Here is a 121,896-nt window from a genome sequence, read left to right as displayed (position 1 = left end):
GTGTTACTGTGACAAGTGAAAAAGGCTCTTCCTTTTTTCAGTCATGCTATTGCTAGTTATATTACCATTAATAATATATAATGCCATTAAATAAGCTAGATGGTGACTGTTCCAATGTTGGGACAGCAGAACACTGTGGGGTATATGGTGGTTTCACACCGGTAGGTAGCTCAGCACCACCACGCTGCTCTCTTGCTCCCCCTCCTCAGACAGACAGGGAGAAAATACAATGAAAATAAAGCTCAAGGGCTGAGCTAAGGACAAGGAGATCAATACAGCTACTATTTTGAAGAGTGAAACCTTGGAGAGTCACAGGTCTCTGAACTTATTTTTACCCTTGCAATGCAGAATGCTTCTAGCAGTTTTTCTATCATCAAAAAATGCCCACAGAGCATAAAGCTAAGACTTCCTTTCAGAACAGTTGGCTGTTTATAGTATCACTAAAACACTGAGTTACTCAGAACTCAGTATCCTGCCTTCCCCATCAAACGTGGCTGGTTTAAGCAGAGCAGGTTCCGTTGTTGTCAGCTCACTGCCACAGCATCCAAGTACCAACCCACCATAAAAATGTGATGCAGGTCTCAATGCCCATGTATGCCAAAAAACAGGGAGGGAAGGGAAAATACCTCTTCCTTTCACCACAGTGTGGAAGCTCTCTAGAAGGGAACCCACAGTTCTGCAGCTTTTCTCAAACGGATACTGAAGAACAGGCACCAGGAGGGCCCTTTTGTTGCCAATCATGTAAGAAGTGTAGCAACCACAGTGTTGGGGAAGGATGCCCTGTTAGGCCAGGGAAATCAGGAAAAGGACACAAAAATACCCAGATCCACCAATCAGTGTATTTTAAGTGTATTTTTATTTACAGAGTAGAGATGCCTAATAAGTTATAAGGTTAGGCATCTGATAATTCAGCTTTTTTTTTTTTTTTGTAAAAGTATATAAATATATACATGAAACTCTATCAAGTAAACATTATTAACTGTGATACTTACAGTAAACATTCACTACCATCCTTATGCTAAAAGGCATCTCTTAAAAGCTTAAATACTGATTTCAAGATACCCTCTATAAAATAGTTCTAACTGTACTAAAAGGACAAAAAAAGGCTGTGCCATAAACAAGCTTTTAAAAGAAACTAGTAAAATGTCTTCGTAATAAAGTTGACCAGGCCAAAAATACTGCTTTATCCCACCCCCTAAGAAACAAATACCCCAGAACAGTTGCAGAACTGCAGGAGGTATTATAAGATTACTTTTTTTCTTCATTTTTTAATTAAAATATTTTTATTTCAGTACTTAATCACATATTAAGGATGCTGCAAAAAATGCAGCTTTTATTAAATATTATTTACTGTTATACAAGTATCTCACAGATGTGTCCATGGGCGTAAGACACTAGTGGTATTGCAAAAGCTATCCCTTTTCCATATACTATATACCTTATCTGGAGTGATGAAGAGACTATTTAGAAAAAAACATTTGACAGCAACTGAAGAAAATGACTGGAATAATATTAGCAGAACAAATAAAACAGGTGAGAGTCTTTAGATCTCCTTGCTTCCTTGTTTTAAAAGCACTTCCATTCAGTATTTTATTTCCCTCTCTGTTCTTCCTGTTGGAGATGGTTCAGGACATATAGGACAACTTGATAGCAGAAAATGTACTGATCCTGCAAGGGAAAGGAAACCAGAGTACACATGAAAAATGCTTGCACCACCTAAGCAATTTACTCTCACTTGCCACAGCACTTGATTTCAATACTATTTCTATAGTAAAATAAGCCAAAAAAAAAAAACAACAGACAATTGAGAAATATACAACCTCAACTTTGAACAAGGAGAGGTACTTGCCTGCCACTAGAAGTACAGTTTTACATGGGGCATTTATCCCTCCTTTCGCTTCATTTTTGATGCGAAATAGAATAGACTAAACACTTCACAGGAGCAGAAATGAAGACAGCAAGTGACCTTTAAAGATCTTTGATCATTCCAACTAACAGAGAACTCAGATTACTATCTGAGATTAACTAATAGAGAACTCATATTACAGGGCATCTTATCATCTTAAAATCTTAGGTTTTATAGGTCAATACAGGTTTGAGAGCTAATCTTTGTTTTGTGGGAGAGGTTGAGGCGATGGTTCTTTCTGGTTTATTTTTTAACTGCAGTTAGACAAGTCCTTCATGTTCAAAAAGTGGTGCAAATCCAAAGTAAGGTTAAACAGCTCCAGATCCAGATTACTCCTAAGACACTCAATTTATTTCTAGCTGAACACCTCCCCCTAAAAGGTGGTTTCAAGAAGTCTCCAGTAGTTTCAGCAATTCACAGCAGCTATATAGTTAGCCTTTCTCTTCAGCATGCAATGAAACTCTTTTTGACAAAAAAAAAATCATCTGATTTCTACTCTAACACATGTTTTAGAAGAAGAAAACCCTAACTCCAGCTCTTACTATTATTTTTAACCACAAATTGAAAGAGCACAAAGCATCCGATTTAATTCTCCCAACACAAACATCCCATTAGAGAACATGAAGACAACCACTGCGTGCCTTACAAAAAGCTTCCTGGCACATCAGAGTTAGAATTCCAGCATCTTTCCTGTAGCTGGAAGGCTGAATCTGGAGAAGCCAGACTCACCTCTGTCTGTACCATCCCATGCCTCTGCAGACGCATCGTGCGCACCAGGTCTGAGATGTCAAACTACAAAAACAAACAGCGAGTGAAATGTTGAAAGAAGACATACTGCATGTAAGAAAATGAGCATCACACAGAGGAATCCAACTAGCTACACGAAACATTTTGTAGTGAAACGATTTACAATTCAGTGTATCCTGCATACGTTTGGCAAATTACCAGCATGAGCTGTCTTGGAGCGCTAAGGATTTGGCCCTCCTACACCATATACCTTTCTCTTTTTTCTTTCGCTGTGTGCCTCTATTGGCTCTCTTGCCTATGCATACTAGGAACCGAGTGTACAGAAAATAGAGCCCCTCATCCCAACCTAACACAATGTTTTTAACTTCTACAGGTCTATACTAGTTCTAGACATTTAGTAGGTGCTTGGAAACCCTGCTGATGACATTATAGCTCACCAATACGGAATTCACAAAAACACTGGTCCAGTGAAGGATACAAACATTAAGGAGGCTAGCACCCTCCTGTGGATCACCCTAGAGAGCAGGGTGCTGTCTCAGAATGAGGTGTTTGCACTGTGTGTTTTTGATGTTTTTTTGTTACTTGTTTTAAACACAGAAGTTACACTGTCACTAAGATTGGGATTCAGTTGCCTAAACACACATTCTGCTTGCCTTTAGCAGCTCTGCAACTGTGCATCAACCTCTGGCTCATCAAGCATCACATCTGTCATCTCTACCATCAGTTACCACAAGGGTTTCTCAGATCTGTCAGTACATCCAGCCAGTAAGGCAGGCATTTTAACTCTTTTCCTTCACTTGCCTGAGCTCTTGTGGTAATATACTTGTATTCCCAAGCCACACTCTGAAAATCTGCTCAGTAGGTCTCCTTGCAGCACAACCAAATATGTTAAGTGGCACCTCATACAGCATTACCGAGCTTTCAACAATCAGGACACTTAAAGAAATTCCCTGACCTAATCCAAGAACCCAATGTTAGATCTCTCCCTGCACCCTTCTGCATCCCCATCATCATTAAAGAAACATTTGCATGGCTGCTGCTGTTTTACATCCTCGTTTATGTTACACTAAGATGTGGCCTACATGCTGACCTCAAAAGCATGGCATTTTCTTAGAATGACTGATTGACTCCCATTGAGCAGTTCCTGCAAGTCAAAAGCACAGCTTACCCATCCCTCCAGGTACTTACATCGAGGTCTCTGCTGATTAATCCCAGAACTACATCTATACATATCAGGGTCCCTGACCGGCCAATGCCCGCACTGCAGTGAGTTACAATGGGTCCCGATTTGTAGACATGCCGCATGTAGGAGATAAAAGTTAGCAGGTCGTCTGGTTGAGAAGGGGTGTCATGGTCAGGCCAGGCAATGAAGTTCAGATGGGAAATGTGCCGTACTTCACCTGTCTGAGGTTTAAGAACAACAGGAACAACGAAATGTTACACAAAGAATGAAGAAAAAGATGGGTAAGTTCTCAAAAGAAGCAGTTTCTGAAGAGATGGATTTGCCCCATGAAAGCGGTCTCTAATCCAGCGAAACAAGAGAAGCCATGAGCTCAACTCCTAGCTGAGAGTTAAACTGTATAAGGTTCAATGTGCAGGCTGAATTAATCATACACAGGAATGAACCAGACAGACTGAATAATGAGTGTTACATCCTGATACATCTTTCTGTTTACATGACCAATGGCACATAAGGAGCCACATTAGCATCATAAAATCAGCCCCTGGCCCATCAGGCCTTCTCTTGTAAAAAGTCACCAAGTAGCACAACTTGCATGGCAGAAGAGTTGCTCAGTAACATTCATTGGCCAGAGAGAAGCTCCATGTTACACCTCCACATGGACATTGCGATTGCAAGCAGGCAAGCCACAAGTATGAGAACTGAAACGTCGGCACCCAGGAAAAAGTTCTCAGCATGCCAAATGAGATGCACTTACCTGAATCTCTTCTAGCTCCAGCACTCTAATGATAAAGCCCTTCAGCTGCTGGAATCTTACAAGAGCAAGCCGTAGTCTGTCAGTTATCATGGTGGTTTTATTGAGTACATCTGGCCAGTAACGCTGGCATTTTATCTTTTCTCCTTCAACCTCCTGAGTCATCATGGCAATCACAGTACATTTTTGTTCCCAAACCATTTGCCAGAAATCTGCTACAGTAGTAGGGAGAGGTCCTTGACATGCAATGTAAATGAACTCTTCGTTCCCCACTGGCATGCGAATGAAGCTGGCATTGATGTATCCACCTTCAGTCCCAAGAGGTACTCTAGTGGTATCATCTGCAATCCCAACATGACAGAAATACTTCAATGCCATGCGTGCACATCATCAGACCTTCACAGAATAGAGATGCTGAGCCTTGCACACTCACATGCTGCTTATCTCCAAAGATGCTTCCAAATTTTATTAAAAAGAAATCCCAAAACAACAGGAAACAATATAATACTTGCTTTAAGATACAAGTCAGTACTTCTTGAAAAAAAGAAGATAGCTAGGGGAGAAACTTAACTAACAGGCAGGCTAAGTGACTAAAACTGCATCACCTTTGAAACTGAGTTGGAGTATTTTTCACTCAGAAGTAGCCTCCGTCAGTTCTCACTACTCCTCAACTCATCTCCCAGCTAACAAACCAACTTGTATTGTAAGAAACTTACTGGCAATTGCGTATACGTTTATTCCCAAATGTCCATGAGTAAAGCTGATAAAAAGTTCTCTGGTTCCATAAATATATCTCATTTAATAAATGGAATCTTCTCAAATAGCCGCCAAACCCATGAACATCCATCCCTACCCACCACATGAATTTGTTCCTTACCATTACTAAACTGCTTTATAAATATTCAATTTAAACTTGTAGAAAATGACATATTAACTTTTCCCTACTCAGCAGTAGAACTGGGACCGGGAATCAAACCACCTCAATTTGTGATCCAGTTCATGTGACTGTACAGATGGAGACAAAATATCAACACAGTGTCAGATTAGTTAGGACTTACAAGGAAGTATGTTTTTGTATCTGTTCTTCTTCCTGTTCTCCTTTGCTTGTCCAATCAAACACTGGTCCAACGGTTTTAACTCTTGAAGATTCTGTAAGGGAGAAATAACTCATACGTTACAATGCAATGAATGACGACAAGTGGTAAAGCAGTCTCTCAAAGACACAAAACAAATAAAATAATCCTACTGTGGATATGCACAAAAATTGGGTCACAGAAAGGAAGCTAATGTCAGATACCTAAAAAAAATACACCAACGTGAAACAAACCAATGAAAAAAAAAAGTGTGATCTAGTAAATACTTCATCTTCTCCTAAAGGAGAGTTTAACAATGTTGAGACATGAAAAGGACTGTTTTCTCATTTCTGCAGCTAGATTTTGCAGCATTTATTTACCTTATCCTTGCCTGCATATTCATTCAGGATAGAGAAATGAAATAAGAATTTACCAGAAATTTGCTAAAAATAAGAATGATGTAAACACATTTTTGAATTGAACTGCCAGCTCCACCTCATCTCTCAGCAGCTGGCGGGGGGAAGGGAGAGATGTTTGGTGAAGGAAGTCTTTTCATCCTTTTAAAGAGCTGCAAATCAAAGTGCTGTGGTCTTTAAGGCAGTGATGAATCAACCATTCTATTTCTAACTGTTTCATCCTGTTAAAAAGCAGAGTTTTAGAAAACAGGACCTAAAAGGACAAATAGTTACTCACTTCAATCTCTTTAGAAGGGACTCCCTGTTCCAGCAATCCACGCAACATCCTGATGACAGACTTCAATTTGGCTCCTGAGTACTTGCCTCCAGGGAGTACATTCACAGTAGGGAGCGAAGAGATCTCTTCATTTGTCACCAAAGGGAAATCTAGCACAAAAATAAGGCTGATTTAAATGCCTGTATAAATAGCTAAAATTAAGGCAACATAAAATGCAGTGCGGTGCTAGATTTCTTTGTTACTGTTATATATGGTTTTCCTGCTATGCAGGGGTGACTCATACATTATTATCTTTTGCAAAAAAGGCATGACCAATAAAGCATCTTTGAGTGAAATGGTCTTTTCAATGCTATTTGCTACCTCTGTAGATAGTTTCTCAATTTGACAGGCAAAAACAAACTAACAAACAGCAAAAAGCAAAATTGGCTTTCATTAATCCAGGTACCAAATAGAATGTTTTCCTGAACTTACAATAAGTAAACTAAAATAAACTCCATATATACTTTAAATGTAGGTTCTTTAAAACAATCTACAAAATTCATAAACATAAACATGGATGAGTTCAGAAGTCTCCAGTTAAATAAATATCACGTCCTGTGAATTCATCTGTAGCACTTATAGTCAAGATAGCTTTTAAATGTTAATTGTAAGATGCATTAAAAACATTGTTTTCTCCAATAAAGCCTGCTTCCTGTAAGACCTTCAGTGCTCCTCTGAAATGAACAAAAAAAATCATAAACCAGAAGTCTCTGCTATTGCAATTAAGTGTCTTTTCATCTACTAGCTTAGGCAAAAGGTTTACATGGATTATTCTTTACTTCTTTTAATGAATACAGAAACTACAGACACAATGCTACTGTGTATGAATTTCAGGAGCTGACATCTCTAATCCTATCTCAAAAGGAAAAGACTAGCTTCTGCCAAACGCATCAAACTTAGCAGTACTTCACCCTGCCAAATTGAGCAACAGTGGAAAACAGACTCAATATAGAGGGAAAATATTGCACAATTTGAACACGTGGGTACTACTACAAGCACACAAGGTGTTTGATCACGGTTAAACCACACAAACCATCAAATGTTGCTACAGTTTTTGTCAGACAGATACTATGGGAGAGAATTGGTTTCAACTGTACTACAACTAGAGGCCAAATCTTGACAATACTTGTTCCGATCAGCTCTCACACAGATACTACAGCTGCAAAGATCCTTTCCAGTGGGTAGTGGAGCTGTTATATTTCCCATTATACCTATCGTTACACCCTCAAAACACATCCTAGACATTTGACTATTCAGTTCTGACATAGTCTCCTTAATGTGATCCTCAGTTTTCAATTGATTATTTGCTGAAGTTCTTGCCTTTATTTACATGTTCCTGGTTGATTGATTCAATTGGCAATTCATCACTTCCCCACGTGATTTCATCTTCATCTGCTTGACTCAAGGGAGGTTGTGGAGGTGACCTACAGAAGACAAGGAACATATGGAACAACACCCAGAGATAACACACTTGCAATCTAATGAAATAATATCAGGAGGTAATTTGTAGCTACAAGTTCTTCTGGACCAGATCCATACAAGTGATCTCAAAAACAAAAAGAACAAAATCCACCCACACCCACCCACTTTTTTTTCAATCACCACTGGGGATTTTAAAAAAAAGATGACAGTGGGGAAAGAACTTGGACAATATTACTCTAGTAATAATCATCACTGCAATTACACTTCAAAGGCAAAGATGTCAAATAACATCCAATAGAATATTTGGACCATTCACATAATTCAACACAAATGTACTAGGGTACCTATTTTAAACTGCAAGTATTCTACCTTTGTTGAGAATGGCAATAAAAATATCAAGTATCTATACAACATAACAGCACTGTTTAAGCCAAGATTCAACTCAAACTTTCCAGAGGCTTTATTACAACAGAAGCACATACATCTTGACTGAAGCACTACTTAGACTAAGGACAAATATTAGCACAGAGAAACCACTGTGTGAATTTCCAAGATTCAAACTGTCTCGAAGCAAAAGCTGGTAACGTGGCCAGGCGCATCCTTAGTTTTCCATATAGGAAGAGGAAGCCCCAAGCACCCAAGTGGAAACAGACTGCACGCATGTCCTAATTACATGTTAAAACTATATATCAAAGGAATAAATACAGCCAGGGCACGGTAAACCACAGAAGGGTGACTAATGTTCAGGTGAATTATAACCTTTTCAGTAACAAGAACAGGCAAATAGCAATTCAACAAGACATTACATACAGAATTATCCATATCCCTCTTTCCCTTGCACACACATGTATGCTATATTTGCATTATAACAGCTCTCTTCAGAGCTTCATATCTCATGGGTTTACTTTCAAGCAACATTAGAAATCTTACCTTTCTGGCACAGCTTTTTCTTCACAATGGTCTTCACAACCATTTAAGTGTGTTGGCTAGTGGAAGAGAAAAACACATCAAGATCATAGTCATAAAGCTCATCCACTCTAAATTATCAAGGATGTGAGCAGGTATAGAGAGTTTTTCTGAAGCTGACTAAGTTCAGAGCATCAAATAACATAAGACTTTACTATTTTAGCTCACTAATGCAAAATAACAGAGAAGAACACCGAGTACTTGGAAGAAGGCTGCACTGTAACAAGGCCAACGGCTATCTTAAAATTATTCCTGACTCATGGCAGCGGTAGAGCCATCCACATTTTTTCCAGTTGACTTTTTTGTTTGTAATCTTAAAAACCTCCTATGAGGCAAGTCTGACAGTGAACACTTTGGCATCCTGAAAAGCCACCACTGCCATAAAGAACAGAACAAGGCTTTACCTCTAAATTCTAGGTACTCCTATACATGTCTTCCTCAAAAGACAAAGATGACTCAGCAAAGAAGAGGGCATTTAAACTCTCCTTTGGAGAAAGAACAACTCTCCGAAAGGATTTATGCTTATTAGGCCATCCTGGAAGTTTCCACTGTCATAGTCAATTTTACTTTTGGATCTCCTAGAGAATGCAACAGAGACATTGCCATTTTGTCTCTCAGCTCTCCCTGACTGGACACAGAAATCCACAACAGCTAGGATATGGCAGATACAAAGGAGTTCTGATAATTTGAAGTGTGAAACCATACTAGGGCATCTAGTGATCGATGTAGAACAGGACATGTAATAATGCAGGGTAAATCACATGTAGAAGGTATTCAACTTAATGAAAGAATTCTAGCAAAAAGTAAGGAGAAAAGAGGCCTAAAATTTGTATGTTGCAAAGATAAATCTACACAATATTCATTGTGACTACTTCCCTTATTTGAGCAGGAATCAAGGCAACTTGAGATGAAATGACTGAAGTAACACTAATGAGGTATTTTATCACTTAAAAAAACACATGGAACAAGACAAAAACTAGTTCTACGTGAGAATAAGTTTATGTTAATTCCACGCTTTGTTCTCTTGCATAATTACTTTATTAAAGAGTAATCATACATTAGTTCAAAAATAACTTTTTATACACCATTTAAAGCTACTACTGACAAAGATAATTTCATTTAAAATGCACGTTAAGGTTATTTCCACAAGGCCTATACAAATAAGTAAAATAATAAATTAAAACAGACTGACACAACAAAATCTGCAGACATGTCTGCCAGCTTATTGCCATCTCACCTCTGAAAAATCTTCAGGTAAAGACGACCCATCACAGTCAGTATCTTCAGACTTATCTTCTATCAACTTCCCATTAATTTCTACTGTAGCAGGAGAATCAGAATGCAGAAGATACAGCATGAACACAGTGAAAGTTATCCTGAAACTACCTTCTCAGACATGTATTCCTGTGTAGTGCCAAACATTTCTAACAGGATTCACAGGTGCCAGAATAATCAAGGAACAACTTTCAAGTCCCTTTACTACCAGCGTGCTGGAGAATCAGACCTATGGCTTCCCCCTTAACTAGAAGAGTTGTGATTAAAAGCGAGGTTGTTCGCAAAGCTAACAGAATGTATTCTGCCACAGTGTAGCAGATGGGCAGGCTAGTGCTAGGAAATCAGCGGATTCCCATGTCAACAGTGTTTCTGCAATTCAATTACATTTAGACCAAGTCCTAATCAAACGTTCTGGATAAAAACTGGCTGCTATAGCAGTTCTCTACTGCCCTGTCTTAAACATACAATATATGTTCACTTGCAAAGAGTGAATCACAGCTAAAAGAAATTGCAAGTAGTGGAACTCAAATAATATTCCTCAGGTAAGGTCCTGACATAGCCAGAACCTTAGTATTGCCTGATTTTTAATATAATGACAGGTGACAATAACCCAATGAACTTAAAGAGCAGCAAAAAAGCTGAAGTAGTTACAATTTTGGAAGGTTTATCTTCAATTCTGAAAGGAAACTCTACACAAGTTAGCAAGCATCTTGCTTGAGCAGTGGGGAGCATCCACAGTGTGACACCACAAAGTACAACAAATCATACTGCACACTAAGTTTCAGTTAGTAACAACTGCAGCTAAGGAGACAAACAAAAAAAGAAAAGAAAGCTGCACAAACAGAAGCAGCTACTGAAAAGCTGCACAGTTTTCCTAAGAGATAGAGCATGCTGGAACAAACAGTTTGGTTTTGAGAGATCTCAACACATTTCCAAATTCTGCAATCTGAGATCAAGGCAACACTGGAATGCCAAAAGTATGATTGCAGCTAAATAACTAGGTACCTAAACAGTAGTTCCACTCATGAAACAATTTGAGAACAGAACAGGATTCTTTCTCCCAGATTAGTACTAGATACTAAATACATAATACTAATATTATACTTTTTAATAATAATACTAAATACATACTAAACTGCATCTGAAGTTCACTGGAAACAGCAAACATTTATAGTCTACTTTGGAAACTATCACTTCAGAAAACAATTCAATGTCACCTGTCACACTTGCTGCAGTTTACTCAGCACCTATTTCACAAGGCATGTTGTTTCTAGTCATCTGTTCTAAGAGTGGCTCACAGTACCTGGCAGATGATCTTCTGATGTGGCCTTCTTGACGTGTAGAAGGTTCTGGGCCTCTGATGTAGCGTTATTACGATTTAAGAGGTTCTGGGCTTCCTCATCTACAACATCCAACAGGTATTGGACAACTTCATTGTGATCGTCTTCATCATAATATTCATCATCTGGAACCTCTGTTTCTGAAAAACAGATAGTATAAAATGTCAATTTTTCCCAAAATGGATTGGGGGCAGATGAGGAGGAGAAAGAGAGGGGCAGACACCAAGGCATTATTCCTAGCTGCTATCATGGCTTTCCCTCATTTCCCTCTGACACAAAATCCAATTTTTATATATCTACTTCCAACATGAAATAATTTCTCAAGAGCACACCACGGGGCTTGAAGATGATCTTTTAATGTTGACTGCCAACCTAGCTTTGACTAATTTCAGTCTATTCAAACTCTATTACCTTGATTCTCTTTTGCCCACAAAAAATGGTCCCTTATCTCTTCTTACCTGATTTGTCACTGTGTTTAGAAAAATCTGCTATCTGAGTGACAAAGCCAAGGGAAGAGGCATCTCCAGACCCTGTGAGATTCATCAGTCCTTTTGTGTGGTGGGTATTATTTTCTGTGTTTGCATGCGATGTTCCTAGGATGCCATTGCCATTGACCTAATAAAATGAAGAACACTACAAATTAACTCTTAAAGAGTGTGTCATCTGTTTAAGCAGTTTAATAAGTAAAAAGTACACAGCTCCACTTAGAAAAAAAAAAAAAAAAAAAAACCAGAAAGAAACTAGTCATATCCTATTTCATCTAAGACAGCTGGGTGATGGGTGGGCAGAATTCTATTTGCCCATTTGGCAGCTTTAAAGTGTGTTTTAAGTTCCAAATGACATTAGCAAAGGAAAAGAAATAAAATAATTAAGAAAAAAACACACAGAGATGAAGAATTAACTACTACAAGATAACACACAATAACATTTAACATTACATATTCTCAATAAAACATGCAGGCTTCAGCTCTTTTGGTGCCACATTACACCTTTTTCTCAGAAGAAAACAAAGGCAAAAAAGAGAAAACAGTCTGGTGATGTAACATGCAAGTATCTGCAGGAATAGGGAAGAGAATAGATAAGAGCCTTGCATCCTCTTATAAGATCACTTGTCTTTCTATAAGGCAATCCTAAAGAAAGAGAAGCTAGTATATTTATTATCACCACTGCTTTTTCATAACAAATGGCAAGAGGGGATTTGCATAATTACAGTGCATTACATCAAACTAACTTCTTTAAAAAAAAGAAAAGGAACAAAACTCTAACTTGTGTAAACTATATTCTTTTCTCTAGTTAATGAAAATGCACACCATAGAGGAAATGTTTACCTTGGGCCCATAAGCATCAGTTGTCTTTTCTGTTTTATCACAGGGATCACCATGAGAACAGCCTAAACAAAATGGGGAAGAAAATCAACAACTTAAGAACATTATTTTTACCATAATTAAATTAGTCCCCATCAGTTATTATTCTAAAATAAACAAGATGTTTTATATTACATTGTGAAATGAGTAACATTTCTGCCAGCCTGATTAATGGACAGTGCCAAGCTTACATCCGACAAACTAAAACTTCAAAAAGCCATAATAAAGTTCAATGGAAGGGGAAGCTTCACTGCTCATAAAAATAACCAACTTGAAACAAAGACAAATGTTAATAAATAGAGTAACAACTTAATGTGTACAGGCAACACTGGCATCTTAGGGAAACAGGATATGATTTCCTTTCCCCTCAGACGTATAGATTACAACCCTGCAAACGTCTGTTAATTTGTTGCTTGTTTATTTTTCAATAAACATCATCTGACATATTGGTCTTTGTTGTAAGGTACCTTCCCTTCTTGATCAAGAAAAGAGTGATACCATGACACATAAGACCATTGCTTATGTCAGACATCATATTACTGGTATAATAAATAAGACAGAGGAACCACTTGATGCTGTGTATGTAGCTTCTAGTGGGGTTCTGGATTTCCTTACACATGCTTTTACATGCTGAGAAGCATTTATATGAAATTACCAAAAGGTAAGAATTGCTTGTTGTGAACCTATGCATGACAAGTCATCTAAAAGAAGGGAGTTTAAGGTGTTATCTTTGAAGATTCAGTTAAAAGGCACCTTCCTCATCAATATCTTGATTAAGTCTTTTGAAACAGAATGTTTAGCATAGCTATCGAGTACATGAGCAACAATGAAATGGAACAGTTCAATAATTTTACAAGGTGAGATCAATATTCAAAACTGTCTTGATACATTAAGGACAAGTGTGAAAAAAGAGACCTTGATGAATCACAACAAATGCCAAGAACCACATTTCAAAGGAAGAAACAAATGCTTAAGACAGTGACAGCATAAACATTGGTTCAGCAGGGAAGCAAATGTAGGTGGTAAAACATCCTGAATTTAAGTGAGTGAACAAGGTACTATTTAGCCAAACGAAGTTCATCTCATCTCACTCAGGAAGCTTTAACAGGAATGCTGTATACAGAAAATTAAAACCAATTATTTCTGTCTGCTTGGCCTGCCTGTGAGTCTCACTCAATGTCATGTGTGTGACTGGAAACACCATGCTTGAGGAGGAAAACAGCCCAATGTAAACAAAGTGGAGGGGAATGATAGGATCAGTTTGGGATTTTTTGGTCTGGAAAAAGAAGATTAACGGGTGACCTGAAGCTCTTGCAAATGTAACAAAATGATATTTTTAAGCCTGGTCAGAAGAGACAGAACACAAGTAGAATAATAATATTTTTACATGTATATCATAAAAAAAGATCAGTTGAACTTACTCCTTGGCTTGTTTTTAGAGAAAATTTCTAAATCAAAGTAGAAACAGAAACATAGAGAGACTATTGCTGAATCTCTTTTAGTGAAGCTTTTAAAGCAAAGAGCCAGCAAACACCTGCTGGAGCTGCTCTCAGTACACAGAGTTGCAGTGCAGCAACTGCACTCAGATAGCATCTTAAGATGCATACAAGTTCCTTCATTTTCATGGACGCACACATTTCACCTGCAATAAGTAACCAAGCAGATCTTACCATTAGATTTTTTTGACCACGAATTTGAGCTGTTGGGGCTTTTGGATTTTGGAAGCACTGGATGACCATCTCTATGAAAAGAAACATTTACAGAAATGTGTATTAACATATATAAATCAATAAAAGCACGATTATTGCACATACATACATCGATATCTGATGACCAATAAAACTGCTAGTTGTTCTGTCTATTAAAAGAGCTCTGGAACATTAAAATATTGCATAATAGAGATAAAAGCACTGGCAGTTTGGTTAGTTCCTACTCCGGGAAGGAACCAAGAGCTGGAGTTTCATTCTGGATTCCTACGAAAAGATTCAATCTCAAAACTCTTCCTCTTCTGTGACAGAACAGAGGAGAAAGGAGAAAGGTTGGGTGGGAGCAAAGAACAGCAAGCATGGTTGGAAGATTTCAAAAATAGGGTAAACATCACTAGGCTTTCTGTCCCAAGCAAAAACTAAATCTGACAATAATCTGGAGAGTTTGTTAAACTGCTGTATTCCGTAAAAGCAGCAGCAGGGATTAGTGAAAATGCAATGGTAAACTAAGATCTGTGTCAGCAGGTTTTGACATTCAAGGCTGTGCCAGAGCATCCATGAGATGACAGAACTATTTAAGTTACTACTTTGAACACTTATGCTTCATAGCTGGACACTGCCTTGTGTTCCCTAGAAACACAAAACACAAGTACCAAGTACCCTTCTGCACTGAAGCACAAAAATTGAGAACATACATAAAACATACCTGGTCGCTTTGAGCACCACTTTAGGAAGGGATGTTTCCAATGACCTTTTGGCTTCTTTCAGAGACATTCCCTGTGTGCTTACTCCATTAATGTAATGGATAATATCTAGCGCATGGAGACTCTCTTCCCTGGCAGCAACTGATCTGGGGAGAATGTCACTAATATACACAACTTGGTAAAGGCTGTCATGACCTCCTGATAACACCAGACCTGTGTAGGTAAAAAAAAAAAAAAAAAAAAAAGTCAAGTTCTTGCTTTGTAACTGAAGAAAAAACAATCACACTAGAGAAAAAAAAGCAGTATAATTCTGTTACCTAGCTCCTCCTTATGACATGTTAGTGTAATATCAGGCAGTAAATGAGGCAATACTGGCATCTTGGGTAACTCCAAAACACGTCCTAGCACTAGTCTGACAGTTCTGGGGGCAGCACGGAGAAAATTTACTGCATCTGTATGACTCATGTTAGTGACATCAATGTCATTAACCTGCGAAGGAAAAAAAAGAAGCATCTCCCAGTTAGGTTCCAAATAAAACAGACTTCCTGTTGTTGATGCTTGACATTAAAGGACAAAACTATGGATGCTTTATTGACCACACTTGCGGTTCCTCATACTTATTTCCTATTTTTATTTCTTTTTGTCTAACTGCTATCTAATTATGCCTCACAAAATGTGCACTCCTCTGTTCCTTAAACACATTTACTTTAGCACACAATGGGGTTCACATTTATTTTAGGGTCAAAGTTGTCCTTTTCATGCAATCACTATCTGGAAATGATAATTCTCTCACTTTTATTAGTCGGTCTCCAGGTCGTAGTCTCCCATCGCTTTTGGCAGGATCCTGAACAATGTCGTGAATGTAGCAGCCAATGTTATCGTTACCTTTGGTCACTGTGAAGCCCAGACTACCCTTTTCAGACTTGGTCATGGTGACTTGGAGCTCTACTTCCTAGGGAAAGAAAGTAGCACTTCACAACACATACAAACAGAAGCAAACACTTCACTGAATTTGAGTGTCAGAAATATAAAATGGATTTACCTATTGGTTTAAATGGAACACAAGCATAAGTACTGAGATGGCTGTCTTAGCAGGCTCAGCTTAGCTGCATCAAGTAATTACCTCTAATTTGGACCTCTTTTTCATGAAGCTAACCTTGTGCCAAAGGCCCATTATCTAAACAGAGTTGTCAAGGAACCTGTCAAAGCTGACACCTTAATTTACCCTCAACTAGCTGCCAAGCAATAAAAAGACTCTGTATTTTCCAAGAAAGACAATACAGCAGCAGCTATTCAACTAAATAAGGTGAATATATTTTCTTATGATGGGATACAATACTAGCTTTTTTTAGGAAAGAACACAGGCATATGTCTTGTCTTTTTTAATTTGCATTAATTTTGTTTGAAAGATGCCTATCTACTTCACTTGCACAGAAACTCACACAGCACCATGAAGATTTGAGGAAAAACTTCTCCAAATGGAGTATAGGCTAGAACAGCTGTGTAACTTGGAAGACTCTTATGATTACAAAATATCGAGCCTCACTTTTCATTTTCTTTTCTATCTGTGAATCGATTATGGGAAGCTATGGAAGCACAAGTCCCTTCTGATACACAATACAAATGTTTCTCAGGTGGCAGTAAGCTATCTCAGAAAAGTCTTAAAAATAAGCTGCATTTTGTGACAGAGCAGAAAATTTGGGGGATTCATAGATACTAAAGCAGCGAAGAACAGGGTCTACCCAATTCCCTTCTGCCCTGATTTATCCCATTCTCTCCAAACAACCACAAAGCAAGGTAACAACCATATAAAGTTAATCTAAGAACACTGCCTAGAGCTCAATAAATAAATGCTTAATGCCAAGCGTTCTAAGGCTGACATGACAATGAAATACGCACACATACATGCATACAGGGAGGCTTCCGCACTCAGAGGGAAACATAAAAAAAAAAAAAAAAAACAACTTGAAAAGCCCAGGCAGAAAGCATCTGCCAACACTTGTATGAACAGCCACAGCTCAGTGGTTACAAATGGCAGATGTACGTGTGCCATTTATAAGACACAACTCCAGTTTAATGCACGTATAACTTACAACTATCCCCTTTGTAAATTAACATTCAGAACTTCTATACCGTCACTCCTGATACCACAGCTATAAAAACTTCCAGTTGGCCACAGCAACAAGTATGCTTATATTACTGAAAGACAGAAAAAGGACATTACTGGCTCATATTCTTCAGCATTTTTTTCCAACTGGCTGAGTAACGATGCCATTCCTCCCAGGTGCGGAGTCAGCTCAGATGCAGGAGTAGCAAAACAGTTGTTCATTAAAACGGATGTGGTAACATCAGGAACAGTTCTACAGGTTGGGATCAGTGGCAAATCCAATGGCACAGTGCTAAAGATAAACAAGCAAATCAAGGATCAGTTTACACAATGTACCTATCACCAATAAATGAATATACAAACCACTGAAGTATTCCATGTATTTCCACGAGTAGGTCCAAAAACCTATTTTTGTAAACACTTTCTGCAGCACTACAAGAGTCATTACAAGCAACATACCTGTCGTCCTCTAGCTCCGACTTGCTAGAAGTTTCATGAACAGAACACAAGATGGTGCGAACAGCCTCTTCCTGCCCGCTGCGTGCCTCGTACTGGCTGTGTGCCTGGGGCACAGCTTCACCTGATGGTTGGTAGAGGGCAGAACTCCAGCCAGAGCCCACCTGTGCTGCTGAGTCCATCACCTCCTCATCACCACTTCTGCTGCTGTCACTGTAGCTATCTCTCCTCGAGGGAGATTTTAGTCTTTTCTTGCTTGGATCAGTGGTTTCATTTTCATCCGAGCTGTCACCCTGTTCTCCAGTCGATGGACCAGAAACTTCTCTGCTGACATCTGGAAATACTTGGTGGGGTGAATGGATGGGGGTCTACAGAAAACAAAGAGATTTAATGCATCAAACTCCAATTTTGCAGAGAGAAGGAAGTTGCAAAGACTGCATTAAATTACCAGAAACAGTCGGTGACCATTTAGATGTAGCCTCAATTCAGTGAGCATACTATGGTACAATTTTACCAAGTTCAACGCAGCTTTGCCAAGATGAATTACGCAGAACTTGAAAACATATATTGCTAAACAACGGCAACATCACCTATGGAAAACAAATACACTCTATGCTTTTGCTTCTGAGAGCCTGCTGACAGGAGCTTCTAAGCTATGAGGAGCATCATATACTGCTGATGGTTAAGGTGCAACTTAAGTCAAACTGATTTCACACAGCAGGGAATCAGAAAGAGTTTTAAACAAAAAGCTAAACAATAGTCTACAAAAGCCATCAGAATTTACACCAAATGGAGACTGTTTACCAAAGTTAACAACTTCAGTGAGGATAAAAGGTTTGGCCAACCATCACATAATCCCAAGAATGAAAAAAAAAAAAAGTTTATAACCTTCACATATGTTTTTATGGCCAAATTCTTGTGTTCATGACCATGCCCATCTGTGCTAGTGTTATATACAAAAATTTCACTTGATCATTTACTGCCCCCTCCCCCCCTTTAATTTAGTATATGTGCTCCTTTATTAAAGATATTCCTTACTAGAAATGGATTATAGGATTAGTTGTTTGTATTATAATGCTTACTTGTTCATCTCATTTCCTTACTCTAATCTTTGCTTTGCTTACATTTTTATTTGTACATTTAGGTTTCTGCCATCAGACTTGAGTGGATTTAACAGTGTGAACATGAAATTAAGTAACTTAAATAGAATTTTTGCCACTCCTTTTATACTTTTTTCCCTGTATTATGGAAAGCCTACATTTCAGACAAACTCCTCTATATATTCTTTTACTGAAATATTTGTTTTTCCACTTTTTCTAAGTATCCTTCTGTTGAACAGAACGTTCTTCTGTTCTTTTGATTTACTTACTGGCGTGCTTTGTAACATGTTCTTTGGAACATCTCTCAAGTCCAGCAAGTAAATATAACAACCTTTTCCCCAGTTTTACAGGTGCCAGAAGCAGACAAATAGAACATATTTTTCAAACCTATTTTCTACAAATCAACCCCCCTCTCCCCAAAGGTTTAAGCCAATCTCAAATGTTTTAGACTACCTAATAATAAACAAACCACAAACACGTTACGGAAGGCTTGTATTCTTTTAGCATCTGTGAAACCCTTGGTACATGGATAGAGGAATTTACCAGAGGAATAAAATTTCTGTGAGTGCCGTTCACCCATCTTTCCACCCCCATTTTGCATTTATTTAACTAATCCACTAGGCCAAATAAATAAACCTTCAAACAGTAATTAAAAGAAAAATATTCTATGCCATAGACATTACCAACAAAGAAGGATCGATGTCTGGTAGTATACCGGGTGGTGGCCGACAAAGGAGAAGAGAAACTTCTGGAGATGTTCCCCTCAGAGCAGAGATGACTTCCTATGGCCAGAGTTGGATTCAGTATTAGACACAGACACCAAGACTTTCAAGGCTACCACACCACTAAGACAGACAGGAGAAAGCACAAACCTGCTGGGATAAACCCTTCAGCGATGCCCCGTTCACTTTGAGAATGACGTCCCCAATTTCTATCTGCCCACTTTCTGCAGCAGGCTGCCCAGGAAAGAGCTTTTTCACCCTCACAATGGTTGAGCCCAGCTGCTCTGGGGTAAGATTATCCTCACGGCAGAAGCTGAACCCAAGGCCTGAGCTATTCTTCAACAGCTTCACCTCAAATGTGTTCTCTGCAAGAGAAAGAGTTACACATGATTTCCTACACCGTACTGGTTGTTACCAAAAAAAAAAAGCAGCATGTGCTCTGACTCAAGATGTGACATTGCACACTCTCCCCCTCACATGGTTCTCCTTCACCTTCCAAGTTGCTGAAAGCCAGGGCATCTCCAAAACAGTCCATTCAGGAGGCTGTTACAGCCAAGTGGTGTAACCCTTCTGGCCACTGATCAGACATTTGTAAGAGAAGTAAGGGTAGATCCTGACAGACAAGATAAACCCCACACAGGAAGACAAAAAGCCATCTGAAGTGGCTTTGCCATCTGAGTAGGCTTCCCTCCCTTTCCACACATCCCCAGCAGGAGCTGAGGAGTGCCAGCCTCTAGTCAGCCAGAAAATTCTCACCTTTCCAGTCCCTCTTCTGGCCTCACCCAGCTCTTGATGTCTATTCTCATCTACACAGGAACAGCAGGACCTACAGAAGCTCTCATACCTGAGTATCTCAACCTCTACTTGGTACCAGAGCTAGCAGCATCCCTTTTATCCCAATCTTGCTACCAACCTGGGCTGCAAGGCTGACAAAATTGGGAAACAACCAGGAGCAGTGAGAGAGGAAACAGTTAATAGTCACTGAATTACATTAACAAGATGAGAAAGGAAACCTTCACAACAAATGCAACAGAACAAAAAGTAAGAAACTGGTGCTTGGTAGAGATTCCTACCAGCTTTGTCTCCTGTCTGCCTTTCTATTTCACAGAAGATAAGAGAAAACAATTACTTAAAGCTAAAGGATGCTTTGAGACTTCAGACAGTTTTCCTACAAGACCTGACCTGCAGTGACAAAGCTGTAGTCTTTGGCATTTGTAGCTTTTATCGCTGGTTTCCCCTGAGGCTCACATTGCCCCACCTGATTTGGAGGCGTGCACTGTGGTGTTACCGGAGCATGAACCTTTGCTGCTGAAAGTTGCCCTTTTTCCAACAGCAGATGCACCACCTAAAGGGATGAAACAATCTCTAGTTAAGTTGCAACAGTCACAGAGATGACACAGTTTATGTTTCTTTCTAATTTGTCAGTATCTTAAATTTTACAGCAGCAAGCTTTATGGACACCTCCCTTCCTCCCTGCCATGTCCTCAGTTTGCTCCTTATTTTAAAGTCTGTGAGCGACAAGTTCCATAATAAACTAACGGGCTTGCAAATTATTTGTCAAGGCAGAAGCAGAAAAGGTTTTCATCCAATAAGGCTCTGAAGGGGTTAAGAAGCATCAAAGATGGTGATTTTCACACGGGTAGAGGGAAGAGTTAAAAGCATTTTCTAACGTGTGCACAGACAGTAATCCTTTGTAGTTCTGGATGTGTGCAGTCAGTGGCTATTTTCAGGTGTGCATGTACTTCCATAGATGAAGCAGCAGCCATGAACAGCACTACAAGGAGACACTGCTGACAGACTCTAGTGCCTTCCAAAAAGGTAACACTCAACTAAAGCTACCCACACAACATGCAAACAGCTGCACACATGGAGGCCCTTGTGTTCCCAGTGGATCAGATTCAGGACCTTACTGTAGCATGCCAGAGCTGTTTTCCAACCCACACAACCCAGCTTCCTTCCTACGAAACTCAGGGTCAAGCAGAAACCAATGGCTTGCAGATCTCTCACCCACACACAGCACCAGAACTTGGCTTGGATGGACAGAGAGATTTGGGACCCAGGAAGCAACAGAGTCTGAGAAATCACACCTGAAACAACCAGCACACTGCGGAGGATTCTTGTCTGTAATTTCCTCTATTTTTATTCCCTCATGAACAGCCAGTTTACTACAGACAGAAGGAATGAACCACCACCACTTACCTGCCCAGTGTTTCGCAGTGTTTCCACAGCTTGTTTATGGGTAGCGCCTTCCAAACTAATCCCATTGACAGAAAGCACACGGTCACCTACAAATAAATGATGAATCCTCTGAGAAAAATTAATCAGAACATCTGTAAAACATACATGACATACAGAAACCTTCAAGTCTCAGCTAACAAAGGCAGTTACCGAAGTAAATCCTCTCTCCCCTCTGTTCTCCGAGCAAAGAGAACTCTGCAACTCAACGAATCTGGGATAACAGCATGTCAAAGCCAGCATTAACTGTGAGAATGCTACCTGCCACAAACCTCAAAATCTTTATTAAAAAATATTTCAGTCTATAAGGGCAATTCTCTCTTTAGTAAAGAATGAAGCCTGGTTTAGAAACAGGAAAAATCATAGCAATTACATTGATTCTCTGTGTCAAGTTACCCTGCATGATGAGCAAGAGGACCACAAATAAAACAAAGCCCTCTCCATGGCTGACACAGAGAAGTGTTCTGCATTACCACAGGCTGCATTAGGGAAATAAAATCATGCAGCATATTCCATATTTTTCCTTTCCACCAACCCTACACTTTTCTGTTGGTTCTGCAATTGTCTTAACATTTTATCTTCACCTGCAGAAGTGCCTGTCAAATCATTTGAGACAGTATATAAAATTGCAAGTGCAAATGCAGTAGCTCGGGGAAACTGCTCTTCTTCTCAGTGCCTCCTCTAATTGTAATTTTATCCACAATATTTCCTAGCTTCTAGGCCACAGAGTACCCCTCAAGTCCACCACAGACAGTTATCTGTCATTTTGCACATTAAGAGTCTGACTGAACCAAGTGAAATATTACCTTTTTCTATTCTGCCATCTGCTTCGGCTGCTCCCTTAGGAATAATCGCTTTCACATAAATGCCACCGTGCCTTATGCTGGTATTTACACCACCCTAAAAGGAGAGCAAAACCAGGATTTGTCAGCCTTTTTGCAGTCAGAACACTGCGTAGTTAAATGCTGTGTCACACAAGGATAGCTGCACTCAGGAAGCACTCTGGCTACTGCCATGTATAAAGAACAGCCAAACCGTCAAAAGCAAACTGTTTCACAAAGCACGTTCCCACAGTCATGCAATTTGTTACGAGTGAAGCTGAGGTGGGAAGGCTGTAAAAACACAATGCTTCACAGTGCAGACACACTCAGGGCAAACAGGTGCCTTTCAGCAAAAAGATGTCTGCTTTGCACTGGGGTTTAAGGCTCGCATGCACACAGGCGCTCCAAGATGTTGGAGAGCACAGCAGGCATCAACAGCCAACGCAGAAGATGCACACCATGCAGTGTTCTACTCTGATTCAACATCAAACTAAGGAGAGCTGCCTTCTCTCACATCATAGAAGTCTGAAGGTTTAAGCTGAAAACACCTGCCCAAGCTCAAATGGCATTGCTTTTTGAGGGCCTTAGTGATTCTGGCTCACAGACAGCTAATGCTGCACCACCAGAGCTTCTCCGCAGACTCAGAGGGAGCCCAGCAATGTGTATATTGGAATATGAAGCTACCCAAAAAGCATTTAAGACACAAAAAAACAGGAGCTGTGAAAAATGTGTGCATCTCAGTTCTAAATCCTTCTCATCACCCCGAAGTGCCACTCTGCAGGATGGCAGGCCCTAAACACCAACTACCTTCAAAATTTTATAACCCAATGAGAAATTTCTCCACTAAAAATATATTTTTGATCTCATAGGGCAGTAACCTTGCAAGGAGGCTGTGTCAGCCAGGTCTAATTTGGATTTAAGTATTTTTTTTTTTGCTTTCTGCTTTTTAACCAGCAGAGGGAGAACACAGAACACGGTGCATGTACGCATGGAAGTGCTCTGATACCCTGAGGTAACACTACTCCTTCCACTGCCTGTGATGCCCATCAGAAAAGGTCTTATTTCTCTCCATTGCATGTTATTGGGTGGCAGGGGCCAAATACCATCTTTTTATTTGTCCTTGCAAGTAGTTTCTACAGTAAGATTCTACTAGGACTTTGGGGATATACCATAAAACAACAAACAAGGGTTACTTAAAAGGGGAGATGACAAAAAAGGGACTTAAAATACTATAATTTTTCAGCTTTGGTGAGATGAATTCTATGTCAGTAAAGTTGTATACTCTGCAGTGACTCCAGAAAATGTTTTGCTTCCTTGTAATTTAGTAATTAATGGGTTGCTGGGAGTAGAGAAAAAGAGAAAACATCTAAAAACCTTGTCAAACAGTACCGTGACACTTATTCCCAAGCCGTTATCTTTTTTGGCTAGTTCAACCTCAAAGATATCTCCAGGTTTAAGAAGTGCTGCAGTAACCTTTTTAGAATTCGTTTTGTGTGCTGTATTCGCTGAGGAAGATTCCTTTATTTAAAACAAAAAGCAAAAAGAAAAACAAAGAGAAAGGTTTCTGTTAGAACAGAAGTTTGCAGTTAAGACCCCACAGGATGAGCTTTTGAGTCAGATGCAGCCAAAAGGAGTCCACATGGGAAAGGGCCCATCGGTCTGACTCATAAGACTCCTAGCTTTAACTCCTTTAATGCTGCAGTCAAAGTTTTAGTGCAGAAACATGCCTGACTTTCAGTGGCTGAGTCTTTACTGTCAAAGTGAGCTGGTTGTGGAGCAGAGAAACTTAACCATAAAACTTCAGTATTACAGCAGCCTAGGGTCTGTTGGATTAATGATTACAACTTCACTGAACTATCTCCATCAGCCAAAAAATAGGGATCATTGCAAGTTAGGGATGAATTCATAGTACTTTCTCATGTGCTTTCAGCAAGGTGAAGCAGCAAGCTCTCTGCCCAGGCATGGCTCGCTGCAGTGAAGTTCTTATTAAACAAGAGCATTTTTTCCTTGATTAGATAATTAACTCCCAAACAATAGGAGTTCAGCTACACATTCCAGATACATCACTACTAATTTATCTATCTAGGAAAAATTTACATTGTCTTCCAGGTAAATTAATTTATCTAGTGGCCATTACCCCACCATCACACTGGACAAAACCAAAGAACTGAAAACATGTTCTCTACAGAATCAGCAAGAGCACTACACATTCATCCCAAAGCAGAATCTGCCTCAACTAACACATGCCCGTGATGTGATATTGGAAAGCTCTTGGAAGTCACAGGAGTGATTTTCTCCACTCATTTTGAACAAAATCACCAAACTAGTAGAAATTAGCTCCTAGCATTTGCCATTAGCAGGATAAGCTGCAGGCTAGGCTGGCCTTCCCCCATACCCTTTCACCTTATTCACACCCACAGGCAGCTATTTCATTCCCACTCTTAACACCGATGGGAAATGCTCATATGAAATAAACTATGCCTTTTTATCTGCCTGCTGCTCCTGACTGCTGGAGTAAGTTGCTTCATCCATGTCCGAATCTCCTCGGTCAGAATATTCCACCGACTCTACTACCCCAGGCCTTTTAATTTTTGCTCGGGTACTGTCAGACGACGATCTTCTCTTCTCATTACTTTTTGAAAGCCCAGTCTGGGAATCACTGTTGTTCTGAGGATCCTGCTGGGCTCTGCCACTTGCACGTTTGCCAAAGAAGCCGGCACTCTGGCTCTGAGACAGGCTGGCACTCTCCGTTCTGGAGTCCTGGGAGCTCATGCTCCCATCCCGCTTGGCTCCTGACAAGCCGGACAAACTCCCTGAGACAGGCCTCTGGTGGCCGCAGGACCGGTTGTGCTCTTCCGAAGAGGACTCCGCCTCATTGTCTTGCACTGACGACGGCCTCCTTAAATAAGTCCTGGCTCCGTTAGTGAGGTGTGCAGCGTTGGATGATGCTGAAAAATCAGGAGACAAGACAGTCAGGAGCTGCTGGTAACATCTTGTCTGCAGTATTATAGAAATTTCTCAGCTTACAGCCACGCACGGTTTTACCAGTCCATATTACGTAGAACACTTTCATCTTAAAGTGCAAGCACTGTGTCCTCACTAAAGGTTACCACAAGTTATCTTACTGCTAAGCTCAATGTGTCTGCTTTCAGTCCCAAAACACAAGCACGTATTAGCTGGGTTTCCACAGAAGTGACTGAAGTTATGGGTGGCATTTTGTGGCTAGGTCAGTTGCTCAGATCAGTGAAGTAAAGGAAACAGAGAAAGGACTTTACAAAAGTTGTCAGAGAAGGCAGATTGTTCAAACTCAAATAAGAACTCTTTAATAGTAAAGAATATTTCTCTCCTTACCTTTGGATAGCTTGTCCTTGGGCTGAGAGATAACAAGTGTCACATCTTCAGGTGCATTCTCTATAATTTCTAATGCTGCATGATGGCTGACACCCTCTAAACTTGTGCTATTCACGGATATTAGTCGGTGTCCTGCACAAAATGATTTGTTCAGATACAATCTAACATACATATTTGCAGCCATCATTGATGACATGAGTGTGCAGGTCTGAACATATTTATGCAAAGCATGGAATAAAAACTACTAAAATTAAACTGATGCTAGGAAAAGGAGCCCTAATCATTAATAAGAAAAAAATCAACAACTGATATTTCCTTTTTTGAAACTGCCAAACCTTTCCCTGTTATTCTTTCCTGATTTTTTTTTTCACTCATTCAACCTTTTCCTTGGCCATAAGCAGAATGGATGCAAAAGCAGAAACTGAGAAATTAAGTAGACTGTGCAGTTCAGTTCAAGACACAGACTAAAACAAATAAGCACTGATATTACATAAAATCCATTTTCTCTTTTTAAATAGTATTAACAGGATTGCATACATTTTTCCCTAAAACTTGGTATGGATTGGGAGTTTAAACAGTTTTAAATTAGAAAGTACCAATGAAGAGATAGTATCAAATAAAACCTCTCTCTTTTTACAAATTTTCCATTTTCTACTCCTTCAAGTTTACAATTTTTATTGTGATGCTAATGTCTTTTATTTTCATATTGTTCAACTGAGATGCACATTACCAGTTTTCTAAGTTATCCTGAAGGGATCTGAAGTTTAGCATATTTAAGGGACTGTCTTCTGCAGCCATAGATGGCAACTGCACTACATAGGTGTTTGGTCTTTTGTGTCATGCATACACCTCTGCTAATTTACAGTATTCACCTGGCTTTAGAGATCCTTCCAGATCAGCTGGCCCTCCAGGAGTAACTGAATGAATAAAAATTCCCAGATCAAGTTTGCCAGTCTTCTCTCCACCAACTATTTGAAAGCCTATTAAAAAAGGTCCAAAGCATGCAAATATGTCAGTGATCACAGTTAAACTTAATACACTGCAAGTCTATGTTTCAAAACAGACAAAAACTTAGTCATTCTAACATATGTAAAGTAACACAAAATCATCTATACCTCTCAAGGAATTCTACACGAAAGTAAACAATAAAGCTTTTTGATAACTTTACTGTGTTCTTGTTTTTTAAGTAAGCAGTTCAGACTTTGTCTAGCTGTCAGCTGTGGCACAAAAAACATGCACAAAAAGATAACATTATATATCCATTCGCTGACTGGATGAAAAGTATTTGCACTTAAAATGTTAGATGCTTTACTTAAATGTCTGACCCTGATATTAAGAACTGGGTTCTTCAAAGCCCAGTTTTCTATACTGAAGTGCAACATACCTAGGCTTTCTTTTGAAGCTTCTAAGATCTATCTGCCAATTCTACAAGGCAAAGCTGGCAAAGATGTCCATGATCAAGAAACTAAAAGGTCAGAGATTACAGGTCTCCACTACTCTAGCAGAACAGCAAAGTAACAGATTGCATGGGAAAGAAAAGGTGAAGTTCATATGAACTGCTATCCTTTTTGGTCAGCTCTTATCTTAATGTCCAGTGTTGACCCTGCACAATATGATCTTGTCGACTTTTTCCGTCTTCAAATTTACAAAATAGTCTCATGTGGAATGACAGAACTATACCCTAAAGGATACTTCTAAGAGCCTCCCCTCAAGTGTAACTGTTATCAAATTAAAGAGAAAAATTACATGGGTTTACGAAAAACTACAACAACATGAGGAATGGAAGCCAAATATCTCAGCTTCCAGACTCATTAAACCTCAAACTCACGTTCCATTCAATGACATTACGAGAACACAATTATTTGTTAATAGCTTTATAAGGTTTTCTCTTTAAAACCTCCAAGTTGTCATGACTGCGAGGTGTCCACGTGTTAGCTGAACACAGAGACAAACTTCAAATGCTAACTTCTACGATGATTATTTCACAATAATCAGAAATGTTATACCACACGTAATATAGAGAAGCCAAGAAACAGGCTTGCTTAACACCAAGCAAGTCAGTAGCACGTGCTATTAAGAAAGCCTAGGCTTCTGCATCTTAAACAAATGCCTTAGAAATCCAGCCCATGTCTGTTTTCCTCAGTCCTATGATAAATACTTAAAACAGAACACCAAAACTGTATTTTATTTTCAGCTTCAATGAACATACAAAATAACAAACTCAACAATTTTAAAGTCACTTACCTAAACCCATTTTTTCATCCTTTTTCAAGTTCACTAAAGTGATCTCTCTTTCTGGTGAGGAAACTCTGCTCTGTGTTGTTTGCAGAGAGTCAGCTGAAAAGCCAACATTTGCTGATCAGGCACGAGATGAACACTTGCACATGCACATCCTTTTAGGTTTGCCTTTAAATCCTATTCCATAGGAGAAATTAGTCCTCTGAAAAACTGAAAAGCTTCTTTGAAGCAGTGGGTCCAGCTTGGATGTTCCAAGCCATGTATGAGTAAAAAAAAATATATATAAAAAAAACTTGCACCTTATCCCATCTTCAGCAGGTAAAATCTTTGTTTCCTTCTAAGAAAAGCACTTAGTATAGTCTGAGCTCACCTGAGCCTTAAATCTTCAAATTGATAGGTCTCAGTTCAGCCAGGTATATAGGTCTGTTATTATGTACCCTGCTCAGGGACACAGGGCTTAAACACTTTGGTAAAAGTGAAACTGAGGCTTAATATATTAAGGTCCTGAAGGTTAAGAGTAAATTCTTTTAATGACAGTCCTTTGTTTAAACAACAGTCAACATTAGAAACATCTCCTAGACCCTATCTTGTTTAAATTGACTTCCACATTTGCAGCTCTAAAGGCTGGTGACTCTGCCACTTCTCAAATCTGAACACACTCACGGTAGCTTTATGTGACTTATGAGTGTCCTCAGCAGGCTGAAACAGACCCAGGCACTTAGGAGACAGAAGCAGCATGATTTAGGAAAAATAAAATAAATAAATAAATAATAATAATAATAGTAATAGTAATAAAAAGCCACCACAACAACATCTCCTGCAATTCAGAAAAAGGCAATGTATTCTAAGTCTGACCTTGTGACTTTTCTACCTGTAGAAGATGGAATTTGTTTAGACTGGACAGTTAGCTCAGTTTTGCTGTAAATGGTAGAAGTGCTTCCACAACAGCAGAAACCTAGTGTGCTCTGCACATCAGTAACAAACAAAAAAAACTGATGCAAGAGAATGTGACAGACTTCTCCATCTGGAAAAAGGTTATGATCCCCACTGCAAAAGTCAAAACAGTCTTTTGAGACCCTACAGCATCATTAGCCTCACAAGTAAGGGAAATGAGCTTGGAAGGGCATGGCATGTTAGGTAACACAACTTTCCAAGCGTCAGACTGAACAGACACCCTCCACAGCAGAAAAGCATTACACAAATGTAAAAATCTCCCTCAAAAAGCCATCCAAAACAAATAATGGAAGCTGTATCTAGCAAAATGTTCCACATCCAACTAAGTGGCAGAAGTTACCTGATTTAAGAATAGCCAAGAAACAAGACAGGTTCAAGTGAAGCACTTGACAAGTACAAATTACAAGTAACTGACTGAAATAATTAAATGGACATGCCATTTATCAACTTACTGCTCTCTTTTAATGGTGTTGATGTTGGAAGATTTCCAGAACTATTCACGCTAACACCTGCAACATGAATGCAAGTATTAGACATTATTGTTTTTTTTTCATAAAGCTACGGAGAAGCTTCAGACATTACACAAAACATGCATGAGCTCATACACAATATCGGATTATTTAGTTGAAAAAATGACACCAAAGAAGTTATGGTTTAGCAAATTGTGGTGTTTAAAGTACTTTGGTCCCAATTCGAAGTTAAGAGAGGGAGGTAGCTCATGCAAAGACAAAGAATTAAAGAAAGGACAGAGCTTTGGCCTTGACAGCCACTCTTAACTTCAGATAAAATTAGCAGGGCTTTAAGGAAAGGCCTAAGTCAAAGACTAATTTTTGTTACACGATTTCATGAATATACCTATCTTTATAAAGCAACAGAACAGTAGCCTTGTAAGGTTTTAAACAGTAACAAGCAAGTCTGGGCAGTAACAAGCTACTTGGACCAAATATTTCTATTCAACTTGGTTTGCACTTAGGACCATATTTTCTTTGGAAGAAGCAATGCCGAGTAAATACAGCTGTCCTTTACACAGAATGAAATAATAAATGTACTAAGTTATGGAATTAAATGAGGTAAGACCATCTAAGCTTTTTAGCAAAGCAGCGCAGACTTCAAACTCTAAACCCTGAAGTTTCAGCTGATGAGTTTCATCCACAAGGAATGCGTGTCCCCCAGCAGCAGCAATGTCTAACATGTAACTAAGATGGTTATTGGACTTGCTGACCCAGAGATCATGGGTTAGCACATGATCACAAGACTAATTGTAAAGCTAAATGCACAAGATACATGGCTGCCATCAGTCTCTACAGAAATTCCATGCCTCATCTCACTTCTGAGCAGCTGATGCTCTGAATCCAGAAAAAGCTAGGTTCCCAGTTCAGTCCTTGTTTTGTGTTTTTGTGTTTGTAGTCCTTGTTTTCTGGTTTTAACCAGAAATTCATGAGAGCACTACTAAAAATTTATGTTTGATTAAGTTTTGATGATTAATGATTAAGTTTAAAAGCATTGATTAAAAGCAATGATTAAGTTTAAAAGCATTCAGCTTGTTTTTTGGTGAACTTGATTTTTACCATCTGCTAGGACTTATTTGTGCAGTTGGTACCATAAACTATTGATTCTTTGCATACCTGTGTAGAGACTGGTTTGTTACTTTCTCCATAGGAGTATTTTTTTGTTTCTTTGCTACAGTTATTCTGGAACTACAGGTGATGTGTCTGGAGTACTTTAACAAGTGATCCCTTCTTAAAAGTCCAAATATTACTACCACTTAATATGTATATCAAAGCATTACATCTGAAACAGTCTTAGAGGTTAGTTAGTAAATACCGCAATAGAATTTTTGTATGCTGACCTACAACATAGGCTTGACCAGTATCTTCAATGGATGATGAGTCCGATTCATTTTTCTTTCTTTCAGGACTTCTACTTAAACCTGCATGAGATTTTGAACTTAAAGGGGAGAAGGAGAGAGGGGGAAACCAGACAGAGGGAAAAGGAAATTGGGAGAGGGAAGGAAGGATCAATGTAATAAAATAATTGTATGAATAATAAATCAAAACCGATGCATATGTACATTGACTGTACACAAAGGTATTTCAGGGTGGTCAGAGAGACTCTTACTTGCTCAGTTTTAATGCTCCTGCTGCCGATCCAGTATCAAATTTTGGCATTTGCTGAAAGACTCTTCCCATTATGTCCTCTATTTTTTGGGAGGAAGAGTCCAAAGCAGCGATAATATTTTTCTTTGGAGGGTAAACTGAGATATGGCTCTGACTCAGATCATGAAATGATTTGCTCATAACCCTGGGCCTGTCTTCCCATGAAGTCTTCTCGTTCTTGTCCTTTGAAGAGCCAGGAAGAGGCTGGAAGAGCGAGAGCTCGGAGCAGGACAACCTCTTTAGAATCTCTGCTTGAACTGACAGAGGTCGAACAGCAAGTCGGTTCAAAGTACTGCTGGCCAGGCTGCCAGTACTGATTGCTCGTCCCATGTTAAATCCTTTGACGGACTCTGCATGAAGGTTTAGGCTCCTAAATGAAGCTCGCTCTGCGGTTTTTTGTTTTTTTTTAAAGAAGAAAAAAAATTCACATTATAAACCAGAGCTAATGTGACCTCTTCATATAGGGCATGCATTTTAAACAACCAACTCAAACAAAGCTTTTTTTTTTTTCTGCAGCCATAACACCCAAAAGTATGCACCATCAGCAGGTACATAGATATGCCATCCATGCAGCTTGCTCAAAACACAAAGTATGGATTTAATGATAATATGCTAACCTAACTGTATGCTACACCGAAGTTCAAAAAGACTAAATTGAAAAATATCCCCTTATTAGTACAAAGATTCATACTTCCCATTAAACTGCCGCGCCGCCTCATGAACAGGCACATCACTTCTGTCTGCAAAGCAAGTCACCTCTGTCGCATCTCAAGCCAAGTGAACTGTAAGACTATACTTCCTTCAACCTGCTCGTGCAATTATTTTCCAGAACTTGAACAAGCAGCACAGCCCCACATCCACACTACCAGATCCCACACAATTTCTACCCAACCACTGGTTAACTCTCTTCACAAGTCCCTGACACACTTACAGTCCTGTTGGCTAAATGTGGCAAAGTTTTGGTAGCAGAGGGCCATAGGGGTGGTTTCTGTGAGAAGGATCTAGAAGCTGCCCCATGTTAGGTAAGGGCCCCACTGCTGACCAGAGCCAAGCCAATAAGCGATGTTGTTTGTATCTCTGTGAGAGCAGATTTAAGACGGGAAAAAACGCTGCGCCACACAGCAGCTGGGAGAGTGAGAGGAGTGAGGAACAGCCTTGCAGAAGTCCCCTGCGGCCTGTGGTGAGGACCATGGTGAAGCAGGATGTCCCCCTGCAGCCCATGGAGTACCACGGTGGAGCAGGGCTCCACGCTGCAGCCCGTGGAGGAGACCACGGTGGAGCAGGTGGCCCTGCACCGACGGAGGCTGCTGCCTGTGGAAGACCCCTGCCGGAGCAGATTCCGGGCCGGACCTGCAGCCCGTGGAGAGGAGCCCACGCAGGAGCAGGTGACCTGGCAGGAGCTGCTGCCCATAGGGGAGTCAGGTTGGAGCAGTTTTCTCCTGAGGGATGGACCCCGTGGTACGGACCCATATCTGGAGCAGTTCTGGAAGAGCTGCTGCCTGTGGGAAGCCCACGCCGGATCAGTTCATCAAGGACTGCATCCCGTGGGAGGGACCCCACAGCACAGGGGACGAGAGTGACCGAGAAGGAGCGGCAGAGACAAAGACTGACCACAACCCCCATTCTTCCATTCCCCTGTGCCGCTCAGGGGGAGGAGCTGGGAGAGTGTGGACGGGGGGAAGGCATTTATGTTTTTTCCTTTGTTTCTCACTTTTCTAGCTTGTTAGTAATAGGCAGTAAATCTTACTATCTCCGTATGCTGAGTCTGTTTTGCTCATCACAATAATTGTTGAGAAATCTCCTCGTCCTTATCTCAACCCTTGAGCCCTTTGCATCATATTTTCTCCCTATTCCTCTTTGAGGAAGGGGAGTGGTGGAACTCGGCTGCCCACCCAAATAAAACCCCCACAGCCTGGCAACGTCTCTACCTGGTACAAGAACATCAGTTCACTCAAGTGAACTTGGGGACTTCCCCTGCCAGAAACATCCTAAATGTTCTAGCACAGAACAGACAATGCGGACTGGGGTTTGCCAGACTTTTTGACCCCTGAAATCCCAATTCCTTTAAGCAGCAGAGAGGTTTTGGATTGTAGTTAAATTACTGTATCAGCTGAGTCGTGGGAACTGTCTGGGTGAATATTCTTAGCTGAAAGCAAACCTGAGATAATACAAGCTAGCCTAACCCCGCCTCATTCAGAGCAAAGCTGAGCTGAGCCCACATCTATTAGCCTAACTGCCTCCTAAGGCTAGCAGGTAAGTTCCTGTGGCTTGGCTCTCACACAGCAGCTTGATAAGCTGTGGCAACATGTTTGCTGGTTAGAGCCTCTAAAAGAAACCATCTGAACCCTTCATCAACTTCACTGATGTCCTGGAGACAGTTCAGAGGGAAGATGGAGGAAAAGCAATCCTCAACCATGTGGATAACTCTCATTTTCTGTTAGCTAGTGTTTTAAGCTCCACACATGCAGCTGGGAAATAAGCTGCTTTTGGAAGCAGCAGTGTAACTTGCGAGGGAAATGTTACTTTTTGGTAGGCATCATCCAGCAGCACTACCGAATGCCAAAGCATTCACCACTGCAGAGCACATTTGGCAACCACAGCCTCAGCACTGCCATTTGAGGAAGACATTCCTTCCTCCAGTACATGTCAGAAATTAACTGCAACAGTAACTCAAGTCTGCTCTGTAATAAACACACAGATAGAGAGAAGGTTTAGTTGTGGAGCACGTTTTGTCATTTTAAAATGTGAATTAGCATACAACTATCACCTCTCTATCCACATCAAATAGCTGATGGGCAATGTAAGAATGGTTCTGCTGGATCAGATACGCACAAATCTGTTTCCTGACAGTGACAGAAGCTCAGTGATGCTGGCTCTTGCTGCGTTCACATCCTGAGGAAGAGTACCCCCATAAAACATTTTAAGGGCTCTATTCTTGACCTTGTACATAACACCCTCTGACAATACAAGACTGAATTTTCCGATGGATTTCAGGTGAGTGTTTTCTGCCAACCCCATAACTGAGAATTCTTGCATGCTCTACAATCTTCCTTTGTAAAACTGCCTTAACCCTTCAATCTTTGTGGTTTTCAAGAATCCCTTTCAAGAACCCAAAAGATCGATCTTAAAACTCGGTGCCTGGTTCTGTTTGCTGCATTGACACAGAAGTTGTGCATAAAAGAAGTGAATATCCCTCAAGTTATAGCTAATATCCTTGCTTGTGTGCCATAAAATTGTTCCTTACTTTTTTCCCTGAACTCTGTGTCTCATCTCTTTTTATTCATGCAGAAAGAATGTTATCCAAGAGGCACTCTCCTCTTCTTTTCCCAACCTATTTCTTTTCATTAGGTTTGTGTATGTTAAAATGTTTTTTCCCTGGTCACTGAGGACACTGTGCAGCAAGTGAAAAACATGCCATGGAACATCACAGGGACCAACAAGTGCTTTCTGTTACGTCTCTGTCCTCTGCTATATTCCATGAAATTTCATTCACTGCCATTCACTCTCTACTTACAGATGCAGCAGCATGAAATGCTCCCTGGTTTATTTGTCCTAGTGAGTTCACACAGTTTTATCTGTAATTCCACACGATCAAATCAACACATTTCACATTAAACAAAATCTACAAATCACTTTTAGGAATTTTTTTTTCCCCCCTAAAAAATACCAAAAGCTATTCATCAGATGGGAGAGCACTACTAATGACCTATTTTTAGATTCCTTTTATTTAAAAGGCTGCCAGCTCTGTACAGTTGCCAACTCACTGTCTCAAACTTAGCTAGTAGATTCTCCTTATACATTCTCTCTAAATGTAGAGCTACACATGTAGTGTGAAGCTGAAGTCCACTTTTTTCTCCTCATAAATATAAATATAGACCACTATTAAAAACCACCACAGTCCTTACCAATGTCCTGAGTGTCTTGGTTGCTCTGCCTGGTTCTCATCTGTAACTGGAACTTATGCTGGGAAGAGCAGAGGTGCAGAAGGTACTGACAGGTCTTGCTATTGTCAGTCTGAAACGCATGCTTGATACCATCTGATGTGTTCTGCAAAGTTATTTTCTTCTTCTACATGATGGGGAAAAAAAACAAGTTTAAGACAGTGATTTCTTCTACCCTATGAATAATTTTTTATTTGCTTTTGCATAATGATACCATTCAAACTTTCCTGAAAAAAAAAATCTCTCCCATCGATGGGAGAGATTTCTGTTTAAAATAGGCTTTGAAAGTAATTTGAGCTTTACAAAGAAGCACTTTAAAGCTACTTCTGGGCTAGCTGAGATGGTACTTCATTATTATTTAATTAGTCTCTGCTGCTGTTACTGCTGAATAGCAACTAGTACTGTCACATTTAGCAGGATGAGTTTTTGAAGAACCTCTCTGAAATTTACAGGGGCTGGCACCACTCAAGAGAAGAGGAACTATAAACCCCTCTATTTATGAAATCTGTCAGCTAATGCTTGAGGTCTTTTTAAGATTCTTGAAACTTCAATTGGCCATTACAATCCTAGACCAGGCAACACAAGCTGCAATTTTTCAATATGGTATCAGAATTAGAAGTACTGTTTTCAATACCTCCATAAAAGCAAGCATTGGCAGCTCATTAACAACTGACACACAACCCCCAGTTTAAGGTGTGCTCCCTGAAGTTGGCTGGTATAGCCCAGACCAGGTGTCTCACCCACTGCCATCCAATATACCACTTAGCTTAACGACTCTTAAACACCTCAGCTGACAAGCAAGGTTGGTGCAACAATTCTTTCCAGAGAGCACTGGCATTTGCCAGTACGCAGTCCTCTGACACAGGATTCTCGCCCTAGGGCTCCTTCACTTCTCAGGTGCCATACAGCAGCGTGGGCAGGGTGCCCAGAAATGCACTAAATGGGTAGAGCTCTTCCCCACACTCCCAGTAGCCTCTGATCTATCTTTGTATTAGTTCTTTCCTAGACAGCAGGGAAGCCACATTTCATACCATTACAGATTTGCTGTAATGCACTTCAAAATACAGGTGCTAAAATCTCTTCTGAGGCTGGAACTTGAGCAGCATAGAACGTACGCTAGTAAAAAAAGGAAAAAAAAAATCAAACAGAAAGAGGCTGACTTACACTAAAGGATATTTTCTTTGTCTCTCTCCATGGGAAGCGTAGTACAGGTGTGCGAGCACCATTGTGAACCTCAAAAATAACAACTCCTTTGGAGCACACTCCCAGAAGGATACCTGTTTGGGATCTCTTCTCAGGCAACACATGATGAAGATGAATACCATATTCTGTGAGCCTCTGACACAACTGCATAGATCAACGCAAAGAGGGACTGAAGTTAAGGATATATAGTACAAGTATGAAATATATATATTTACGTATACATATGGATTTTGGAAAAAAAGATTGCTCTTCATCTGGTGATTCCACTTAGGTTATGAATGTGATGCTAACACATGTCAACACGAACAGTTCTAGATGGTTTTAAGTCTTGGCAGTATCTGCTGATACACTGCCCAAGACTACAGCAAAGGATTCATTAGGATTCATTACAAAATCTAACAACTCAAGTATGAATAATGAAAACTGGAATCAAACTTTCCACTCATTAATTGCTAAGAATAAATTGTAACCAGTCAGATGCACTTGTTGTGTTAAGATATTTCTTAAAAGCAGAATAAGATCTACGCTTCCATTCTATGATCCCAGTAAGGCATCCTCACTGCTGAAAGACGTAGTTTGACTTACTTTGCACCCCCAGCCCTTCTCGCTGTCTCTTCAGTACTTGCTTAAGGGACTGATGCAACGAATCAAACAAGGAAATCCAACTGCTCTCCCTATCCCGCCCCCAGCCAGGCTTGATTTGGGTAGGATCAAGTCCCCAGCTCTTGCTTGCTCTAATTCCTGGTGGTTACAAGCGCATTTCTGCTACATGAAGAACAGCCGAGACCACCTCTGCTGCTGCAGTCTCTGAGTGTGCCGCTGCAGTGCAGAGAGTGACTCTGGAAATACAGTGTAATAGTTACCCAGCGTCTCAGATGCTTAATTCATTTTCAGCCATTGAATCAAGGCAGGACCGGATCATTATCTCATGAGCAACAGCAGCAAAGCCCATAATTATACACGTATTTCTCAATCGGTCCTTTTAGAATAAAGCAAGAATGTCTGCAATTACAGTTTTCCTATCATCGTACACACTATCTGCAAAAGAAAGTCTGCTTGGTAATGTTTCTGGCTCACTTTATACTATGTGTCCTAACTAGCATAAAAGGTATTAGATCTAACAAAACTTTTCATTATTTAAATTCTCTTTTATCCTCACAGCAGAAAGAATAAACTATGTAGGGCATGCAGGCTGTGCTGCCTCATAATCATGGCTTCCTTTAAAATGAACACAAGGATCAATAGTTGCTTTTAATTAACCTATTTGAGTTAAAGCAAGTAGACTACTGGTGGTGGAAAAAAAAAGCATAAGGGATTTCCTTCTCATCTATTACAATTTTTACCCCACTTTTAACAATTAATCTTTTGAGATCTTTTCAGCTTTCTTCCTTTCAAGCTGGCTTCCTCTGATTTCATTTGAAGTCCATGCACCCAGCTTCTCAAAAGGAATTTCATGCAGCCAGACTAAGGAAGCAAACAGTTACCACTTACCTTCAAGAACTCCAACTCTGTCTCTTTTTCAGAAGCACCCACGTAAGTGCTGTGCAATTTTGGCAGCTCTTCCTTGATGTAGGATGTATCTAGTTTCTCCATCACTCTAGCTGGGACATAGTGTTCTAGTCTGAAATACGACATGCCATGCACCTACAACATGAAACATTTTTGTGACAGCATTTCCATACGCTACAGACTATATGGGCGTGACTGAATTAATTTAGCTTTAAAGTTAATTTTAGGCAGAATTGCACATTTGCAAACTCAGACTGAGTAAGGGAAGGGATTCAGACTCCCAGCTGTGACCCATAGCTTAGTTTCACATATAGTTTCAAAGCCCATCCAAGCTGACTCCACTTCTACTGAATAGGAAGGGTTCAACATCTAGATCTTGAACCAGGTTCTGGGACAGCCCTGTGCATGTCCTCTGTTAGACTGTACGAAAACTACAGTTGTCAGCAGCATATTGGCTGACCTTTTTGTCTAGGGCAGAACTGCAAAGCACGCACGGCTGCTCACAGTCTGTTCTTTTATTAAGCAGCAAGAACACAAAGAACAGTTTCTCAGAGATGAAATTGATTACCTCTGCCTGGTAATCTCCATACTCAGCTTGAAGAGCTAGGGATGCTAGTAATAAGGCTGTCTCATCATCACAGTGCATTCTGTCTTCCAGGATGTCCTTCCGCAGCTGCAGATAGTACTGGTGACAAGTGAGAGTATGCCTAGAAGAAGGAAAATACAAAAAAAACACACCGTCTTTGGTACTCTTCCTTTCAGGAATTTAGAGTGTTTGATTAATATCCAATTTCCATACTTAAATTTAGGGCTTAAGAGGTTAAAAAGATGTTCATACACTCACTGTATAAGACTGACATCATCCACAAAAAACTTGATGCGAAAAAACAGAGTGAAGTTGACAGGGGGCTTGTTCTTTTTCTTTGGTTCTTCTTTCCATCCTTCTGGAGCTACTTTACTTAGCTTTATGTCAGGATCAACGAAGAAAAATTCATTGTCTGCCATGAATGTTAAGGAGAAGCACGTGAGTAAAAACATCACAGTCAAGTAACTTTTCCAGCTGGAGGATCAAGACCAGATTTATAATTCTGAAACTCAGTTTTATACAGTAAGGTTTTCTGATGGCTAACAAAGGCTTATAAACAGAATGGATACTGAAGGGAAGAAACACTGAATAACAGTATTAGAAATAATTCTTTAGTAATGACAAAAAAAGGGGAAGGGAAAAAAAATAATATTCTATGATACCCATGAAATTGGAGCTACGGCGTCTTTAAAATTTTAAATTTCTTAACCCGTAGGAATTTCTGATCTGTCATTCCCTCCCTCCCTTACTACTTATGTCCAAATTATGCTTCTGCAAAGTATTTTCAAGGCTTTCTAAACTGCCTAGGGCACTGGGAGGCTGCCACAGACTGAGAATGTTCTCAGGCTGCTAAGGTTTTCTATCTCTTGCCAGTACTCTGAGTGCTACAGTTCTGCACTAGTCCACTAGACGAGAAAACAGGAAACTTGTGTCTCAACACGTTAGTTCTGCCAAAATGACCTTCCCCCCAGTGAAGAAAAAGAACTCCAACTTCTGGTCTGTTCTAACAGCAAAAAATAAACGGTTCAGAGACAAACCTTTTTTAGCTGAATGCAACTCCCTCTACACCAGGAGCCCTATTAGTTATCCCAGCACCCCACAAGAGGCTGCAGCATTGCTGAGAGCATATTATCAGAACCCAAACCCCCCTCACATCCTCTGATATATTGCTGCATACAGAGCAATACACGTTGTGAAGGCAGCAAGAACACGCAGCAGCCAAAAGGAACAGGCTGCCTGAGCCGAGACGCCATTACTCAGGCAACCAAACGATTTTAAAGAGTAGAATTTTTCTTCATTGCAGAACATGTTTTGCCTCAGTACAAAAGCATGTAACTCAAAGTAAATGCCTCGTACATGGCAGGCAGTCTCTGATTATCTCGTCTCAACACCCTGTACTTATCTTTTATTGCTCTATACCAGTCTACTACACAAAAAGATTATTCTTACCTCTTAAAGTAGCCAGCCCAAATAAGTGATGCTCCACTAAGCCAATATGGGCAACAACCATATCAAAGACGTCTTTACATATCGTTTTGGTGTCACAGGTCAGCTCCAGCTTCTGCCCACTTAGAAGCATCACATTTACTTTCCGCCTTGTGTCATCATTCTTCCCTTTCTTCGTCTGCATTGTGTGAAATAAAATATCCCAATATTCACGCTCACAGTAAAGGTGCATTTGTTTATTTGTTCGTTAAACTTCCTACCCCTTCCACTGATTGCTCAACAGCCCCTTTCTTACCAAGATAGACTTAGGTAGATCCAAGGAGATAAACGGCTCAATCGTCATCTTCACAAACTCAGGGCCAAAGAAATTCTGCAAAACACAAGCATATGAATGAATACAAGTGTATGAATGAACACTGTGTTGCTCGAACGAGAGACCAAGGCACAGTTAGTTCCTGCCCTGTACACACTAAAGAGGAACTGAAGGCTGAAGCTGGAAAATTGTTATGAATTCCTCACAGGAGCTGGTCAGTTTGAACAATCTTATTTTGTCAGCATGCATGCCAGATGTGCTGGCAGGCTGCAGTGTTGATGACATTGCTACTCTACATGTTTTCCTTCCTTACCCGGGTGAAAAGCTAACACTCAAAGTTAACGCTCTGATATGACTTGTCTTCCTTGAAAACATAGGGCTGTGTGTTGCATATTAGGACCATCTGGGCTTATTTCAGTAATCTATGCCCTAACATTGCTAAGGTTTTCTGCATAGGCAGCAACTCTGCCTTGACAGATCTGTGCCTGCAACACCCAACTCTCCTGTCTTGAAGTCTGAAATGCTTCAGTCTCATTCTGTCTGCTGGGTTCAAACAGAGGTTCTGGCAAATTTCTATCTGCCTGTAGGCAAATAAGCATTATATTTGTTCTTCCTGTGAATTACAGAAGAGCATAAACTGTCTAAACCGTTCAAAGAAGTCCTCTGCACAATACTGACTTGAATATAGCCTTAAGGAAGTGGTCCAAGATTCACCTAAATACTTGTTAGTTAAGGCCTATATGAATAAATTGGCCAGAGTGCTAGGGACTGGAGACACACAGACTCTTAGCCAGTATGATGACTGCAAATTCACCTGCAAATCTTGTATCACTGTTTCCCATGCAAACAAAAAAAAAGAATTCAATTAACTGAAAGCAGCAGCAGAGGGCATCAAACTGTCATATCCTCTGAACATCATCCACTCCATTTACCTATGTCTCTGTCTCCCTCTTTAATCTTATACTTCATCCACATACCAAGAGAGCTGGGAAAGAGAGGGGCAGTTTGCACGATGAGTCAGGGTGAACCCAAGCACAAAATGTGCCACCTTTTTGCCATTCTTTCCTTACCTTCCCAGTTTGTTTATTAAATAACTACCAATGGTGGTGGAAAACATCTACATTCCACTAAGAGGAATCGAATACTGGAAAAAATATACCTTATCCCCATCAGAGCTCTTGATTTCTAAGAGTTAAGTCTTTCCTATCAGGGCAACACCAACCACCTAGTATTTCATCTATTTATGGCAGGACCCAGTTTATGAATCCCATATAATTCAATTTCAGTCATGACATTGCTCCGTTTCAATGAAAATAAAAGAGTTCACCTGAGATCAAGGCATTACCCTCAGTTTTCTTTGAGTCATGGCAGTTTCCAGGGCTATTTCTCTCAGTGGATCTCTGGTGATATCCAGCATTGAGGACCTAATTGCATCTCCAGGGTAGAGGTTCGGTCGGGACTGCCGAAGAGCCATTCTAGCTTGCAGTTGCATCATTTCTTCTTCCTGACGCTTTAGCATCACTTCTTGACTTATAAGATTGCCTTCAAATGATGTTTCATGCTGCCTGTTACACGGTCAGAGGGGATAAAAGACATTACGGGTGCGATTAAGACATTCCTCTGCATTAAGCACTTATCAAAGTTGAAATCCAGAAACATAAACAAGCTAACCAATAATACAGTAAACTCAACATTTATTCAGCAGCCAGGAGATGAACAGGGTGTTCTTAGACAGAAGCACTCCACAGCAAGCAATCGGGATGGAAAATGAGTAGAACATGCCGAGGTTCTACAACTGCCTGTCTTTTATCTGTATGAAAATAAAGGCTCAACTGCAGTTAAAAAAAAATACTTGATGCTACAAACCAGTGGGATCCACACAAAACCAGGCAATCTACAGGAGGAAGAACAACTGAGTCTGTTCAAGCAGGGACTGTGAAAAAGGCATTCTTGAAAAGATGTTGTAAAAAATAAAAAAGAAAATAAAAGTGTACATGATATGGGTGTGTATTGCTCCAATCATTTCCTCTGCAGCAATTCTTTACTAACTCCTTGCACAAGACTGGATTTTATTCCCTGAACTTTTCCTGAGCAGGAAATATAGCTTAAAATATTTGCTATCCTTTACTTGAAATATTGACTATATTTCACATTTATATAAACATTTCATATGTATCAGCATCTTAAGTTATTCTAAATACCATACTAAAATGTTTTAATCATCTTTTTTTTTTTTTTTTTCCTGGAAAAAAATAAATGTTTCTCTTAAACTCCTAAGAATGACTTGGGTAATATATAGGCATGACAGTAAATGAAGTAAGAGTCTAAATGAATCATTTGAAGGAAAGACGTAGAAAAGAACAAAAATAAAAAGCCACCACTGTTTCTGTGGAAACAGCAATCTAGCCTCCAGTTCTTATCTCAGCAAATAAGGATCCCCAGTATCCTACCAATTTTATTCTAATTAGGAAAAAAATCCGGGTCTCGTTTTGGGTAAACAACCATCTTTATTTGAAAAATAGGAAAAAATAAACACGACTTCTCTCCCTGTCTCCTGTACTTACGAGTAAAAACACCTTTAAACCCCAAACTAAACAGAAATTAATCAGGGCTTATTGTTCTCCCTCTGTTTATAGAGCTACACAGACACAATTTTTCAACACAAGTAGATAGGAAAAACTATCAAGAAGCTCATCTACCAAAAAATACCTTTAACAATGCAAAGGCACTTTGACCAATACCAAGCTAAATTAGCTCTGTTAACAACTCTGCCAGCTAAGTTAACAACTCTATTTTTCAGCTAAGTTAGTTCTGACGGCACACTAGAGCAATGAAAAACACAAAAGAAGAAAGAAAAAAATATTTTGAATCCTGTACACCCCTGCACTGAAATTTAGGAATAGAGATGAATTTTACGTAAAGTCCTGCACTGACACTTTGTAGTAAGAAGGTAACCTACAGACTTCTTAAGACAGAAAAAATTATCATTAGTTTCTTTTAAGTAGGCACATAAGCTTGATAAATGACAAATCAGTTACCAAGTAAGAGAAAAGGCACCTGCCCAGACAGCACAGTTGTCTATGATAATCTGAGGGCATAATTTCAAATCTATTTCCATCATCTCGGAGCAAAGCTTCTAATGAGTGCCAACAGCGCGAACCGTACAGCACGTCCTCATACATTTTCTGATATTGAAGTTCCATCAACCAACATACAAAAAATGGTCTTAAAATAAGATTTATGTTATCGTGGAAAATTCCAAACAATAAAACAGCACCCATGTGCAAAGAACCGAGCAAAATAACGCAGAGGTTCCTCAAATGGAGTTTCAGGCAAATTCTTGATGAGTTACAGAGAAACTTATTGATGTCAGCCCATTATCCTTCCCATTGTGCTGGGCTTTCCTAGCATTGCTCCCCTTCTCCCTCCCCTGCTTCTTTTTGCAGCAGACTTAATAATGTGCACCTAAAAGGCCAAAGTAATGAGGAAAGTGCTCAGACCTGCAAAGACTTGTGCACGAGCCTAGCTTTTCACAGAGAGAAGGCTTATTAAGATCAACATAGTCTGTGTGGGAATATTCACAATGAAGTTAGTTAAATACGCCCACAAGCACTCTTCAGATCAAGGTCTAAGGATGGGCTCCAAAATGAAAAAAAAAAAAAACACTACACAACACAAAACCAAAACACTTTCTGAATGTAAATATCCGTGAATTATCAAAGTTGATATGAAAAAGTGAGACATGTTGCAACTGGCTGTATCTGAAAACACTTGCTAATGTGAAAACCACCCCTACTGCTGAAAAAATGCCTTTTTAATAACATATAGATAGATCTGTGCAATGGCAATCATAAATTACTGTGCAAAACAGTCTCGTTATGCTGGTTTATCTTTTTAATTCACATGCATTTCTCTGAAAACGTGAGTGGTGGCAGGGAGAGGAAGCTCAAAAAGCTGATGCTTCAGAAGTTTTCCCAGCTCAGGATATAAACGCTGACACCACCCAGAGAAAGCACACTCCAGCATCCCAGATAAATACAGTAAAGCCAGGCTTGGGCAGAGAGTCTATTTTCCATGGAGGGTGGCAGCTTGATTCCCTCTCCAGGTCCCAAGACAAGAAATATATCTTTTTCAACAGCAGAGAAGATACTGCTGACAGATCCAGGCAGAGCTTTTTTTTGAGAAGTTTGGAATAGGCAAGTGTTACTACTGCCACAAAAAAATCCCCATGACATTCCTAACAGATAGCAGCGTGCTTCCTATGGTTCCCCATACGGCAAGTACTTGGCTGCTACTCTTTATTTTCATCCATGTCTGGTTGCAAACCACTGTCTGGCAGTTGGGTATTAACCTAAGGTGGCAGGTGAGCAGTCACCTGGAAGGCTGACTCCTGTCAAAGCAGCAAGTGAATTCACTCCTCACCTAGCGTACTTACCGTGGCATGAGCACATACTGGATCACAGAAGGAAGCAAGCTGGAAGAAGGGGAGCAGGTAGCATTCTGCAATGAACAGTGCAGTGCAAAGGTTAGGAAGAGATTGAGAAAGATGGATTCGCAGCGGTAGGAGAGGACGGAGATGCAAATGGAATCTAGCGGGTAACTGGAAGGAAAAGGCAACAGAAGGAAGAGATCCATGTCAGCTGCTGCTCCTAGAGAGAAAAAGGAAGAAATAGTAAAGGAGGAAAAAGAGATAAAAGGACAAAAATAAGAAATACGAGAAGCAAAGAGGAAAAGGTCAAGTATCCATTGTGAAAAGGAAAGCATTCCGAGAAGTTTACAGGGTAACAACTGTCACAGAACACAAGAAGGGCTTGGGCTTACTCTAAAATTACTAAATAAATAAATAAATAAAATCTATGGCTTATGCTGGTTTAGGAACAGGCTGCTTCCCCAACCAGCACAAATCTTGCTGCAGTTTAACCACATTCTTATCAGCTGCTGACTCCCTCAAATTCAAATCCCCCCATTTGATATACACCTCACTTGTATGAGATTTATTCCATGGATAATTAAGCAGACTGCCTCTAAGGACGTGCCACAGGAGCAGTGAATTTAAAACATACCAAAGTACAGATGCTATCTCTGAATACAGAGAAAAACACTGTATGGCTGCAGGGACTCAAGTTATAGGTTCATTTACATGTGCCTCCCCAAACCATTGAACTCTGAGAATGTGCCCCCTGGAACTACTTGTTATCAATGATTTTACTCCGACAGTTTATGGTTCTGAAATTCTGAAAGTCGTGGTCTTCTGCAGCACAGAGCATTCTGAAGGAGCGATACACAATATGCTGGATACAAATAGCAGGTTATTTCCTTGGAAATGTCCCTGCTGAACCATCTACCATCCATCAGTGGTGGTACTCCTTTCCATACTCCATACCACCGCGAAGTTTTAACAGCCGTTGGAGAAAGACACAAAGAGACAGACAGACAGACCTGTCTTCTGTTCAGCGCACATAATTAACAGAGATATTATCTAAGTTTTATTTTAGGACCAAATTCTGCTCCTGGCTGCTTTGCTCTGTTTCTCAAAAGGTCTTTAAAAAAAAAAAAAAAAAAAAAAAAAAAAAAAAAAAGTAAAATTAGCTTTCAGGAATTCAGCCTAATTTTTTATTTTATTTATTTATTTATCTTGGATGTACTTACTAGTCTGGTACTGAGGAAAAGGTTTCAGGTTTCTCAGCTTATGAAAATAGGGTGTCAGTCTCTAACTCTGTAAAGAACTACCTGTGGTACCCTTCTGTGCCATTTTTGTGCAGGTGTAGAGTGTGGTATCTTTCAGCAGATGGACAGATGAGGCCGAGCAAAACCAGCAGATCAAAATAAATACTAAGCCTTTGAAAAAGGTTGTAGAGTTCCATAAAGGTGAAGCTCACACCACTGCTAAGCCAAGGAGATGATTCTATGCTGCACTTACAGAACAGCATTTTCCTGCTGGATTTCACTCATACACGAATTACTTCCATTAAAGGTACCAGTCTTAACAGAACAATATAAATTAAAATAAGGCAATGTAAAACGAACCATGAGAAAGTACGTACTCTTTTACCACAGCACCTTCACTTGCATAATCGGCCTGATTCATTTACAACAATGTGACTTGTTTCCATACCACATACTACACTCAGTTTCTGAAACATTTTGTAAATAGAAAGCCAAGCTCTCTACCAGCATCCACCAATTACCGACGGGTTATTCTGAAGCACTGCTGCAGCGTTGAATTGGCAGCTTCCCGGGGTCAAAATCAGCCACTGTGGAAATGAGGCTGACATAGCAGTATTCACCAGAAGGAAAAGCAAGGGCAAAGAATAAATTTACAAGCTCGTTCTGCGCACTCAGTGGAAGCAGTCGTTTTGCCATTTTATTGCTCTAAGGTAGCATCAAATTAGAAGCAGAACCTTACAGCTCTTTAACAGGCTGACATGCAACATGAACCTGTAAGCAGGGTCCTTGAACATTTGACCTGCAAGCTCCCATACAAGCCCAAATCCTCTTAAGTCACGACAGGACAGATCTCTGATTGCCTCAATGTTACAGCACAACACCTACACTATTAGATGAATTGACACTGTATTTCTACCCAGCTAAATAATGCTCAAATACTTCGCCGCCACAAGAAATGCCAATACATACGTCTCTAAATGACCTCATGTTTTCCAGGCAAAGTGCAAGTGGTAAGTAAACCAAGACATTATTCCAACAGAAGCCGTAAAATTTCCAAGTTTCTGTTCTTTTTTTCATCTGCACCCATACACAGCCCACCTAAGACCCTGCCTTACTCAGATGCATTTAGGGGAAACAACATAGTGCAAGAAGCACACGTTCTTTTATTTTAATCTCCATGTTCAAAGCATAGCTCTATAGGATAAACTACAAGGACATATCTGATAGCCTTACCACATTTCCTGAAATGTTTATAATCTTCAGACACCCCTGAGTTTCTTTAATAGAATAAAGCAGGATTTCCATCTGATCCATGCTAAAAAGTTATAAATATCCCACAATACTGAGCACAGCAACAATCATTCTTCTGATCTATCCCAAATAAAGCTAAAAGCTGCTGAGAGATGGCTGTTGTTGTAGTGAAATGAGAGGAGAGAGAGATAACACTTGTCTTGCCTGCCCACCCCACAATGTTATTGGAATATTTTCGATATTCTAAGGTGATTCAGCATGTGACAACGATTAAAGGAGGAAAATTTTCTATCTAAAAGGTTCATGCCTACAAAGATTATCAAACATTTACTGTGGAACTACCCACAAAACCTAGCAGGTATGGCTCGAGTAGCCTCTGCTGTACAAAAGTACAGTCTAAAAGAGAACCTGCTTTTTAAAGCAATATTGATAAAATAGCATTTGAAAAATAAATTAATCTAAAAATGCAACAGAATCATACAGACTTAATGTTCCAATATACTGTATGGTAAAATAGGTTTCAAAAAGCCTAAGTTGTTACTAAATTGGCCAGCCTAACCAGTGCTGAGATTATACAAAAGAATTAAAAAAAAAGAAAATCTAACATTATCATAAACCAAGAGTTTGTCAGAATAAACAACCAAATGTATGGCTTTTAGCTTATTTCAAAGCAACTGCATATTATCTTCTCATTATTAAATGAACACATTTTCAAATTAATACCAATAATACCATTTCAAAATAATACCAACATTTCCTACAAATTTTAGGCAAGTATAACTGAAATAGAAATGATTAACTATTTCCAAGCAGAACATAAACCTTGACCTTCTGACAGATACGCCAACATGACAGAGCACAACCCAGTCTCCAATAAATATAGGAGCCAAATTTGGACTCACAGGTGGTATAGTTGCCTCTACACCACATGCACGATGAGACTTTGCATGACTGCATTATGTGATTTTGAAATGCCATCATCCTGAAGACAGAACAATTTACTAAAATTATACAGAAGCTAGAAGAGGAGTGAAAAATTGGCTTGCAGATTTACAATAATTTCTCCGATAGAGACTGAGCACTCCAAGACACAGTTTTCACATGGTTTACCTGGCTCTCTGAGAATTAGCTTGACTTGACGTCGAGATGTCATCAGCGCCTGGTAAACCACCGTTGGCATCATCTCTCTTGAAACCTTCGTTTCTTCTCACTAGCAAACCAAAAGACAAATTAATACCTGACTGGGCAACAAAGCATACAGAATGATCCCATTTAAAAATCAAGGATTTATCAGTCATATAAGATTACTTAGAAGGAATCAGATTTCTATGTTCCACATGTTAGACACACTATTAGGAAGTTGATTTCAGTTTTCAAAGAAATCTTACTGCTTCCCCCAGTGAAGGTAGCTACACTACAGAATTCCTTTGAGGAAGGATACTAAAGAAGGCCTAAAAAAATGCTGAAAAAATAAATACATTATTGCATAGATACCTTTCCAACACAAAAGGTTTCTTTTTATGCTGTTCTATTGAGGCATGAAGTGACAGAGACACCATACTAAACTGCTCCACAACAGTATCAAAGCAGCTAGATAAAGTAATTCTGCATCCAGTTCACAAGAAGGGAGTTAAGAAACCAGTATACTGCTGAGCTCCTGTGATTAATTTTTGTCCCTGAAATCTGACCTTTTACTATGAAATAGGTTTTTGTTTTGTTTTGTTTTTTAGTAATAAACTGATCTGCTTTCCTGTTTATAATGGTTAGCTCCGTTGCTGGTATGTCTTCCTGCAGCAGCACCTGAGATTTTAAACTTCTGACCTGATTTTGCAAAGTGCTTGGCTTTCATTTCTTTATTGTACCCTCAGTGAACAGAGGTAGTAGCGGGAGAGATCTCAGACTACACATTAAAGCCATGTTGATTTTGAAATTGTTCTTTATGACACCCATTTCATTGACTCTGGCTACTGGTACCCCAAAAGCAGCTCACTCTCACCTGTACAGACTTGGGATAGAAACTCTTAAGTAGCCTGTTCTAAATGACAAGAAACAGATGGGAAAATAGGTATTGTGCCTCAAGACCACTGCCGTTACTTGCTGCTTGTTTCTGCTTATTAGGCTTCAGGCTCAGTATTTAGAAGGACTGCCAGAAGATGTGGAAGGAGTGGTGAGCAGAGGGCAGCTGGGTTGGAGCATATTCTAGCACTTCTTTCATAAAACACCCCAAGCACTGTCTTCCATGTTGTGCAGAAAACCTTCCCGTCATATATCAACAAATAACACCATTGCCCGTTTTTCCAAGCCACTGATTCAGTAGAACATACATAAATTTGTCATACAATTAGCCTGTACTATCTACTTTTTTGCTTTATACCAAAATCTTTGGTTTATAAATTATTGACCATTTTATCCTCTTAGTAAAGCCAATGGAAATCCAAAAAAATTAAACCATATACGTTCCATAGAAAGCTTTTACAAGTTACTGAGATTGCACACTAGCAACAACTAGGATTGGTTTTGTGCCTGTGAAGACTGTGTGCCATTTAAATCAAGCACTCCAGTGAAGTTAACCATTTCCACCTTTTCCTACCATGTTCCCTTTCAGACTGCTAAATGTCAAACTCATTTCTGAACAGACTGCCAATTATGCTGAACTGAACACAATTATTTAATTACATGAGATCATCTTACAACTTCATATTAGTAGTAATTATCAAGCCTCCTACTAATGATTTAACTTCCCTCATTTTCTTTTCCTTTGAACTTTCTTCTTGCCTTTTTTTTTTTTTTTTTTTTTTTTTTTTTCCATTTCTTTTACTATTATTTTTAAACACAGGTCTTACCTTGCCTGAAATCTGGTTCCGAGGAAATAACAGATGGGCTTTCACTCGAAGTACTATAAACATCGCTGTGGTAAGATTTGTACCTTCTCAGAGGCTCTGAAAGTTTAAATCAGGGTGTCAGAAAAGAACAACAGTTCTAATGCAAAGTCAAATACAAAGCAACACTTGAAATATGATCTGTTCAAAACATTTTAAATACCAGTCTGTGGTTTGGGAGTCTGAAAGCAAAGGAAATACTCAGTGGATGCTGTGCAGAAAACTAAAATTTAGAAAAAAAAAAAAAAAAAAAAAAGCACAGAAAAACTAACCAACCTAAAGCCCCCCAAGCCAACAAAACACACAAGAGCTACAAGCCCCAGTACCCAGACCAAAATTGACTAAAACATTTGGCGCATGCCTCATGTGTGTAGAAAGCAACAGCCAGGACTCCGCCCCTGGGTCCTTTTCTCTATGAGAAAGGAAAAATACTCACAGCAACAAAGCAGGAACTGGAAAATCAGAATTCATTCAGCCTTAATTTGGCATCCATAAAATATGATTAGCAATCAATTATTAAGTCCCTGCAGGATTTTTAATTAACCAGAAGAGCTAATTGCTTTTGAAGAGGAAGCAAAACAACGCAGCCTCAACTCCTAGTGCCAGTGAACTCTCCACATAGCATACTGAATTGCAACGGATACATACTTGATATTTCCAGCTATCTTCAAAACTTTGTCATATGCAAGGCAGTGAATGACCATGTATGATGCTTATAGGCAAGAAACAGAAGACAAAAAAGCCTCCACACTCGGAGACTTCCAAGGCTTTGCTGTCACACAGAGCCCACTTCAGATGTCCGTCTTTCCAAAAGGCTGTCTTGGGTCCACTTACAGTTAACATGTTTGAAAACAGAAGGGATGATACAGAGCAAGCACATGTAATGGCTGTAAATACAAGTGCCAATTACTGCAGTAAGGCATGTCAGGGGAGGAGTACAAAATGTTGAACAGGCAGCAGCAAGAGACGTGAAGTTACTGCAGACCACAGCTTGACCAGGTATGATTAACGCTAGTGATAAATTTACTAAGTGAACCATCTTAATAACAAAATTATTATAGAGAAATAATGGAAACATGTTTTCTACCCAATCCGATGTTGCTGAGGACACAGCTGGTAAACTAAGCTTATTTCCAAAACAAGCGAAAAACCAATCCAGAGGAATTCAGCTAATTGCACTTCCCCCTTCTGGACTGGAGCAGCAAAATCAAACCATAACCAACTAGAACATCATCCACCATTGATGGTTAAGTGAAACAGTGCTACTTCCCTCTAGAGATGAGGAGAAATAACTGAAAACAAAGAAAAGAGAGAAATGGGCAAAGGACTCCAGCATTAGAAGTGCTCTTCTGAACAAAGCAGTTACCTGCTGGTTGGAACAGCAGAAATGGAGCAAAATTGGCAGGATGAGATATTTTGCTCAGTCCCTGCAAACAAGTTTTCCACTACAAGGTCACCAGTACGAAGGGACAGGCTGAGCAGCAAGGGTGCAATCCATCACCACAAGAGCTGGATGTAGCTGATCCAACCCCACAAAGGGAGCCTGCACCAAACAGATTTCTGTTCTCCGCTATGTTCTGCGGGAACTACAACCACGTGGTAGCAACTGCGCCCTGTCACTACCTGCACAACCTGGAGTGGTTTTTCCACTAATTATCAACAAGCAATGTGTTTTAGGCTCGCAAGTGCTGCAGCAGACAAACACTGAAGACAAGATTGCGTTAAGTTTGCAATACTTGTTTCCAAAACCTCCAAAAGCTGCTATTTCCTACAACTATCTACCAGCCCACTCGGTTGTGCAGCTCCCCAGGGCCCCAGCAAATGCAGCAAGATGCTGCAAGAGATGCATAAAAAGCTGAAGCCCAGTGAGTCCTACACATGTGTCTCACTCGATTCTGCAAAGCGACCTACAGCTCAATGCAGAGTATTCACGGGGGCTTGGGTCTTGCTTCAGCCTTTCACAACAGCTACTTTCAGCCTTCTGGATTTTACAACACCAAAACCCACTGCCAATCTAGCAACGACTTGCCTAAATAGGAAAATGAACCCCAAATTCAGTGGGAAGCCTTCTGATGCGTATTTTAAAATGCTCCCAGCCCTTCAAATGCGGCATGAATCCTAGCATGATATTGGGAGCTACAGTGGAGAAACGCTTAAGTGAAAACAGATCTCCTCTGTCCCAGTAGTTTTATTAGCTGTAGATTTTGCAAGTCTGCTAGACCGCCTTTGAAGCAAAAGGAAGGGAAGGGAACAATAAAATACAACATGAGATTTTAAGCAGATTTTTTTTCCACCTAGTCAGCAGCCTGGGCTTCCTGAATTGCACACAGAACTGTGGCTCCGTCCTGGCTCTCTGAGATGTAAAATTCTGCAAAAAAAAAAAATACATGTAAAATGGTAAAGCAGAATATGAAACAAGCACTTGCTGCGGAGCTATCAGACTCTGCGGGCTGTCTGGCTTCCCTGGGCTCAGCCCATCAGCAGGCGCCCTGCTGGAGGCCACGAGGGCAGCTCATGGCCAGGAACACCGAGTGAGATTCCCAGTCACTGCTCAGAGGTTTTTTTTTGCTTCGCTCAGTTTCAGGAAAATATACATAGCAGTGGAACTGATTGCATGGACAGGATACATGCTGCAAGAGTGAGATTCAGCCATCAATACGGAGACTGCTGTATTCTACAGTGCTTGCTGAATTCACCCAGTAATTCTTGCTTGCTTCTCTCCTCCAGCAAATTCTCTTCAATTCCAACATATCATATTAGGTTTAACTTCAGAGAAGGCGCCTGGATCGCATCCAAACCAAACCTCTTCTAATGAAGAGCTGGCTTCCAAAGGTCACGAGTCCACACTCTGGGACTGAGCTGAAGCTGAGCTTTTCATCCAACAATTTCAAAAACAAGGACCAACTTCTGGCCTGAATGGCTGGGAAGGAACTGGAAAATGAGATCTGCAAAAGCAGATGATGACAATAAACAACTGGTCTCCAGAATTCACATTTTTCCCTGGGATTTTTGAATAGCCTTGGTATTTTTATTTTTGTTTTAAGAGTCTGTAATGAAGATGTAGATATAAAACTTGTAATAAAAGTGCAAGCACCACAACATGGCGATGAGAGCTGCCGTACAAATAGAAGAAAACACGTTTGTGCCATTTTTGTAGCACTGCTGTGGTACTTTTTGAAACTCCCCGTGGAAGCCAGCAGAGCACAACCTCACAGGCACCTAACCCAGCACGAAACAACAAACCACGCCATTTACGCAAGGCAAGACGTGCAAGCCCAGGCTCGTCATTTACAGAAAGCCTCGTCCCAGCCAACTTCAACAGAAATCAGAGGACCGCATTTAGCCTGGAATGTCATTATCCCGAACACATGACTCACATTAGATACACAGGCTTTCAAATGCACATTATTACAAAATTCTTACTGGATGCAGAGAGAAGGAAAAGGATAGAGATAGAGTTCAACAAGCAGCTTCCCAGCAGGATGGGTGTTCTGGTTTGCTCTTGGGGTTCTGGTGGTGGGCGTCATTAGTACTGAAGAGCTTCACTGTAATGCCATGAAACTCATTCATAGTCTTTTGAGAAAGGGCTGGGACGTGCTTCTTTTGCAGAAGCTCAGAAAGTAAAGTTAGAGCCATGGTTACTCTTCCCTTTCCTTTTTTCATTGAATTACCTTCTGCGAGGCAGCACGGCAGATGTTCAACAGGGAGCGTAGTGACCCAGAATGAATCCCTGGTAAGGGTTCCTGTTTGACACATGCTCACAGGTAACACATGGGACTTCCACCATCCTGTTCATATATAATTCCTATTATATTCCTATATAATTCAGAACAAAGCAGCTGTGCCTGATGCCAAAGCACTTGTACCTTACAGGTATTTCACATGAGTATTTCTTATTTTCTTCCTTAAAAGGCCAATTTCCACAGCGCCAGTACAACTCATGACCCAAAGTTTTCTGAGCTAGGAACAGTTCATAAGCCTACCCTGCAGCTTCATGGCTGTGATTGCTGAACAGTAACTGAACCCAATCCGTACCGGACATACCAGCCACATGACAACTCCTTTCACTGCCACTGAGCTGGAATCACACTGCAGCGGGATGATCCTAAAACAAGTGGAAACTGAGCCTCAGTTTGCTTTCACATGCAAACAGCATACATCATTGTGGGTGACTGGCATTTCCTCCACTTAAGCTTACCTGTTGAATACATACAACTCAACAGAAAAGGAAAGTATGCATGGCATTGAGGGTGGTCATGAAGAGGTGAGTTTGCAGAGCAGCTATTCCTCCTCTGCCCTACATCCCACCTCCTGCTTAACCTGCTTCTCCTGTAGCTTCCCAGTTCCAGCCCCTGGGATTCATTTGCTGGAAGGCATTCACTACCAACCTGCTTACCCATAATATACTGACCACAGTAACTTTTCCTTATTCCCAAATGCAACTTCTAACTAAGAGAGTTTGAAAAATCTGAACATTTAGAGTACCCACAAGCTTGACTCGCCAGCCGAAGACACGCAGCCATGACATGGAAGGTAAGTGGGGTCCAGACGAGTCCTCAGGAGAGCACATCAATTAACAGTCTTGTGAGATAAATACTCAGAAGACTTGCATCCCTCTTGAATGCTTGCATCCCTCATGAATGCTCCCTCTTGCATTCATTTCCAACGTTCCCATAGGCAACACTGTACACAAGAAGGATACACGTTTGCTCAAGGAACACAGAAACCAACTCCCTTATAATGGAGACACATGAAACGAGGGGGAAAAGGCACCTGAGCCAACGAATGGGAGAGACTGGCAAGAGCCTACCTGAGAGCCACGTGCCTGCCTATCGCGCCAGCTGAAGGCAGGCCCAACACGAACCCTGAACTCTGTTTATGCTTGGCAGCTCTCAGAAGATACCATCAGTTCTGTGGGTGAGAAGGCAAAGAAAGCTGGGAGTAAGGGAGAAGGCACAAGGCTCTCGTGCTCTCGAGCAGCGATCCAGGCTCAGAAGATGCCAAAGCCAGAAGGTTGTTGGCTCTGACAGGGGATGCTGGCTGGGGGCGCCGAGCAGCCACTGACAACTTGCAGAAGATCAGCACCAACAGCTCACTCGGAACAGAAGAGCTGCTTGGGTTTAACCAAAGCTGACAAACTACACAACAAAAACAAGAACAGCAGCAGCAGAGATACAGAACTCTCTCTCCCATCACTTGACAAGATGAAAACACATTTTTGGAGTCTGATCTGAGCGTTCAGAATTGGCTGATGTACACCTGAGCTGAACCAGCAGCCATCTTCTCTCCCCCCCAACTCGTGGCCAAGCACCTGGTCACTGACAAACACCCAAATTGGTCTACGACAACCACCTCAGCCCTCAAGCAGCACAGAGGACCAACACACAACACAGCAAGTTTGTGAGCAAGACACTTGGAAGACGCTGCCTCTGGAGGGTTTGGGAGGCTGCATGCAGGACGTTCCAAGTTCAGATTATAGCGCAGTGTGGATGGTTAGTAGCTCGCTACAAACTACCTCGTTACAGCACAGCTGTAATTAAAGCTCTGTCATTCTTTCCACTATAAACTCGGCTTTTCATGAGTTTATAATTTGGGTTGTAAAAATCTGTTCCGAGTGAAAGCTTGGCGCACCAGAGCCTACGCATGGGAACATTTTCTTTTTCCAAGACAGTCAGCTCCTTAAGGTTTTGTGAATAACAAAAAAGCTTGCCAGCTGAACCCAAAATAAGCTAGGGAAGAACTAAGCCACGTGTCACTTAAATTCCTTTGTAGTTTGAAGAGGGAAGTTATATCTGGCAAAGCTCTGCCTGTGCTGAGTCCGATGCCTTTCCACAACTGAGAAAACTAAGAGCTGAAGGCAGAGGCTTACCTACGGTTAACACGTAACCTCAAGCAGCCTGAGGAGACTTCACAACTCAGGGGGTTTGTGACCCTGCCCTCAAGGAGAAACGGAGTCCTTTCAGTCAGACTTCTCAAGCCAACAGCAACCAACTCCTCTGTGAAAAGCCATTTCCCTTTTGTCTTACTCAAATACCTCTTTGCACTGACTCTCGTTAAAAATTGACATTCACAGTCCAATTTTGGCCTGAAACCTTAAAGAAGTTAACTGAAAGATAAATGGCAGGCCTGCAATAAAAGTGCAGGGTACACAATCCTGACTCCAACGCAAGAGTGAAACACGTACCTCCTTCCTCTACTGCAAGCAGTAACTCAGAAGACAAGGACACTGCGACCCAGCTACGTGCTGAGAGTATCGGGACTTCTTCTACCAAACGATGACTGAATTCAGAAGGATGGGCAGTGAGTCATGAGCTACGGCTTCGATCTGCCCTCGCTCAGCTCCTCCAAGTGTAAAGCCCCGGCTCCCGGTTTGCTTTGGCTGCACTGTCACCCCTTCTCTACACCACGCAAGCAGTTTCACACAGCTGAACCATCTCACTTCGTGAGACCCAGGTGCGTTACCTTTTCTGTCGTCTCCCAACCTGTTTGACTGAGAACGATAAACCCTTGCTCATCAACGGGCTTGGCCGAGCTTTTGGTTTTGCTGTTGTGCAACACAACCCCGCACGAAGCTGAACTCCTCAGCAAGGAAGCTCTTGATCTTTCCCAACGCAGGGAGTGGCTGCTGACACTCCGCGAGGTGCCTATCTCCAAAGGCTCAAGTTGACTCATGCACTTGATATGGTCCCCTTCAGTTTCACGCTCTTCAACCACACATAAAGCAACGTCCCCACTACCCCATCAGACACCTCAGTAGGTAATTACAGGTGGTCAGCTTCTATTCTGAACAAACAATGGTTATCTCCACCGTACTGTTTCCATCTACATTCGTTCTTTCACTTGATAACGTTACCTTCATTGGAAGATGTCAATGCCACAGCACAGAAACCCTTCGCTTGTCTTTTCTGTGCAGCTGGTACATAATCACAGCAGCTTCTTGAACTGCTGATGCTGTTTCAGTAAGGCTCCTTCTTTCTGGAGCTCAAGGCTCACATGCTCAGAAGAGGAAGAACACGCTTCCCATGCTGCCTGCAATACAGTCTCATCCTGAGATAGCACCCAGGGCACAAACAGTGCTTTACAACCCTGATGAAAGGCTTTATCAAGCTCTCCTCAGCAGGGGCGTTCACACCTCAGTGCAGGAAAACAAGGCAGAGGTTGTTATTTCTGGCAGTTGTCACTTCTGTCACACAACAGCCAGGCCACCACGATTGTTCAGTTGCATTAATTTCCTACACACTAGAAATCATCACCCAGCTAAATCTGCACATACAGCTCTTCCAGCATATACCTTAGATGAACAAGCAACGCCTTCTTGCCCATCATGAACAGGATCTGACTTGGCACTCAGTTTCAATCCAGCTGTCCTGAATTTACAACCCCTGAAAATCACATTGCATGTTCAAAAGAAACAAAACACGCTGTTCCCCATTACAGGGCTCCACATAAAGATGTTTCCATAAGTGTGCATACAATGAGTCCCAAGGTTTTTCTCCCCCAACATGTTCTCTAAATTAACTGAGGGAACTTATTGACAATTCTCCTCACTGAGGTAAAGATCTTAAGCCCAAAAGAAACTACATATTTATGGGGCTTAAGTGGATCATCCAGAATTATACAGAGCAAAAACTGAGAGATCTGTAGATGACACACTTCTTTTCCTTCAGGGTATAAATCCATCCTTAAGAGCTCAAGATGAAGGTTTTCCTTGAAGGAAAATTACCTGCCAATTGGCTGTTACCTATATATTTCCTAATTTCACTTGATGAACTTGACACTGGCTGACTTAAAAAGAGCAACTACCTTCACTGGCTAATTCATCTGGACAAGCACTTTCATCTTGGCTGGCAACAGATGTTTTAATGCTTTGATTTTACCTAAAAACAGAGGACAAACGTAAGAGCTCAGCAGTTTCTAGAGTTGCTATTAGAGAACTCAAATTTATCATAAAGACAATCTCTGTTTAATGACTGGAATGATTCAGAATATCTAAAAGCTTCACTAACCTTCTACATTCATGGCTTCCCGCAGGAGCTGCAACTTCTTTTGTCTCTCTCTTATCCTGTCAAAGGCACTCGATATCGCTGCGGAAGTTGATGTCTCTGGCACATGGCGCGTTTGGTCCAGTTTTTGAGGTCCAAAGACATCCAGTGCTATGCTGCCATCAGAGTACCTTGCTTCCTTGTTTCTGGTGGTGGTAGAAGTCCGCACTGTAAACGTCTCGCACTGGTGACCATGCCTGTGAGAGTCTCCAGCATGGTCCCTCTCAGCGGCCTTGTCAGTTGTGCAGAGCAAGTCTGTGGAGGAAGCCCATACCTTCCGCCTGGGAGCGGCATCTGTATGAAGGTGACCTTTCTTTTCAAACTCATTGGTTTTACATCTGTGAGGACAGAAAGCATCTTCCTGTCCTGAGTTGTAATCTGAGGAAATGCCCTGGAAAAATTCTTCCTCGCCTTGTGTTCCTCTAATGGACAGAAATCCCATAGACTTGCTAAGCCCTTTGTTAAGCATGGTCTGTTGAGAGAAATGAGTCTTGTGTCCGTCATCTGCATCAACCACCAAGGCTTTTCCTGGAATAAGGAGACATTTCATACATGTAATTTGTACTTAGTACACAGGAGTGCGACAGAAGTTACTTACTTGGGAGCGTACACCAAGCACACATTTGGCATCGATTTGGTCATGCAAAAGACTCAGACAGCTGCTACCTCAGTCAAAGACAAATCTTCAGCTACCTCACAGCTGAGCACCATTACATTTGTCCTATTTCTGAAGAGCTCAAGAAAAACTACAGCCCAGTATAATTAAACAATAATATTAAAAATGACTGCTACGTACACGTGCAAATTTGTTTTCTCACTCACTGTATTTTTAACCTAGCCTGCACTACCACCAGAAGCACTGTTTACCCATCGATCCAAAATCAGCAATTCATTTCACCCCTCACACACAAAGGCACAACCTGCAGTTTCTCATCACCTCTCAACAAGTCCAGGTTTGTTCCACACATTTACAGATGCCTTACTGTACTATTGGTAGCAAGGGAAGAATGACTGTGCAGTTAGGAATTTTAAAAATCTTCCATCTTCCTGTAATGACTGTTTTTGATGATGACAGTCTCTCAAGATGCAGAATATTCTAGAACAAAAAACTGACAAAGCCCTCAAGGTCAAGGTGATGGCATGAGTCTGTACACTTCATGTTTTGTTAATAAATGGATTGGTCAATATTAATGAACGCTGCCTCTCCTCCCTCTCCCTTATCATGAAATAACTTCCACAATAAAAAAAAACAAACTGTCAGAGGTGTAATATTCTTGGTGAAATACGCGCTCTCAAAAGAATACTGTATAATGCTCACTGAAAAGCTGTGATGCTTATGTTGGTTTCAGGCTTAAGATATTCTAAATGTACTTGCCCAGTTTTACAAAACTAATTATAAACATTACTAAGCACAATGAAACTTCTTAATATTCCAGACAAACCCCCAGTTTACTGTTCGTATCCTTAAGACTTCCTGAGACCAGAACAAAACAGTAAGCACCTTAATATTAAAGTCACAGAGGAACAACCAGTACTGAAGACTGACCAACTGCTATTTCCTATTAGGAAACACTAACATTTTTCAATGCTTCTGCAATAATGAAGTGATAAAGAACCAAGGTCTAGTTTAGATATCGCACATACAGAAGTCTTCTCATAACTACAACTGATCAAATACATCACAAAAACCATCATCATGTCCAATATTTTCACCCTCACCCTGGTACCACCCCTGAGAACAGCCGAGGGCTGGTGACAGTGCGAGGATGTATGTGCCTTTCTTAGAGTGAGAGGAAATACGCGTGCTCAATCTTCTGTTCCGTGAGATGGTTCCAGTGCTAGCGGTCCCTCCTCCCTTGAAAATCAACTGAGATCGATTGCCACTCTTGTTCAGTGGGCTTCAGCTGAACTTCTATGATTCAATTGCATCAAGTTTCAGAAAATGCTGTAAGGGTGCTGCTACTTGCACTTAGAAATGCTTTAAAAGCTTGTGGCTTTGTACCTTTGTACTCTGACATTCTACTTGAAGGGAGACTATTTCTTTTCAGTTTCTATTTCTGTGATAAAACCAAAACCAGGTGCTTAAAAAAAGCAAAACAAAAGCTAAACAAAGCCAGAATGCTCCCCCCTGCATCTTCCCCTTCCCCCCAAATAGTTGATGGTGAAATGTTAGGATTCTGATTGCCCAAACACGTCTCCATCACAAGGTTCCCACATGTTCCAGACAGTCGAGAGAATAAAAAGTGCTTGCCAATGAGAACAAATTTCTCTTCTGAAACAATTGGACACATCACTTCCTATTTTTATGAATATGACCTCAACCCTAAACTTGATTTAGAATATTTATGTTTGTGGTCAGGTAAATCTCATGTCACATCATTCTCTTGTGCTTCTGTCAGACTGCATGTCCCTCACAAGGCTAGTGAAGTACATATAATATCCAAGGACACAGCAAAGCCTTCTGAAAAATAATTTTTCACTGTCAAGTTCCTACCATCTATCCAGCACAGTGTGATGATAGCCCTTCTGCCAACATATACTTCACATTCACACACATCAAGATCATCTTAAGCATCAAGCATCTTAAACAGGATTCTAACTCAGGCATTAGAGATAGGGATAAAAAGCAAAACACTTCATTATTTCAGAGTCTCAACAAAACAAAAAATCAGAAGGAGCTCCAAGAATCCTCTGCGATAATGACAGTTCCAAGGTATACTTGGAAAAAAAACCACAAAACAACTACAAGACAATCTCCCTAATACAATGTTTTCCGCTTTGTTTTTTAATGGAAAAAACAAACAAACAAAAAAAAACAACTCTGATACAAGAAGTATTTGCAAACACAAGACCTTAGTGAAAAAAGCATGGCAAGCAAAGCAGGAAAAGAGAGACGGCTGCCACTCCGATAAACTACCAGTGCTGTAAATTCAGGACTGCCTGGTACATTATTGGTCACAACTCAGCAGAACACCCCCAGCTCAGGTTTAGAAGCATTACCTTGTTTCAGAGCACCCGCAGACACGAAGGAATCCACTGTTTGCTGCTGAGAAACTGCTGTTGTGCAGCACAGGCTCCTTGCCTCAGCATGCACGAGGTGCTTTCTGTTCCCCACGTTACCCACCCACCTGGCATTTCCTCATGAGGAAAAGTGAACGCCGGGAACACTGTCTCATCAGCAGGGACCGGGAAAGTACTCATTGCTGCAGCTTGGCCTCTCGCTCAGCTAATTGCATAACGAGGAGGAGATGAGCTGGCCCGTCGGGAAGCAGTGCAGGAGACACGCTGCTTACCCACTGCTGACTGACTGTGCCCGCAGGTCTTTCTCTAACTCATTTCCACAGTGACCCACATGGCCTTTGTGTTTGCTCTTGAGACTCTAAAATCCTCTTGGATACCCTTCTTCTTTCCTTCATTCCCTTCCCCATTCCCCACCTTTGCTTTTCACCAGTCTTGGTACTTAACACCTCTGCAAGACAAAAATCCCTCTCCACCTAATTCCAGCAAGCTCTCTCCAAACTGGATCACAGCATCAACGTGAGGTGTTGAAGAATCATCCTGAGAGAGGCAAAGAGAAGACCAGGGGTACAAAGCCTGCTGCAGAAAGCTACCTCAGTTCTATTTACATCAGGAGGTCTTAAACAACTGCAGTAAATCTCTTTCAGGACAAGGCCAACCAGTCCCTAATGGTACACTGCCAGCACAAGGAAGCTGGGAATCATTTGTGCATCCTTAATACCTCTTCCAAGCACTTCTGCAGTATTTTTCTGACACCCCCAAACATTTACTTTCAGATGAATGGCATACACAAGTCCAAACTCATCGAGCCAATATGCAGTGTACCCATCACATTTATTTTTTCAGCTTATGAAATGTGGCAAAAAGAACAGGACTGCCAGTAAAATAGGAAGAATGAAGATCCAACTAAGGATCAAAAAGAACCTGGCTACAGAATTCAACTTCTACATCTTGAAATTATAATGGAAGGTCATAACATGAATCATGCCATCCTTTTGAAAATGGCTTCTCTTGCAAATGGAAACTCTCGAGGCCTATCCAAAGTTTCTTGGCTCCACTAATGACATAAACCATCTCCTCACCCGGCACCACACGAGCTGCTCTACACTTCAGTTACCCAGCAATGTGACAGGACAAAGAAGGACTTCCCCACATCTCCGTAATGGTGACAGGACAAGCCACAAGCAGTTAAGATACCACAGTACATGAGTGATGATGAGGAGCAGACTTTCCCCTTCCCCCAAAACTTTTCTGCTGAAACCAACTCTCAGAACAGTATCTGGGCTCTCCATTTCACAGATCGCCCCTGGGTGTTTATCTTCTACTTGATTTTACATTAGTGCAATTATTCATAATTACTGTAAATAATTCAAATGCAATTATAGTAATTGCACGATTTCAAAGTATAATATATAGCAAGGGAATACATACCATGAGAATAGCAATTAATCACCAAGAGTTCACAAAAAAATCCCTTCTGGTGCTGAAACCCAAATCTACGTTTCCACATGAGCACAAAAGGCCAAAGTTATGTTTACTACATGACCATGGGCCTGCTTCCTTTTTCCTTTGGAGTCTTCAATGCAACTACACCCTTTCTGACAAGTGTTATTTACGAACCATCTGTCTTTCTCACTGCCAGTAATCTTGCTCATTTTCATCTGAGCTAGAGAGCTGTCATCTGGTCCTACCTCAATTCAGTCTGTCTGCAATTATTTGTGTAACGCCTTCATCGTACAGGCAATTGATCAAGCATTATGCAAACACAGACTGGGTCTATTTATATTGAATAAACTCAGTTCAACTTTGTTGAAATGCTTTCTGATAGCCCCTTTCTTTTGTCTGTAAAGAATGGAAAACCTTTTCCAGCTGCATTTCAGCAACGCTTACAGGTACGCCCATATGTGCGTGCACATGTGCTGGGCTGGGGGGAGAAAGAGAGGTCGCCCACGCGCGTCGAAAAGAGCAGACCATCACTGCTCGACAGGAAGCTCAGAAAAGAGGAACTGATTATGCCTAAGTTTAAAAAAACATCTCCCACACAATCAGCTTGGAGAAAAGCTACAGAGAAAAATCCTCATCCCAAGACAATGCGGATAGTTTCTCAGATGTGAGTGGGAAGCTGATGGAGGAGTTGGATTTGCAGTCCCTCTGGGGCTGGCTGTGAGCCATACAGAAGACCACAGAGCCAGCTGCGGCCTGCGGGTTGCCTGCTAGAAACAGCACCTCCTCCTCTCTCTTACTTTTTTTTTTTTTTAAATTGTTGAGAAATTCCAAGTTTGAGATCGAAGCACTCCTAAAATAATGTGTTCTTTGTCAAGGACAAAATGAGCTGGACTGAAGGACTGTTCAAAGCGCCATGCGGAGCGGCAAAGCTGTAAATCCTTTAGAAGGATCTGTGTTCAGCTTTGGGTGGGCATGGCTCCTCTATCAAACAACCCAAACAGCTCCAGAAACCCCAGTCTTGTTCAGAGCAGTGGTAGAGACGCTTGCCAAGCTGCACCTCCTAAGTGCAGCATTTCCTCTCCTATTCCTCAGCATCCCTGCAGGACAGGGAACTGCACAACTGCATTTTTTTCTACTACGACTTACGGTTTGATTTCCTTTCAGTACATTTCTGAGTCAATTAGGCAAAGGTCTACCCTGCTTTTCCCTTCCCAGATTTGGGCACAGCGCGGGAGAAACTCAGGCATATGGCTCGTTTTCTGCAGATACAGCATTTTACATTTCCTGTTTGCTTTACTCCTGGGTCTTTGCATCCCCTCTCATTTTGTTCCGGAGTTCCAAGTTTGCCCTCAGCAGGACTGCCAGGCTGGAAGCTCAGTAAAGCAGCAGCAGCTATACTGAAGTTCACAAGATCTCTACCACCACCGACCACCAGAACTGCAGGATGCACGAAATGTATTGGAAGAAAACAGACACCATTTCTAGAGTGCAAAACAACGATTAAAAAAAAAATAAAAATCTTCATCTGGCTTCTATTTTGTTTTGTTCAACTCTTGAAATTTTTCTCCCACCTACTCAGTTCTGTTTTTCTAATAACGGGAAGATGGGCAGGGTGTGTGCATGAAGATTGCCAGATAAGAGATTCTCAAATCAAGGGAATAAAGTTCTTTCTTTTTTTTTTTTTTTTGGTAAGCGAAAGCTTTGTGCTTGGATTTAGCAAGAAAATGAAATCTGTTTCAGTTCACATGTGGAGGTGATCACTATAAACTCTTTCTTTATAGACTAAAAGCTGCATTTTCATCAAGATTGGGTACTAAAACATAATCCGCAATTAATTTCACTGGATCAAAATCAAAATGGCTTATTTTCTCTTTCCTGTGAGTTTTTGCTGGGCAGCCATATAAGCAATAAATATTCTGGAGAGAGCTAACTGAACATTAGTATTCCTGTTAAAATTAAAAGGATTTCATGGAGCCTTAGGATCTTTTATTCAGTTTACAAAACCTACAATTTTTGCTGCACTTAACAGAGTGCATAGTCTAATTAAACAGGCACTTCATCAATACTTTGAATTTTGTTCCCTCTTTCCACTTTCCTATTATGCAGAGATAAAGTGAACGTGGATGATACTTTAAAGTCATCACAAGCAGAATGAGGTGGCATACACTCTTTTGGCAGAGATGAAGGTTGGGAATTTGACGGCTCTAACTGCAGCACTTTAACACACGAAGTTCGTTTGGGACGGACTCCATGATGTAGGAGTCAAGGTCCCACTGGAGAGCACTGTGACAGGAAAGCAAAGTTATGAAACACGGCAGCTAAATTTCTTGAAAAGACAAGTATGTTTTCAAAGGTCTGCTCTTGGTGCAGACAGATCCCAAACACAAGGTGGAACTTAATAAGTAAACACACAAGGAGACACAGCAATAGTTCTCTGGGGCAAGATTTCATTTATTTGAGAGCTGGGAAGCAGATTCTCAGGCCTGGTTAAGTTACGGAGATTTCAACCAAGTTTTAAATAGGCTACACTCTTTTAAGGGATGAATGCTATGGTTTTTAGCAAAAACAGTAGTGGGGTGAATTAATTCTTGCTTTATATTTCGAAGAGTTTGAAAATTACTTGCTCTTTTGTCACCCCAAAATAATCTTATCAAACAACTTCCACAAATAATTCTTGGAAACTCTTAAGGTCGACAGTGTTTTGAACAGGAAACACTAATAACTCATATGTTCAGATGACTCACACCAGGTTTTACTGTTTCTATTTCTGCTGGCTAAGTCAGTTCCTAAATATTGTGCTCTGAGTATGACTTGACTAAAAGCAAACATTCTGTAATATTAATTTAGAATGAATTACTTCTGCAGTCTGCCCTGCCATAAAGCTCATTCACCAAAATAACCACAGAAAGTGAGTCATGAAAGAGACAGAAAATAAATTTAATTGGGGAGAATATTAGCATGAAGCTATTTAATAATTTAATAATTGTACTTAAGATGTAAAGACAGAAATAAATAACTGACAACATCCAACCTTGGCAGACAGGAGAACAAAATACCTAATTTCAACAAGTGGAAAAATATTTCAAAACATTTGTCCTAAGCCAATAAAAAGCCCCAGCAACTGTAATTTTGGATGACCGAGATTTGCAAAGCTGATCTTAGAGTTCACGTTTAAGTCTTTCAAAGACCGAAATGAGGAGCACATCTCTCTTCAGCTGAACCATCTCTATATTCATCAACTCAACATGACTAATCATCGATCTGAAGTTAGATGGAGCAACATTTTGATACTCCTGCATTCATTATAAATCAATTAATAAAACAAAGAGTTAGATAGCCCTGGACCAAATGAGAGCTATCACTCATTATATCAGACACCCTTTTCACTGGGACCACCCTAACTTTCAACCATATGATTCAATAAGTATGCCATGTGGAACTGAAGATAGCTAGAGCTCATTTGGTTACGTGGATGTCTTGTTCCCTATGTTTCTGATGGCCTGTATTCCCTGAGGGCTCAGCAAAGGGAGATGAAGGCATATATCGAAGATGGAAAGACTGAGAATTAAGATGATGCTAGTAAAAAATAAAAAAATGAAAGGACCAGGGAATGGGACTGAAGTCAGATGTTGAAATGGAAATGTCTGCGGGGGCTACTAAGATGGTTTTAAGCCCTTTAGGGAAAAAGAGATAAGTAAACAGAGTTCCACAGGTAATTACTGTGATACAGGGAAACTGAAACAAGTTGGAATGGAATCAGAATAGGCAGAACCTAAAACAAAACAAGACAACAACGGCAAAAAGAACAACCCACAGTGTCTTGCTCTGTAGCAGCTGACTCAGCTGGACACCTCAGTCTGAGAGAACCCTTTGTTCAGGCAATCCTCTCCAAGCTGGTAATTTCACAAGCACACACTGCAGGGAACCTGTTCTGCCCGGCACTGTGGCAATCTCAGGCAGAGCCAGAAGGCAAGAGAGCACCCAGCAGCCAGACTTCCACCTCCACAGCCCTTCGGTGACCCAGACGCTGCATACTAACTGAACGTTGCATTAATTAAAATAAAAAGCAATGCCTCTCAAACATCTCAGAAGCACTGTCATACATACTAAGTGATTCAAAGAAAGTAAGGATAAGAGGAAAGAGTATCCTGGCCATGACATTTTATGAAGTCAGAGGATACAGTAGGAAAACATCAATTAGATCATCTACTCTATACTCTGTAAGCAAAAGGCATAGTCCTCAGAAAACGTTTCAGGCATTAAAGAGACGTTATTTTATAGTTAAGACTTTGGGAACAAACATGACTTCTGGAGATTTAAAAAAAAAAAATCATCTGCTAAACAGCTTAACCAGAAAGTTGTAAGAAAAATAAACAGAAAAGTAAAAAACCTCAAAGCACACACAGACTTCAACGAGAGCATTTTCTAAGAAAAATAAAAGCAGAAGAGCAAAAGACTTTTCAGCTGTATTAGCAAGAGAACAAAGTAAAGAAAAAATTAGGGTTGCTAGTACAGTGAGAACAGAGTTTAAAAAACAGCCTTGCTATGCCTCCAAAATGAAACAAATATTCATTCTGACCATTCTCAAAACAGGCAATTTATGATAATCATGGGATCAAAAGCAGAATAGATGATGGAAATGAGAGTATGGAAATGACCAAGCTTGAGGTAGTAGCCAAATGCTAATGTGCTCAAATCAAGCTCTGCTGTGCTACATAGCAAATTATTAATTAAACTGAAGATGATGGGAATCCACTTGAAAAGCAAAAGAAAAATGCCAGGTGAGGAATATGGTATGTACTTGCAGAAGAACAAAGGCGTGTAAAGAAACCATGAATATGATGAAACTAGAAATTGGGAAAGAAGAGGGTTCAAGAAGAACCTAACAATTTAACAAATCAAAACAATAAGGTTCTGGCACAATCTTTGCAGAACTGATGGGAGCCAGGGAAAGAATTATTTTTTAAGACAAGAGCTTAAGAAGGAAGGCATGCTATTGTTTACAAATCCAGTCAACTGAATTGATCCAGTCCCAAACCCTGTATATTCCTAGAGGTCTTCCTATTGCTGCAGAAAGACTCTGGAGGAGATGAGAACCGTTGCTGTTTTTGGAGGGCACCAAACCAAAAGACAGAGGGAGCAGCTCAAGCACATCAGCAACACGCTTTCGTTCCACGTTTACTAGTGGTAACTAGGCAGAAAGTTAATATAAGGCAGCTAAAAAGTCTGTGCTGCTAGCATTTACAGAGCTGGGTATCTGTGGAAGATATCCCATACTGCTCACCACGGTACACCATTTACAGATGAGCATTTTAAGGCAAGAAAGGTCTCGGATAATTATTGCATCGCACTGCCTGCCTCACAATGACATTGATTGGCCCGACTGGAACATCACAAAACTCTCCACAACTCTTCCAGAAAAAAAAAAGATGAGATCTGCCTTTTGGAAGAACACCTACTCTTGGCTGAAAAGCCTAGCACAGAACTGATGCTGCCACAGACCTTGAACAGCAACATCTAATAAAGCCTTGGCCAGCAATTGGCTGTCATCCCACATCACTTAATCCCTTTTACTCCACACTGGCAACAATGGCAGTGTGGCCCCAAAAAGGGCTGTTTCCCTCCTTCCCCCTTTTCTTCTTTCCTAACCTCCCTGAAGCAACTTTACAACCTTACCTTGTTTCCATGTCCACCTGACAGTGCCGAAGCACAGCAGAACTGTGACAAACACACACCACCTCCGCTAAGGGTAAAAGAGGGGGCACCAAGAAGCTTTGTGTGCAGAGAGAAGGGCCCCGAGCTGCCTGGGAAGGAAAGCAAGTGGCTATGTGCAAGGAACGTTACAGTGAGGTAAAGCAGGGCCCACAGAAATAAAGGAACTAAGAGAAGCTGCTTCCTTTTCCTCCAGTTGCCTGAAACTTCTCCTCCCCTGAAATAAAACTTCTGGCCACCTTGTTCCTCGCATCAGGAACAGAGCCAGAAAAAGACATGTATTTTCTAGAAATAATTTTTCTCTTGCTGACATTGTCTATGCTTTGTTAGGCATGGAACTACCAACTCTGTTACCGTGAGCAAGGGCTCCAATACTCAGTTTCTTTGGCTGCAAAATCTACCCCACAAACGTGGTCTCCCACAGGGCTGTTAGTGCCATGACCCTCCCCTGCAAGAAAGCACTTACCTGTGGGAAGTCCTTTCCCCCTCAGCCTCTCCCGAATAGCCTGGCTCCTGTCTGGCTGCAATTTTTTATCTCCATTGCAAGCAAGATGATCCATCTGCAAAAGAGGCAATGACGCCTAGTTATGTACTGAAAGAACTGACATCAACATTAAACTAGCACCCATTAAATAACGCACAACACAAGTTAGCATTGAACATTAAAATTCAAGTTCAGAGTACAGGCTCAAATGTTTCAAAAGAAAAAATGGTTTCACCACGAGACCATGCCCTGTAATACTGACATCTGAATACTCAAGGCAGGATTTTTAGCACACAACTGGTTGACTTTTTTGCAGTAAGTATGAATTAAGTTCACAACTGTGAACTCACAGTTCTTAGTCCTAATTTTTAGCTTTTTTTTTTTTTAAAAACCACTTCCCCAAAGAAGTGATGTTACATACACAACCATTCACTTAAAAAAAAAGCAAGCTTATTCGCTGTAACAAAGACTTCTCATTGAGGTGTTTTGATATGGTGGCAATCAGCCCAACCTAGACAGTGGCTTAGCTGGGAGGTGGGATGGAGATATCAAAGAGCTTTATCCATCACAGTTACTGTGCAACTCAACATGGAACAGGTTCAATGAGTCCTACGCTGTATTGCCCTTTACAGAGGATATTAACATCAAGTGAAAAGATGCAAGAGGATCTCTCACTGTGCTTCACATATCACCCAAGGACCTATTACAGAGCTCAGGCTCCTCCAGCCTTTGAAAAGCCCAGGCAGGATCAGAGGCACACTAACGTTTACTCTGGTTCTGAAAAACCAGCTTTGTGTGCTTTTCTGATTAAACTGAACTTCAAGGACACATACAGAGTTAAAATGTTAAAACCAGCATGGAGGGCTAACTAAGGCGCAGAAAAACCCAGAAGCACAGCTATGCTGCTGTTGTTCTGTCAACACATGGCTCTACTCAACTATTTTGTTCTTGTTCTGCTGCAAAGCCTCGACTCAGATTAAGACATAGTTCTGCCAGAAGAAAATCAGAATATTAGCAAAGCTTCAACACTGGATAACGTCCAGCAGTCCTGCTCCTTGGTCATTGGCACAGTATGGGAACCCAGCAGCTAGATTCAGCACGTGCAGTTAGGACCACTACTGCTGTCCTCAGCTGGCCAGGTCAGTCAGTTTGTCATGCTAACCGTGGAGACCCTTTGTAAGCCTGGTGACAAGGACAAGATGAGCAGAAAAGCAGAAAATTTGCTAAGCAAAAAGGGCTATTAAGATTCTGAAAATGAATGACTCAGTTCTCCACACTGTCTGTTTCTATAGCTCATGGCCTGATTCAAGATTTAGATCTTCGCTTTAGTATTCACTTAGTGATTAAGGCCTTGTAGGCCTTCATTTCACTGAATCACAAGCCAGATCCACTTGGCAGCTGCACAGGAGTTTGGACATTGCAGTGAGGAGCACTTGACTGACAGACAGCCTCACACATTTGACAAATCTGGAACTCCGACTCAGTGCTGCTTCTGGAGCCCTGTCACAGACAGCTTCTGCTGAACTTTGGACAAATACAGGGACCTGTCACATCATGCAAGAACTTCCAAACCGGATTTATAAAGAGCCTAAGTAACTATTAAATGATAAAACAAATTGTTAAATGAGAGTACTATCAACTCAAATACTTTTCTTGTAACTACAGTGCTACATCTCCTGACACCGTTGTTTTTTTGTTTTTTTTTTTTTTTTTTTTTTTTACATTTGTGTAACCTCTACGAGATAGGAGTTTCAACAGTGTAGAACAGGATAAAACTCAAGATCACCACTGCATATCACTTTAGCAAAAACATACTCCTTGACATTTGTTAGAATTATAAAGAGAACACAAGGAAAAGGAAGTACTAACAAAAGAACAATCTTAACAATATTGACAACTTATGGCTTTCCTTCGAATTCAGAGCCTGGAGTCATTTGACTAATCTGTGGCTATGTTGTGATGGTTTAGGTGAAGGCAGAGGATGCCTGTCAGGAATAGTAACTCTGCAAGATGATTTCATGTAGCATGCTTCACTTCTTACATGAACTCAAGGCATTTGTCGTCATTGGACAATTAAGTCCTCCACAAAATCCTATCTATCCAGGAGCTGAGGAGAAGTGCAAGAGAACTGGCACACTAAGAAGTCCTTCTTCCAGTTAATCAGTGACTCTCCCAAAGTCAAGAATGTTTCTAAAAAAAGAAACACCACACCCATCGTTTTTGCAGCATTTCAAGTAGGAATCTGTCTAATGTTTGCCCCCAGAATTCATGCTTTTTCCTACTTCTCTTCCAAAGAGGATAACCATTTCAGAAAACTATCTTCCTCAGCTACAGCAGCTGAAATCTTTATTCCAAGAAGAACTGTCGAGTGCACAAACTGTTAACAAGAGGAGAACAATTCTCTCCTCCTACAATTTCAGAGTTTTTCTCCTTTCAACAATCCCCCTTCTCACAACTGCAACATGGTCAAACAATAGGAAGAATGACTGCACAATGACTCTGATTTAGCAGCTTAGCTCTCTTCCTGCTGATCTCCCTTAACCCTCAGACGCGTGCGAAGACTTACCCCAGACAGGCTTCCCAGAACCAGTCTGACTAACTGCTTCACGTATGAAAAAGAAGGGGCACAGTTGCTGTTCCGTATGTGGGCACTGCAGGCATCCAGAACGGTCCGTACGGATACACGGGCATAAATGACATCTTCACACATGCCGAGGAGGATGCTGTTGAGATGATCTCCGAGTTTGATAGGCTAATGACAAACAAAAATGGGAGGGAGGTGAGAATCAATTTTAATTGTCACCTGCAGCACACACATACAAACAAAAGACATTCGACGTAATAAAATGACTATTTATGAGGCTTATTGCCTACATCGAGTGAGTGCCAATGTGGAAGTCACCATCTAGGTGGTAAGAAGTTGCAGTTACAGTCACTGGACAATCAGCCAGGATCTAGATTTGGCTCCTACAACAGTATGGTCCATACAAGCTGCCTGATCTGTACCATCAGGACACCGCCACTTTCCTTTCTCAAGGGCTTAATTACCAGTGAAAAAGTTCTGCTTGAAGGTCTTTGCTGTTTTTAAACACTCTGACAAAGTCTTTTTTCCTGTCCGAATTCCACACTTGGATTTTTTTTTGCTCCAGCTGGGTCAGCATTTCCAAAGCCCAGTGCCACCACCAAACATTATCAACAAAGATGTAAGGTCTCAAGCAGCAAAGCCACTGGTTAAAAACCAAAGCTTTGTCACTGCAGAACAATGCTCATATGGTGAAGAACAATCTAGGTTTGATTCTCCTCTCCCCAGCCAGTTAATCCAGCACACTGCCAGTGGAATACGGCTCCACAGGGTGCGCAATGGTCAGAGATAACACCTGTTCTCAGGTGCCACCAGCACTTGAGGTCTCAGCTTCCCCCCTGTGCCAACACGTGGGGTTATCTACAAAGCACAAGCTCTGTCGCGTGCTTTTTGACATAGAGCATTTTAAGACATGACACTCTTCCCACCTTTCCTGTGTTAGTGCTCCTGGTTTTTTTTATTTTTTAAGTGGTGCCATAAATAACTCTTCTGGATCACCCTGGTATAACTAACGTAGGCTTTTCCCACCTATTTTTTCAGCACTTCTCCCAAATCATACAAATCATTCTTGCAGTTCAACCAAATTCCCAGCAGAGAAGCAGCCCACCAACCAACAAATGCAGACAAATAAAATGAAGTGAAATTCCACACATACAAACTAACACTTAAACACTATGCCATACACAGCCTGTCTTTTTGCCTCTACTACCTCCACAAGGCAGAGCACCAGAACATTTGATGAAAAATTCTGTACTTCTGCTCCCCCCTTTCTTTCCAGACATACCTCACTACACCATACTTCAGAAAAACAGTGAGAGAAAGCACTGTGAAAGCATTTCTTCCTGCTGCATTACTATAAAACTGTTGCTACAATCTAATACTGAGGGAAGGAACAAAAACATGGAAGAAAATTAATTCCTACCCACCTTCCATTGAGCACCTATCTCAAGCCATTCTCCTGCTACTGGCTCAATACTGCTCCCTTCATCCCTTACAAGGCAGGTGAGCAAAGAAGGGGGATAACCATCTAATAAAACAGTGCAGTTTGGGGGACAGACATGGTAGGCTACCAAGAAGTATCCCTATAACTGTCAGCATCAAATTTGTGACTTCTGCATTCAGGCAGCTATTTCCAAAGCAGGAGGACTTAGAACCCAACTACTACTCTGGTACAGAAAATTTTAGAAACCGAGCACTTTAACTCCCAAAGCCTTCCAAAACTTCCTTCCTTACCCTTAAACATAACGCCAATAAACAGGACTGAACCAAAACATGGAACAGAAATAGCTCAGCTCCCCAAGCTGCACAATGCTCTGTCAAATCCCCCGACACCAAGTCTCTCATTAAATGCTCCCTCTGTGCGTTTCACCTACTTTTCACCCTTTTAGATAGTGCCTTCAAACAGCTGAGCTGGGAGCAGGTGGGAGCACCCAGGCAGATGACGAATTAGGCATTCCAGACTCTTTCCACAACTAAGTGAAGGCGTTCTGCTGGGTGTGGGAGATAACCTCTTGAGCAATAACATTCAGCTCTAAGCAGTCTGCGACTGTGTCTGCAGCGGCTGACAAGTCAGTAGCAAGTCTACTCCCTCTTCCAAGCAATTCATACCCTTTTTCTTGGACATTGCGCAAGGCAAGTATTAGCACGTGCCAATTCCAGACTCACTGAAATTACAGCAGCAGAGATCACGAGTTGCTTTATTATGAGTAAATCAACGATGTTACTTAAATGTTTATTTTTATACATAAGCCTGAAACAAAAGTATTTTTCAGCAGCATCAACTGTTGTTTTTCTGCCTGTGACGCTACAGGATGGACTAACCCAGATATACCCACGTGGAAACGGACAGACATGTTCTATCTGCACCTTCTTTCTGCAAGGTGACAATAGTGGTACACACCACAAGGAAAAGCTCCAAGTAGAGCAAGGAAGCCACAGTCTTCTGCGTCCCACGAGGACATCGTGTCATGTTAATTGATGTTGAAGTGGTCACACTATCAAGTCTGAGACCGTGATATTAAACAAAACCAAATTCAAACTTACTTGACTTTGAGGTACTTCATGGTCAGCTCCCCAGAAGAGTGTCATACCAAGAGAATAAATATGCACCTATAATGAAACACAAGACATTTATCAACTCAGAACAACACAGGAAATGCAAAGCACCTTCAAAGCAGAGCAGCTAACCTAGTGTCACTTTGCCTATATACTTTCTTGCCAGTTAAGCTCATCTGTATTTCAGATTTTTATTTTCTTTTGCCTGAGAGTTAGAGAAGTAAATCCTACTGCAACAAAAGGGTACTGCATCTAATTAGTGCCTCTGGCCTCGCTGTTTAGGTCCACATGTTCATCTCCCAAGGAAGGCAGAAGCACACGTATCTGTGTCAGCAACCATGCAGGGGAACAGACCGCGTGGTGGTACCTAAAGCTCCTGAAACCTTTAGTCTGAAGGCAAGGCAGGCCTTAGTGGGACTCCATCAGCTGGGTGGTACTGTCAAGGAATTACTAGGACCGGAATCAAAGGAAAAAATATAACGAACACAAAAGCATTAATAAATAAAGCAGCCACCTTAATCTGTCATTTGTATTTTAAGGCGCAAAGGCATTAATCATTACATTCATAATTAACAGTTAATATCAGCAGCAATGATATTAATATACATCTTGAACATATTAAATCCTTCAAGACATGGAATACAATCTTCAAATATTGCAGATTTCAGACTACAAATACACACAGTCCAAACAGGTCACTGTGAAAATAACAATACAGCTAAGGAACAGCAGTAAAAAAAAAAAAAACAAAAACAAAAAACGGTTTTTCTGGACTATGCAAGTAGCATACACTAGTGATGACTCTCTACCAGGTTATTAGTAATATTTGTGTAACTTCAAGCAAGCAGCTGATTAAATTATTGTGCAGACAATGAACAACAGTTACAGGGACAGTGATAAGTTAGGGATGATTCATTTAAGGCAACCTCTTTGCCAACTAAAAGCAAAACATCTTACTTAAGTCCTAGGTATATTGACAAGATCTGTCCAGGCTCTGGAACTTCATATACAGGTTTTTTAAAAGTTCCAAGTAAATCAACTAGACAAAGGTAGCGGAGTGAACAGAAGCAGTGTGATGCTCATTTTCTTCCTTCCAAACTCAGTATGTAGAATTGTTAGAAATTACACATCTTATACTACCTTAATGTTGGACATGAGAATTTCTCTCTGCACTGAAAAGTCTCTTAATGTACAAAACGTGTTCACAAAGACTCAGAGGGTGACGCCAAAATGTCTTCCTGTTTAGATCAGCCTGCTTGAAAGACATTATAATGTCTTTTATAACTACTACATGATAATGGCCTCACTAACATTACTGTGCTGTGCAGACTTTTAGCCAAAAAGACAAGCGTAATGTATGTTTACATTTCTCATGTAATAAGGAAACATTTGCTGTTTTATGTATTCAGAAGAGCAATACACTGCTTTGGGACAGGGTAAGGAAGTAATTACTAAATACACGTAGAAGTAACCTATTATTAAAAACTGCTCTCTTAAATTCAATGGGCTTTATTCAGACAACACTGGGAATGAACACACTCCAAGAAGCACTCGAACCTGAAGCTTCTGCCACTCAGACCACTTGGCCGGCCTTTACAGCACAGCCTGAGAGTCCCAGCAGGACAGAATGGCCTCCACCAGCACGCAGCAGCGATTCGGGATTCCTCACTGGCACGCTTCAGTCCAGCTGGCAAACAAACGCTGAGGGTGGGAACAGGACCAGTTCATGCATTCAGATAAGCGTGCAAGAAGGTTGTGTAGGTAGAGGAAAACAGAGACATGGTGTTTTTGTGAGGAAGCCGGAGCAGAACCACAGAGGGGAAAGTGTCAGAAGGGAAAATGTCACCGTGGCTTTATTCTATTCTAAAACTAAGAATCGTTGTCATCCTCAGCAAAAGCATTATAGCACAACCTATAAGACCTCAAAACAAGGACTGTCACTACTACAACAGATGCTACCCTACTAGCCTATCCGAAACTAGCTTTCACAAAAATAATTTAAAAAAGTTTAATAGTCTCTGATGTGATACTCCATCATATTTCAAGTTTTAAATGAACTTGGAGGCTTCTTAAGTACAGCACTGTGTAGTTGCTTGCAAGCCACTTCTACATATGAGACAAAAATCTATCTGCTACATACCTACACACCCTTTTGGATTGTCAAGTAATGCCTGCATGCATTATATCCTGTAACTCTCCCCTATTTCATACAGTTTCTCTTCAGAACCAGATCAATAACAATATTGCTGCTAGACCGGTGTTTGGCATTTCCCCTAACGAATTTCCAACTGCTTACTATGGTCTGACAGGCTTAGCTTGGGACAGAAAATCAGGGTGTGGGGGTCAGGAAATCCCACACCAGCCCGTTTACAAGATTATGGCTGACATTTGTGCAGCATTACATCAAGTTCCTTACCCGAGACAATGCATACATGACAAACTAGGCAAAGATCTCCTGAAAAAGTGTTGTAAAAAAAAAAAACCAACAACAAAAACAAACAAACAAACAAACAAACAAAAAACAGGAATTTTGGTAATTTCAAACGATCCGTAAATAATAGGTGGTTCGGTACAGTACTAATGGGCACACAGACTGAAAATACTCATCTGTCTCTCCAGAAGAAGCAATCTTTGACTGAAGAACATCACATGCACCTCTTAAAAATTAAAGCATTTACCCCAAAATTTTTGGGTTCATCTTTGTTTTGCAATACTTGTAATAATTTCCACAATATATAAATCAGTGCCAAATTCAATTCCCAGATTCGTCTCTTATTATAACTTCAAATGGTTTGCTAACTGCATTTCCAATTGGCTCGCAATTAGATCAGGCTTGGTTTGTATTCAATTTGACCGAGTGTCTTGAGAGAACCAAAAGGGTATTCACTGAGTGACTATCGTTTTGTCCAACAGTTATCACTGAATACTCTGTTCCATTCGGCCAGCAAGTGAAGTCATAGCTGAAGAGCTGAATGCGACTCTGTTGTTGGCTGATCAGAGGCCAGAAGAAACGAGGAAACAAGAAAGCCCAACTTGCAGACAGGGTCTGATTTCAGAACAAGAACCAAAAGAGGAAAACACCAAAGATTTCCACTAGATGAGTCTAGCAAACTATGCTGAGATGCAACAGAACAACAAAAAAGAAGTTTAAATGTGTTTCAAATTAAGTCAGCATGTGCAAAACAAGACCTAAGAAACATGAAGTCACAAAAATTAACAGCGTACGCTCCAGCACGCAGTATGTTGCTAATGTGAAGGAAAACAAGCAGAAAAAAGGATGCATAGACCAGTTATTTATCAGCTCTAATATCTCCAAATAAGAGAGCCATAATAAGACTAAAGTGTTTATACAATACAAGGGGAAGAAATAATGAGAGATCATTATTTAGAGTTGCAATTTTATGCCAGGAGTAAAATTTGTTAGTCTTGCTAGGTTATTCCCCATGTGAGATGTTTGATATTGTTTTACCATTATTGGAGTGCTTCACCAGTGTCTTTCCAGTGAAGATTAACCTCCTTGCCTTGTTCCAGGTAGTTTTTCCCTGCCATACAAGCAAGCAAATAACCCCAGAGGATCAATATCTTGGAAGCACCCAGGCATGAATACCACACTGGGGGCACAGCTCTGATTTATCTGCAAGGCTAGAAACTGGGAACAAGAATGGAAGCAGCTCATTTTTTTCCAAATGTTTTTACCATCTCAGGGTATCACAACAGTTCCTTTTTCACCTGCCAGTGTGGACCATACACTTGCAGAAATTAAGCAGAGTTAATTCACAAACCAGGTTAATTTATCCTAAGCCCAAAGCTCGAAGCTTCAACCTAATGCTAAGACGTAACACCACAAGCTAAAGGGCTTTATTTAGTTTATAGGTGACTGTGTGAAGAATTTGCTTATGTAAAGCCAAAGCTTGTACATTTCCACACACAACTGTTTCCCAATACAAAAAGCAACACAACTGCTACAGTGGAGGCTTGATTCTGTCATCACCTTGTAGCAAGCAAAGTTATATTGCTATCACAACATAAATTTGCACATCTGTAATCAGAGAGGATTAACCAGAAGTGTGTTTGTGCTGAATGCCAGTATTTGGTCATTGTTTATTGATATGCTGCCTGCTCAAGTTTACAAGCCAGAGGTCCTTCTGATGATTTCTATCCTGAAGATAAAGAAACATCACAATGTGGCCTAAAATATTAACCACTCTCTCTTTTTTTTTTTTTTTCAAATAGAAAAAAGTACTGTACTAAATGAATCCCAGCATGGAACAAAGAACACAATCATTTCTGAAGCATGTCACAAATGTGCCATTCAGAATGTTTTTTCTGATGTTTTTCAAGGCCTGTATTGCATGTTAACTTCAGAGATTACATTGGAGACAACATTACTATCTTCAACAATGTTGTCTCTCCTGAAACAAGACAAACAATTCCAATACTATGACTGCAGAGCTTGGCAGTTGTATCCTGCTTTGCTGAATGTGATTCTTGCATTCACAACATAAACCAACAATCAAGCATAGAAATCAAGAATACTGCAGAGACAAAAAGGTCAGCTCAAAGCCAGTTTGTGAACTCATCAACAGGAAAAGGCAGCAGCTCTCTGCCATGGGAGAGGTATCTTACCTTTTCCACGTCTGAGAGAGATGACAGAGACTGGTTCTGCAGAACCTCTGGAGCCGTGAACGCTCGCAGATCTTGTTGGGACACATTGTCGTCAGTAAACGATACGCTGCCAGATGGAAGCAACAGGAGAGACCATGGAGAAATGATGAATCCCAGAGCAGTAGGATCAGCTGCATTTGAAAGAAGAAAAGAAAAAGCCCCAAATTAACATACGATTGTTCTGTGGCATTCCTTAATGTAATTTTATTAGCTCAAAGACAAATTGAATATCAAAATGCTTCCTTTTCCACCTGTGATGCTTCATAACCACAATAGTAACCCAATTTTCATCACACTAAAGAGCAATATCTCTTTTTTTCTTTAGTTCTGTGCCATTATTCATATCACCAAGGTCATGAAGAGCTTGCTAAAATGTCACAGATCTCCTGTCCTCAGGTTATTTCATGTCTGAAACACAGCTGACATCTAAAATGATCAAATTCTAAGATTCTGATTCTATGAAATGCTGTAGGATGCATGTCATTAAGGTGAGATCCTGCATTAAGAACAGAGTTAACTGCTATCTTAATAGCACGGTTGTAGCAGCAATGATCTGAAGAGGGAAGACAAGGTTAGCAGAGAAAAGGAATGCTCTGTATTAAGACCAGCTGATAGGACTGGGACAAGCAGAGAAGTCTTGGGACATTACAGCTGGATCCAGCCCAAAGAAAAAAGTATTTTCAGAACTGAAAAATAAAAAAATTAGAGACAGCAGCGGAAGTGGGGAAAGAGTAAACCCAATCCCTTTGTAAGATTCTCCTTTCAAATCTTAGAACAGCAAAACAAACATTGAACTTAGAGGAAAAAAAAAAAAAAAAAAACTTTCCTCATTTTCTTGAGTTAAAATATTTTTTCTATGTTTCTAACAGCAATACAGCTCACTTTCACTGAAGGAGGCACAAGCTTTTAACACTGTAAAAATAAAAATTAACTCTGTTTCAAAGAGTTGAGGAAACCCACGTTTGATGGACAGGTCGGTCCTCCTCTGCATAATAAGCGACAACAGCAGAACAACCATTTCCTACTTCAGCACCACCACTAACAACATTTTCCACTCTCCTATCAGCTCAGGATGCTCCCACAGTGCTGGTGCCCAGGCTGTTCAACTATCTTGTAATCTAGAATATTTCTAATCTCCTAGGAAACGTTTTAAATTACTGCATGCAGGTATCAGATGTAAAAGGATCTAGCAAGCCAGCCCTTCCATTCCTTCTGTTCCCCTTCCTCCAAGAAGAGCCAAGGAATTGCTTCTAGGTGTCCCACATTCTCTGACATGGAAAGCAGAACTATATTATTACTTGGCTAGCACAATTATCCAGAAAAACATCCAATTTTGAATTCCTGCAGCTCAAAGCTTCCCTTTCTATCAGTGCGTGCAGAAAAAATCATTCAGCAGAGAAGCCACCAATACAGTTTTCAACCTAAGATGAACACACTCAGTGTTACAAACGCTCTTTAAAACCCTAAACAGAGTTTTCCCTTACACAGGAAAAGGGACCACTGAGGGCAACAAACATTCTAGAAGATCCTGCAGACTCTACTTGAATTAATTATTTCAAGTTTAAACACCTGAGAGCGATTAGTAAGTGGACCTGTAAAAACTTGTGCTTTTCACTTTAAAATGTTTCTACTTAAACAGACTTTTTCTGGAAGTTTTTAGAGCCTCCACATAAACAGAGAAGTCCCCATTCAATAGTAACTTGAAAATACTCAATTTATAAACCCAAGCCAAAAAAAGCACAGGATGTAGGCTGTTTTGTTACCCTGTGACTCATGTTTTTTTTCTTCATAGGAACTTGGTTACAGAAAGTTTGTTACACTTTTTCTAATTCATCAATGTGTTATGCTAAAAGCTGGTATGAAGAGTTTATAATTCGCATTGCAGAAATGGTTTCTCCCCACTTTTTATGACATAGAAGAGAAGCTCTCAGTCTTCTTGCCTCAAGCAGACATACTTCATTGTTCTGCCTTCATCTTCTGGATCCAAAAGAAGTAATTGCTGCAGAAGGCAGCTCTGATCACACCGGCTAAATCAATTCAACTCTGGTACGGAGCTGCTGAGCTGCCCATCGAAACCAGCACACTTCACCACAAGCAACAACGACAAAAAAACTACCCTAAAAATATACAAGATACAAACATAAAACCCTACACAATGATCTTTCTCTTCTTGTTTGGAGAGGATACACAGGAGAAAGAGGGTTTTCCTATCATATTAAAAAATAAACTGGAGAGACAAGGCAACGTATGGTACTTGAGCCTACCAACATCAGTATAAGGCAAAGTAAATAAAACATATGGGTGAACTAACAAACGTTGTACACGTTTATTTCTGTTTCTAGAACTTGCCCAGTGTCACCGTTTTTCCAAATATTGAATTTATCAAGCTGTGAAAAGAAAAAAAAAAAAAAAACAAAACACAGCCAAATCACTGAAGAATTCTATTTGCTGAGCTACTTCAGCAACATGAAATAGATTTGGCCAGGAGGAAAACTTGATGCAGACATTAATCACCAGTTGTCACACTGCAGTACGTACTTTCCTTCTTCCCCGTGGGGATCCCACTGACCCCTAGCTTCAAAAAGATTTAAGCCTGTCATCATTTGTATTACCATGAAGAGATATCTGCTTGATAGAGTGGGAAAAATCATCAATTGTGCTCAAGATGGTGATTTTACTGCAGCACGTAGCAGACACACAGCATGAAGTACACAAGATCACCTCTTCAGGCACCTGCTCTGGTCACAAATCTGTCACAAATCAAATTAATTGCCTCAAAACTCCTGCAACTGCAAATTTATCCTGAAAATAATATTTTGAAGTTACTCTACTCTTCCACTTCACTGTTTGTGCCATAGAAAAAAGTAACAAAGACAGAACCGCATCCCAGAGCCAGGGACCAGAACAAAACAACAGGAACTCCTTTCCAGAGATAACATTCATGTCATCTCCTCTTTAAGGCTTTCAGAAACATTTCTAAGAGCAGTGAGGGAAATCTATTGCCCAAAATACTGGGGAAAATGATACAAGAAGAGAGCTGAGCCCGTCTTCCTGAAAGCGCTGCAAGTCAGGGTATGGTTCCCAGTCAGTTTTACATCCAAGAGGTTTTCGGCCACGCTGGTGCTGTGCTGCCAGCCTTCTGAGTTCATGCACGAACTATGCAGCTTGGTAACAAAACACTTGTGAGAGCACAGTTTATCCAGCAGTGCCAAGACACAGATAAATAGTGTGGTCTTACTTGAAGGGAAAGAGTGAATTGGCTTTAAAGGCAGTAAAAACTGGAGGATCATTCAGCTGCAGAGCATCTGGAAAATAAAAGAAAGGCTTCTAAGCCTTTAAATGGTTTAACAGGATGCAAGTTGCCAAAGGAAAAAACAGAACAAAACAGAAAACAAACATTCTAAGAGAGAGCGAGTTCAGGCAGCAGTTTAAAACTGATCCATTTTACAACAGTGAGGGCTGGTAACTCTGAATTCCTAAACAACAGGTAGACTTCAAGCTCTTCAAGTTGTGATTTCTCCTACTTTTTCTCCCTTAGGCCATAGCAATTAGCAAAAAATGGTAGGAAATGACAAACATTTCAACCCTTTCAGGACACCAAAATGTCTTAAGAGAGTCAACACCCCAAATAAACCAAAAAACCAAAACCAACAACCCAAAACATACACGCACAGGATTCTCAATGTTTGCCTCTTTGCGTTGCTCCTCAGCCACCGCCAAGATGCAGGAGGATGGGACTGAGCAGAAAGCCTTGGCATGACGTTCAACCACTGGAACCCAGCAGCACAGGGAGGAATGGGAGGTGTACTGAAAGTTACTCTTTCCTCAGAGGACTGGAGCAAGAAATAACGTGAATGACTAGTTTCTGGGAAACCCCTGTCACTCCCAGGACTCTCCCTGCTCAGGGTAACAGCACGCCTTGCCTTTCCATCACCCCAAGCACACCCTGCAGAGTTCAAGAAAGAGTGCAAGTAAAAAGCAAGACTTGCTTAGGGAAGACCAGAAAACCAACCAAATCTAGAAGTCTGGCCTCATTCCTTCTCCTACACTAAAGGATCAAACGTTAGCACAATGTGGAAAAAAACATTTTGCAACACTTATTGGTGAAAGGGAAAAAGAACATATTAACACCTGCCTCCAGGGGGGTTGCTGGTAAATGAGGAGGATTAGTCTCCTCTTATTGCCTCTTCCCTCCTGTCAACTGAAGGAATCCATTCCCTGCCCTTTTTCCCCTAAAACCAAGTAGCTCTGATTACTGGAACCCACCACCAGCTTCCATCAACACGTTTCATTTTGCCTTCTTCCCTTTTGTTAAACTTACCCAAGCTAAGCAGATGCAGTGGCATGACTCGACAAGATTTACAGGTCCCCAAAAAAAAACCACAACTGTCTTTCCTCACATGCACTTTCAGATGGCATCGCCTTTTTTTTTTTTTTTTTTTTTTTTTTAAACATAAATCACTCTCTGTTTATATTTCTGTGCAGAAAGCCAGTCTGTTCAGTGATGTCTTCACTCAGCCTGCCTTTCTATTATCAGAAAGGTTTCCTCCCCATCTCTTCCTCCTCTCCCTCCGAACACACGTTTCTCTAGGAACACACAATGGGACTACTTCCAGACCCCAGGAAACACTCTAGCTCAGGAGTGGCTTACGCCACCGAGTCTTTCCCACTTTGAAGTTTTGATAAACCCTCTCCAGTTCAACCTCTTCAATTAGAAGAGTGCCTGGCTTACTCTCCTGAGTGCCGGCGAGCACAGCGCGCTCCTTATACCTACATGCTTGCCTCCGAGATGCTTCACTTCAAAGCCTCGTTCCTTTGACTTCATGCAGCACTGACTGCAAGATACAGCATGTCTGAAACAGCTGATACACCCTCTGAACAACAAAATAGTTATTGCAGATAATTAAACAGATGTAAGAGAAGGGCAGGTCTGGTATCGGCGTTTTCAAACCTCCAGATTAATTTCAACTTCACTACAACTGATGTCAGAACTGCAACTAGGAGTACTGGATTGTCTTTCTCCTCCATTTAACAGCTTATAACATGCTGACAAGACAGCTACCAGAGTTGATCTTCTAAATCAGTGATTAGCAACTGGGCATTTCCATCTAATTTTTCACTGCTTATAATGACTGCAATCAAATTTTTAAGTATTTGAATGGGTTCAACAATTTTGAGAACTGTAAGTACAACTAAGCATAAGAACATGCACATCTATGGATCAGTCACTGAATTTGACGTGGTGTGATCTGTGATTAAGAATGTAAAACATGGAATTTCATTCTGTACTTCTTCTATTCAGTGCTTTGATGGATAAATAGACAGACGCACCAAGAGACAACAAGTATAAACCAACAAGTCACTAAATCTGTCACAGAGGCTTGCCTAAGTAGTTTTCCCTAATTTCCTGAAACTAGTTTAAATAACAAATGAATTGAAGAACACTTTCTCAGTTGGTGGAACAAGAACAAGAATTGCCAACTTCAAAATTCTACCAGGATTTAATAAATAAATACATCAGTGGTTGCTTGGGTTAGCAATTCCTTTAAGTGTGTGTGGTTGCTGGACTGGTGTAGGAGGTTTCCAACAAAAGGCAAGTTAAGTGATGGCAATTTCCATGGTTGTTCTGTCCTCCTGATTTCAAAACAGTTGGACCATGCTGCTGAATTCTTTTTTGCTGTTGATGCTGCTTTAAAATAAAGAAACTTAATATAGAAAACATAACAAAGCTTAGATCTAGTTACAAAACATTATCAGGGGATCCAGAGCTATACAAGAGCAAGGAAAGACCATCCCTGAGACTGATCAGAGTCAAGCCTGTGGTGAACTTGCCAAAACTCAGAGCTTGCCTTTGTGGCCCTCTGCCCAGGAGTGGCTGGTCAGTTCTGAAAAACTGACAATTTGACTTCTGCCACTGAACAGCTCTTTTGTGCTCTCTGTATTTCTAAAATTTAACTGTGGAGAGCAGGATTTCCCTAGGATCCTCCATATGCTGCAAGTCCTCCACAAAGAGCAAATGAAATTGAGTCAGACAAGAAAGCCCACAGGAACCTTTGCATTCTGTTCTGCAGCGCTGCAACACATCTCTACAAGCCAGCACAGAAACTGATATTCAAGATGACCAAACAAGATGTCTACAGTTTTTTTCCTTAGCAAAGCCAAATCTTCATTAAAGACTGGTTATCTTAATCTTGCTGGGAGGAATTAAGTTGTTTTTGTCAACCATTGTTACATTGTAAAGCTCTTTCATTTAGGTGTCTTTTAAAGAGCATTTTACCACAGGGCTATACCCCAGGTTAATTAATAGCATGCGACTGAAAATAATTTGCTGAACTAGCAGAACAACTCAGTAAAACACCTTCATATCCCCAAAGAGACAATCTTCTGGCACTGATTTTATCTGAAGCTGTGTTTTGGTATTCACTGATAGGAAGCAAGACCAGAAACTTCTGCCATCTTAGCCAGTCTTGACTGGCAAACACTCCCCTACCTTAAAAGCATACACCACAAGTCCTGGGGCAGATTTCCATGTAGTGCTCTCATCTTTCAGTACTTGTCCCTCCAAAGGAGGGCTGCCTGTGTTCTCATTCTCAACACTTCCTTGAAGCCTTCACAGTAATTATAACTCTTCTGCACTACTCAAGCTATTACTACTCAGTTTTCAGTGGAGACTTCTATTAAGTCTACGCTTCTTAAGTAGTTTCTCTGCTATGTATTTAGGGTGCTGGCTTCTTTCAGGTGGACTTCAAGATGGAGCTCATGGTGTTGATTCTCGGGTATGAACCTGTAATCTTTCAAGATACTCTTTAGTTCAAGTCTCCCATGGACTCACCAACTCACTGTCTTAAAAAAAATGGTTTTCATAGAGATGCAACAGAGAAAAAGAGAGGAGAGAAGACACCAGCTTCCCCTTTAATTTCATGATTATGATCTTAAGTAAATCTTGCTCAGGTATCAAGTGCTGTATGAAAGTTTCTGCCCATATGTGCCTTCTTTTGGAGTTCTGTGAGCTATTCAGAGATGATACATATATCCATGTATGAGACAGATCTAGTGTCTGACTAGATATTTTCTAAAGCATATCTTAAAAAGCTTGGTTTCAGCAAGATTATACATTCAAGCTAATCCTTGCAAAAATACAACAGAATACGCAAAAACACATCAGAATTTTCCCTCAGTAATCAAGATATATCTCTTGCATAGTAATGTGGCAAAACAGTAGCCATTTTCAAAGTGAGAACTTGTGAGTTTTCCTGAATCAAGTTAAATACTCATACAGACGGATGCCTAGATAGAAGGAGATGACAGCCCCATGTTTTCTCAAATGCTAGATGCATCATCGAAACGCATGCTCTATCTGAGGTCAGGTCACTTAAGTCCAAAACTTCATAAAAATGGGGAGGAAAAAAATGGTGGGTGGGTGAGCAATGAGCTTAAGGACTTGCAGATTATAAAAAAGGAAAGGAAAACCTAAGGGAGAAAAGGGCACCATACTTAGATCAAATGCTAGAACAGATGATCATTAGCAACACTGCAGATGCTCACCTTAAAACCAACTACTTTGGGGGAGGTAGGAAGAAGGGAGATTTATTTCTAACTCCTGGAAAGCAAAAACATGCACTCACATTCCTCTCAGTATCTATACCCGGATTGCTAAACCCACTCTGGGGAGTGATTCCTGACCATCTGCTCAAGTTTTCAGTGGCTCACCTTCACCTCACTCAGGACTAAATCACTTCAGAGCAAACTGGTCATGACAGCACTATACTATGCTGTAGAGTACACTACAACAGATTGCTCTGATGGCCTCAGAGGTATTTATCTTTTTTTTTTATATATGTTTCTATCTCATTTCTAAGTGTCTAGAACAATACAGGGACTATGTGGTAGTTTCCTACCAAAGTGAAGTTGTCACCACATGAAACCACGTGTCGTGTGTCCTGACAGAACATGAAGGAATGGCTGAAAACAGCCTCAGGGTTGAGGTGCACCTAGGAGCAATTTATTATGCGCATTTAGAGTCTATGAAGAACAAGAGAGCATGTTACAGGTAAACATAACCAAGACGTTTCCATTCCATATATCCCTCCTTTCAAATGCTTACCTTTTCTGAATAGCTCTTGAAGGCTCTCTGCACTTTGATTCAAAATAGCCCATATTTCTTCTTCTTGCAGTGGCCCGCCCCGAACCTCCAGTGCCTCAGCCAGTGACACATGCATGTTACCTGGGAAATAAGACACAACCCGTTTAAGAGTGCTTAACAGCTATTTTCTCCTTGTATGCAGCACTCACGTAGTAATAAACAGTTTTCAACTCAGTCACAAAAAGTCTCTGCTATTAACAGAACTCAGCGGATATACACAGTAAGGACCACCTGCTCTTAGGCAGATGAGAAACAGGCTATGACAGCAATGATCCACATTAATATGATAGGTTGCTAAACCAATACATTCAGTAGACTGTTGTTAGTCCTTATATTATGAACAAGAGTTTGCTCTGTTAAAAAAATGACAACAATTAATAGCTACAGCTGATTTGCATTAATAGTCCTATGAAAATGATTCTGAAAGGCCTAAGTAAAATCAGCTGCTGTTAGCAAAGGAAGCTTTTGTGACAGATTTTCTGAGGGCTGTTTGTATTATTTCATGAGCAAACAATATGAAGCACAGCCTGCAAACATGCAAGCAAGCTGCGGGTCTGACAGGTATCCTGTGTTCATCTTCTGTGTACATGTAACAAAATGAAGGAAAATCATACAACTGCTTCACATACTACTGGCACAGAGTCTGCACAAAAGGTGCTAACTATTCTAAATATTCTTTAGCATAGAAAGTGCTAAATATTGTAAATAAAATATGCTGGACGCTACACCACTACCAAAAATCTCCCTGAAATACTTCCCTACCACTCCCTCTTCCCAGTCCTGCAAAATGCTGATTATTTTCAGCTGTGATTAAACAATAGCAGGGACTGCTCTGCAGGCGATATAAACCATTTGCCTATTTAACACCACTACTGAGCCCATAAGCATGTCTGCTCCATCTCCCAAATCCATTACATCAACAGGACAAGAATTGTACATGAAGCAGTTTCTAGATCACAAGAGCAAGTCAATGAATATCCATCCAGCTACAAAGGCCGCAGCTGTAGCGTGGTAAGCCAGAAGATCTGCTTGTACAAAGCCAGCAGTAGCTTGGCTGAAAGAAAAAAATAAGTCAATAAATTCAAAACGATGTTGAAAGCCCAGGTGGAATAGAGCAAAACTTCAGTCATTACCAACACGGCCACGTGCAAAACACTGAGTTGGGATTTGAGTGGGACTCTAAGGAGAGTTCTCTATTTTTCTAACTTTTCTTCCCCAAGAAGATCAACAAAACCAAGAAATTTTGTAACTCTTCTTCCTCTAGAAAGACCTGTGACATTTTTTCCCCATGTTTTTCATTTTCCCCTGCTCCTCCAGAGCCCCAGGCGCACTGGACTTGGTCCAGCTGCCATTATTCCTGTGGGCCTGAGAACTCCCAAAGCTGTTCGCTCATATTGCAAGGCAATGAAATCTAAAATCATAGTGGTGACTTGACCCTAATAGTCCTCAGAAAGAATAAGGAAATGATGTTGTGATTTCTGCCGTTTCCTTCAAGTTTGTGCTGACCTATTTATGGTCTTTGGTTACCCTGGAAATGACCAGAAGAAAACACTGTCTGAAACTGCATTTTCTATTCTCTGCAGGCGCTGTGCACCGTAATCCTGCACTCTCTGTGGTTTTTACATGAGGAGAAAGAGGCAATTTGTAGGAATGGTAAGCTGTACAGTGCACAGTTCTTCCGAATTTGCTGCCTCCTCAGATTCTAGGGCCCTGCAATAGTGTCCAGCCTGTTGTGAATACGAAAGCTGGAGTGCTGAGTGCTCAATACCCTCATAACCTTTTCGTTTAGGGCAATGCCTCTAAGTTCTGATACACCGCAACACGCTGACACCATCGAGTCACTTATACAGGGGCAAATCATACAAAGCTTTTGTAAAAATCCCTATCAAACTGTTCAGACTGCTGCCTTCACCTCCTTCAGTCATTGTGTTTTTCAGACTATCAGGAGGACTAGCAAAAAGCATCCAGCTGCACCCGGAAAGTTCTCTTCCCCAGGTGAGAAATCGGGGCACAGCTGTGATCCCCAGGCACGTCGAAGGGCTCAGTGCTATGAACTCTGTGTGAACCAGGCAGGCGTGGATCCTACACCCACCCCAAAACCATGCGAGGTCCCAGCAACACGTGTGAGGTGCCATGCACGCTGCTGGAAGTGCAACATAGTGCAGGGAGACGGCGGGCACACGAGAAGAGGTGACACTGGAGAAGTGTGCACACACGTTACTTGCAAGTTGCTTGCTCCAGAACTTACTTCTTGACCATACAAGAGGGCAATTTCCACAGGAAAGGAGTTGCACCATGCGGAGGCCGCCTTCTTTTTTTTTTTTTGCTTCAGGACAAGAGAGTAAATTCAGGTGTAAATCATTTGTATCAACAAGCCCTGAGTGCAGTTTCTCACCCTCCACGCCATTCTGCCCTAAGCCATGCAGGCAGCACAGTTCCAAGAAAGAATGCAGCTTGGGCCAAAGGCCTCTCCCAGATCTCAAACACTTCCTTTAAAAAGCCTGTTTACCTCACCGGGGCCAGCTGCCAGCTCCTCCCTGCAAGGCAGACGGCTTATCCACTCCCTGATGAGTGGGATGAGCAGCTCTGTCTCTTCCCTGTAAAGTCAGCTAGGGAACCTCCTCGCCCCTGCGCTCCGCCGCCTGTGTAGAGATGGGCAGTGAGAGCAGCCCCCACGCCAAGCCACGCTGCCAAACCTCCCCTCGGCCACGTATCCGCTGAGTTGTCATCCTGCTGCTTTTCAAATTTAAGACAATTTGCTTTTTGATCATTTGTGCGTGCCGCAGAGGTGCTCCAGATCCTCACGTTCCCCCACCACTGAGGTTTTCCTCACACCTTTGAAATTGGAGCTGGAATTCATTTGAAATTTGGGATGGAAGCTCCCCAACAGCAACTGAGAATCAGGCGCAGCTGAATGGCCTAATCTTTCCTGCCTTTACTGAGCTCTTGCCACTTGAAGTATTCAGAAGCTATTGCAATAACTGTGTTTAATAAAGACTAGAGAAGCAGTATTTTGGTCAAAGCTCCTACACAAGCATTAAACTTAAAGGGCTGAACTGCTTCAACTCAGCCTTTGTTCAACTCCTGCGTGTTTTGTTTTTAACACCACGCGTTGTTTGCTTTTGACCTCGCCTTCCACATCAGCGCTTTTCCCGATGTTGCAAATTCAGAACCCAAACTCCAAGTCAAAACCTCTGCTCGAACGGCCTCAGCTCCCCAAGACGCCTGCAGCTACCTCATTCCTGTTTGATATCTCATCAGACTACACTGCCAAGAAACGTCGGGAACAGCTGCTCCGCTTACGCTCACTGTAGTTTGGAAGATGTGCTACAAAGAGTGAAAAAAAAAAAAGGCTGAAAACCATTGTACTCTGCTATTTGTTTTACTCCTCTGACAAAATCTGAAACAGACCAAAGAGGTCAGAAGAAGGCTCTGTAAAAATCCAATTAAAAAAAAAAAAAGTTATTTTGGTGAAAACAGCCTTTTCTGAGGGGCGTTTTTCTCTTCACAGATAAGCACGGAGCCCTTTATCAACTTCTCTTTTGTCGATTCAAATGTTTGAAAGCAGAAGCAGACTTAACGAGACCATATCGTGTACTTCTGTCAAAAAAACCACCAACAACCACCTCTTAAAATGAGAATCTCTAAAACCACAGTCAGCTGCCTAAAAATAAACCGCTGCTTTATTGAGCACTTGCTGCATGTCAAGTGCTTTCTAGAAGCACTCCATGTTCACAAATCCCAGTGAAACTGCACTGGAGCTGGACCAGGACAGCTTGGAAAGTCTGACCTCTCCCATTACAGAGCCTAAGCACCTCGAGTCATTACCATGCCCTGTAATTTCAGAACGCTGGCACCCATCCTATTTATTTGCATTGCCCCACATCTTACATCCCGAAGAAGACCTGGAATGCATCTATCAATTAGTTTATCCCCAATAACACTGTTGCTGAAACTCTGCTTAAGTACAGAACCCTGGAGCCTAGTTCGAAAGCTTTTGCTTCAATACTCTTTGAAACCTTAGCTGCGGGTCCGATTTGCATAGACTGCCCACAAAATAAAGTAACATTTGCAAATATTCAAGTCAAGCATGCAGTCAGGGTAAATATATGAGCTAATCAAGTCAGCTGCGTTTATATATAATTTTTTTTTAGAATCCTGAAGTGATGATACTTATTGCAAATTAGTATTATTTATCTATTAAAGAATAAAGAAACCAGCCCTGTACCACATCCACTTTTTTCACTTCTCCTACAGATATGAAGAGGGGACAAAAATGGAGAAGAGCCCTGCAAGATGCAAATCCCTCCTCCTCCCCCTTTAACCCTCACTTTTTTTTTTGTTTCAAGTTTTGTTAGGTCTCTAAACAAGTACTGGAAATCATGTGAATCAAAGTTTGAGACCAAATATGCTTCTTGATGCCTTTCATTCAATCGGTTACCTGATAAAAATACAATCTGAGCACTCATTCTTTATTCTGGAGATGCCACTAGAGACCAGCATTACTACCTCTGAACCTTTTTCCTCTGCTCCACTTTTGGCAGAGCTCAGCTGCTTCCATTCCTGTTTTTCCTTTTGTCTTCTCCTTCTCTCTCCTGCAGGCAGACAGGACAAAATACCAGCAAAACACTCCCGTACTCCTGGGCCTCACATTTTTATTGAGAAAGTTTCCTGAGAGTTGCATCTCCTCTTCGAACTGACTGCTTCATCCTGGAGCTTACACCTCTGAATTAAAGGAGAAGAAACTAACTGAAAGTTGTGGTAAAACAAAGACTACGACAGAAGCTGCGCACTGCCTGAAGCCCGGGACACTGCTGGCCTTGCTGTTCAAGCTACACGGTGCTGCTCCCACACACTAACAGCTGAGACGTTAGCATTTCCTTGCGAAGCCTTAACTAACTCAGTCTCGTATTCCAGTGTCTGGAAGACAAAGGAATGTGACTTATTTATCATCTTGGCTTGCACCTCCAGGGCAAGCATAGCTTATTTTAGTTGAGAAGTGTTTGCTTTTTTTCCTGGAAGGTGGAAAGAAATCAGCTTTCGGCACCAGAGCGAATTCGCAATGGAAGACGAGCAAGGGTTATTGCTGACAATATGCTCCCTCCCTGGCTTTTCTGTCTCTCTATCACCAGAACCAGATAAACTTGTTTATCTGAGGTCTCATGTAAGGCAAACTAGTAAATCCAGTCCAAAACGTATATAATAATCATCATGAAAGTCATGTTTTCTAGGCAACTGCAAAATGTTCTCTTATACAGCAGGGTAGCTGATGTTTCACATCTGATATTAAAATTCTATTCAGAATAGCGTATAATTATCACTACAAAGTAAGCATAATCCACATAAATCAGGGCATGACTCTCGTATCCCTCTCTTGGTTTAATTGTCAGTGTAAGATCCTTGGGTAACTCCCTTATTTTGCTGCTGATCAGCTCCACCTCGGATAGGCACGTCTCCTTGCTGCGTCTCTCCGGCTCACTACTTTCATTTTAATTGCTAAGTAGTGACGGAGTACTTGTGACTAATACAAACTTTTATAAAGGGAAAAAGCAGAAATTTCAGGGCTGCAAAGACAGCTGGGTAACATCAACACTTCTCAAGTAACAGATGAACCCTGAGCACCCCTATTCACACAACAGATGAAACTCTTCCACCGATACAAAATAATAGCAAGCAAAACACAGCGTGCTCTTGAAAGCCTAATTTCCTGAGGCAGCGATGCGCTGCCACATTCCTCCACTCAAACCAATCCCAGGAGGTGCAGCAGTCTCAGTGAAGATGCCTTCCCTCCATGCTGCTCTTCCCGGTGCACAGAGGCAGTCAGGCTCTTCGGATGATGTATCTTCAGGGATGACACCGCCGCGGTCAGGTCTGCCTTGGTGACAGGCGCTGTCACCGCACCTAAGCCAGACCACGCTGACACCACCTGCGAATGGCACCTCCAGCTCCCCCGCTGCTGTGCGAAGAGCTGCACATTCCTCACGTGCTATAAAAAGGTCGGGACTGAAGCCTGTCCTTGTGCACTTGCAGCTCTTCCTGCAAGCAAAGCAGGAACGCGAGCTCTCGCTGGAGAAGCAGCAACAGTGGCGCACACACGGCTGAAATATTGTTTCACAACTAAGCTCTCTCCTGTGGTGATGAGGCGATGCCGACTGCAACACACTAGATACAGCCTCTAGTACCGCTGGGTTCAGATTCTGTTAGATATTAATCTTTCCCTTCTCAGTAACAGAGAACGATACCTTGCTTTATAACTATCCCTTCTCAGCGCAACATCCCTTGCAGTAAGGCAATAAGGAGTGGAAATGAAGGCAGCGTGACTGGATCAGCAGGAACCTAGGCACAGATCTTGCCAAAAGAGTAGGAGTCCTCAAATTTCTTGGATGCAGCATTACAAAAAGAAAGTTCAGTTCAGGAAGATTTACATTCCCCCCCCCCCCCCCCCCCCCCCCCAAAGAAAATGGCTGACTTTCAAATAGGTGTAAAGATATCATGAAACTGAAATGATAAAATATTGAGGAAAAAAAAAAATAATTCTCACCAACTTTAGTAAGACAATCATTAAGATTGTAGCAGTATTTGGAAATTGCTGTTAAATTCAAAATCATCTTAACAAGTATGAAGACTCCCCCCCAGACGTGTTATTTCAAAACCAGACTTGAATCCTATATATTCAAGTCCAATCCTTCAACAAATCGCTTTCCTTTGCTGCTGTCATGATGGTTGAGCTGCAGGGTTCGCTCCGTTTTTCATATTTTTAGCCCCATGGAGGAAGGGGGGTATATGAGCAAAAAGCCCTGTTAGTGTCATGCGTGTGACCGGTCAGTTTCTCCCTAGTCAGAAGAATCTATGGTATGGTACTCATGTGAGAAATATGCTGATTTGAGGAACAACTCTGCTGTGTTTTTAGTTTGCAGTCAGCACACTTGCATACTCCAACTAGTGATCTGCTAGCAGGGAACACAGCTTGTGTGTTCAGCCAGGATAAATCTCTGGCATCTGGCGGATTAGCTGTCCTAACTATCTGTAGGGCCTACCTTGCACCTTTTCTTCTTTGATGCTCAAGGGAGTAACACTCCCAACTTCTCAGAAATGGCAGCTTCTCTAAGTGGCTGCTTATACTGCCCAAACACAGGCAACCACCAGAGAATCCCAGGACTTGCAGCAGGAAAAAAAAAAAAAAAACAAACAAAAAAAACCACAACACTGCTACCTTTCCAGACAGTTACAATTTCATGCTTCATTTCTGGAAAAGAAACTGCAGTGCCACACGGCACAAGGAATAGAGCATTACGAGGTCTGCAGCTAGATGACACCACAGATACCTTATCTGTGAACTCACCTGTCTGGGAATAAAGCTATTACTCACACAAGAGATGACTAATTCTCATTGTGAAAGGCTCAATTTCTACCCTGAAAAACAGACAAGACAGAACAGAAGCCTACGTTTCAGCTGTCAAGAGCTGTATACACAAGAACAACAGCATTTTTTAGGACCAATGCACAGGCTGGGAGGTCCTTTTTCTACTTAAATTGAACCAATTCAAGATCAGTAGCAAATATCAAGTCTTCCTCAAAGAGCGCAGCATTTTCTTCGCTCTTCTACAGCAGGAAGAGACCTTTTGCTCTCAGAAAAGCTGAACTTGGTATGCAGCATCCTTAGGTAGGAGTAAGAATGAAGATATGGTATCACAAGACATCAGCTATATGCTTTTGATATGCCCAAAACACAATTTAAGAGATATGATCTATGCTCCCCCGACACACATTAAAATCTGTGCAAAGATTTCTGCTCAAGAAATTGAAGTGGCAGAGGGCTGCAGAGGGAAAATCACCGACTGTTTAACATGATTTCAGCCACTTCCAAGTGAAAAGCAACTTCAAGCAAACTCCCTCTTCAAAGCAGATGTATCTGATGATAGCCCATCCTCTTACTGAGACCTCACTGAGAAACGTGCGCGCTCCAAGGGAGCAGCAGGGATGCAGACAAGCTGCTGGCTGCTTTTCATGGGTCCATGGAGTGATGGTCCTGCACAGAGCAATTAGAAGGATGACAGCTGATAAGCTGCTGCTTCATCACAGTTTCCTCAAACGAAGGCAGACTGATTCTAAGGAAATAGGAAGCACTGGGAAGTGCGATTACATACCTGGCTTTCTTTACTTCAGCCTTCAGGAAGCGTGTGTTTTTAAGGATACATACCCATGAGAGAGCATGGATGTGCACATACACGTGTGGGTGTGAGTGCTTTACATTACCACACACCTATACAAATTGTATATGTGCATTTGCCTACACATATGTTCTTCATATACACCAGAAAATCCATTGTTAAGTTTCCCTTCCAGGAGAGGAGAAAAGCCCTGAAGGACAAACGGAGTTGCAGAGCAGCAGGAACACTCATTTATTTCTAGCAGTAAACATGGACTACCTGAAAGCCAAACGACAGGGCCTCTAAAGCCTATTAAGGGTTTTGGCCAAGGAAGCTTTAAAGTAAGTTTCTGTAAGCATTTGTCCAAACAGATTTGGTACCGGCAGATGGGCTGCAATGGCAGGAACAGACTTCCATCTGCCCAGAAACCAGCCTGGTTCCACATGCGTGGTACTGCAGGTACAACACTGACACGTTTCACAGGGTAGGGCCATTCCTACAGAAGCACTTCAATGGGGTTTGTCAGCTCTCTCTAGACATGTCCTATACAGAAAACTGCTCTCCATCACTGACCAGCTTTTCCATAAAATAAAGTTCTGTAACGACTACTTCTTGAAAGCACTTAGCACCTGTTAGCGTGATGTAAAAGATGTTTTCCCTTCATGAAATGAAGCCACAATGAGAAACAGTCTGCTGAAAGTCATCGACATTGTCCTTGTACAGGGCTACATCGCATTTTTCCAGCCCTTGAGTGACCATGTAATGTAGATGTAATATAGAATTTGGGTGAGCTGCCAAAGAGGTCTGCACATTACCTATCTTAAACATTATTTGGTGAAACCAATGAGGAAAGGACAGGATAATACAGAAGATCCTCGTGCTCTGATTCAGATGCATGCAGCACAAATGTGGAGATTCCTTCTGCCTCCCAGATGCATGCGTAAGCATACAGACCACGACAACTAGGGTTATCACTTATTCTTGTAGACTGCAGATACCTTCTTTCTGCATTTTCTTCCATTCCCATGCACACAAGAAAAGTTAGGACTTTGGGGGTACATATACTCTGCACACCTACTCCCTATCCAGCACACAAATTGTGCAGTGTGTCAAAAATATCTGGAAGAGGGCAGTCCACATGCAGCATGTTCTTTCATGCTGTCAAACAGAGACGTTAGGCAAGATAAGGCAGCTGGTCTTTACAGGAAGGCTATTACTCCTTACCACTTCATTACAGGAGTTCCCAAAACTCAGAAGCATCTGCTTGTGCTGGTTGGTTTTTTGGTCATGGATGCCTGCTTCTTAAAGGTACCTCCATGGAAGCCAAAAGCCTCCCGAGCAGCTTATACTGTCTAGTTTAAATCCTGCAATTAGGAGGTTTTAGCTCCAGATTAATTAGTAGACAAAGCCACTTGAAGACTTGGAACGCCTATGGTTAGGAAATCACGATCTTGCTCTAAAACATGAGTTGACACACCACATAGGGCTTTGTACCAGAATTACACAAGCTAACAGGAACATGATCAGGAAATGAGAGTCCCTCAGCCTGTCACTCTGCCTATTGCATTTCGGAAAAATATCCAATTATATGATTCAATATGCTGTTCACGACTTAACAGCTATTAAATTGACTATACTGCCCCTTGAACAAATTTCCAACACACACCCAGTTTCTGATTCATCTCAAATTAAGGTGCTGTGCTTAATTTATTTAGTCCTACAGCCATGACATTCTTCAGGTCTTAACTGCCCTTAACGGTGATGTGATTATTAGTGCTTTTCTTTCAGACGGGACACGACATTGCTTCTTTCATAAAAGACTCCTCCACCCGTTACCGCTGCTCAGCTTCAAACCCTTACCAAGGGTATGGTTACAGCACCAAAATATTCAGTGGGTTTCAGAGCACAAAAGGGATGCTCGCCACAAAGAACACGAGCTTCGGTATCAGCTGATGGAACGTGCAATAGCTGCAGGGGTGATTTACAGGAGTCTTCACTAGATCTTCCACGCAAGGCAGGCTGCCCAAAGCCACCACCAGTCCGCAGCACCACACATCTGATTTCGTTCTGCACCCCTTCCAGCCACCTGCTGCGCTCCTCGGTGCTTTGGTACTTGGTGAGATTACAGGACAGAACAAGCCACAGAAGGTGGCACTGCCAAGGAACAGGAAAAACAAGATAGCAGCACCTCCTCCCATTATACAACGCCAAGCCCTCTGTCACCAAAAAGCAGAGTTCAGGAAGTGCTGCTTTGTCTGGATGATAAATTCATTCATACTAGGAGAGTTACAGGACAAAGAGCCATATTACACCCTTGGCTGCATAACAAGGACAAGCTAGCAGAAACTTTTCCTCTGCAGGCCTACAAACCGTGAGAGGAATGCAAGTGCCAGCATCATCTTCCTTCTCATTTAACAATATTCCTCTGAGCAGCAGCAGAGAGCAAGTCGGACTGGGGATCTGCACACACAATGTCCACGTGCAAAGTGCGCTCACCGTGCTGGAATGGAAGCGAGCAGGAGGCTGTAGGAACCTCTGAACCCACGGCCCTGTGAGGGATGAACTGAAATGAGAAGGGAAGGATAATATAATGGTACTGGCATTTCCTTATTGATGCAGCTAGACCACAGAGAGTTAGGCCAGTTAAAGAATGCAACAAATTCTGCTGTCTTCTAAAGCTTTGTGGTAATTCCATGTTCAGCAGCGCAAGCCCAACCCTTTCACTCACAGAGAGCCAAGAAAACACTAACCAGAGGAACTAAAATAAGCAAAAACACCACATTGAGGCAATAAAATAAAATCATTCTTCCAAAATGTAAGAGCTCAAATCTAACACAAAATGGCCTGTATACAACAAACTTCTTCCCAGCTTTCATCACTTCCATGAATGGATACAAGTTCCATAACAATCCCATTTTTTCCTTCCTGCAATGCCTACAAACTTTGTTCATAAAATACTGAATTTTAATGATGAGTTATCAAACTGGAAAAGCACTTCCAGAAGTTTTGAATATTTTGAAGTTGGGAAAAGAAGAATGATAAGAATGAAGTTAGTTAACTGATGGCTATGGTGGTATCGGATAAGAACAACTGTGCAGACTGGAGAATCCACTCCAATATACATTGGCGAAGTGGGAATGGGTGCCCCCAAGGCCACCTGAACTGGAGCTCCCTCTCCTTCTGGCACCCGGTAAACACTGAGTTCAATATTAAGCTTCCAGCCATCCCAAATACCATGCTACACCTGAGAAATCACCAGAAGGAACAGTCAGTCCACAGCAGTAGAAAAGCCTGAAAAATCCCCTCATTAGAACATATAAAACTCAAACGCGCTAAGGAAATAAACGATGTCTTCAGCTCCAATTAGCTCCTTCACACATCCAAGCTAAATACTGCTTCTGTCATTAACTCTGGAGGGCAAGTGGAATAAACTGTAAAGCCACCATTATCAGAATTGTGATACTCACTAAAAGTCCAGAGTTCAATGGATACAAAAGAGAAACTAAAAAATTGAATGGAAAAAAAAATAGCATTTTTCCCCACATTAAACACATCAGTTGTGCGTGCTTAAACTCATTAATTAGGTTTGTTTTCTTTCTTCATTTTCTGTCTTTTGCAAGTTGTAACACTGGAAGGTATCCATTCCTGCCATTAATTGATATTTTTTGATCATCTTTTTAAACTCCAGAGAAGAAACGCAACCATCACCTGCACCAAGTTCTTGGTCTAGAAAGTAGTTCACTGCCTTCTTCTTCCAAGCCCTTTTTCTCCAACACCTACTTTTTATGCCATACTGTCAGGCCTGCCTTATAAAGTCTTCCATTTAGCTCCAAGCATAAAGCGTTATGGAATTTATGCCTAGCCAAAAGATGCAGTTTAAGTTCTCCTAATATCCAGCAAGTTCCCCCCAGAGACCTAAAAACCAAAGAGAAGCCCAAGCCATAAATAGCACCACTCCATTGATGAGCACATTACAGGAGTTGGCAGAATCTCTGCTGTGCCACGCCTGTTACCATTCTTTATTAATTATCAGACTAAATGCACTAATGGGAAACAGCAATAGCCTCATTTTATACACGGGAAGCCATCACTTACCTATAATCACAGATACTTGAATGAGAATCTATTGCCACTTCTTCACACCCTCTCAAGATTTTTGTAACAAATAAACAAAAACTGCTCCACTTGTATAGGTTAACCTCAGACTGCATATATTGAACTGAGAAAAAGTAGAACAAGATAACCAGCGAGAAGCATCAAAAGTTCACCACTTACAGAACCCCCCACACTGATATTAACAAAAGGAGGCACGGAGAAAACCAAAGCAAACAGGAAGGGAAAGGCCAAATTTTGAGAAGGGAAATCTTACAAAAGTTGAAGAACGTAATACTTTCTCAGTCTATAAGGAGGAATAATCTGTAGGTTCCTCACTGTGCAGAGGAACACAAGACACAGTCAAGATGTCATCAGCTGGTGAAGAGAAGCAGGAGAGCAAGAAAGCGTGCTTGCACGAGCATGTACACAAACTGTTTTAGCCGAGGAAGAGATACCCAACTTAGAGGCAAGGGAGCAGTTAAGGGTATTGGAAATAATAATAAAAAATAATTGCTAGAGTTGCCAGGTCTTGCTAGCCAACCTAAGATACTCTGTGGATAGTTACTATCATTACTAATCAATTATGTAATAAGTCATTTCTTCCTCAAGTCCTTTGGTAGCATTTTCATGATTTGGTTTACATTACTGCCCATTTTTCATCCGCTTACCTGTAGGCAGAATATTACCCTAGTCCTGCTGGGTGAAATGATTGCTTGCAACAATTCACAGCCTGCATTTTAGAAGACAGAGATGAAAATTTTGAGTTTTGGCAGAAATGTTAACTGAAGACAGCTGGCACTAACTTTGACTTCACCTCTTATCATGCTGATCAGCAACCCCTTCCATTTTTCAGTGGTCTTCCGTAATAATCACACTTCTGTAAAACTGGCTGTAAGAGTTCACTCTGCGTGCTACATCCCAGTGTATATACACAGGCAATGAAAACCCCAGCAGCTCCAGCTGGCAGCTGGGGCCAAGAAAAAGGAAGAAGGAAACCCAAACTTTTCCCACCTGAAATTCACACGCAATTTACAGCTGCTCTGCCTTGAAGAGGCTGCTGCTCACTAACTACAGCTTTTGTCACACAGGAAAATCTCACTTCTGCACCAGAAGAAAAATTCACTGGGGACAGTTTATAGATAATATATCCCAGGGCTCCAGAACTAAATGCAATCACTCCTATTAAATGCATTTTACTTGTTGGCACAACAGCCTCTCCCCGAACCTTGTTTTTAAAATAAACTCTCTTCATAGCATATAATTGAAAAAACATCATAAGCCTTGAAACGAATGTTGTCTGCATAAAAAGTAAATGTATATAGAAATTATTGAAGTCTAGACAGGCAATGGTTTCTCTTCCACTTCTTCAAAACCACTGAAAAGGGAAGCAGAAACAGCCCATTTTGCATTATCAGCAGACTTCCCAAGTTACAGTTCACATTACGGTGACAAGTCAAATTCTGTGATCTTCAATTCTTTAATATTCTCAAAGCAAAAGCAATGGGTGGGACAGAATCAGCGAGAATTAATGCATATATCAAAGAATTGAGTTAATGTCAAGCAGAAAAAATATTTTCTGTAATACTGCAAAGTATATTCCATAGTATGCAAGCACCAGGGAAAATTCCACATAGCAAATTAAATTCAATTTGTTTGTTCTGTTTGGCTGTTTAATACTCAGTGCTGAAAGACAAAGAACCTGTCACTGCCTGACAGCATCACATAACTAGGAGGTTTGAGTTAAGAAATCCTCTTTTTGACTGTTATATGCTTATTTCAGCATGCAAGGCAAAAGAGCACACACAGCAAACTGCACATTTACTAGTGCCAACAGAAAATAACATCTGATGTTGAGGCAAGCAAGAACAGAAAGAATGCCTTTTATCATTACAGACTGCCCGTCAGTTCTTCATGAACATGTTTCTCATCCGTAGAAGAAATCAACCAATTTACAACCCCACACGTTGTTTTATTTGCTTGCTTGCTTAATACTCCTGTTCTTCCAATTACTAGTCAAATTTCTCTTTTTCTGCTTTCAGGTCTGCACAGAACAACCGTGTAGGGCAGAAATGCCCACGTACCCAACCCAACTAAGCCTAGCTGCGCAGGTGAGATTTAGAACTTCAGGATTTGCACTGCTACTGTGCAAAGTGACACCTGTCTGCACATAGTGCTTGTTTTAACATTCCACTGCATTTTATTCTTCAAGAGTTACTTTTTGCATTAATGTTTAATATGTCTCCCTCAACGTAAACATCTAATGAGGTATAAAAGGCCCAACTCTGTTACACTACATTTCGTAGCTCTATTTTTTTGCTATTAGGAATACAACATTTAAAAGCATACCTGCAAGTTTACTTTCTTCAGATGGTGATTATTAGTTTATCTGAAGTTGGTTTAAAAAAAAAAAAAAAAACAAACAATAAAAAACACCTTAGCATCCAGTATTTTCTAACTCATATCTACCTAGAACTCAATTACCATAAAAATGACCTTTTAACACTTATTATGTAAGGGAAACCATCTTAAAAGCCATAGGTACACTTCAATACGTGCGTGTATCCACCAGCATACACATCAGCACCGTGTTCCTTAACACTTTGCGGTGACTGAACGATTCATACTTGAATTGATTTGCCAAAACTGTTTCATTATTATGTCAAGCAGTGAGAGCTTCCAGTTTCACCTTCCTCTTTAACACCACCTAATAATGCAACAGATGCTCAGTGATAGCACCAGGGTGTTCCTGTCTTTTTTCCTCCTCTCATCCTGACCAATTGCTTTCACTCTACAAAGCTGTGTGCGTGACAGCTAACTCTCTTGATTACTCAACCACCTGTCATTTCAGCACTCCTTCAGGTGTCCGTAAGGATTCCCAGACAAAAACCATGAACAACCATGCAGGAACTAACTGCAGCTTGACAGCTCCCAGTGTTTGTACTCTTTGGATGCATCGAGGTTTGAGTGGCACAGCCAAGTCACAGAGCCACTAATGGCCTATGTCCTGTCGATTTGTCTAATCCCTTTCTGAACACATTTACACTATTAGGACACAGGGCTCTCTGGTCCTGTAACACAGCTGTAATTCAGTCCTGCACAGAGCATTTTCTTGTTTGCTGTGAAGACACTAACTCACGTTCTCAAATTCCACTAGAGAAAATCAAATTTCACTAGATGAAAACATGCCAAGGGTTTTGAAGTACCTGGAATGCCTTGTGGTCACCTGGCTTTTAGTGGCCACTCAGCCACAAACGTCTGCAGCCACTGAAAATAAGATAAAATGTTTTCTCCTGGCTGTGTGCACTACCTGACAAATCAAACGATCCTCCAGCATAGAAAATATTTTCCATTCTGCTCAAGAGGACACAAGCAAGTAAAATAACAAAATGATAATGGAAACCATTTGAGGGGTTTCTTTAGCATTCTGTGACAGAACAACCAAAAAATCAGGCTTACGTTTTTCTTTTCCATACAAGATGATCATCTTGCAACAATCACCAACAGCACACACGTTTTAACTGGACATGGAACAACTTTACAAAGCTACGCCACTAATTCGTTTCTAAGCTTCAGGCTGATTTGGCTGCTCGACACATGACAGCCTCACTGCAAAGCCACTCAATAAATGAGGCTCTATAGCTGATGAAACACACTTTGATCACTGCCAGCGAGCAGTCTTTGTCATCAGACAATCTTTAAATTCATTATCAAGGTCATTGAAGGGATTGCGATGACAGGGCACGCTGAAAAGTTGAACGGTTCAAAATTTAAGGTTCTTGTTCTTAAGCACTTGCATTTGCCAGCTAAAGAGAAGAAACCTCACTGAGGAAACAGAACTGTAAGGTTTTGCTGTTTCCTCTAACAGTTACAGTTGCAGATCCTAGTGAGTGTATCACTACACCAGACTTCCCAGGCAAATGTCTCTGTTCTGGGAGTTTGAGCAACCTCCTGGCTGAAAAGGAATAAAGTATAACAGCTCTCAGTAAGTGGCAGACCCGCAAATACTTGCAAGTTTGAAGGTGTGAAACCTCACCCCAACCTTTATCAAGGAGAAACCTCACCTGGCAGAGGCCTCCACCGCTTATATGAGACGACAAGGACATTTTGGTAAGGCGCATAACCTAGACCAGAGAAAAATAAAGATGCCCCAGCATCCCAGAAGAAGAAGGACAGAAGCATTTATTTATTTATTATTTATTTTTAAAGCTGTGTGCACTGCCCAAAAATACTGTTTTTCTAGTGCTATTTTCACATGCTAGGCCTTCTAGGTCATGAGATATCCTCTAATTAGGTAGATGTGTTATCATCTTTTGCTGCTACTCCATCTACAGATTTCTAACGCTTATCAATATGCTGACTTGTTCTGAAGCCAAATTAATGAAAATAAATCTGTTTTTGAGCCTTGCATAAAACAAAAGAAAACGTGCTTCAGAATGACAAGCAAGAAAATATACCTCAAACATAAAACAATATTTGAAATATACTAAGATGTTTGACAGAATTACCATAAAGAGACCCCCGCAGGAGAAAACATCATTTACTACCTGGTGAAACACACCAGGTAAGGAAGTGACAAATGCTCTGCAATGAGGCTGCTGGAGGGACAACTCCACATAACCCAAACAGGACAGTTGTCCAGCCAGTGGTGTGTACTGCAGAGACTCACTCCAAGGGACACGCGTGCTGATACTCACTGACATGCCAAACGAAGAATGGAAGTAGCGTTTGCACCACTGCAAACATTTGCTTGCCTGGCACTCAGACTCCCCGTTAACTCACTGGTGGCAAATACAGCTTGGCTCAGACCTGTGAAAAGGGAGCTATTATTTCACTGACCGTAATCCTAAGCACTAGGATGGGATCTTCCACTTACTGGTTATATGGGAAAGACACTAAAAGCGATACATCCATTCCTTCTCCATTCTGTAATTCTTCATTGAAACACTAAATGGGTAGGCAGTAATTATCAATTGTTGCACTCCATAAATTGCAACAACAGAGGAGATCAAGAAACAGCAAGATCCCTTACTGCACTGCTATCGTGATGAGCAATCTCCAGGAATAGGACTGCTACAGTGTTCAACTACCCAGACATGACATGGGAAAAAAAGATCTAAATACTTCATTTTTTCATGCCTTCATAACTTCAGGCAACATGCAAGCTGAAATCTTTCATCATTTAAACCAGGCGAGACTTTGTTGGGAAGCATGAACACAGACATTTGTAATAGCTTAAGTAAGCTTCAATCTTCAATTTAGTCCCCTCTAATCCATTTAATGTTTTAAAATTCAACTACAGAAGCGGTAAGCAGAAAAACTCAAAAGCCCCATCAAGAAGGTTTCGACACGCTTAGCACCAAGGCAGTTGCTAAGTCAGAAATGTTGTAGCGAACATTTCAACAGCAACATCCTACAGGCTTTTGGGATAGCAGACATGGCTTTATGAGTCCGGTCCCTTTACCTTTCCTTGGTGACCCCACAAAAACTCTGGGACCGCCGGCGGCACAGGTTACCCTTTACATGAAAAACTAAAGATCCAGTAGCCAGCCTACACACACCATTGAGATGCCGAAAAAGCTAATAATAAAGAGGGAAATAAACATCATCTGGAACATAAAATTAATCACTAGGAACCAATTCCCCTGCACAAACAAGGAGCTGAAAACGAGAGCATCTATAACCCTTGTGATAATGAGATAAGTCACATTGTGCCTGTACTTAGTAATAACTTAGAAAGCCTTTATATTCCGTTCCTTTTTTTTCCTCCTGTAAAAGCTTTGAGGGCCTGCCCTCTACCTGAGCACATCACACAAAGAAGAATCAAGAAAGACTACAGAATGGACACGAACTCACAGATGCTTACATCTTGAAGCATGCCACTTGGCTATAAATATTATTTACATAATCAACTTTTCACGCCTTTTAGTGCTGATTCTGAAATAGCAACAAAGTCAACAGCATATCAAACGGTTTCTGCAGTACCCTGGCCTAACTACAGCATTACAATGAACTCGTACCTTTTGTTTTGCACAGCAAACAGCCGTGGCGTTAAGATTCTGATGTACAAGGATATCCTGGAATGTGCTGGGAAGACTGCTGTCATTGGACTTGGACAGAACATCACCTGTACCTACCTACAACTACATATACATACACACACACACAGCTTTTGAGATACAGGATAGTAAACTGGAGAGAACTTGGTGTTTCCACTGAGTTATCCAGTGTTTTGCATCAACTGTAATGAAGAGAATATCCTACCATTAAAAAAACTGCATGATCCAACAGCTTTCCCTCCAAAAAAAGAGCAACAAAACTAAACAGTATATCCTGGAAAGGTAGTAGAGAACTTGTATTTAAGTCCTCTCACTTGGGAAAGAGCAAAGAGTTAAATAGGTTCGGAATTTTCCCTCTTAAACTCAGCATCAATTTCAAGATTACAGCGCATGTATGCATCTGCAACAGCACAATCAAGAATAGTCACCCAGGTAGTATTTCAGCTCAAGATACTTTTTTTTTTTTTTCCTGAATGAAACAGACTTCAGAGATGCCACTTTTAAGAAACTTCCTCATATGTGTGCCTGAAACCAAGCACCTGCACCACACACAGGCAGATGTTGATACAACATGAAGACCATTTTCACATTCATTTTCAAGAACTTCAGCAAGCTCTATAGGAAGTTCACTCCCACATTTCTCCCATGGGTACAGACTAATGTTCTTGACTAAGACAATTTCGCAAGAAAAAAAACACAATTCATTCAGAGCTAAGAGAATACTCCCCATCCCCAAACACATCCTTCCCCGAACAAAGCAGAAGCGCACACAAGCCTAAAGTCTTTTTACCTGAGAGTCTACAGAAAATGTGACGGGTGTTTTCTGAGAGGCTAGCCCAAGCACTGGACTAGGGCACTAAGAAGTTTGTGATTAAATCACAATTTCAGCACTTCCCTGTCATTTTTACATCAGTTCCTTTCTCTCTGTGCTTTGCTTCCAGCTGTGAAATGGAAGGTAATGCCTCCTCCTCTTTTCCAAGTGCCCCATCTCATCTATGCTGACAATAAATTGTTTGAAACAGGAACAATTAGCTGACTTGACACCTAATTCGAAATCTGCCATTACAATATTACCTACAAATCCTTAATGACACTAAATGTCCTGCAAAAACTCTCGTAATCCCTCCAAATACCAGCAACCAAAAATCAGCAGTTTCGATATTACGTCTCCTGTGGTGCTTGACATATTTCTCGCAGACATTTCTGTGGCTTGCTGGTGTGACATTATAAATTTACACATAAAAGATGAAGAACAACAAATGAAACCCTAAGAACAAAGTCTTCTCACCTCTGTTTCTTTTCCTAAGGAGTTTCATAAGCTAAGTGGAGCAGATCTCTATCCTGGCAATTGGATTTCAAATTCACTCAGCATATCATTGTCCCAAGGCAGACTACTCAATTGTCTTTTATGAAGGCATTTTAATAGATAATGATGCACAAAGAATATGCCTACTCGCTCACCAGGTATTTAACTGGCACAAAAGAGAAGCTTGGACAAAATAAAAACGGCACCAAAGAGTCGTCTTCTGCCCTTCCCATCTGTAAACACCAGCTTCCTCCTCTACACTTCAGGAGGAGGTGGGGCTGGGAAACACTGCTTTCAGAAGTTCCACCCTTCTTTACAGATGCACAGATTTCATTAATACTTAACTGGCGACATACTACATTAACTTACTCTGGTATTCATTGCTTTCCATCTGAGCTTGTCCCACGGAAAGTGACAGCTTAGGGCAACTGCTCACAGATATTTCCTGCACCACGACACACCACTGCAGGACTTGAGTCTCTTTGTTTCACTGACCAGCTCATTTTAAAACAGCGAAATTCCAGCCAGTGTTTGTGTAAGCAGGGAAAGGTGACTGACAGCATCAGGCAGCTAACCAACACTTTCTCACACATCTAAAATGTGGCAACCAGACCAATGGCTCACTTGTTAGCAAAGTGCTGGGGAAATCACCTCCAATTTTACCACTATCATCAACACTGCGAAGTCCTAGACTTGGTGCATGGGTAAACAGGAAAGCTCTTCAAAATAAAATCCATTTCCCTTACATGCCACTCTTGTTCGAGTGACCAAATCTTGACAGGTGCTCTGGAACAAGCACTGGGGAGACTCTTCAGACCAAGGTCTCTGCGACTGCAGAGATCTCAAGCAAGAGGGTGACTATCTCTTATCTCAACCAGATCCCCAGGCCATGCAGTTGGCTACTTTAACGTGTAAATATTTGAGGACATTTAATGCACAGCAGTATTCAAAGGCTTGGGTGATAAAGAAGAGCTTTGTCCAAGCGACTGGAGCTCCAACAATAGATTCCGCTGAAGAATCTGCCCAGTCCCATTCTATCTGCCTAATTACTTACCTTTCTTGCAGGAACAGCATGTTATTAGGGTTTGCTGATTAAGATTTGAAGGCACTTTGAAGATTTATTGTGCTACACAACTGCTAATTATTATTTCTCAGACCCATACTGGGTTGGAAGGAAAACAGCTATGTGCCAATGTATTTCAGATCTGTCTCCTGTTCTACTTGTTCAAGTTAAAATACTTGCTTTGCTGTGCTTTTAAGTGAGTCAACTGATAAAACGCTGTGTGTTTCAACTTGCAGTCCTTTGGTGCGATACTTAACCTGTATTTCCAAGAAGCATATGGCTGAGAAATCCCCCTCTAAAGGAAAAACAGCAAAACAAGGCAGGCAAACACACCACCTTCCCTCCCACTGAATGGGCAAACGCAACACCGGTGCCCTGACAACTCCCCCAGGGGAAGGAATCTCCTCCCTCACCTAGGCTTCTGCACAGGGGGGCATGCAAAATAGCAACGCTATGCACAAGTTATCACGGCTGTAGATGTCCTGTTGCAGTGTTTATTAAGAATTCATCCATATCGTGGCACGTTTGTACTTCCAGGGGTCTGTGAAGCTGTGAACAAACTACTAAATCCCACCTTCTCCACACAGCCTGCCTCCCTGCTGAAAACACATGCTGTGCACTCAATCCTCCTTTCACACTCAGCCCATCTTTGTCCCCTGGATGCTTCCCAGTGCCACACACTCCTCCATCCACTCGAGTGTCCTCAAGCTTGTGGCTCTCAGCCTCCAGCTCTTCTCAACAACTGTGTCAGCATATGAGACTTTTTTAATTAAGCTGTTCTAACAGCACTCCGTGATACAGCCTGTCTCCTCTTCCATCTGGTAACTTTTTAACCCCAATCCTCCAACGTGATTTGTATATTCAAAAGCATACCTTCCACTAAAAAATCTACAGGTCACCCTAAAGCGGCTGAAATATAAACACAGACCCTTCGGTGCCTTACACACATCAGGCTCAACTAGGCCACGCAAAGGCACATTTAAAGAAATACAAAGATATTAATGTACAAATACTTTCCCCATGGAGTTTATAATGCACCCTATGTATTCAGAGCAACAGTAAAAACAGAAAAGTATCAGTACAAAACCCCTTACATACACAAAGTTTGTTTTTTATCAGGCAACAGTGAGAGAAACATCTCATTACAGGGGGAATTCATGTACTTTCCTAGTCATCAGAGAAGACTGCTGGGTTAAATAATGAGCAACGAAACCCTACAGTCTAACTTCAGTGTATAATTTCTCTCTCGTTGTCGTTCTTTTCTTCCTTTAAAATAATGCTCACATATAAAGGCTGTTTATGGAGAGACACGCTTGCTGGCAGGCAAAGAGGCACTCCAGCTGCCATACGAATGCCCAGTGTGAAAGCTGAACAGATAGGCATGTTTGATAGCGCTAGGAGTGGTAGCAAAATCTGTTGTAACCGCGCTACCAAACAAAAGATTCTAAGACCAGATTTACTCTTTCCTCATCGGTACTTCTTGCACAAGAACCCAAATGCTCACGTTGTTTTCCTACTTGTGTCTCTGTACTGGCTGATCCCAACTCTTGCCGAAACCTCTTTAAAACGTGTCTCAAGACATCCAGAGATGGACTGGCAGTGCCAGAAGAGGCCCAATGCTCAGGCTGACCACAGGCAGCGAGCCTTCTCCACAACTCTCACTCCACCAGCCTGTGCCCAAAGGAACGAGCTGGAACCAAGACACGTTAAGGACTTACACGTTCAGTGCCGGCCTTCTCACCTGATGATCAGACCCCAAGGAAAGCTGTGGGCTCGGACCCAGGCCCACCAAACGTGCTCCTTTCCCTCTGAAGAGGCTTCATGCACCCACGCGGGCTCCAGCCCCTGCTAGCTCCTTCCACGAGGGCTTCCAGCCTCCCTCCTCCTCATCCCGCGCCTCACTGAGGCGCCCAGACACGGATTCCCACAACCACCTTCACAGTTTCCCCGTCCCACACTCGCTTCACATCCCACCTCCAGAACCAAACCGGTTCCCAAACGTTTCCCCACCACGCGGGAGGGGTACGGGGGAGCAGCTCCCGGCGGCTCGCTATGAAGTCACCGCCTTTGTTGTTCCAAACGTGCAATTTGAGGAGCATGACACCATCTCCAGCAGGCGAAGAGATTACCCTGCGGTTTGCGGAGGTGGCCGCCGATTGCCGGGCGATAAGGAGCCAGCGAAACCTCCGCCGACCGGCAGGTTCAGCCCCCGCTCCTGCCCCTCCACAAGCGCTGGGGGAGCCACAAGCGACCCCTTGCCTTGCAGCGGGGCTGCCCCCCTTCCCGGCCCCTTTTCTCCTCCCGGGGCCCTCAAAGCGAGTGGGGCTGGGACTCGGAGCCCGCCGAGCTTTGTGCAGCCTTCCTCCTCCTCCTCCTCCTCACGGGGGCCGCGCACTTACCGGCCGCCTTCAGGGCGTCGGAGGCGAGGAGCCCTCAGCAGCGCTGGCGGAGCCGTGCGGCCGGCGGCGGCGGGGAGGCAGCGGGGGGAGGCCGGCAGGGCGCAGCAGCAGCAGCAGCATCTCCTCCCGCGGCGCCCCGCTCCCTCACGGCGCTGAGGGGCGGGCACGGCCACGCTCCTCCCTTCTGCTTCTTCTCCTCCTCCTCCTCCTCCTTCTCTTCTCCTCCCTTCAGCGCTGCCCGCCGCCGGCCGCCGCCCTCCTTCCCTCACGCCCCCGAGGCGGCGGGGAGCTGCTCGCACAGGCTCACGCAGGAGGTAACCTGAGGACTGGCGCAGCCGTGGCGCCGCTAACGGCAACCTGCGCTTGGCCCCAGCTGCCCTTCTCTGCCCCCCCCCTCCTTTTTTATTTTTATTTTTTTTTATATTTTTTAACAGTTACCTCGGTTCTGGTCCATAAAATGGCAGCGCTGTTGCTCGACGCGTCCTGTAGGCTCTGGGGGTAGCGAAGGGAAGGTGAAAGGAGGGAGACGACCAGCTATGCTCCAGCATAGCTAAATTGGTCAAAAATAAATAAATAAATAAATAATAAGATTAGGCCCAGTTTTCCAACATGGCCGTTCCTTTTTTAGCACATCAGACATATTCTGGTGAGAAGGCCTGCTCGGGGAGGTGAAGTTCCCTCAGAAAGCTGCCTTCTTGACCTGTGCTGAGGGCGAGGTTGGTGGCTGGAGCCATCTTGGAGCGCCTCTGAGGTGCCTCATGGCGGGCTCCTCTCAGGTAGCGTGACAGACCAGCAGCTCAGGTGCCAAAAACACCCCCGTTTCACTTATTTCCCACCAACTTCTTCCAGAATGATGGTCAAGAGGAGGTGTTTATTTTTCTCCTGAGACATTTGTGTGGAAATGATTACTTGAGAGCAAATAAAATGCTTTGCCGTGAGTGTTTCGTCATTAAGTACAAATTCCTTTGTGCTAACGGCAGTATTAAGGGCTCAATATGAAAGTGAGTCTGCCATAAGTAATAGTGTCACTGACTTTGTGTAAGTCATAATAAATGTAAGAATGAATGGTAGAGCTAATTAACATTTTAAGAGACTACAGTAATCTGAGATGTTAGTTATGTAATTTAAATACTGTTTTCTTGTAATACAAGTTTCTTAAGTTGATAACTATCTATTTACGTTTTAAGGTGAACTCACTATATTGTTACACACCTCACTAACAAGAAGAAAGCTCATTTTGGTCTCTACATTTATACATTTCCACAGCAAGGGCCCACCTCCTCATTCTACGGGTTAGTCTCTTACCAAGAGATTTTTTATTTTTATTTTTTAAAGGATGTTGATCTGCAGTAGATTTTATCCCCAAACTCTGCTTCTGTGCTTCAGGTCAATTTATAGCTGATAAGTTACTATATAATCTTTTTTTACCTTGTTTGAAAATGGGGCATAGAAAGGTCTCTTTGTAGGGAAATGTTTTTTTGCAAAGACACATTATTGCTTGGGGTAAATGTAATGAGTTAGACAGGACTTACAGATATGTTAAAGCCCAACCTACGTAATAAGGCAATATTACCTTCTTGTACTACAATGTCTCTGAATAAAGCAGCCTCCTCCCCCAAAAGTCACCTCTCTTAAAAGACTGCAAATTTGATTGTAATTTACTTTCCTCTAAACAAGATTTAGTTCTTTGTTCTTTATCCTACTAATAAGCATCTGTTTGGGACACTGTTTTCCTTAGCCTTGTAAATGTGTGTGAATACCTTAACGATTATCTCATTAGACTATTTAATTTTTTTTTTTTTAATTAACTATCTCGAACAAGGAAACTTGGAGCTTAGGATCAATGGAAAATATGATTTCCATCTTTACCTACTATGCATTTTACAGGGATGCAAATACATGAAAAGCGTTGCTGTAGCTTTAGAGACTTCTTATATCACTGACTAAAAGAAAGACGACACGTTGTGCACAAAGACTGACGCCTTGGACTGTCTCCACTGTGAAAAAACGCAATGGCTTTTGTCAGGGTGGTATTTCTGTCATTTATTGTGAACACTATGTATATTTACCGGGAAGACTGACAATGCCAGCACTTAACTTAATAGATTCCAGAGCGTGACTTTTTCCTTAGCTGTTCAGAGGAAGTTTCCATGCTAGCCACATCTACAAAACTTTAACTTCTGCACAGAGTGTCTGGCAAATAAATATACTCCAATTATTCCACCTCAAACCCTTGTATCATTTACTCAGTGCTTTTGCATAGCATAGTACATCATTGCCTAGAAAAAATGATGCCAAATCACATTATTTGTTCTTCTTGTTGAAACCTCCTTAATAAACAGGTGTGCCTTTCTATATGTCTCAACTGGGGGAGTCAAGAGCACCTCCATGTTCCTGGTTTGGGACATGTCTGGCCACACCTTGGCTATGTATCAGGACAAAACCTGTACCTAAACCAGCACCCTCCCTTAATCTCATGCTCATGGGTAACTGGGGAGTCAAAAATTGTTTAGCATGCTCCAGTGTACTTTTAAAGGTCAGTTTAGAGGAAGACTAAGTCTAACCATGCACATTTTGCAACTAACAAAAACTGTTTAAAAGAAAAAGGAAAGCCTAACTGAGCTGCATCTTAGGGCAATTCACACACAAGTTCTTGGTCAGCAAAGCACCTTCTTTTTTACTTAGACTCTGTGATGTGTTGTCCTTGCAGTATCGGAAAGATCCTAAACAACTGAAATGAGTGGCTGAGAAAGAAGCAGCAAAAAGAAATACATACAAGAAAGATTAAATCTCTGAGAAGGATCAAGATTTAAGTGCAGTGAATGTCTGGGATTTTCAAAAGTGACAATTAATTCTGGGCGTCTCCCAGTTCTGGTGCCCAAACAGGAACCTATTTTCCAAAAGCACTCAACAATGGTGTCTGAAGTTTGGCAGCTTCATGCACAAATCCCTTTCAAAATGTTAGCCATTTTTATATTCTTCAGCTAAATGACAATCAAGGGACAGAGCTACAAACATCTGATGAGGCTGAATGCCACTCTGAGAAAGAAAGTGATTTTGGCTCCTTACCTGTAATGAAACCTTTCTTGTAGGCAGATGCCAAAGAGATTTCAAGTGTGCTCACAGGCTCTACGGCAGTACAATTGCAGAAAAGAGACCTGAAACATATTTGGGATTATAGTTACGTATGTACCAGCTAAGAAAAAAAATAGATTTTAGTAGGAAAATCTCTCCTATGGTAAGTCTTACAGCTCTCAAGGATAATCTTGGAGAAAATCTAATATTCAGAATCTAATTAGCTGTAGATACTTAAAAGCAGACTGGTTGAAACAGTTGTAAATATATGGTAGAGAACAATCTTGCCCAGACAGAAACTACTTGTTCAAACAGGTCCTTCCTGCATTCAGCTTTGGAGTCTATCTTAATGAAGGTTTTGTTTGGGAATATTGCAGTCAAGAGTTAAATCAGAACAGCGGAAGAGAGACATTAAAATGTATAGGGAGAGGAGGAGAAAAGGAGTTGTTTTTATTTGAGATTTGAAATGAGATGAAGGGTCACCGAGGCTGGGAAATGCACAAAGGCCGTCCCAGACTCCAGCCTATTTGGAAGAAAAGGCTCTCGCATAACAGTAGCGAGATTGTGTGGAAGGACAGAGCTGAGTCTAGACAAGCAGTGGGTGGGGGGAGAAAAGACAGATTTTTTTCCCAAATTGACATGTTTCTAATTATTCCATAATTAATGACTTTCAGATGACCAAGTTTTAAACGCCAGGCAGACAACTTGGATTCAGAATATTCTTTTGCTGCAGCTGTCCAAAATCTAAAAGCACTGTGTTTATCTTCACTAAGCACATCGCTCTACTGCTGCACCACAACTTAGCATCATCCTGTGTGGAAGTGGTAGCAGAAATTTGTTGAACATGGTAAGAGCTTCCTATTTCCATTAAATGAATAATGACCTTATTTGCACAAGTGCCAGCTTTATATTTTGCAGTGATCTTCGGTACTCACATGTCAACCAGAAAGCCTGCTTACCTGGTGGTAAATTCCATCATTTGGTGGTCATCCTTATTTCTGATTTTGATGTCCTGCAAGAAAAGTTGCACAATGACAGTTTTAGTAAGAGAATCTCTGCAGGCAAACAATCTGATATGTAGATTCAGAAAAGCATTCGTGCACTTTTTTGTTACACTTTCACACTGAGCTGTTGAGATTGGTAAGTCTAGTCACCTAAATTTTTCTGCTGAATTCTGCTGATGCCTTAGAAATGCTGTACTCCCTTTAATGGTGCCAGAATGTGATTCCATGTTCACCAAAATCTCTTCTGTCTGCAAATCTCTTAAAGGTATAGTTCTCATTTTGCATGTTGCTATTCTCAGTTCCACTAGAGTATTTACACGGAAATCTGGGGAATTACACCAGAGTTATACTCCAGAATTATATTCATGTTACAGCGACCATAATCTGACTCTAGAGGAGATAATTTTTTCACCCATATATGGTACAATCTACTGTCATTTGTGCTTCTACTCACATTTGTCGTAACAAGCTGTGAATTACTTTTACCAAAAACTTGCTCTTTCCTAAGAAATGCGTCTGAGTTCCTGTATAAGAAAAAGGCTTATTTTAGTATGCGTTTTTTGACTTGTATAAATACAAGCTTTTAAAAAGTCACTCATTTGCTGGGACATCTGGTTATGATGTTGTTAGGTGTTTTTTGTTGTTGTTGTTTTCTTAATTAATCAAAATTCGTATTGTCAAACTAAAGGGACTGATTTCAACTGGAGAAGCTATAGCTTTTCCACACAGTTTTGCTTACTGAATTGGGTTACTTTTAATTGTATTGGAATAATTGCATGTCTGTGCATTTGTGCAGGCATTGTTTCAAGACTTCTCATTTACTTCCTAATTGCTTACTATCACCAAGCTGCCATGGCAATGTTACTTTTCTTGCAAGCCCTTACCAGCTAGTTTTGATCTCACAACGTATAAATCAAGGCTCTTTTTAAAGAGCTGAACTCTGCACACAGAGTACGGGGCATCCCTCTAATTCTGTAAGTTTTATTTTCAGTAATACGTATCAAATCATAGACATACCAAGTATGTCAACCACTAGTGGACTTCAGTGTGAATTGCATGTGAACATCTGTAGGAGTTCCACATTGACTCTGGTGATTAAAATAATTACATTTTTCATGTGGGTCATTTTAAGAAACTTCTTTCTTAGTTGTATTTAGCTTCATTACATTGCTTCTCCTAGTGGCATTTTACTGCTTTGTTAACTGGAAATTATTTTGAAGTATGAAGCAGTGTGTTGGACAGCCTGTGCTTTTTATGTTGCTGTTGTACTATGTATTTCTAGAGCTGGAAATCTTAACAGAACGCATAACAGTCATTAACCCTAAAGAGAAATTTCTTCAGTATCCCCTGGTCATAAATTACTTTTAGAACAAGCAGAGACGGAAAACAGCTTGCAATAGAAACACGCCCTTGGAAAAGTTTCTGCTTCCTAAAAGCCACATTATTGTCTGATACCCTGTGAAGGGAACACTTGACAACATGTGTCGAGTGTTAACGAAGTACTTAATTTTCAATTCTGACTTTACAGTTCCGATTGTATTATTTCATGTGTCATTGTGTGCATGATAATGTTCTCACAGCTGTAGCTCCTGCCTCTTGAAACTTTCAAAGCGGTTCCTACACTAATATGCTAAATCTCATGTAAGGCAAGGTAATACTATTCACGTTTCCAAAGAGGAAGAACCAAGGCGTGACCTGACATTTTCTGGGTTACACAGGAAACCTGGTGCAAGGCACTGGCACTCAAGATGATGTGTTTTGACTTCCACTCTCATGCTCTTCCTACAGAAGAGCTGGTAGTCCAGAAGGAATCCGCCTCCTGCTTAATTGCTGGTAGGTTTTCTTCTGGCTACACATAGCAGTAGTTACTCATCTGTTTTCACTTCCCTACCTTTCATAATACGTCCTGCGCTACTTTGAATATAAAACATACCCTTTTCTCCCTGCAACTGTGGAGATCGTCAGGTAGAAGACTGTCTTATTTAAATTTCAAAGGGCTTCTTTGTAAACTACTTCCTTATGGTGGAACCACGAGTTTATCCTTTTAAATAAAATCTTTACGCAGCACATTTATAAATTACAGGGCATTGCATGCAAGGAGCATTTCAGGCTACATTTGCAACAGAACCTAGTGCATACAGGCAGAGTCAGCATGCAAAAACGTTCTGATTTTTTGAGCAACTTTTATCTTTCTGAGTTTGAAACTCTTTAGCTTGACACAAACGTAACCGGTTTACCAATGCCACCTAAGAAAATCAAAGAAACCGTACCTCATTCTCTTTGGCAGCTTATATTTTAAAGAATCCAAGCATAAAATGTTCCAGGTATACTTATCACATGACTAATTGCAATAACTACTTTTCAGTCGTGGAATGGATCTGATGTCAATTACGTTCAGTCTTTGTCATTAAACATGCCATGATAGCTGGATGCAATAATGCAACAAATAACAAAATACAGTGAACCAATGCAATGTCACATGGTGCTACCTTCCTTTTTATGGCATCATCAAGCCCTTTATCCATCCTCTTTTCTCAGGCAACAACGGCATACCAACAGAGCTCCTCTTTCCTCAGACAACAGCAGTCCGTAGCACAGCATCAACACTGAACAGAGACTGAGGCTGTGTAACAGCAAAACCACCAAATGCTCCTGTATCACCCGTCTGGGACAGCACACGCACCCTAAAGAGGTAAGAATTCAGGCCATAGCTGCTCCTTCAGTCTTGTTACCACCAGTGCAAAGAACAATCTCATTCTAAAATGATAGTTCTCAAAGGAGCTTTTTCAAGTGTTCAATTTTAAGTGTTCAAGCAGAAAACACTTTTTTTTTTTTTATTTTTCTGTTTCTTGTACTAGGATTTGGTTGCGTTGTCCACATCTCTGTGAAATTCATCACAGTGCAGGGAGACAGAAAATAATTGTGGCCCAAGGAATACACACTTGCCATGAACGCAAAATATATCAACAGGGTGTATTCAAATCATAGCATGCCGTGATCGTAAAGCATAACCACATTACCAGTCAAAGCTGGAGGAAAGATGTACAGAGGTTGTCATTAATGGAGTGCTCTTATTACTTGGACCACACGAGTACAAATAACATGTAGTACCCTGTGATGCATATCAGAGTGGATCTGCTTGAGGTCAGAACAGGGAAACTGCCATTACTTCTGGAGAAAAAAAATGGCATTTGTTTTTCCACGACATATTTTCTGATCCTCATGTAGCAAAGGTTTTCCATTGATAAGTACTTCAACAACTTCAGGAAGAACAGACTATTTTCAGGCTTAGAAACAGAGCAGTAGTACATTTTCTAGTTACTGCATTTTTCTGTCCTGCTAAGGACTACGCCTTGCATAGTGATAGACCATTTCTGTAATGGCTCTGGCTTTCCCTGACTACACATATTTTCATGTTCTGCCATTGCATGCAGTCCTTATTCCTTCATTTCACCCCAGCTCTGAACTTCTCATATACCTGCACAGAGGTTGTTCTTTGTTAGTGTAGACACTTTGCACTTTCTGCAGACCATCAGTAGCGAACGGTCCTCTCGAGAGTCAGTGCAAAGGATTTTGGAGAACCAGAGCTCAACACCAATGTGGTAGGCAGCAGTTATCCCGCAACAGAGAGTTTGGTGTCAATAAAAGCAGGGTGTGAGCTGTCACAACCTTGACCGCTCCTGCTCTCAGACCAAATGGGGACATCCTTCTGTGTGACTGGACTGTAATTAGCCAGAAACAAACTGGGAAAGTGGATGAAGGTTAATTTATACATACCTTTAATGCTGTGAGGCTTCCCCATAAAACAGTATTTGCCCAGCATTCTGAAAAGTGCTAGTACATCAAGAATTTGAAGGAGCTGTCATCATTGAAAGACCCTGGTGAGTCTTGAAGTCTCTTAGATGGAGGCAGAAGCTGGCCAGCTTTCATTCAACCAGTAGAACAAAAAAAGGAGAAACATTAAAACAATAGGGGAAAAAAAAAAGTGAAACAAAATGTCTAGCACGCTCTATTAGTTTCCTGTTAAAAAATAAAAATGAAAATAAAGGGGATGCATGCAAACGCACTGTGACCAAGTCTGTTGTTAACTTACCTGCTTAACATGACAGTTCAAAATGAAGCTTCAGATAAGGGGGCTTTGCATCTGCAGCCCTTCGCTAGATGTGTTTGGGGGGAAGGAAGTCTTTTCTGTTACAGGAAACTATTTCGCATCAATTATTTCCTTTACCGCTTTTAAATAGAAGTATTGTCTCCAAGGCTTATCATATGCAGACTTAGACAAGTGAACTTAACCATATATTACGTACACACAGGCAACAAAGTAGGAAAGAATGTAATTTTCATTTTTTTATTTTAATCTAAATGAGCTTATAATTGCTAAATAGCTGTAGGAATAACATTATATATGAAATCACCAGAGGAGAGTAGCCACATTTTTAGGCTGCCTAAGAGTGGATGTCAAAACCTGAATTATTGAAAATAAGTTTATCAGGAGTCACTGAAAATTTGAAGAACTTTTCTCCCTTCCTATAGAAATATATTGGTATTTTTAAAAATAGTGCTGGTATGGCTGCCTTATACCAATAGGAACAGTCTATTTTATATAAGCAAGCTTGACATTCTTTTATACAAGAGACTTTTTTTTTTTTTTTTTTATCCAGTGGTGCCAGTATCACATCATAGATTTTCCTTTTCCTAAAAAGAAGCAGATGTGACATTACATGATTTTAATACCAATCAGCTACCTTCTTTTTGACAGTAGGCTAGTTTCTGCCAGCAGTGCTCAAGAAACCTACCTGGTAAGTAGAACAAGTCTGAAAACTGGAAGTACATAAGCTCAAAAGTTGCCAAAGTATTTAGCTGGAGAAGTCTGCCCTCTGTTTTGTGATTCTGCAGCATGTAAATTGTGAACTTATTTTCTAATTTGTCTGATCAGTCGTGTGTATAAACAAACATGAGCCTGAAGACGGCTCATGTATGTTCAAAACAAGTATTGTTTACTTATTCAGTCTTCAGAATTATTCAAGCAGACTAAGCGACTGCACACCCAAGTCAAATGCTGTGGTTGCTGCTCCATGAGTAGACAACCCAAATTTGGGGGCTAAAAGCAGATGTACCTAGCAATTGAGAAAAAAATAGATATATTGTTTGTTTTGCTCTAACTCTGAGTTCACCAAGAATCACTATGCATAAAATAGTACTCAGAAGAAAAGTACTTGTGCAGAAAAGCAAGGGAAAATCAAAGCAATCTCAGTAAGTAATTTGGAAAACGTGGAAAAAAGGGAATTCCTTCCAAAATTCCACTGTGTGGGGAAGGATTTTTTCTTACGAAGTCCTTTAGTTAGAGTTATCCTTGTGTTTCAAGGGCAGAAATAACACACACAAAAAAGCATAGAGAGGTCTTCATAAATTGAAAAATACCGTATGCATGAGCCACTAACTCATCAGCAGGCATTTGGGCTGTATGCATTTACTTTCTCTTGACCTACTGCAATCCAGTTTCTGGTTTCACTGAAGCTGACTGACTGACAATTGGTGTCCCCAACACAGCAACAACATCATCTGCTTTTGAAACTTACCCGTGGAAGAAAAGAGACTTACCCCTCGCAGTAGCAGATGACTTGATTTTTGACCTTGAAAATCTCATTTTATATCAGTTTTTGTTTCCTTTAAGAGCATTAGTCTACACCACTGCAAGTGCCATTATTCCATTTTGCTAACTAGTACTTACAATGTTTGTGTACGTTATGAAACACAGGGAGCGTGGCTAGAAATATTCGGTTCTAGAAGATGAAATGCAATGAAGGGAGGTGTTGCAAGCAAGAACATTTACTGATGCTGCCATAAATACGCTGAAGTCAGTGGAGCTGCACTGATTAACTGTACCTGCTAATGCTCCGAGTGAAGTCCTTGTTACCTTGTTGGGTAATTATTACCAACAGGGGGTCCAGAGGATATTTTTTTACTGCACTGCTGAAGTGCTTTCTATTCCAGAATACAGGCCAAGCAGTAATCCTGAAACAGCTATTTTAGAATACTGCCCACTTAGAACTGGCTTGACACTGTACATACTCTTGCGTAGCCCAAGAACACGCTTCACTGCACAACTACTCTCCACAGATGGTTTAAGAAATCTGAAACTCATCTGACTTTGTTGGCGTTGTCTTGGCCATGCTGCAGAACTGAAAGGTATTCCTTACGCATGGGACTGTGGTCGGATGCACGTTGTTCTGCTCTGGAAAAAAAAGCAGCTGCCTTTTCACCCTGGACATTTTTTCTCTGACTGTTAAAACAAATAATGAACAAAATCAGAAATGCAAATGGATTTAGCATGTTACTGAATCTTTCAGTCTGTTTTGCCATCTGTATGCGTGGGTGTTGGACTGTTTTATATTTTGGATAATACCCTCTGAGTATTTGCAGTGGAACAGTACCTTCTTGGCACAGTTGTCATGCCATAAGCATGCATGCTGTGACCAAAATCCCTTGCTCCTTCAAAACATCAGAACAGAGAGCCTTCTGGAATAGCACAGTTCTCACCAAAATCAAGGTCCTGTAATGTTATTTAAGTAAACAGATGAGCATGGCTGAAAACCTGGAATTTACCACTAAGCAGAAAGGCTTGTCGAGGAAAGCGCTAGATTGTTACCATCCCAACATGCACTGTGTTTGTATCAGCCAAACCTTTAACAGACACCCCATTTTTGGAAGCCTCCTCTTCCCTTCTGCCCTGCAGAATTACTTGTTTAGAGTGAAACATGAGAAATTCTGACATCACTGTGAAATGTTTATACATCAATTTTCTTTGGACCAGCTTTGACTTTCTTTATAGATACATTTATTTCAGTCTCTTGCTATTCTGCACAGCTCAGCGTTCAGAGTTGAATTAAACAATAACAACTCTCAACTCTATTTATTCCATGCTGTAGGAATGTAATTAATCTTTTTATATTGATAATAAATTAATATTCTGCTTTACAGGTTCTTAAATACAGGGAGGCCTGTGCAAATTTTAATTCAGACTGGGTGCAGAATAATAAAAAATTGCATCATGACCATAACAGATGTTCCTTAGCGGACATCTTATTATCCCTGGTTCTGACATTTTCTTATTCTTTATAAGAAAATGATAGAATGGAGAAGATACAGATGCTAAGTGTTCTGCATGTGCTTTTGAATGGAGATGCAGCCTTCTGAGGAAGTTTAGTTGTCAATTTAGGAAGCTGCATTTTGAAGTTATGTGTTTAGGGTATGTTTACGCATAGCCAGTCCTGATTTGTAGCATTTTCAGTAAGACATGAGGAGTCACGGGGCGCTGACAATAAGAAAAGAGCAGTAGCATTTATGCAAGTGGCGATCTTCAATGTATGGCAGCACTCTTAAGACAGTAGTAAGTGAAATGGGAGCACACAATAGATAACAAAATGGGCATCCTGACAGCCTAAATATATGTATAAATACAATGTCACTTTTTAAAAGCACGGGATTTATTTTATCAAAATCTAATGTGTTTTGGACTTCATTCCATAAAACTTAATTAAAATTTTATTGCCTGAAGGAAAATCCTGACGGCGTTGAAACTTCAGATGCTGTTGGAAAGGGGATGTTTCACTCTTATCTAGTATCCTAAATAAAATTGCAAGAAGACTAGCGTCCAGGATACAGCATGAAAAGCACTTTGCTTTTTATCAGAGTACCTTCCCATTTCCATTTTAATTTAATCTGTCAATAAATAAAGGTTATAGATTTATATAAAACTATGAGCAATCTCTAGAGTAAAAACAAAGTTTTTCCTCAGGGCTGTGGTTGCAAATCGATTTGAGTAATTAGAGAAAGAGTTGTAATCCACATACTAAAGGATAGCTAATATTTTTATGCTGTTCTTGAATACCAAAGTATTAGAAAAAAAACTAGCAGAATTAATCCTGGCAGCAAATTCAGTATATTCGATCAACATATTACTCAATCTTCAACTGAAGTGAAGGAAGTAGCTGAAA

The 121,896-nt window shown here is 41.1% G+C and overlaps 1 protein-coding gene across 1 annotated transcript; it reads right to left on the bottom strand.

Moving 5' to 3' along the window:
- Nucleotides 1-1,013: 1,013 nt before the first annotated feature.
- PTPN13 (protein tyrosine phosphatase non-receptor type 13) lies at nt 1,014-86,827 on the bottom strand (the record flags this gene model as incomplete). The annotated part of the gene is made up of 47 exons (XM_084285815.1): nt 1,014-1,668; nt 2,636-2,698; nt 3,842-4,057; nt 4,591-4,928; nt 5,646-5,736; nt 6,354-6,502; nt 7,713-7,816; nt 8,745-8,800; nt 10,018-10,100; nt 11,359-11,535; nt 11,854-12,010; nt 12,724-12,785; nt 14,430-14,500; nt 15,172-15,382; nt 15,487-15,658; nt 15,963-16,121; nt 17,394-17,568; nt 17,736-18,100; nt 19,516-19,614; nt 19,705-19,919; nt 20,737-20,899; nt 21,754-21,839; nt 22,596-22,689; nt 23,985-24,128; nt 25,092-25,558; nt 25,962-26,093; nt 26,834-26,941; nt 28,206-28,298; nt 29,606-29,662; nt 31,003-31,100; nt 31,272-31,695; nt 35,215-35,377; nt 36,415-36,597; nt 37,945-38,097; nt 38,531-38,669; nt 38,807-38,960; nt 39,998-40,172; nt 40,290-40,364; nt 41,653-41,872; nt 48,336-48,435; nt 50,069-50,164; nt 58,111-58,674; nt 68,789-68,882; nt 71,373-71,558; nt 73,932-73,997; nt 78,570-78,739; nt 86,713-86,827. The coding sequence occupies 47 exons, from the start codon at nt 86,825-86,827 to the stop codon at nt 1,591-1,593; spliced, it is 7,560 nt and encodes a 2,519-aa protein (XP_084141941.1). The 3' UTR covers nt 1,014-1,590.
- Between the last annotated feature and the right edge of the window lie 35,069 nt (nt 86,828-121,896).

Source organism: Netta rufina (assembly GCF_964035555.1).
Source record: "Netta rufina genome assembly, chromosome: 4".
NCBI lineage: Eukaryota > Metazoa > Chordata > Aves > Anseriformes > Anatidae > Netta > Netta rufina.
This window is presented reverse-complemented; position numbering and strand designations above follow the sequence as displayed.